This window comes from Lissotriton helveticus, chromosome 4_1, assembly GCF_964261635.1.
Source record: "Lissotriton helveticus chromosome 4_1, aLisHel1.1, whole genome shotgun sequence".
In the NCBI taxonomy this organism is placed as follows: Eukaryota; Metazoa; Chordata; class Amphibia; order Caudata; family Salamandridae; genus Lissotriton; species Lissotriton helveticus.
Window position 1 is genome coordinate 481,649,221 of NC_136063.1, and position 144,179 is coordinate 481,793,399.

A 144,179-nucleotide genomic window follows, 5' to 3' on the forward strand; every position below is an offset into this window, starting at 1 on the left:
CGCCGCCGCGGAGCCGGTCATTGGATGCTTTTGAATAAGGCTGACCCAGACAACCAATTGTAGCACCTTATCAGCTTCCTAACGACCCCATGGGCCTATAAATCTGTGGGAGTGAGCCACACATTCCCACTGCTCACAGAGCCTGCTGCCTGGGACCCTCTCCTGCTGCTCACAGAGCCTGCTGCCTGGGACCCTCTCCTGCTGCTGCCTGAGACCCTCTCCTGCTGCTCACAGAGCCTGCTCCCTGAGACCCTCTCCTGCTGCTCACAGAGCCTGCTGCCTGAGACCCTCTCCTGCTGCTCACAGAGCCTGCTGCCTGGGACCCTCTCCTGCTGCTGCCTGAGACCCTCTCCTGCTGCTCACAGAGCCTGCTGCCTGGGACCCTCTCCTGCTGCTGCCTGAGACCCTCTCCTGCTGCTCACAGAGCCTGCTGCCTGAGACCCTCTCCTGCTGCTCACAGAGCCTGCTGCCTGAGACCCTCTCCTGCTGCTCACAGAGCCTGCTGCCTGGGACCCTCTCCTGCTGCTGCCTGAGACCCTCTCCTGCTGCTCACAGAGCCTGCTGCCTGGGACCCTCTCCTGCTGCTGCCTGAAACCCTCTCCTGCTGCTGCCTGAGACCCTCTCCTGCTGCTCACAGAGCCTGCTGCCTGGGACCCTCTCCTGCTGCTGCCTGAGACCCTCTCCTGCTGCTCACAGAGCCTGCTGCCTGGGACACCTCACAACTCACTTCCGCCACAGGTCTGCCATATCCACAGGGATGTCAAGAACAGATAAGATCCGTGCCAGTCCATTCACGAGTGAGGAGCTGGATGTCCTTGTGAACGAGGTGCTGGCACAGTACCCACGGCTGTTTGGTGGCCCCAATGTCGTGGTAAGTCACCATGTAGGGAGCAGTAGGGCAGGGTGGTGTCAGACGTGTATTCATGATGCAGCTGTATGTTATTTTGGATGTGTGGTGCAGACAAACACTGACAGACAAGATGTTTGCAGGTGGTGGGAGTGTGTGTTTTGCATTATGACTCAGTCCTAGGCCTATACTTGTATGTGTGAGTGGGATGTGCTACTTTTTGGGGCAGACATGACCAACGGTTGTTTGCCTTGTAGCTGGTTGGACAGTGTCCGCTTGTGATGTAATTTCAGGGTGCCCCTGTAGTCATAGTCAGTGTGCCCCACAGAGTAGGTTCAGTGGCTGCCCTTCCAAAGTTTGTCCATCAGCCAACTTACATGCTACTGTTGCTGCACACTGATTAGTGGATATGCCACATCAATGTCCTGTACAATTTATGATTTACACAGTGCTGTCGATGCATTTGTGTTGAATCATCATTCTTCAGTGTGATAATCATGGAGACTACGAAGCTCAATGTGTGCATGCATTCACTAATGTTTATGCCATGCAGAGTGGCCTTGTGAGGGTACCCCCAGTTCTGGAGGGAGGGAGGTCACTGTGCGTCCAGATTCAGTGTCTGGCTGCTGTACTGATAGATGCTGACATATGACAATGTGTAAATGTTCATTAGTCCTTCTTTACTCTCATACCTGCAGCTCAAAGTACACCAACGTAAGGCTGTCTGGAGGGCCATAGCAGCAAAGGTGCGAGCCCTGGGGGTATCAAACAGACGACACACACACTGTCACAAGAGGTGGGACGACATCAGCCGGCTGGCTAAGCAAGTTGCAGAGATGAACTTGGGGATGGTACCACGCACAGGGCGTGTGGCACGCCGCACCATGACTCCGCTGATGGCACGCATACTGGCAGTGACCTATCCAGACCTGGATGCACGTCTGAAGGGGCTTCAGCAGCAAGACAGAGATGGTGAGTATCCGGGGAGGGATAGTTTGTCTGGGAGTGGATGCATGTGTAGAGTGCCTGTGTCTGCGGTGACACATGTGATGTGCCTGTGCTGCCATGCTGTGATATGTGATGTGAGTGGCAACTGTGATGTGTGTCTGTATGAGGCATTGGCCCACCATGGCCTTACTCTGCAGCTCCTGGCTGCAGTTTTCTGTCCTTGACATATATTTTGTTGTCCACATGGTCACTCTTCTTTGTGATGGTGGGTGTAGTCCCTATTATGCAGTACAGCTGTGTCCACTTAATGAGTGTTACACCATGTCAGTCTACTTTGCATGCACCTGCATGGTAGTGGCCCACACATCTGACAACAATGTGAACCCACATTGGCACATGGTGATTGTAATGGCCTATTGACAATGTGGCCTGTGTAGACAAAAGAGGTGTGTGTATTCCCCTCTGGATCCCTTTAGGCTCTGGAAGTAGTGATGTTAGTTGTGGCTACATCATGTCCATGGGGCAGGTCCATGTGGGCTGGGGGAACACCATCCATGGGCAGGGTGTAATGCTGTGTGTCATCGACATTGGTCCACTCCTGCCTGTTTGTCCGCATGACAGGCACAGTTGTGGTGTAACTGGTGTGTAGCTGCACAATGATTTGAGGGTGTGGTGGTTACCATGTAGCTCTAGGCCTCTCATGTGCTGCATTGCTCTGATATCGTGTGACCAGTCTATGACACTTATACAACCATGTTTCTGTCGCTAATGCAGATTCGGAAGACACCACGGCGGAACATGATCCTGAAAGTGGTGGCGAGACCAGCACGACAGCGGCAGCAGAGCAGGGTGAGACGGAGCAAAGTGACACTGACCACACCAGCGCTGATGAGGGTGACAGGAGTATGCATGAGAAATCTGTGGCTGAGACACAGAGTACCACTTCATCTGATGGCAGGGGGGATGAGTCCCTGTTAGCAGCCACAGGGGATGGGGACTCTGCTGCTGCATCTGACTACCAACGGCCACTGCCCACCCTCCCATCCACTTCCTCTGGGGCTGGCCGTATCCGTGTCACTAAGAGGGGACGTGTGACATTCACACATGGCACCGCAGCACCTGCACCTGTCCCCCCTGCTGCCCTCAGTGCAGAGTGCGTAGAGCTCCTGCGGCAACTTTGCGTGGGCCAGACCGCCCTGCTGAATGCCTTCAGTGCCCACGATTACAAAATAGGGCAGGTTCTGGCATTCATGGAGGGCATACACTCTGACGTGGGTGGCCTACATCGTACACTCCTGTCATTGTCAGGTACAGTGACGTCAGCCCTCCAACATGCCCCCTTTGCAGCTCAGGTGCCTGTGACGTCCACCCAGTCAGTGGCCACATCAGATGACAGTGAGCACTTGGGACATACATCAAGTAAACGTTACAACACTAGGAGCACAGCTCAGACCCAAAGCAAACAATCCCGTCCACAGACTCCATCCCTAAAGAAGGGCAGGGACTCCCCAATATGCACAGACAAGGTGAAGTCACAGAAGAGCAAGGCCAGAAGAGCATTGTGTCAGACATCAGGCTCACATGCTGCTGAGCCATCACCAGATATTGACTCTGCTATGCCCACAGAGGATGTGTGGGATGTCATGACTACACCTGGGGAGAACACAGGGACACTCCCACCTACCACATCAACCCCAGAACAAAGTACATCGAGGCAGGTGGAGGGAAGCCCTGTTGTGACCAGCCCAGTCATTGTGGCAGTGGAGACCCCTGTCGTGACCAACCCAGTCATTGTGGCAAAGAAGGGCAGTGTAGTGGCCATCCCTGGCAAGAAGGGACAGGAGGGCAGTGTAGTGGCCATCCCTGGCAAGAAGGGACAGGAGGGCAGTGTAGACACCACCCCTGGCAAGAAGGGACAGGAGGGCAGTGTAGACACCACCCCTGGCAAGAAGGGACAGGAGGGCAGTGTAGTGGCCATCCCTGGCAAGAAGGGACAGGAGGGCAGTGTAGTGGCCATCCCTGGCAAGAAGGGACAGGAGGGCAGTGTAGACACCACCCCTGGCAAGAAGGGACAGGAGGGCAGTGTAGTGGCCATCCCTGGCAAGAAGGGACAGGAGGGCAGTGTAGACACCACCCCTGGCAAGAAGGGACAGGAGGGCAGTGTAGTGGCCATCCCTGGCAAGAAGGGACAGGAGGGCAGTGTAGTGGCCATCCCTGGCAAGAAGGGACAGGAGGGCAGTGTAGTGGCCATCCTTGGCAAGAAGGGACAGGAGGGCAGTGTAGACACCACCCCTGGGGTAAGTGGGAAGGTGGTCACTGTGGGGGGTACACCTTCCAGAGAGGCTAAAGTGGTCCGGAGGCGTAGCCAGCACAAGCGTACTGCAGGATCAAGCACTTCTCCAGAGGGAGTGGCAGTGTCTGCCCCTGAAGTGGAACAGTTGGGGGGTGTGCAGGTGGTGTCAACGCCACTTCCCATCAACCCCATGACAGGGAAGCAAATTCATATTCCAAAGAAGTGGAAGGGCACCCCTCCTACCTCTCCCACCCCCACTGTGTCAAGGGCGTGCATTACTCCACCTCCACGTGCCACGGTGCCACCTGGTCCGCACAGCCCTCCACCTTGCAGGCCCTCTGTTATAGCCACACCACATGTCCCTCTGTCACACCAGTCAAGTCGACCTGCAGTCCCTGACACACAGCCAGGTTCCACTCCACATGACAGCCAGGAGTGAGTTGTCAACACCCTCAGACGCCTGTGCCACACATAGGTGTGCTACAGTACACCATTGTTAGCGATGTGGGTGTGTTCCTGGGCCTGTTGCTCTGATGTGCTGTACCCTGCCAAGGACTCTGGGCCTGTTGCTCTGATGTGCTGTACCCTGCCAAGGACTCTGGGCCTGTTGCTCTGATGTGCTGTACCCTGCCAAGGACTCTGGGCCTGTTGCTCTGATGTGCTCTCCCCTGCCAAGGACTCTGGGCCTGTTGCTCTGATGTGCTCTCCCCTGCCAAGGACTCTGGGCCTGTTGCTCTGATGTGCTCTCCCCTGCCAAGGACTCTGGGCCTGTTGCTCTGATGTGCTCTCCCCTGCCCTGCCAAGGACACTGGGCCTGTTGCTCTGATGTGCTCTCCCCTGCCCTGCCAAGGACACTGGGCCTGTTGCTCTGATGTGCTGTACCCTGCCAAGGACTCTGGGCCTGTTGCTCTGATGTGCTCTCCCCTGCCAAGGACTCTGGGCCTGTTGCTCTGATGTGCTCTCCCCTGCCCTGCCAAGGACACTGGGCCTGTTGCTCTGATGTGCTCTCCCCTGCCAAGGACTCTGGGCCTGTTGCTCTGATGTGCTCTGCCCTGCCCTGCCAAGGACACTGGGCCTGTTGCTCTGATGTGCTCTTCCCTGCCCTGCCAAGGACACTGGGCCTGTTGCTCTGATGTGCTGTACCCTGCCAAGGACTCTGGGCCTGTTGCTCTGATGTGCTCTCCCCTGCCAAGGACTCTGGGCCTGTTGCTCTGATGTGCTCTCCCCTGCCAAGGACTCTGGGCCTGTTGCTCTGATGTGCTCTCCCCTGCCAAGGACTCTGGGCCTGTTGCTCTGATGTGCTGTACCCTGCCAAGGACTCTGGGCCTGTTGCTCTGATGTGCTCTCCCCTGCCCTGCCAAGGACACTGGGCCTGTTGCTCTGATGTGCTCTCCCCTGCCAAGGACTCTGGGCCTGTTGCTCTGATGTGCTCTCCCCTGCCCTGCCAAGGACACTGGGCCTGTTGCTCTGATGTGCTCTCCCCTGCCCTGCCAAGGACACTGGGCCTGTTGCTCTGATGTGCTGTACCCTGCCAAGGACTCTGGGCCTGTTGCTCTGATGTGCTGTACCCTGCCAAGGACTCTGGGCCTGTTGCTCTGATGTGCTCTCCCCTGCCAAGGACTCTGGGCCTGTTGCTCTGATGTGCTCTCCCATGCCAAGGGCTCTGGGCCTGTTGCTCTGATGTGCTCTCTCCTGCCAAGGACTCTGGGCCTGTTGCTCTGATGTGCTCTCCCCTGCCAAGGACTCTGGTCCTGTTGCTCTGATGTGCTGTACCCTGCCAAGGACTCTGGGCCTGTTGCTCTGATGTGCTCTCCCCTGCCCTGCCAAGGACACTGGGCCTGTTGCTCTGATGTGCTCTCCCCTGCCAAGGACTCTGGGCCTGTTGCTCTGATGTGCTCTCCCCTGCCCTGCCAAGGACACTGGGCCTGTTGCTCTGATGTGCTCTCCCCTGCCCTGCCAAGGACACTGGGCCTGTTGCTCTGATGTGCTGTACCCTGCCAAGGACTCTGGGCCTGTTGCTCTGATGTGCTCTCCCCTGCCAAGGACTCTGGGCCTGTTGCTCTGATGTGCTCTCCCCTGCCAAGGACTCTGGGCCTGTTGCTCTGATGTGCTCTCCCCTGCCAAGGACTCTGGGCCTGTTGCTCTGATGTGCTGTACCCTGCCAAGGACTCTGGGCCTGTTGCTCTGATGTGCTCTCCCCTGCCCTGCCAAGGACACTGGGCCTGTTGCTCTGATGTGCTCTCCCCTGCCAAGGACTCTGGGCCCGTTGCTCTGATGTGCTTTCCCCTGCCCTGCCAAGGACACTGGGCCTGTTGCTCTGATGTGCTCTCCCCTGCCCTGCCAAGGACACTGGGCCTGTTGCTCTGATGTGCTGTACCCTGCCCTGCCAAGGACTTTGCACTTCCCGATTGTGATTCACCAGTGCATAGTCTATGGCATTTGCACATGATTTTGAGACTTGCTGGTGTCTACTTATGTTGTGTAGCTACATCTGTGCAATATGTGAATAAATACAGTACATTATGGTGTGTTTTCTCTGTCTCCTTACTGATTAAAGTCATTTTCTTGTTTGACTGAGTTCCATGGTCTATTTTGTACATCACCATTGCAAGGTTCTATGTGCCCATATGATTTTTAGACAGGGGGACAGGGTCTTCAGTCCATTGTGGCCCTGCTGATTTTGTACTCTGTGATGGTTATTTGGCAGGCCATGCAGTTTTCGTGTGGGTGAATTGCTATTGCTGCATACACTGTTCACAGGTCACCTTGGGGGACACTGGCAGCACAGGGTGTGCAGCTGTGCTGTGGTGTAGTCGATGTTTATGATGTGATGAGGTGTGTGTTTCCCTTTCTGTGTGCCCTGGCGTGTATATGTATGGTCGTCTTGTGTTGGCCCTTGGTCCTGGTGGCATGGCTTACATGGCATGTGTGTGGCAGAGGTGTGCAGTGTGAAGGGTGTTAGTTTGTAGTGTATGTATGTGTGCCCCTGTATGGTGTGAGACACACATGTGTCAGGCAGGAGTTGTATGCCTGTTGTATGTTTTGTCTTGCCCTGTGTGGATGTTTGTATACAATTGTGTGGGCTGTGGGGAGTGCACTGGTGTTGTGTGTCCGTTGTCAGGCAATCCTGCTGTGCCTTTGTCCCTGGTTGTGTGTCGCAGTGTGTGTGCATTGTGCTTGTTGTTACAGTGCTTGTTGATGTGCAAGGGGGTGCACGGGATAGGCACCTGGCCTGTGACTACTTCGGGTGGTGTGCAGTGTTGGTCGGGGTGGTGTGTCGCTGTGATGTTTGGAAAGTGTCCATGCCTTGGTGTTGCCCTGCCTTCTGCATAGTGCGCATGTGTTGACCGCGGCGGTGACGTGTCCGTGACCGTGACGTTGCTGCAGGTTGGCCGACGTTGTGTGTTCCGGATGCCGTGGGGTGCCTTGTTCTGAGGTGGGTGATGTGTGGGTGCCCATGTGGATGTGTTGTGCCCCCCAGCAGGATGCCAGTGTGGTGCTTGGGACCTGTGTCGGCATGTGTGTTGTGTGGTGTATATGTGTAGTGACGTACCTGCGGCGGCGTCCGCGGCGGCCCATCTGGCGATAGTGTTGCAGCAGGTACATGACCGGATGCATGTGGAGGGCTGGGTCCATGGGGTTCATGTCGGGTCTCGGCGTGCGTGCTCCGCTGTAGACTTTCCGCCTGCTAGAGCTGTGCGGTGTCTCCGGTGCGGTGCGTCAGCTTGTTTGGCCCATCCTAATTTGTCGAGCGGGGCGGACGTCATCGGACGCGGCGGAGGGTCTCGATTGGCTGCAGCCGGCGCGGTGGCGGGCGCACCTTGATGGCGGAGCGCGGCGCTCCGCGGCGGACGGGAAATGACCTGTGTTTACTGATCCTAATGTGGCGGACGTGAATTCCACTGCTAGCGGGCGGAAAAAGCTGTTTTTCCGCCCCACCATCGTTGCGGTAGTGCCACCGCCCGACATCCTAATGGACCCCTTAGTGTTTAGATGTTTAAGTTTATTATTCGAAATATTATGTTGCTATTACTTTAAGTAGGAGTGTATGTGTTATTTTATGTGGGTGGGAATATTTCTTTTATGTCTTTCACTTGCAGGAGTTTCTGATGTCCGAAGGAAGCGTTTTTTGGGGGGGAGAAGTGTTCGTTAGTTTTATTAACTAATAGTTTGTAGACACTTCTTCAAATTTTTCGGCTTTCCTGGAGCGTTTTTTCTACATTTTTACATTTTTCGGGTTTTTTATGGTATTTCGAAAGAGCTTCGTGGAATGGATTTATCTATTTTGGGACAGTTGTATTTTTTCATTTTTTTTTGGGTAACTGGTATTCGAAACTGAATTATTTTGGTGGAAATGGATTCTACATCATTTGGAATATCTTTGGTAAGTTTTTTTACATTTTTATAATTGTGGGTGGGTAATGTTTTAATGAATATTGTTTCGTTTTATTGATTTCAAACATAATTAATGTGTGTATATATATTTAATTATATAATATATATTCCATACATTAATTTTTTTCGAGATAAATTATATGAATGTAATATTATTGTATTAGAACATTTTTCTATTGAGTTTGTTTGTGGCTTAGAGTAGTTTACAGTAGTGTTTTGGCTATTATATTGAGGTATTCCATGCCTGTTGTGCTAGGGTACAGCTTTACTTGTTGCTCTAGGTATTTGTGCATTTGTTTTGTTTGTTTGGATGTTTTTGGAGTTAGTTCAGTAATGGATTGCTCCATTCTGAATTCCTGATAACTTTGCTCTTTTTGGAGGCATGTAATGATTTTTTCTAATGTTGGTTTAGTTCGGCCTGTTGATTGGAGGAAGGCATTGTGCCAACCTTCAACTGCGTTGTTTGTTTTAGATTCTCCATTTAAGGTGCTTCTGTAAACATTCCACCAGGGTATTAAGAATTTAGGATTTCTCCTGTGGCCAGATCTATGGAGTCTACCTATCCAAGTGTCCTCAAAGTAGTCTAAGAGAGGAGTTAACTTTGCTTCATTTCGTTTGTAAAATTGGCTGTCTATTAAAAGGTTGTAGTGTTCGGCCACATCTGTTTCAGGGACGTAAGCTAGTGCTATCAGTTTTTTTATTTGATATGCAAAAGATGAGCTTGTAGCATATTCTATGCTTAGAGTAGTTTTTTGTAAATGCCTCCAAAGACACTGATTAAAATGATAGCAGCCTTGGATACAGGTATGGGGGTGTATTTTTAAAATAGCTGAGAGCATTGCTTGTTCAAAATCTAGTATAATTTTTTCAGGGGAATAGTCATTTGTTTTTTGTTTGATAATGTTTAATAAATCCATATATGTTGAATTAGTTTTATTTGGAAGCAGTGCATATAGTAGAGGTATGTTACAGTTTTGATATAAGCCATGTATTGTGTAAAGTTGGTAGAAAGGTCTGGGACAGATGTTAAAAGTACCGTCCATCATCCAAAATTGGCATTGTTGGAGTTTTATTAAATTTATAGAAGTACCAAAGATTATTATTCTTTTCTCATTGTTTTTATTGTCGTAAATTATAAAAGGTATTTTGTTTAAAGTTATAGTTTGGTCATGAGTTAAATTTATATCACTATGGGGTCGATTCCGATCCGGTAAAATCCCCGTCCATACGAATCGTATCCGGAGCCGTTTCCGTACGACTCGTACAGACGCCGTACGACCGGACGATTCCGATCCCGATCGGCCGACCCGTACGCGATTCGTACGGTACACGTCGATTCGTACGGAAAAGCGCACGATCACCTACACACCGTACGGCGCGTACCCTCCATGATCGCAGGGGTACGCGGCGTACCCCTTTGGTCATGCGGGGTACGTGCCGTACACCCAGCGTACATGGGGTACATGCCGTACACCCAGCGTACATGGGGTACGGTGCGTACCCCATGTACGCTGGGTGTACGGCACGTACCCCGCATGACCACAGGGGTACGCCGCGTACCCCTGCGATCATGGGGGGTATGTGCCGTACCCGGGGGGGGGCGTTCCGTACCTGTTTCGGCGCGAACTCTGCGTTTACGACTGTTTTCGGCTCCCGTAGGAAAAGGGTCGTACGGCGCGTACCCGACACGAATCGTACTTGCTGGGTCGTAAAAACGTGCCGCGATGTCGCGTACAGCGGCTTCCGAGTGAGATTCGTACGGAGATTTGAGTCGTACGGAGTCCTGTACGACTCGTACGGAGTTCGGCACCTAGTACGGATCGTACTTCATCGTACGTACGGGACATCTACGGATACGATTCGTACGGGGAAAAAACTCTCCGTACGACCATTCGGAGCGCATTTTACCGGATCGGAATCGACACCTATATGTTTTAGGAGGTGGAGTGGTAGTAGTAGTTGCTTTTTTGGTACATGATATTGTTCTTTTGAGAGAAATTATATTAGGCATTTGGGTAGTGGCTGTTTTTGGGATTTGTGGAATTTGTTCTTTTAAAATTAGGCTTGTAGGTTTTTGGGAACATGTACTAGCTTCTTTAATGTTTTCTAATGCTGTTCTGACTTCTATTTCTGTTATATTTGGAGGGTGGTTGTGTTCCCTGGTGTAAAGGACAGTTGCTTCTCTAGTTGTTGCTCTTCCATAACATTTGTTAGAGTAATATTTGCAACATTTCCAATTTACTTTCATCCCAAATTGTTTCTCTTGGGTATAAGTATAACCCATGTAGCAGAGTAATAGTTTCCCTTTTTGACTGGTAACAAATTCAGCTCCTTCTGTCATTTTCTCCTTTTTAAATCTATTAGAAATATATGGTATAGTTATTATAGTTATAGTTATATGTATTTTAAGTGGGAATTATAAATATTTATATTGTGCATGCTTACCTTTGGTTGAAGTTTAGTCTGTGATTTTGATGTTCTTTACTCTTTTCCTTGTGGTCTGTCTTTTCTGGTGTTTCTTTGCTTGAAAAAAAACATTTATTTGTGTTAATTGTTTAGTTATATTTTTTTGGGTAGCTTTTACATGTTTTGCTATAAGTTAAAGCTTTTACTTATTTTATCTTTTTGAAAAGTGTTTGGATATACTTACTTTGGTAGTTGTATCTTTGTTTGTTGAATTCTGTTCTTTGATATTTGTTGTTAGTGGATGTTGTAGTGGTGCTAGAAAAAAAGAAGGATATATGCATAAATTATTACAATATGTTAGCAATTTTTCATTCTTTAGGAGTTACTGTTTGTCACATCATTTAATTGACTTACTTTGTATTAGTTGCTTGTTATGCAGAGTTTTAATGCTGTTGTAGGTGTAAGGCAATCTGTTCAATTTTCAGTTGTGGCCTGTATTTTCTTTGATGTCTTTATCTGTAAAAAAAAAAAATATTCATTAAAATCCATATTTATAAACATATTTTTGGAAGCAGGTCTGTTTGCTGTTTTAATGTTAAAGCTTCAATTAATTAATGTTGTTCGAGAAAAAATATAAAATGATTACTTTGTTAGTAGTTTCGTAGTTTTCTTCTTGGTTTTTTCTGTTCTTTAGTAGTGAAGTTTTCTGTAGTGGTAGGAGATAATATACAATACATATGTATGAGTAATTTGTCCTTTTTACTACATGTGTAATTTTAGCAGTTCCTTTAATTAAGTTACATTTTGTTACTTACTTTCAATCCTCTTAATGGTAGGTTGAATCTTAGTTTTCTTGTAGGCGTCGTCAAATGTATCCACAGTATTCTTTCCTGTCTTCTACTTTTCTCAGGTAATTTGTTTGTTGGATGTAATTGTTTATATAGTGTTTTGGAGTTAGTAATTATTTAGCTATTGGTGAGTTTATGTTTGTACTGTTTTGATTTGTTGCTTTGTATTTTTGAAAAACTGTTGGTGTAATTAATTACCATATATGGTAAACGCTAATTAATGTTGAGCATACATACCTTTATATAATATGTTAAACAAATAATTTATACATGTGTAAATCATTTATTTTGAAATGTGAAAATTTATGTATTTATAAATTGTTGTAAAATGTGAATTGTAGTGCTAATAGTATTTTTTTAATGTTTAAAAGTGTTATAGAATAATAATAAAATTGTTTGATATTGCTTAAATAACGATATTATTGTAGCCGATATTTTTACTCTCGATATTTTTAACGTACTGTTTATAAATTTTAATTATCGATATTTAAATATTGCGATATATATGGGGTCGATATAATTGATATCAATGTTTATGTATTGCGATATTTAAATTTCGATATTTGTGTATGTGATTAAATAAGTATAGGATGACGATATATTTGATGTCGATATTTTTGTGTCGATAATTTTGTACTACGATAATGTGTGTTTCGATATTATGTCATAGATTCCATACATGTATATCTATGCATATGGCATTACTAGTTGTTTTCCACCATTTGTGAAATGGCATTGAACACTCAGGGGTCCATTAGGATAGCGGGCGGTGGCACTACCGCAACGATGGCGGGGCGGAAAAACAGCTTTTTCCGCCCGCTAGCAGTGGAATTCACGTCCGCCACATTAGGATATGTAAACACAGGTCATTTCCCGTCCGCCGCGGAGCGCCACGCTCCGCCATCAAGGTGCGCCCGCCACCGCGCCGGCTGCAGCCAATCGAGACCCTCCGCCGCGGCCGATGACGTCCGCCCCGCTCGACAAATTAGGATGGGCCAAACAAGCTGACGCACCGCAGCGGAGACACCGCACAGCTCTAGCAGGCGGAAAGTCTACAGCGGAGCACGCACGACGAGACCCGACATGAACCCCATGGACCCAGCCCTCCACATGCATCCGGTCATGTACCTGCTGCAACACTATCGCCAGATGGGCCGCCGCGGACGCCGCCGCAGGTACGTCACTATACATATACACCACACAACACACATGCCGACACAGGTCCCAAGCACCACACTGGCATCCTGCTGGGGGGCACAACACATCCACATGGGCACCCACACATCACCCACCTCAGAACAAGGCACCCCACGGCATCCGGAACACACAACGTCGGCCAACCTGCAGCAACGTCACGGTCACGGACACGTCACCGCCGCGGTCAACACATGCGCACTATGCAGAAGGCAGGGCAACACCAAGGCATGGACACTTTCCAAACATCACAGCGACACACCACCCCGACCAACACTGCACACCACCCGAAGTAGTCACAGGCCAGGTGCCTATCCCGTGCACCCCCTTGCACATCAACAAGCACTGTAACAACAAGCACAATACACACACACTGCGACACACAACCAGGGACAAAGGCACAGCAGGATTGCCTGACAACGGACACACAACACCAGTGCACTCCCCACAGCCCACACAATTGTATACAAACATCCACACAGGGCAAGACAAAACATACAACAGGCATACAACTCCTGCCTGACACATGTGTGTCTCACACCATACAGGGGCACACATACATACACTACAAACTAACACCCTTCACACTGCACACCTCTGCCACACACATGCCATGTAAGCCATGCCACCAGGACCAAGGGCCAACACAAGACGACCATACACATACACGCCAGGGCACACAGAAAGGGAAACACACACCTCATCACATCATAAACATCGACTACACCACAGCACAGCTGCACACCCTGTGCTGCCAGTGTCCCCCAAGGTGACCTGTGAACAGTGTATGCAGCAATAGCTATTCACCCACACGAAAAGTGCATGGACTGCCAAATAACCATCACAGAGTACAACATCAGCAGGGCCACAATGGACTGAAGAACCTGTCCCCCTGTCTAAAAATCAAATGGCCACATAGAACCTTGCAATGGTGATGTACAAAATAGACCATGGAACTCAGTCAAACAAGAAAATGACTTTAATCAGTAAGGAGACAGAGAAAACACACCATAATGTACTGTATTTATTCACATATTGCACAGATGTAGCTACACAACATAAGTAGACACCAGCAAGTCTCAACATCATGTGCAAATGCCATAGACTATGCACTGGTGAATCACAATCGGGAAGTGCAAAGTCCTTGGCAGGGCAGGGGAGAGCACATCAGAGCAACAGGCCCAGTGTCCTTGGCAGGGGAGAGCACATCAGAGCAACAGGCCCAGTGTCCTTGGCAGGGGAGAGCACATCAGAGCAACAGGCCCAGTGTCCTTGGCAGGGCAGGGTACAGCACATCAGAGCAACAGGCCCAGTGTCCTTGGCAGGGGAGAGCACATCAGAGCAACAGGCCCAGTGTCCTTGGCAGGGGAGAGCACATCAGAGCAACAGGCCCAGTGTCCTTGGCAGGGGAGAGCACATCAGAGCAACAGGCCCAGTGTCCTTGGCAGGGCAGGGTACAGCACATCAGAGCAACAGGCCCAGTGTCCTTGGCAGGGGAGAGCACATCAGAGCAACAGGCCCAGTGTCCTTGGCAGGGTACAGCACATCAGAGCAACAGGCCCAGAGTCCTTGGCAGGGGAGAGCACATCAGAGCAACAGGCCCAGTGTCCTTGGCAGGGGAGAGCACATCAGAGCAACAGGCCCAGTGTCCTTGGCAGGGGAGAGCACATCAGAGCAACAGGCCCAGAGTCCTTGGCAGGGCAGGGGAGAGCACATCAGAGCAACAGGCCCAGTGTCCTTGGCAGGGGAGAGCACATCAGAGCAACAGGCCCAGTGTCCTTGGCAGGGTACAGCACATCAGAGCAACAGGCCCAGAGTCCTTGGCAGGGGAGAGCACATCAGAGCAACAGGCCCAGTGTCCTTGGCAGGGCAGGGGAGAGCACATCAGAGCAACAGGCCCAGTGTCCTTGGCAGGGGAGAGCACATCAGAGCAACAGGCCCAGTGTCCTTGGCAGGGTACAGCACATCAGAGCAACAGGCCCAGAGTCCTTGGCAGGGGAGAGCACATCAGAGCAACAGGCCCAGTGTCCTTGGCAGGGGAGAGCACATCAGAGCAACAGGCCCAGTGTCCTTGGCAGGGGAGAGCACATCAGAGCAACAGGCCCAGAGTCCTTGGCAGGGCAGGGGAGAGCACATCAGAGCAACAGGCCCAGGAACACACCCACATCGCTAACAATGGTGTACTGTAGCACACCTATGTGTGGCACAGGCGTCTGAGGGTGTTGACAACTCACTCCTGGCTGTCATGTGGAGTGGAAGCTGGCTGTGTGTCAGGGACTGCAGGTCCACTTGACTGGTGTGACAGAGGGACATGTGATGTGGCTATAACAGAGGGCCTGCAAGGTGGAGGGCTGTGCGGACCAGGTGGCACCGTGGCACGTGGAGGTGGAGTCATGCACGCCCTTGACACAGTGTGGGTGGGAGAGGTAGGAGGGGTGCCCTTCCACTTCTTTGGAATATGAATTTGCTTCTCTGTCATGGGGTTGATGGGAAGTGGCGTTGACACCACCTGCACACCCCCCAACTGTTCCACTTCAGGGGCAGACACTGCCACTCCCTCTGGAGAAGTGCTTGATCCTGCAGTACGCTTGGGCTGGCTACGCCTCCGGACCACTTTACCCTCTCTGGAAGGTGTACCCCCCACAGTGACCACCTTCCCACTTACCCCAGGGGTGGTGTCTACACTGCCCTCCTGTCCCTTCTTGCCAGGGATGGCCACTACACTGCCCTTCTTTGCCACAATGACTGGGTTGGTCACGACAGGGGTCTCCACTGCCACAATGACTGGGCTGGTCACGACAGGGGTCTCCACTGCCACAATGACTGGGCTGGTCACAACAGGGCTTCCCTCCACCTGCCTCGATGTACTTTGTTCTGGGGTTGATGTGGTAGGTGGGTGTGTCCCTGTGTTCTCCCCAGGTGTAGTCATGACATCCCACACATCCTCTGTGGGCATAGCAGAGTCAATATCTGGTGATGGCTCAGCAGCATGTGAGCCTGATGTCTGACACAATGCCCTTCTGGCCTTGCTCTTCTGTGACTTCACCTTGTCTGTGCATATTGGGGGGTCCCTGCCCTTCTTTGGGGATGGAGTCTGTGGACGGGATTGTTTGCATTGGGTCTGAGCTGTGCTCCTAGTGTTGTAACGTTTACTTGATGTATGTCCCAAGTGCCCACTGTCATCTGATATGGCCACTGACTGGGTGGACGTCACAGGCACCTGAGCTGCAAAGGGGGCATGTTGGAGGGCTGACGTCACTGTACCTGACAATGACAGGAGTGTACGATGTAGGCCACCCACGTCAGAGTGTATGCCCTCCATGAATGCCAGAACCTGCCCTAATTTGTTATCGTGGGCACTGAAGGCATTCAGCAGGGCGGTCTGGCCCACGCAAAGTTGCCGCAGGAGCTCTACGCACTCTGCACTGAGGGCAGCAGGGGGGACAGGTGCAGGTGCTGCGGTGCCATGTGTGAATGTGACACGTCCCCTCTTAGTGACACGGATACGGCCAGCCCCAGAGGAAGTGGATGGGAGGGTGGGCAGTGGCCGTTGGTAGTCAGATGCAGCAGCAGAGTCCCCATCCCCTGTGGCTGCTAACAGGGACTCATCCCCCCTGCCATCAGATGAAGTGGTACTCTGTGTCTCAGCCACAGATTCCTCATGCATACTTCTGTCACCCTCATCAGCGCTGGTGTGGTCAGTGTCACTTTGCTCCGTCTCACCCTGCTCTGCTGCCGCTGTCGTGCTGGTCTCGCCACCACTTTCAGGATCATGTTCCGCCGTGGTGTCTTCCGAATCTGCATTAGCGACAGAAACATGGTTGTATAAGTGTCATTGTCTGGTCACACGATATCAGAGCAATGCAGCACATGAGAGGCCTAGAGCTACATGGTAACCACCACACCCTCAAATCATTGTGCAGCTACACACCAGTTACACCACAACTGTGCCTGTCATGCGGACAAACAGGCAGGAGTGGACCAATGTCGATGACACACAGCACTACACCCTGCCCATGGATGGTGTTCCCCCAGCCCACATGGACCTGCCCCATGGACATGATGTAGCCACAACTAACATCACCACTTACAGAGCCTAAAGGGATCCAGAGGGGAATACACACACCTGTTTTGTCTACACATGCCACATTGTCAAATAGGCCATTACAATCACCATGTGCCAATGTGGGTTCACATTGTTGTCAGATGTGTGGGCCACTACCATGCAGGTGCATGCAAAGTAGACTGACATGGTGTAACACTCATTAAGTGGACACAGCTGTACAGCATAATAGGGACTACACCCACCATCACAAAGGAGAGTGACCATGTGGACAACAAAATATATGTCAAGGACTGAAAACTGCAGCCAGGAGCTGCAGAGTAAGGCCATGGTGGGCCAATGCCTCATACAGACACACATCACAGTTGCCACTCACATCACATATCACAGCATGGCAGCACAGGCACATCACATGTGTCACCGCAGACACAGGCACTCTACACATGCATCCACTCCCAGACAAACTATCCCTCCCCGGATACTCACCATCTCTGTCTTGCTGCTGAAGCCCCTTCAGACGTGCATCCAGGTCTGGATAGGTCACTGCCAGTATGCGTGCCATCAGCGGAGTCATGGTGCGGCGTGCCACACGCCCTGTGCGTGGTACCATCCCCAAGTTCATCTCTGCCACTTGCTTAGCCAGCCGGCTGATGTCGTCCCACCTCTTGTGACAGTGTGTGTGTCGTCTGTTTGATACCCCCAGGGCTCGCACCTTTGCTGCCATGGCCCTCCAGACAGCCTTACGTTGGTGTACTTTGAGCTGCAGGTATGAGAGTAAAGAAGGACTAATGAACATTTACACATTGTCATATGTCAGCATCTATCAGTACAGCAGCCAGACACTGAATCTGGACGCACAGTGACCTCCCTCCCTCCAGAACCGCGATGGTGCATCATTCAAAAGCATCCAAAGCCCGCCTCCGCGGCGGCGGCGCGCCGCTTCCGCATTTTTCAAATCTGCATCATGCCACATTGAACACCCATGCCATTGGCTGTATGCAATGCACCACGGCGGTGACGCACCGCGGGTGTCCGGGGTGCGCTACCGCGATGGTGCATCATTCAAAAGCATCCAAAGCCCGCCTCCGCGGCGGCGGCGCGCCGCTTCCGCATTTTTCAAATCTGCATCATGCCACATTGAACACCCATGCCATTGGCTGTATGCAATGCTCCACGGCGGTGACGCTCCGCTGGGGACCGGCGGTAGGTACCGCGACTGATGCGGCGGAGCCTAGCCAGCGGCATGGACACCAGTCCATGTGCCAATGGCTACCTTGGCTGGGTAGATGGTGGTGCTGGGGTCACACCGCTGGGGACCGGCGGTAGGTACCGCGACTGATGCGGCGGAGCCTAGCCAGCGGCATGGACACCAGTCCATGTGCCAATGGCTACCTTGGCTGGGTAGATGGTGGTGCTGGGGTCACACCGCTGGGGACCGGCGGTAGGTACCGCGACTGATGCGGCGGAGCCTAGCCAGCGGCATGGACACCAGTCCATGTGCCAATGGCTACCTTGGCTGGGTAGATGGTGGTGCTGGGGTCACACCGCTGGGGACCGGCGGTAGGTACCGCGACTGATGCGGCGGAGCCTAGCCAGCGGCATGGACACCAGTCCATGTGCCAATGGCTACCTTGGCTGGGTAGATGGTGGTGCTGGGGTCACACCGCCGGGGACTGGCGCTAGGTTATGGCATTTTTGTACACATTGCTGTGTATGTCAATCATGGACAATGTATAAGTGCCATGCAGCTACATGGTGTAGGGCACATCATTGTACACACGATGCCACAGAGCCATTGCATCCACAGGAGGACGCACGTTCAGTCTGAGCCACTTTAGCATGTGTTTGTGCCATTTTAGTAAGGCTTTTGATGGGTGATGATTGCCAGACGTCATGCTCTACATAGATGTAGTGAGGTTTAATGTGTTGTTGGTCAGTGCAGACCTTGACCGGGCTGGGGGCACTGCATTGTATCGTACCTGACTTGTGCATTCAGAACTGATCATGCACACAACCAGAAGTGTCCCTGCTATTGTGATCATTGTGTTGATGAATGCTTCCACAATGTACATGATGCATTGAGGTCTGGCAGGTACGGCAGATGGGTATGACAGACATGTTAAGTCACATTAGATTTGTGGCTCTTGTAGCTCCATGTCTGCGCATGTCACTAGTTCAATCATTGTATCCACATTATTGTCACTTGGGTATTGTCACTGGAGAGGCCTGCCCTCTGTGTGTAGCTATTGGGCAGCCATGTAACCAGATGTGCCATGCATCTTTCTGGCCATTGTTTTTTACCCATTACATCATTGATGCTTTGTGCTATGGCCATCTCATGATGCTTGTCATTGACCTATTGTTTTTAATCCTAAACTAGGAGGAGGCCAAATCTCCTACGTCAGGTGATTGTGCTTGAGGACATGGAGAATGAGGCAATCATCAGGAAATTCCGGTTGGACAGACCGACATTGAAGATCTTGTGTGATCTATTGGAGCCCCACCTGCAGCCTCGCCGTCACTATCCTACGGCATTCACACCCGCCCACAAGGTAATGGCAGCACTACACTTCTTTGCGACTGGTTCCTTCCAGGAGACCGTGGCTAACGCTGGGGGAATGTTGCAGCCCATGTTCAGCATGGTGCTGAGGGATGTACTCGAGGCCATGATGATCTATCGGAATCGCTACATCCATTTCCCCCGGGGATGTGAATTGGCTGCCGTTAAGGGGGACTTCTATCCACTTGGGCACATCCCACATGTAGTCGGTGCGATCGATTGCACCCATGTGGCTCTGGTGGCACCACAGGCGACGGAGCACATTTATCGAAACCGGAAACACTACCACTCCATGAATGTGCAGGTGGTGTGCCTTGCAGACATGACAATTTCACATGTGTGTGCTAAGTATCCCGGTTCGGCACATGACTCTTTCATCATGAGGAACAGCATGGTGCCACGGATGATGGAGAATCTGCATCCCGAACGTGCCTGGATTGTGGGTGAGTTACACAACTGCTATCACGTGCTGTGTGTCACTGCCTTTACTGTGGCCGTACAACATTGCAATGTGTGTTTTTTATTCACAGGGGACTCTGCTTATCCCAGTAGGCCATGGCTGTTGAGCCCACTCCGTAATCCCCAGACACCTGCAGAGATCCGCTACAATGAGGCCCATGGCAGGACACGACGGGTAATTGAACGTACTTTTGGGCTGCTGAAGGCAAGGTTCCGGTGCCTTGACAGGACTGGAGGCGCACTTGCATACTCGCCTGGGAAGGTGTGCAAGATCGTTGTGGCATGCTGTATGCTACACAACCTGGCCATCCACAAGGGGGTCCCCCTGCTCCTGGACGACGGTGAGGAACCAAGGCCACAACCTGCTCAGGGACCTGAATCCAGTGATGAGGAGAGTGGAGAGGAGGAAGGAGTTGACCAACGGCAGCAGCTAATCCAACGCTACTTCACTTGAAGGTGTGTGATGAGTTACAACGTCTACATAGTCTAGTGTGTTAGCTTATGTTGTGAATGGTTATGCGCAGATGTTCCCAATAGCCACATGTTCTGTCACCTATGTATGGTATTGTTGGAATGGACGTTACGTCCGGAGATGTATTATGGACGGCATTAAAGCATTTCAGATAGACACTGTGTAGGGTACCTGTGATAATTAGGATATTTGTGGATCAGTGATCTGTGTGTGTTGCCACGATGAGACCAGTGACTGTAGTTCTGTTGTGTCTCCCTAGGTGCTCCAGCGTGTTCCTGCCCTGCATACTGTACATCATGTTTACATATCATGGACATTATCATCATTGTAAATAATGCACTAAAGAATTCACTACACAAAATCTGGATTGTAAGGTATTTTATTTACGGGGTGGACATGTGAATTGTGCGAGAATATTTACAGGAAGGTGGGGAATGAGCAGTGAGTTGACAGTCATGGTCGCTGAGATGCAAGAGTAGACACCACATGAATGTGGTGACCCAGTCCAACAGACAGGTGCCATTGCCAAGGCAATGTGGGGAAAGATAGTCCAAAAGAGTCAATGCAGTTGGGGAGAGGGTTGTCTTCAAGGCTGGCTCCGTGACTGGCGTGTGGCAGGTGCTTGGCTTCCAGAGACTCCCAGGCTCTTCTTCGGACACCCCCTAGATCTTTTTGGCGGTGGGGGGCCTGCTGAATGGCCAGCGGCGTCAGAGGACTCGCCCCTCTCTGTTGGCGCAGGGGAGGATGGTGGACTGTCATCCTGCTGCACAACAGGAGGGGACGGCGGTGATGGTTGGGACACAGGCCTGTCCCTCTGCAACGCCACTTGCTGGCCCATGAGGTCCACCATCTGTCCCAGGCGGTTATCGATGGACCTCATCAGCAGGATGAGCTCCCTGAAAAATTCATCCGACCGGCCACTTTGTCCCTGGACCTCTTGGTAGGCATCCACAACTCTGGTGAAGTGGTCCAGGGATGGTGTCCACTCCTCCCGAGGTCTGGTGTTGGCCCTGGCCCTCCCACCTGCTCTGCTGCCACGGACCTCTTCCCTCGCCACTGGTGCACCACGCACTGGCTCCCTGCCCTCCACAGTTGTTGGTGTGGGCTGGTCATCCCTAGGGACAGGGAGGGTGCTGCAGGTGGTACTGGTGGTAGTGGTGGTGTTGGTGGCAGTGGCTGCGGTGGTGGTTGTGGTGGAGGCAGAGGCCGTGACAGCAGGGGTCTGCTGCGTTGTCGTTGCAGCAGAGGTGGTGGTGGGGAGGATGGGGGCCTGGGACCTCTGGGTATGTGGAACACCGGATGGGCCGGCCTGGAGCTCATCGTCCAAACTGTCCTGGGAGTCTGCATCTGTGAGTCCATGTGCCGGAGGTGGAGACTGGCTCTGCAGGTCGTTGGTGTTGTCCCCAGCAGTGAGTTCTTCATCACCTGTGGAGTAGATGGGGAGTGGTCAGTGTTTGTGTCATCTGTGTATCATCAGCTGTCTGTACACTAGTGCATTTTGCTGTCATCAGTTGTACAAATCATGGCAACATCGTGTTACATTACATAGTGGATAGTTAGATCATGGTGTCCTAAAGGTTGATTGTCTATGCATTTTGTACAATAGTAAATAGATTAATACACACACACTTCATGAAGATAAACGGTAGTTACATACCTGTAAGGTGAGCGTGCAGGGTATAATGGCTGACACTTGCTCCTGGGTGGGGGAGGCCTCCATGCTGCTGGGCTGTGGGACAGGGGGGCATGCTGGGAGTAGTGAGACAGGCCTCCCTCCCACACCCCCACAAACAGGCTCCAAGTGAAGATGGCTACCTACCTGTAAGTTTGTTTGTTAAACAGTGCAATGGCTGACACTTGCTCCTGGGTGGGGGAGGCCTCCATGCTGCTGGGCTGTGGGCCAGGGGGCATGCTGGGAGTAGTGGTACAGGCCTCCCACCCACAAACAGGCTACAAGTGAAGATGGCTACCTACCTGTAATTTTGTTTGTTAAACAGTGCAATGGCTGACACTTGCTCCTGGGTGGGGGAGGCCTCCATGCTGCTGGGCTGTGGGACAGGGGCTATGGTGGGAGTTGTTGTACTGACATTCCGGCCCCATACAGGCATCCTCAGCAGAATGGCTGGCTACATGTTGGTTAGGGATGGACAGTGTATTGGTGGTTGGGTATTGCAAGGAGGTAAAAGTCAATGTGGTCTTAAACATTTGTCTGTACTTACCAGCCTCCGCTCCCCCGGCTACTCCTGTGTAACTCTCAGGTAGCAGGATAGCAAGCACCTTCTCCTCCCATGGTGTAAATGTCTTCAGTGGGATGGGAGGGCCACTGCCAGTCACGTTTGCCAGATTCCAGTTCTTGCTCCTCTTCTCCTTGACAACCCTCTTGAGATCATGCCACGGCTTCATGATCTCCTTCTTGGATCTTGGGGTTGCCCCAACTGCATTCACCCTTTGGACAATCCTTTCCCACATTTGTGTCCTGGTGGCTAATGGTGTCTGTTGGACTAGGTTCCCAAATAGTTGTGGTTCTACTCTCACTATCTCGTTGACCATGACTGTCAACTCACTCTCTGTGAATTTTGGCATTTTTTGTGATGTCATGGTGTGGGGGTGTTGAGGTGTTTGTGGGTGCAGGGGTGTGTGGGTGCAGGGGTGTGGTGATGAGGTGTGTTCTGTGCTGGGGGTTTGATTGTGATGGTGTGATGGTGGTGTTGATGGTGCTGGTGGGTGGGTGGGTGTTGTGTGCGATTTTGCCTCTCCTCTCAGATGTGGTGTGTGGCCTTCTGTTCTGGAAAGATGCAAAGGATTGTGGTGAGTGGAGGGTGTGGCTTTGTACTCAGCTGTGTGGGTGTGTCCAATTGGATAGTGGTTGTCAGGTGTGTTGTGGGTGTGGTTATGGAGTATTGTGTATTTATTTGCCATTTCTGTATCTGTGTGTGTGTGTTGTATGTATTTGTGGCTGGGCTACTTTGTTTATGCAGTATTTGGCATTGCTGCGGTGCTTTGACATCGACCGCCATGGATTTCATGTTCGTCCGCTGCGGTGACTTTGCTGGTGCTTGTCCGCCATTTATCCCATGCAATCCTGCCTTCGACCGCGGCGGTCGGTGCCTGCGATTCCGCCCGCGCCACCCTCGGGGATATCGTAATTTCCTGTGCGGTGTCTCCGCTTTCCCTGTGGGCGGTTTTGTATTTTCAGCTGCTTTTCCGACCGCCGCGGTCGGAGTTTTGTCATCACCGCACACGTCGGGCGGTTTCATATTCACCGCTACCGCCGCGGTCGGTCTCCAGTGGCGGTCGATCCTAATTTGTCTGCTGGTTGCACCGCCTCCATGGCGGGCGGTTGTTTCCCGCATCCATGGCGGGCGGGGTGGTTTTCCGCCCGCTATCCTAATGGGGCCCTGACTCTCTACATATCAATATGCTCATGTGAAATGTCAGAGGCCTCTGTGACCCCATAAATGCAGATAGATACTGGCATACCTTGACATACTTCACATACAGATAGCAATACTTCAGGAAACACATGCTGACCCCGCAAACAGCCTTGATTTGGAAATAGATGGGCGTCCGACAGAGCCTTCTCATCTTACTCGACATACTCACGAGGTACACTAATTCTGGTCAGGAAAGGCACTCCTTTTATCTTGGGTGGCTCTCTGAGGGACCCCGCTGGCAGGCATTGCATAATTTGGGGTATCTTGGGAACACAATCTATCACTGTGGCTTGTTGTTATGGGCTTAACAATGATGACCCAGACTATTACACCTCACTCTGGGGACAAATTCTAAAAGTCGGCTCTACCCATATCCTCTGGGATGTTTATTTCGATACTGCATTATCCCCTACACTCAACAGATCTCATCCCCAAGACTCAAGATACCCTCACACAGGTTCTTTTGGCACATGGGCTCATGGATGCATGGAGACATAGGCGGAGAGAAAGCACTCACCATACTACTGTCCGTGCCGCATGGTCCTGCCTAGACTATTGGATTGTCTCTCGTGGGATAGTGCCATGGATTGTCTCCACGAATCATATGGCTAGAATACTTTCAGATCATTATCCTGTGCACCTGTGAATAGCTCCTCCAAACTCCATTGTAGCCCCTTTCTGCTGGAGGCTGATAGCTGAAGCGCTCCTTAACACAGTCTTTTAGGCAGAATTAGGCGATGAGATCTCAAGTTTCTTTAGTCGTAACAAGGTACACAATGGGAGACTTTTAAAGTTACAATACGCGGTTTTTGCATCGGTAGAGTTTTGGGGTACTCTGTGATATTAGGCATAGTCTGCGTCGACTAGAGGGAGAACTAAAGCAATTAGAGACAAATATGTGGCATAAAAATTCAGGCACCCAGACAGCTGAGCTACGAGACAAACTCACTGAATATATGGACATTGCTGAGCGGGAGATTAGTTTCCGGTGTAAATATTTTACTACGTGTCGATACGCGGAGGGGGAACGACCGGGCAGGGCACTCACCATCGATATTCGACAGCCCCGATTTTCTAATTATATTCTTGACATCATGGACTCCCCAGGAGTGCATTACAGAGATAGCCGGGACATCCTACATACGTTTACATCCTTTTATGAAGAACTATATTCCACCCGGCGTTCAGCTCCCCCGGATTTTCACTCCTTTCTTAATGATATCGCCTTGGGTTGGCTGTGAGATACTCAGCTGGAATTTTAAGCTGCGCCTTTTGAGTTGGAGGAGTTTAGGAAGGCTGTTATGGGTATGAAATCTGGGAAAGCCCCAGGCTCCGATGGCCTACCGGCTGACTTCTATAAGTCCTATACTGATCAATTGATACCCGTTCTGAGGGAAGTTTATATGGAAGTGCTGGAAGCTAAAGTTCTCCCTGACACTATGAGAGAGGTGCTCATTATTTCCCTTCTAAAACCTGGCAAGCCTGCGGATCATTGCAATTTGTATAGGCCTCTATCTCTTATTAATACTGACGCAAAGATACTTGTAAAAATCTTGGCGAATCGACTTAGTCTCCTAATGGAGAAATTAGTACTGCCTGATCAAGGGGGTTTTGTACCAGGTAGGGCGACCTCCCATAACCTGCGTACACTATTCTCCAGTCTGCACAATGTTGACCCTCAGCTAGCACTCGTGGCGGTCTTTTTAACGCCAGAAAAGCTTTTGATTTGGTGGGATGGGACTATTTGTTCACTATTCTTCAATGCATGGGTCTTCCCAATGGGTTTCTTTCATGGATACGTCTCCCCTACACTTCTCCCACAGCTCGGGTGAGTTTCAGTGGTCACACTTCATCCCCAATCACGCTGACAAGGGGAACCCGCCACGGATGCCCCCTTTCCCCTCTTCTTTTTGCCCTTGCAACAGAACCTTTCACGGCGAGACTTAGACTACATCACCAGGAAAAGGCCCTTCATTGCTTTCTACGTCCTATAATGATTTCTCTATATGAGGACAATGTCACCCTTTATGTAAAAGATCCAATTCACAATCTCAATCCATTTATGCAGGAATTTGTGAGATTTGGTGGACTCTCGGGAATAAACATTAACTGGGCTAAGACCCAAATGTTCCCAATTAGCTCAGCTGCAGTGCCATTTGCAGTTGATTATCCTATTGAGTGGTGTTCTGAAGGAGTGAAATATCTAGGGGTGCATATCACCAATGATTTGCAAAAACCAAATCTAAGGTTAACGTCAGCTGCTGGGGAGACCTCTATCTAAATGGGGAATTCAGGGACATATCGCAGCTATTTCAGGCATCCCAGCCATCCCCCATGGACCACTTTCTATATGTGTGATTAAGGCATGGACTAGGAGAACACACGCCATCGTACCCTATGGACCCTCCCACATTAGGCCCACTGCATCACATGTTGGCACCACTGACACTTCCCACCTAGTCTCCACTTTGTATCACAGTGTATATACTGAAGTGGAATGCACTCCTTGCCCGGCACGTGCAAAGTGATGTGCTGAGCTGGGGTATGACATTACTGATCAGCAGTGGGACTATTGCTATCAACAGACTAAGCTTGTCTCCTCGAATAGCAGGCTATGCATCACACATTATACATTTCAACACCGTTTATATTACACTCCTGCCAGGTTACACCGATATGGGTTACGGGACAATGCCCCTTTGTGACAGATGGAAGACGAATAACGCTGATGTCTTACATCTGGCATGGGAGTATGGTGAAGTGCATTCGTATTGGCAGCAGGTGTCTGTAGCACTGCAGCACATGACCATTCTAAACATACAGACAGCCCGTTGCTGGCATTACTGGGCTGCACGGAGGTGATACCTGCAGCACAGCGTAGATTCGTAACATTTAGTATACTACTAGCCAGACGAAGGGTGGCTTGCAGATGGGGCAGGGCTCCCAATTTTAGGAAGTGGTTGAGTGACATGATTTTGTGGCAGGAACAACTAAATACCTACTCTGAATTAATTCCTGTACCCTCCAGACCTCGTGATATATGGGCCCCCCTTACCATGTACCTAATTGGGGATCCACCCTTGCCCGCTGCGGACTCCAATCTGCAATCTCAAGAGGAGCATCATGCTAGGACAGACTTTAACGGGCGGTTGCATTTTAGGTGCCTCTGTGTTCTGTGACAAGAGTCTGTAATTCTAGACCTCTATTTACCCTCATGCTGGGGGAAAGTCTTGTGGGTATGATATGGTTTCATGTAGATGTTTTATCGTAATTCTTATGTGCCTCTAATACTATTACCACCTATGCATTGTTCTCAGTAATGTGTATGATTATGCTTCAAGAAATATTGCTATACTGGAACCACTTGCTGGAAATGTTTGTTTACAGAATAAACCAATAAAAAAATGTAAAAAAGGTTTCTTTCCCCTTTCCTTATGTGCGCCTTTCGTTTCCTACATTCCTCAGTAAACCATTTGTTTCTCGTACTTTGGTTATTCAGAGCTTTCACATTTCTTATTCCCTTTCCTTTTAGAACTACTCTAAGGCCCTGTACCACCTGTCCAATTATATTCTCATACCACTAAGGATGTACTATTGAGACATCCTTTAGTTATATGTTTTGCTGAAGATTAGACAGTTTTTCCATGTTTACTTCCACTAGGCTAGTGGTCAATCTTTTTGGATATTCTAATTGAAGGGGGCTCACCTTTTCCCTCTGCGTCATTTCTCCCCCATTCAAATTCTGTTTTAGAGGATGGTGATCACTTCCCTCTTCAAACTCCATTTGAAAGTACCTTATTTTATCAAAATTCCAAGCATGCATATTTATAAATAGTCGATTGGACATAGTTGTTTCCCAACCTTAAATGTCTACTGTGCTAGGCAATCCTCATCACCCTACCATTCAAACAGAGTAGGCCTTTGGAGCCCAGATATGTTTCCAGATATATATCCCACTTAGACCATTTAGCGAAATTTGCCAACTTTATATTGTATGATTTCTGCATTTCCTTCGACCATATATCCACTTTATTTGGGTTTAATTTATAGTTCAAATCCCCCATCAGTATAAAGATATCTTTCTGGACATTTTCACACGGCCAGGTGACATTCTCCTTCATCCTTCCCATTTCCAACCTATACTCCTCCGACTACCCCCGTATATATGCATGAACTATTATCAAGTTTTTGTTCATGGGGTAAGCTTCCTGGAGCTCCACTTTACATACTACCAACCATTCGCATCTTACTGCTAGTGTTGCCACCATCCTAGCTATTCTGGTGGCTATCAGTGTAGATATCCCTCCTGCAGGACCTCCTTACCGACATTTCTTTTACAGACTTATGAACCGGCACCTAGCCTTCTATCACTGGGGTTTCATTGCACAGCCATGCCTCTTGCAAACACACAATCCCAAATTAAACTATTAGCTTTTTAAAGGTTTCTGATTTTGATATCTTGCTGAAGCTAAACCAGCTAGAATGGAGCCACACCACAACGTATCAAAACAGTCCATAAAGAAATATCCATAGAAATTAAGGACTCCCAATTCAATTAAGTGAATCACTGCTAATGCAAAATATATGATGTTTCTCTACTTTATTATTCAATTCATGCAAAACCATCAGCCAATGCGTTTTGTCCTTTTTACATAGGACTTTTTCAGGGCTGGAAGTTAAAAAAATATATACAGAAGATTTGCAAAAAACACACTGTAGAAAACCAACAACCTTTATATACACACGACATATATATTACATAGAAAAGGCATACATATAATAGAGAAATCAAATTTAAACCATACCCCAGTTGGCACATACCAACCACAACATGAACAGTTTGTTAAAAAACTCACAAATAAAGTTGACATGCATGTGTCGACTAACAAAAGAAAGAAAAGGAAAAGGAAAAAGGAAAGTAAAATAGAATGAAAAAAAGCCTGAAATTGAGAGACTACTAAGACCTAGACGTAAGAGATAAGATGACTGAAATAAAAGCCTCGACTAATCGTGAAAATGCCACTAAGAAAACGTGCAGGAAAAGTCAACCCGCAAACGCGACAGTGGTTACAAAACCAAACGCACCCCATTCCGTGTACATCCGTGAACCATAAACCTTAATGTGAAGTGCCCCATGTATACGCACAAACGGAAACCTTCCAATATCGATCTGGGGCAACAAATCATCCAGTAACTTGTAACCGAGTTGCAAGAATTATCTTGACCAAAAAAACAGTTTGGTGTCGGAAAAACATGCCACATAAACCTATCTTAAACATTAAGTAGCGTATCCACAATTGTATTTAGATGGATAATAGCGTGCTCTATGTCATTTTGCTGGCTACCTGTTCAAAATGTCTGTTGTTTTTTAACTGTAGTAGTTCAGCAAGAAATTTTTTCTGCTCTGATGATCCTGGTTGCTTGAACTTCAGTCCTCGTAGTCAGACAGTCACACAATGCCATATTAAATAGAATGTCTTGCCATCTGTGCTAAAGCATTTTGTTTTTCACTTACTCGAAATTCATAATCTCAGAAAATGCACACGCTGGCAGCAGTCATGGAAGAAATCATGTCCTTGGCACAATCCAGTTCATTAGGCTTGAATATGTTTGGGTTTGATGACTATGCTTGAGCGTGATTCGCTGTTACTAAGCAAACCGAAGGCCTCGTTTAAAGAAAAGCTTTGTGTACTTGTCATGGAAATACAAATGTTTTATGTGACCTTCAATATTATTTCAATTATTTATTGTGAAGAAGAACACATGCTTTGCAATAGAATGACATGTAAGGTTAAGTTCTCAATATAAAAACAACCTTCAAGCTTATGGATGAAACTAAATTCTAACTCCTAGTGCACGAAAAATGCTAAGAAGCACCGAGATTTATTTGTATTTATTAGATAATGTGACACTGATGTTTACTATTGAGAGTTACACGTTGTATAATTTACAATTTCTAACAAACTGCCTTGTGTTACTTCTATGGGATGTCAACTCACATATCCTGACACCACGACAGGACTCATTGGTTCATTGGTTTGCAGGAAGCCACAACACACAAGAGAAAGTCTATTCCTGAATGTCCACACCCCATGGAAGACTTTGGGGCCCAAACCCCACATACATCCCTCCGGAAGAATGCATACCTAGCGGGCCATAGAGGTGGCGTGTGGAGAGTCTTGCAATTGGAGCAGACAGTATATTCTGCTGGCTTGCCTCTCACTCCTTGCTATGTCACTCACATGCTAGAGTTTCCTATGGAGGTGTACAGTGGCAATAGGGAAGTGAGACTTGAGCATGGCTGGGCCTTCACTATAAAAGGAGTAAGAAAGCCAACTTACTGTCATGAGATGGCTATTACCTGATAGTAAATAGGAGATTTCATTCCGACTTTCCGGAATTTTAGTAGGTAGGCAACCTAGACAATCCGGTTTTATGATTTTTCTGTTTCTTGTGTTTTTTCTCAGTTTAACATGCTATACTCATTTGTAATACTAATGGTTGGTACACCAAACACGTGGTGCTCTGTTGCCTCTTTACTGATCAAGTAGAGATAATCCTAAACCTGGCAAAATGGCAAAACGTGGGACTGTATGCGAGCCTTTGCAAAAAATTGCAGGTCTGTTCATGATCACGATAATATATAAAATCGGAGGGGATAAGATCCATTTGCACAACAGAGGTCATACCATGGACCGAACTATCCATTCTAGCTAAATGGCTTAGGCAAAAGACATATCTATAAACTGAGGAGAAAAGTCAGGCTAGACTTGGTTCACAAATTGACACACTCAGAGGAGTCATGAAGTATCTGTCCATGCTAAAGTACTGTGCACCCTTTACGTGTTGGCATAGCATTGTGCTAAACCAAGTTACCATCGACAACACTGACAAGTCTGTCCAGATGCCAAATTGGCAAAATACTTACAGATATTCTTCATTACTGATTGGTGTATCTTCCTCATTCCCTTCATTACTCAAGACGATGCTCCACCCCTAGAAACCAGTGTATATTGTCATATAATATTACACTTGGGGGCAATTCATAAAAACAAAAATGAGTAAAGCACTCATCATGACTTTATCTTAATTGTGATATTGGGAAGTATCATAATTATGACATTGGGGGAACATTGTTTATCTCTTTACCACCACACAGCAGTTTTAGCTATTGAAAACAGCTGAAATTTCCACTTGATCATCCAAAAGAAAATTAGGAAAATCTAGGTGCAATATCCCCCATAATTCCTATTGGGCGTGTGTTCAAACGTCTGAAAACATATGAGGTTAAAAACAGGCAACGAAAACAAGAGAAATTCGAGCGCAACAAACGCGATTGCACGTCAGGATGAGTGTTGACTTTTTGCCAAAATGTTTGATGCACCAAGGATGGCTTTCCAAACAACATCTGTACTACACACAACAACAAGTCAGCCAGACACCTCCGAATCAGAGGTGACAACACCAGAGCAGTCTGAAGATGAGAATGGGTCTTCAAGCACGGCTATGAGCAAATCAATTTCTTCACAACGAGTTTTGAGTTATCCACCAATCATGGCAGAAGGCCATCAGGGGAAAACCCCCAGAGCCAAGAAGCAGAGAACGATAAGACGAGGAGGAAAGTGGCGCAAAAGAGCGCAGGTCCCCTCCAGTCACAAAAAGCAAGGATAAATTCAACAAGCGCCGCTAAGGCAAACAGCAATAGAGAATCTCACCATTATTAACCTAACTCCACGGAAGCTGAACCAATGTGAAGAGTAAGTTTTGCAGATTGGTTTCACCTTCTGTCCACAGAAGAAACTCGAATACACGCAAACTAGAATTGATTTATTTAGGTTCACAAGAAAACTTAAGCATCACAAGTTTTTCAAAGTAAGACCGAAGAAGCATCAGAAGAAGGGAATGGGTGAACATTCATCCGAAACAGACATTTTAGTCGGGCATGATTTACCAGTATTGCAGGCCCTGGAATGAAATTGCAGGTCCGGATGGGACTGTTGATCGAGTAGGGGTTCTGGGCATTGAATAACAGAATGTGACCACTCCTTTTAAGCTGGTTTCAATATTTTTACTACAAATGCCCAATGACATTATTGGTACCTTCTCAGAAACTGTTATAAAGGAGCTAGTGAACCTACAAAAAAGTGATCATGTTTGGACTAAGAGACATAACCTTACCCATGAGCAGTATTTGGCTATTGAATGCACATGTTGTGCTGCAAACCTTTGATACCTATAACAAGGAGGCTTTACGTCAACTTTCTGATTTGACATTTTATGAAAAGGTGGTAAAGAATGTGTACAATATAGGCATTACTAACTGCCATGGGTTATTAAAAACTGGTATTAGAAAGGCAAGATAGAAACAGAGAAATATTAATTCTTGAGACGTTGGAATCCTGTAACGCCTTGTTTTTATCATCTGCCCAAAGTGCAGAAGGACGCACTATTGCCCCGAGGGAGGCCAATTGTCTCGTCTCAGGGTAGTCCTTTAGAGCATGTGTCAATGTATATAGATCGCTTTTTATCTAGATTTGTGGTGGAATTGAAATCGTATATATTAAAGATACGACAGATTTGTCACAGCACATAACAACTGTTGCATGGCAGGAGGGAGACCAAATAATTGTGATGGACATCACAAGCTTATATAGCTGTATAGCACAACATCAAGGTTTGCAAGCAGTACGCTATTTTCTTAGGAATCAACCTCTTAAATTCATTGAGCACAGCGAGATTCTGATAGAAATCTTGGAATTCTGCTTGAATAATAAAAATTTTCTGTACCAGGAACAGTATTATAAACAAGTATACGGTACGGCCATGGGCACCTGCTTCACCCCCAGATACGCAAATGTATTCCTGGGCTCGTGGGAGGAGCAGGTGGCATGGTCGGATACCAACCGTATCTGGACAGATAGGGTCATTGCCTGGTACAGATACATAGATGACCTCTTCTTTGGAGGGGGTCTAATGAAGCACCTATAGAGTAGGTTCATGAGCTTAACAACAATAATCTGAACTTGAAGTTTAATGCTGAGATCAGCGATAGAGCAGTGAACATTTTAGATCTGGAAGTCTGTGTGATTGAGAATAAAATCTTTACCAAATTGTATCGGAAACCCACTGCGGAAAATTCAATTTTACATGCCCGTAGTGCTCATCCCCCCAAATTGATAAATAGCATCCGCTATGAGGAATTGCTGCGAATAAAAAGGAACAACACCAGGGAGGTTGACTTCCAGAAGCATTCGAATGATTGTCTGGACAGATTTAGAGCACGCAGCTATGGTGAGCAGGTACTAATGGGAGCTGTAAAGAAAGTCAATATTGTCCCTAGGAGTAAACTGTTGGAAGAGAAATCTATTGAGAAAAACAATGAGTCTGGCTTTCAAATGATCACAATGTTTTCGAGTGAATTAGACAAACTGCGGACCATTTTGCGCAGGAATTGGAACCTGCTCAAGATGGATCCCATAATTGGAATGGATATTCCAGCATGACCGTTGTTGACCTTCCGAAGAGCTAGGGCCCTTCGTGACTCCCTTATGAACAGCTATAAGAGGAGAGAAACACCAAAGCTTTTTGATAGAGAGTTGCAGGGATTTTATCCCTGTGGCAAGAGTAAAGCTTGTGCAGGCAGCAAAAGGGTCCAAACATACCAAATACCGGGGGTACAGAAACCTAAAACCATCAAGAAATTCATCACATGCAGTACAACAGATAAAGTATACTGCCTGAATTGCCCTTGTGGACTCAGGTACATTGGAAGTACCATACACCAAACCAAGATACGAATCCTGGAGCACACAAGGGCACTCAAAAATGGTGATTTGTCGTACCCAGTTGCGCTGTATTTTAAAGCCAAACATAACAGTGATAGAGACCTTTTGACTTTCTTTGCTTTAGATCATGTCCCGCAAAATCCATGAGGTTGAGATAGGGTTACCATCCTAAGGAGTCTGGAATCCAGGTATATAATAGATCTCCAAACAAAGGTACCTGACAGTTTGAACAGTAATGAGTAACTTTCAGTGCACCTAGGCCAATAATCAATCCCATCATATGGGATGTTTCGAACCTGATTCTGAAACGTGTCTAGTTGTTGTGAGTCCGTGAGAATAAAAACGTTTGACTCGCCCCGTGAGTGCTTTCCTTTACATTCGGAGAGAATGTGGGATTGGAAGATATATATATATATATATATATATATTTATTTTTTTCAGTTTCAACAAGCATAAAGACGTTACGCAAATGCACTCCGCTCCAAATATATTTACCACTTCCAAGTTAGTTGCAAATAAAGGATTTATTTATTCCAGCATGTTTGAATCGAGTGATGGAAAAACCCAACGCGTTTCAGCGATCACCTCGCCGCAAAGGCGAGGTGATCGCTGAAACGCGTTGGGTTTTTCCATCACTCGATTCAAACATGCTGGAATAAATAAATCCTTTATTTGCAACTAACTTGGAAGTGGTAAATATATTTGGAGCGGAGTGCATTTGCGTAACGTCTTTATGCTTGGTGTAACTGAAGATTGACTACAGGGTAACCTCTGACCCTGTATTTGCACCGCTGTCATGGTGTCCCGGCATTTTCAGAGGAGGTGAAAATAATTATATATATATATATATATATATATATATATATATATATATGCAAAGAAAACGGAGTGCCGCCGAGCACTAGTCATAAACCTTGTGACGCGTTTCGCGCTCCACAGAGCTCTGTGGAGCACGAAACGCGTCACAAGGTTTGAGACTGCAATAAACCTCGTTATTTTGGCTTAAGTAACCTGGTACCCTGTGTTATTTATGCGAACGTAGTGCTCGGCAGCACTCCGTTTTCTTTGCATATTAATTTCCGGCTGCTCCGCCGGTTACGAGCCACCCCACACAAGGCGAAGGATTTCCAGACAGAGGACACAACAGAAAAATTCAAGGTGACCCTTTATTCACAGTTGCAAGGCATAATGCATTTTGACATCGGCCTTCCTCAGATGCCTGTTTGCACTGGGTTACACTCACTCCCTTCTTTGAATCTTCCAAGGCCCTTCCATTGGCTGGAGTGTAGCTGGTTCCACTCGTTATTGATTGCAGCTGCAGCCAGATGACAGTGACTGCATATCCCAGCATGCATCTCATCGGTAGGTAATGGATGCGGAACCACGTTGTGCTTCATTAAGCTCTGTTGTGCTTAGCAAAGGGGGAGAGGGCTAAATATCTTCAGAGTGAGTCCCAAAATAATTGTGTCAGTGATCACCTTGAGTCCCCAACATCTCAGCCCAAAATCCAGGTGACAAACCGGGCTGTGACGTGTAGATGCAGTGATGACCGGCCCCCGTGCAGTCACAGACTGCTGATAGCAGCGACCACTTGCTCGGCCTAATTCTGAGGCGGGCTTGCAAATCCAATCCCCATGAGATTGGCCTAAGGGGGACGGTGCTCAGCTGGTTTTCATCATTTCTAGCTGACCGCCGACAAACGGTCTGGGCCTCCCCGGACTCTGCTGTGATGCCGCCATTGGGTGTCGGGGTCCCGCAGGGCTCTATTTTGAGCCCGACCCTCTTTAACATCTTTATGACCCCTCTGGCGGCATTGGCGGAGTCTTTCGGGGCCCGGATCGTGTCCTACGCTGACGACACTCAGCTCCTCTTCTCTTGTAAGAGTGGAGGAGATTTTAATGGAGAGAGCATCCGGGATTGCCTTGAGGCTGTCTTTAGATGGTTTCATCTGAGTGGCCTCAAATGCAATTCTGAGAAGTCTGAGGTTCTCTTCTTCGGGTGTGCGTCGGATCCTGACTGGCAAACCTGGTGGCCTACCAACATGTTTCCACCAGCCCGTCCATCTTTAGTTGCTAAGAACTTGGGGGTCAAGATGGACAAGGGCCTGACGATGAGAGCCCAGATCTTGGGGGTGACGGGTACCTGCTTTGGCCTCCTCAAGGTGCTGAGGAAGTTTCTACCCCTTTTATCGGAAGAACATCGGAAACTGACCGTGCAGGCTTTGATCGGGTCCAGGCTGGATTATGCTAACGTCCTCTACCTGGGCCTGCCAGAGTATTTGCTGCAGCGGCTCCAGGTCGCGTAGAACGCTGCGGCGAGAGCCATCTATGGCTTAAATAGGCGAGCCAGTGTTGCGGGTCTCTTGCAGGCCTTACATTGGCTGCCTATCCGCAAGCGGATCATCTTTAAAGCGCTGACTCTGGCTTATAAAGCCCTCCATGCTGGGGGCGCGAAGTACCTCCAAAGGAGACTGGCCTTTTATCATCCTGCCCGCGCTCTCAGATCGGAGTCACAGTTCTTGGCGGTGGTACCACGTGTGAAAAGAGCTCGCATTGGAGGTCGCTCCTTTGGACTGCTGGCACCACAGCTGTGGAACTCTCTGCCGCTGACACTTCGGGGCGCCACCAGTCTACTTGCTTTTAGGAAGGGTCTAAAGACCTGGTTGTTTACTTTATAGGCTCTGTTCCCTTTTTTTTGAGCTCCCCTTTTTTTGTTTTACTGCTGTGTTATGTTATCTCGTCTTAGGTCTCGCTGCTAAAGCGCCGGGATACTCTTTTTGAGTCGCCGCGCGCTATATAAAAATAAATATAACATAACATAACATAACATAACATAACATGAGAATTATGCCAAGTTGCCAGTATTGTTGCTAGCCTCTTTTCAAGACGGGTCCTCTTACACGCGATACTGGCCAGCATGTGAAAACATGAAGAGAAGATCACTTCGAAGAAGAGACCAGAGGACACAGCGGGAAATTCAAGGCGACCCTTTATTCACAGTTGCAAGGCATAATGCATTTCAGCGTGGGCCTTCCTCAGATGCCTGTTTGCACTGGGTTACACTCGCTCCCTCCTTTGAATCTTCCAAGGCCCTCCCATTGGCTGGAGTGTAGCTGGTTCAACTCGTTATTGATTGCAGATGCAGCCAGATGACAGTGACTGCATATCCCAGCATGCATCTCATCGGTAGGTAATGGATGCGGAACCACGTTGTGCTTCATTAAGCTCTGTTGTGCTTAGCAAAGGGGGAGAGGGCTAAATATCTTCAGAGTGAGTCCCGAAATAATTGTGTCAGTGATCACCTTGAGTCCCCAACGTCTCAGCCCAAAATCCAGGTGACAAACCGGGCCGTGACGTGTAGATGCAGTGATGACCGTCCCCGTGCAGTCACAGACTGCTGATAGCAGCGACCACTTGCTCGGCCTAATTCTGAGGCGGGCTTGCAAATCCAAACCCCATGAGAATTATGCCAAGTTGCCAGTATTGTTGCAAGCCTCTTTTCAAGACGGGTCCTCTTACACGCGATACTGGCCAGCATGTGAAAACATGAAGAGAAGATCACTTCGAAGAAGAGACCAGAGAACACAGCGGGAAATTCAAGGCGAGCCTTTATTCACAGTTGCAAGGCATAATGCTTTTCAGCGTGGGCCTTCCTCAGATGCCTGTTTGCACTGGGTTACACTCACTCCCTCCTTTGAACCTTCCAAGGCCTTACCATTGGCTGGAGTATAGCTGGTTCCACTCGTTATTGATTACAGCTGCAGCCAGATGATAGTAACTGCATATCCCAACATGCATCTAATCGGTAGTTAATGGATACGGAACCACGTTGTGCTTCATTAAGCGATGTTGTGCCTGGGGAGAGGGCTAAATAACTGCTAATGAGTCTCAAAATAATTGTGTCAGTGATCACCTTGAGTCCCCAACGTCTCAGCCCCAAATCCAGGTGACAAACCGGGCTGTTGCAGGGATCATATATATATATATATATACAGTAGTCTTGTAATACCGCTTCATATAGTCATAAATGCAATGCAAATCCCAAATGTATTAACATAGATATACCCCTATCATATCTCTCATCTGTATAGAGTTCTCCTTCATAGGTGCCTAGATGTATGCACATTTTGCTGTACATTTGAGGTGGAAATGTGGGATGGGACTGGGAAGCAGGAAGTCTAGAAATAGGAACTATCTTCTACAAAGTGGGCGGAGGAAAGGGAAACAAAGGGGAGTGGGGGGACATGAAAATATAAAAAACTCGCAGAGAAGGGTAAACTACTTTAAACTCAGCAATGGTACACTCCCATCTACTCCAGCAGCTAAGCCCAAAATGCTCAAATCTTCTTCAGTTGATTCAACGGTAACAAGAAACAACAAGACCTACATAAATAGAAAAACATAAAAGGGGGTTGTGTGACTTTTTGCATCACAGACATCATTACAGATCATGTTGTAACAACTGCCTGTGTAGCCCAGTTTGATGATCTATGCATTTCCAGATGTCTCAAGTTGCTCCAAGGGGTAAGTGAATTGTAATGTTGCATCCAAATGATGGTGGCGGGAATATATTTTATATTTTGTGATGTGTAGAGGAATTGAACAAGTGATGCACCTTATGACAGATTGCCTTTCATCTTCCACCAACTAATTTTTCTTCAAACGTGAAGCAGAATAGGAATGGAATCATTCAGGTTTGAATTAAGCATAGACATAAAGTGAGGACTGTGTGAAACATAAAACATCAGATGTAGAAGGGACCAAGTAAACGATGAACACTTCAGATATTTACCAGTACAGTCAGACCAATGACCATGCTGGAGCTTTATTTCTTTATTACAGTTGCCTTTGTTTACACCACAATTTTAATTTCAAGACTTCTAGAAGAAAGCCCATCCTGATGTTCCAGGATTAGCAAAGAATTCTGAGTTTCAAGGTTGGAGAGAGGGATATGTCATATATTATATTGGGTATACCCAAAGACATGTATTTGGAGACAATCAGAGTGTGAAATAAATTCTCGCAGCTTAGATTACAACATTAGATTAAAAAACAATTTGCTTGTGATAACGTCCAAGGTTGAGTGGAAAGTCAAAGAAGTCTGAAATGTTTTCATAGTTAAATGTATGTTTGGTATGGAATCAACTTTAGATTTATGCTCCTTCCAAATCCTATTCATGATTTTTCATAAAAGGAAGATAGTAAACTGCCACTTAGAGAGGAACAAGAACTACAGCAATTTCTTCAATTGGACATAGGATTTCTCCTTCAGTTCCATCCCTGTGCCCTTTGATTCATTGAAGTAGAAACTTTCCTTTGAGTATTGGGGAGTAAAGTTGAATTCTGCTGTCATATTGTGGAGAACCTTGCAATTCGGCATGTTTAGATCCAAGATAGTATTATCCTTGACTGATTTGCAGACAATTCAGCTGGCCTTGAAAACAGTGTTGGTATGTAGTGAAAGATAGAGGATATATCTGAGTGTAGGCATTATTTTGTAACATTTGTGGTTACTCGTGATGATCAGTGCTCCAACCTGGAGGAATATCTTCGAGGAGACCAGATGATGGTGAGGAAACCATTGCTTCCAGTATGTTGCAGAGACTAATGCTTGTATAGTTACTTTAAAATTTGAAGGATGTATGACGTTTCAACGCGTTGGGGGGCGCTGGATAGTGGAATAGTTTAATTTTCTTTTCTAACTCCAGTCCCCGTGGATAGTAGGGAAGGTGTTGGATAGAAAATTAAACTATTCCCTATCCAACAGCGCCCTCCAGCGAAAGTCGTTGTAACGACTTTTGTTGTAATTCTTGCGTTGTAATGGTAGTGCGTGGTAAAAGTTTCACTGTAAACGATGTTCCCCTAATTTGAACCACTCTAGAACAGTGCCTTTGAATCGCATTTTTTATCCCGGAATGTTCAGCAGTTTTGGGTGGTCTATGGTGTTTTGTGCTGCAGAGAAGCCAATTAGAATAAGGAAGCAGGCATCCCTGTCACCCAACACTTAGATATTTGCACACTCTGCGCTTCCTCTAATTAATAACCTCACTGGTAGGTTTTCAGCAAGGTCTTTATCTTGATCATGGCTGCAGCCTTCTTCACACTCTTCCTTAGGAATGGTAGATGTGCAAATGAGAAGTATTTCTCAAGTTTGTCAGGCTCCATGGTGATTTTTGTTGTTGTTTTAAATGCAAGGGTAGTAGCAAGCACGAAGCCCCCAGGGAAGGAACTTTCATGTAGCATCATATTAACTGTGTTTTACCTTGGCTTCTGTGCTGCTCCTGATCATATGGTGTGTTTTTTAATGACTGAAGTATGCCAGCCTGATTCTCTGTAGACCATTTGGACAGCTATTGTTTTTTCGGTAGAGTTACTGTGGTGTTGTTATGAATCATTGGTAATGTCAGCAGTTGCAGACAATGCCCAGGATGTTGTGAGATATGCTGTGTGATGTTGATAGTACCTAGTACTTCTGAGAACATGTCCTATTTGCCTTTGCTAGATGTGTCTCCAGGAAGGATTACATCACAGGGAAATATTGTTTTGGTTGAGCAGATGGAAACTGTTGTAACTGGCTCAGATTTCTTACTGATAATACATGTGTTACCCAGTGATCAACTTCAGGGATGTTTGAAGCTGGTCTCTTGAGCTGTGAGGGAAAGTGTCAAGTGAAGAGTTTGAATGTGTTGACTATCGGTGCCCACTGCAGTGGACAGCATGCTGATGAACAAATAATACCCATGTGGCCTCCATTCTGTATTGTTGTAGCAAGTGTTTTCTTTTGGTGGTGTTGTATAGAATGCTGAGGTTTTGTAGGCTGTTGTACCACAGTGCATTAGTACAGCATTTGCAGGGAGTTTGTGTATGAGATATAGTCGTTATGTGGTAGATAAGATAAGTGAAAGCTGTGGGAAATTGCCTCTTTTTCTGTGGGCACCCCCATTAGGTAAACTGAGGCTATTTTTCTTTTTTTTTTTTTACATCTGCTCACTAGGGCCCACTGTCCCATCTGCAGTGTATGTTTTTTTTCCCACCTTCAAACCCCCCCTCCAGTCTATACCATTTCTAAGTTTCCTTCGATTGACTCTACAGTCTTAGGAAAGCTTATGAATAGAACTAAGTCAGGCTCTCCAGCAGACCCATGTCCCCCCAGCATTTTTCGCCTGGCGCTCCCTACTTTAGAGAGTCATTTTGTCTCCCTACTGAATAATTCATTGGACATTGGCCAACTTCCGTCCAGTTTTAAAGAAGCTCGAGTTAGGCTCCTAATAAAAAAGCTGGGGGCAGATCCCACCAATCCAAAAAATTATAGGCCTATATCCCAGCTACCCTTTTTGTCCAAGATTCTGGAACAACACGTCTTGATATCTCTTTCATCTTTCCTGGAGTCACACCATCTACTCCAGGAGCGTCAAGCGGGTTTCGGGCACACCAGAGCACTGAATTGGTGATGCTTTCAGTGCTGGATGAGCTCAGAGGTATGGCTGACAGTAAGAAGCCGAGTGCCCTGATATTATTAGATCTGTCAGCGGCTTTCGATACTGTCAGCCACACCCTGCTCTTGGACAGACTGGCCGCTTTCGGGATACAAGACATGGCCTATAAATGGCTAAAATCCTTTCTTTCCGGGAGAACTCAAAGGATTCAATTGGGGGACTGTATATCAGATTTGGGTACCTTGAAGTGCGGAGTCCCTCAGGGATCTGCTTTGTCCCCACTCCTTTTCAACCTTTATCTGCAGCCCTTAATCGACTCCTTGTTAAGCATGGGCTGTAAAACTTTTAACTATGCCGACGATACTCAATTGTTACTTAGTATTGACAACACGGCATCTGCACAGACCCATGCTAAAAAAGTTCTCAGACATACGGTGAGCTGGATGACAGCGAACTCGCTGAAGATCAATCCAGACAAAACGGAGGTCTTGGTGGTTTCAACGGAAACCTCCCCCTGGGGTGACTTGTTTTGGCCTCAAGATCTTGGCCCCACCCCGAAACCATGCTCTAATGTAAAAAGTCTAGGCATAAAAATCGACCACGAGCTGTCAATGGCTAGCCAGATCTCCTCTGTGGTTGGGACCTGCACAAATTTAATCAGACAGCTTCGTAAGCTAGTCCCTCTTCTTTCTTTTTCCACGCTTCGCACAATTGTTTTTGCTACAATAATTTCAAGACTAGATGATGGGAATGCCCTGTATTTAGGTCTGCCCAAAACATTGATTAACAGGCTACAGGTAGTCCTGAACGATGCAGCTAGGCTGATCTTTAGGCTACCTAGACGGACTCATGCTTCTCCATTATTGTGTAAGCTACACTGGCTCCTCGTAAAACAACGGGTGGAGTTTAAGAGTCTATGCATCGCCCATAAGGCAGTCTATGGTTAAGCACCTGCCTACATTAAAGGACGCCTTGGGGTTTATAACCCCACACGTTCATCAAGGTCCTCGAACACTCAACTGCTGTCCTGTCCTCGCTACAAACTTGCAACGATGGGTGGCAGATCCTTTTCAGTGATGGTTCCACAGATCTGGAACAAACTTCCAGAGTCTCTTCGTAAGGAATCAGATCTGCTGCATTTTAGGAAGTCTCTAAAACACTCCTGTTCAGGGAAGCCTTAAGCACTGCCTAGTGCCACTGCCCTACACACCTTATTCCTTTTATCCATTCTGCTAAACATTATCTTCTTCTGTCATAAGCGCTGAGACGGTGACTCAGCGCTATATAAGCTGTAGTTAACAATAACAATAACAATATGTTCTCTAACCCCAAAACATGATAAAAGGACTAACTCCTAATTGGCATGTTTAACTTTCCAGTAAAGCTATAGTATATCATACAGGAAATACACTAATGGCATGGAAAAGTTAAATATCATTTGGAGACTGCAGCACGTTGTCGCATCCACTAGGCTGACAAAGGAAACATGGCTTCATGTCTACCTGTGCAGCCTGACTCCTGCAGCTTTTAAACCTACAGGCAATCCTGTCAAAGTGATCCCTTTTTTACAAGAAAGAACCATACTTTCAAGTATTAAATACGTTACCCCTAGTTAGACCTTGTAGCCCTCAATGTACGGTGTCTAGTTTTGAAAAGTGGTACATATCTTCAGTGGGGTAACAAAATTTCAGGGCCTCCCCTGCAAGGTACGTGGAGAGGCCCCTCCAGACTCCATCGGGAGGTCTCCGGCTGGATTAAATTGTTGAGGGGGCCCCATGAAGCTTGGGGCCCACGCACTGCAGGGGCTGATGGGGCCTCTGTTATGCCCCTGCATATCTACAGTGTCCATCCCCAAAAAGTCATTATCAATACGAAAGGCTGTAACTGCCCTATGAAGAAAATATAAAGTTCACAATAAAATCCCAAGCCTTTACACTTTGGATAAGGATAAGCTACAGGGGTGAATAAATAACTATTTGTAGTATTTAATAAAAATCCAATTGATGCGCTTTTTCTTATTAAACTTTCTTTACACTGATAATGACCCTCTTAGTCTTTGGGGTTGAAATGCCATTGACGCTTCTGACATTTGGAATGGAATAGTATTTTGTTTTTTAAATAGGATTTGGATTGATACATTTGTTTAGAATGTTAATTATTCCATTGTCAGCTTCTATGTGTAACACACTATGTTTTTCAGAATCATGTTTTGACACCCCTTTACCTGGAACCTCTGTTATATATACAGCTCTAATTTCAACCAGTCATGAGCCCTGGAAGGCAGAACAAAATGGACCTAAGAATTCATAAAACATCACTGTCATAAAGTCGAAGTTCGGTTATATAAAAATTTAACCAGCACTATTGAAAACCAGGGTATTGGAATTCAACTCACTCGGTGAAAAGGCAGGCCAAACACATTTCTCTAAGCAGAAGCAGATTTAGAATTTGCAGAATATGGATGAAAATGTATGTCTAATCGGTTTTGATAACGAAAATAAATTCAAGGTCAGACGATTTGCAGTCAAACAAAGAAACTATACTTCCACAGAATATTAAGGTCAGTCAGGCTGGACATTCATGTCATGCGTATAGACCCTCAGTTTAGGTGCACTACAGCAACTAAACAAGTACATAATGCATATATTTCTACAACATTATGCACTGTAAACCTGGATTTTCCAAATCAATAACAGAGAAACTCTAAATTGTATTAAAATCATGGAGACAAATATTGTACATCCTCTTTTCTTCGCTTCTTGATGGCAGTCAAGTTCAACAGTACATTAAGGTCAATCTAAGAACGAAGAAAATACGTTGGCAAGGCATAGAGGTCAGATTTAGCAGAAGACTTCCAGAAGAAAGATAACAGAAAACCATTTTCTGCATTCTAGTTCTTCTTTGTGAGGACTGTGGTCTGTGACATAAAGAAATGTAGAGCACATGGGAAAAAGTTGATATAATGAGACAAATATTCTGAATGTAATATTTAAAAGTAGGCTAAACCTAGGATGGGTGAAACATCAACTATTTCTTTATTCAAATTAATACTTTCCAGATGTATTAATTTGGAAAATCCACAATTTATGACAAGAGATGAGTCTCTTATTATGTATGCTCAAAGCTTATTAATAACTTACACAGAAGCATGGAGAATAGCAGTGCCTATTTTGAAGCACTGGTTGCTAGTGGGGACCACTGGCACGAATTTTGTGGAACAGCACTTATTTGTACTCAACAAACATTGATCCAGAGCAAGGGAGAGACAAACATAAAGGGGGAAAAGAAGGAGGAAGAAAACAATGGAACAAACTGTGACAAAGGGAGAAAGCAGGGCCAAAGAAGTACCTGTAAAAGTGAGTGAGATAAAAAGATAATGTAGTGTCTGGTGGTGGATTAAGGAGGTATGATATGGAATTAAGACTATCCAACCTTTACATTCAGAATCCTCACCTTTGATAGCAACAACCATGGCCTTCTGAACAAAACTTTGGGCCCGGCAATTATTCATTTACAAATTAAGCATTGGAGAATAGGTTTATGATTAAGGGCCATATGTATCAAGTAAATTCGCATTCGCAAAGGGCTAACAGCCTGATTCATGTACGGGCCGTTTTGCGTGTCCCTAATAGCGATCAATAGCGACTCGCTATTGAGGAAACGCAAAACGGCATTCATGTACTTTTCTGAGAAAAAATAGCGACTCGCATGCGGGCGCTAAAGCCGTTAGCGACCCACCAAAAACGCAGAATAATCGCTATTTCCGGCTACCTGCGATCGGGATTGCGACTCGCAATCCCGATCGCACGAGATTGCGCTCGCAATCCCGATTGCACGGGATTGCGAGTCGCATTCTCGCGGGATCAGGAAAACGGGAAGACGCATTCCGAGCACCGTGATGACATCACAACCAGGAAGCAGCCAAATCCCACCCCCAAACACCACAGTGACGCTAACAGTCGACTGTCCACGACGGAAAGCTGCCACCAACCCGCCGTTTGCGCATCCCGACCCCGCCGAAATAGCGACCGCTATGGCAGAGGACCCGCAGGCAGGACCCAGCAACAGCGCTGGCCGAAAGCGCAAATTGAAATTTTCGGAACAGGAGCTGGAGAACCTCATAGAGGGTGTGGTGGCCAACCACGACCAGCTGTTTGGTGCAAACTCCCGGAGGGTCCCGGAGCAGGAGAAGAGGAGGATCTGGGTGGGGATTGCGGCAAGTGTGAACTCTGTGGGAGTTGCGGACAGGTCCCTTGAGGAATTAAAAAAGCGGTGGTACGACCTCCGAGGGCGTGCCAAGGAGAGGGTTGCGGAGCGCCTTGGTGAGGCATCAGGCACCGGAGGAGGTGGCCCGACTGTCCCACCCAACACCCCCCTGGAGGACCGGGTAGAGGACACGTTGGAGAGGGAGGCGTGTGTTGGCGTCACCCCTCTGGACTCCTCCCGCCCCACCCAAGACACCCAAGGTAAGTGGCATGCGACTGCGACCCTGTCCCTATGACCGCCCATGACCAAATAGGCTCACTCATTGGCCCTTAGTCATGCCGTGCATCAGGAAATGCCCTGAAGCATTGTGGGAGACGTAGTATGTCCACAATGTAGTACTACCACAATGCGGCCCGAAAGGTTCCAAAGTGCGCAAATACACAGCCACCCAGGGAATGACACCCAGCATGCATGTAACATCTGCACGTCTGTCAGTCACATGCACCTAATGAGTATCCACTTACCCTCACAGGTGCAGGAGATAGCAGCGACAGTGAGAGGCTGCTGATTGACGAGGAGGCCCAGGAGGAGGAATCCCTACCTGCCACCCAGCCACCAGCCCCTGCGCCAGCGCCAACACCAGCAGCCAGGCCACCCACCTTGCCTGCAGCATCCGCCTCAGGCCCACCGGCTGCCAAGGCCAGGCCACCCACCACACCTGCCGCATCCGCCTCAGGCCCACCGGCTGCCAAGGCCAGGCCACCCACCTTGCCTGCTGCATCCGCCTCAGGCCCACCGGCTGCCAAGGCCAGGCCACCCACCTTGCCTGCTGCATCCGCTTCAGGCCCACCGGCTGCCAAGGCCAGACCACCCACCACACCTGCCGCATCCGCCTCAGACCCACCGGCTGCCAAGGCCAGGCCACCCACCACACCTGCCGCACCTGCAACACCAGCTGCTGCAAGACCTGCAGCTCGTCCACCACCATCTGGGCCAGCCACATCGGCTACACAGCGGCCGACCACCAGGAGGGGCAATGGCCACTTCCACGCATGCATGAGTGTGGAGCGGCGCATGCTGCGTTTACACCAGCGCCAGTCGCAGCAGCAGGGAGCCATCCAGCTCCAGCTGCAGAAGATCGGCCGCAATGTTGCGGGAGTGGGCGACAGGGTGGACCGCATGACGGCGGCCATTGACCGCATGACGACGGCTATGGAACACAACACTGCTGCGCTGGTGAAGCACCGAAGTGTTGCTAGCAGGCGCCACCACCAGTTGCTGAGCCGGCTGTCCACCTACAGCCGCTCAAATTATGCCTCGGCAAATGCCACCACCCTGCTTGCGCGCCGCTCCTTAACCCAGCAGCACCAACTCGTCCAGTGCTGCGAAGATATCACCCGGGTGCTGGAGCACTTAACAACCGCGGTCACCGCACTGCACGCACCTGTGATTCCGGCAATTGTGGGGGGTGATGATGCTAGTGAGGGTGCCTCTAGTGTCAGCAGCCACTCTGCCACGCAGGCCCCCCCACCTAGGCGCAGCGCAAGGGGTGCTCCACCTCCAGCTGCCCAGGAAGAGGAAGAGGCTCCCAGGCGCCAGCAACTTGTGCGCCGGAGACGGCAATGACATTGTGACAGGGACACAGACGCAGGCTGAACTTAAGCCTGCAATGGAGCGTCCCATGCAGTATGCATGAATACTGCTTTTTGTATATAGTTATTACGAACACCCATTTATTTTTTTGTGATTCAAACAAATACATTTATTTTGGTGCACACATACGCCTTGTGTAATCATTACAGTTTGCATGCAATTGTGATATGTGGGGTGGGGGAAGGGGGTGGGCTAGAAATTGTTAGCTGTGATGTGGTTGCGACGTCTGTGGCCTTCAGCTGGGTTCTCCCCGCGTGCATGGTGCGCATGTGCTGGTGGCCGGTCGTCCCCCTCAGATTCACTGCCTGAGATGTCAACTGGTATCCGGCGCTTGGTTGCAATGTTATGAAGCATTGCACAGACAGCCACAATGCGGCAGCACGCTGCAGGACTGTAATACATGGCCCCACCTGTCTTGTGCAGTATACGGAACCTGCTCTTGAGCAGGCCAAATGTCCTTTCAATACAGTTCCTTGTCCGGATGTGCGCAACATTGTAGCGGTGTTGCTGAGGTGTGGCAGGGTTGAGGTAAGGGGTCAGGAGGTATTCCCGTAGGGCGTAGCCACTGTCACCTGAATGAGAGGAGCAGATGTTGATTGCCTGTGCAGCGCAGTTACTTCATAGCAATGTGACATTGTCGACAAAGTGTACTTACCAAGTAGGTGTCCTTCCCCAAACTCTCCCCTGATCAGTCGTGTGTGGAGTCCGCTGTGCCTGAAGATAAAGGAGTCATGGGTACTCCCTGGGTACTGGGCCACAATGTCAGTGATGATGGTCTTGGCATTGCAGACCATCTGTATGTTGAGGGAGTGGTACGACTTCCTGTTGCGGTACATATACTCCGTGCCAGTTGGTGGGCAGATGGCGACGTGGGTACAGTCTATGCAGCCAAGGACATGGGGAAAATGGGCAACATTATAAAATTGTAGTTTTGTGAGGTCCAAATCCTGTTGGCTGGTGGGAAATGTGATGTGCTGGTGGAGCTGGGTGAGCATGGCGTCAACAAAAGTGTGGAGGCAGCGTGACATGGTGGGCTTGGAAATCCCCCCAGCAGCGGCTACTATGCCCTGGAAACTGCCGGATGCCAGGAGGTGCAGTCTGCACAATACCTGCACATGTGTGGGCACAGAATTGTTTCGCCTTGTTGGGTGCTGCATGATGGGGTCGAGTTCTTGTATCAGCCAGGTGATCATTTCCCCATTCAGCCTGTATTTGGCATAAATCTGTTCTCTGGTTTGCCCCAGCAAGGTGACCCGCTGCCGGTAAATCCGTGCCTGCCTCATGCGTCTCCTCCGTGCTGCTCGCTGTAGCCTTCGCCGCCTCACCACCATGTACATCCCAGGCATTGTGGAACGCCTATTGCTGCTGCTGAATGTCCTTATGTGTGATTGGTCAGGCCTGGACCTGTTGGTGATTGGCTAACAGTTTTTCAAAATTTGGTTAATCATGGCTTTTATGGTTACCACCTGCTTTGAGTTGTCCTTAAATTGCGCCGCGCTAATGTGCGATTTAGCGATTTTTCGCTAATGTATTTCTTTCATGAATGCCGATTGAGACAGTATTGCGTTTCGCTATTCAATTCGCAGATTCCGTGGTTGGTCGCTATTTCATTTTCGCTAATGCTCGACTTCCCGGAGTCTGCGACTTTTACAGCGTAATCGCTATTCCGCTCGCTATTATTTTTTAGCGATTTCGCTATTTCGTACATGAATGCCGATTCCATGTTTTGCACCCGCAATTGCGTTTTCGCTGCCATTGCGGGCGCTATTTCGCTTCATTAATCAGGCTGTAAATTCGCACAATTCCGGCCTTTGCGAATGCAAATTTGCTAAAAGGAATGTATTAAGAAAAATTTGGTGCAAAATAAGGAATTGCAAACTTTGCGATTCCTTATTTTGAAATTGCATTTAAGGAATCGCACATTTTGCGATTCCTTAAATGCAATGTATGTAGCAAAAAAAATTAGCAAAATGCCCTTAAGGAATCGCAAATTACCACCAACTTCTAGTTGGTGGTAAGTTGCGAATTCCTTGAAAAATGCAATTTTTTGCATTTTTCAAAGTGCCATGTGAGGCACATACATGCCCTTAGGGCATGTATGTGTGCCACATGTGCACCCATGCATATTTCTGGGGTGCAACAGGGTGTCCTTTGGACACCCCTGCACCCTTGAAATTCTTCTCAATTTGCGATTAGCAAATTGCGAATCGCAAATTAAGAATAACTTCCCATTCATTCCTACAGGCCTCCTGGCCATAGAAATGACTGGGAAAGTATTCCTTAATTGCGATTTGCAATTTGCTAATCGCAATTAAGGAATTTTAAGGAATCGCCAAAAAAAGATTTTGTACATACATACCCATTTGCGATTCTCAAATAGCGATTTCTTAAAAATCACTATTTGAGAATCGCAAATGGGTATCTTGATACATATGGCCCTCAGAGTCTTAAAAGTAGAAGCTGAAGGAAAGTCAGTGGCTTTCAATATATTTTTGCAAGTCTGTCTCCGTACAAAAAAAGCTTTAGACGCAATCGCACCCCTGCATGAATGAGCCTCAAAGAAGGAAATTTCAATGATATATTTTTGCTCAGCACACTCGGCATGAATTTAGTTCAATTCATAACCAGCAATGCTCATAAGTCCAACAGTGTTGTAAAAAATCATATTTTATTGTTTCAGTAATCAAATTTATACAGTTTGCTGGCAGCTAACCTGTTTATTTTGACATGAACTTCTTCGGGCCTATAATCAAAACATTTGTACAAATCAACATTCAAATATGTTTTAGCATGAAAGCATGCACCATAAAAGCAATTAATTCATTTTACAGACAAAGTACACTGAGAAAAGTGGACGTATGAATAGTATCAACTTGTTTTTTTGACTCCCATTTCTTTTCCTTCATGTTCATGAAACATTTTCCATTTAGCTTTTTTATGCGCATATACTTTATTAATCTGCTAATATTAATTATTTTCTAAACAGTTGCAGACTCCGTGAGTAGATATTGTGAAAGCCCTGAGGCCTGCAGATGCCAGGATGAGAACCACTGCCTTAGATACTCCCTATCTAAACCAGAACTGGCCTAACTGCCTGTACAGGAAACCCAAAAGAGCCTTCAATCCCGACAACTTAGTGCAAAGGATACGAAATCAATTGTTGGCGCTGCACCTATGTGGGACACTTGCATCAGCTAGTATAAGCAGCAAGCGAGCTATTGGGTGGTCCAGTGGCAGGGGTAATGGAAGTGGGAGAACAGGAAGCCAATAAGGGATCTGGTGACAGTGGATGGGGCAAAATGTAACACCAGTTTATGGGGAGCGATTCTGAAGGGGACTAAGGCAACTGGGAAAGGAAAATAAGTGAAACAGCTAAAGACAAGTGATCAGCCATAGCATGCATACCACAGAAAAAGTAGCTGAAGGTAGGTCTGGGTCTTTAGAACTGTAGGTTCTCCCTGCTGTTGAGATTTCTATACAGACCTCCTATCTGATTCCAGCTCAAGCCCGACTGCCTTTAAAGACAATTCCAAGGGGGCATGGCCAAGATGGCGGTGAGATAGGACGTGGATTCCTGTCCCTCCAGCATCACCACACTTTAGCCTTGCTATATCACCCAAGTTGGAGCCCATCTGCGAGCCCCACGGATGGAGTGCCCCTAACTGAGCCCCTGGCACCAGCGGCTCACTTCCTTTTGGCTGTTGCCTGCATTTTAGAGGCTTTTTGCCCGCTGTGTGGTTGCGGCCTAGCGGGCCCAGGCTGGTCCGTGGTCCCGGCAGGGTTCCAGTGGTGGTGGACAGGAAAGCCAGGCAAAGGTGGACAGCGGAGACGCGCTGCATCGGGCCGCTTACCTTCACGAGTGCCCAGAGTCGTGCAGAGCTGAGGATGAGGGCTCGACCGGAGTGATCGCAGAGTTAGGTCCGTGCCATTTTAGACTCCTTTGTTGCTGCCTAGCCTGGCTGCTGGCGGGGCCTGCGGACCGCTGATGATTGGACCTGGCAGGCAGAGGGCTTGCTTGCACTCGACAACTCCGTCCTGATATGCGGGATGAACTTCCGGAGCTACGGACTGTGATGGAGCCTCCGGTAGCGGCCGGAACCTTTGGCGGCACCTGCGACACTGTAAGGTGAGGAGCAGAGGGCCTGGTGCGCTTATTGTGGCCTAGGGGGCTGGTTTCGGTTCACGAATTGGTGGACGGCGGATGCGGGTGATTGGAGCTACTCCCTCCCCCTGCGAACTACGGCGACTGCAGCGTTCTCCCCACAGTGGCCCGCAACGGTGTGTAGCACTTTGGCGGGTTGCCACAGGCCCGACAATATCCTGTATCTGCCGCTTGGCGCGGGGAGAAGCCCCCCTGCACTGAAGACTGCTTGGCTGCCGGACGATTGGGGTGCACTATATAGCAGACGCGGCCCGTAAGCCTGTGTGACTCTGAATCCCTGCCTAGGAGGCCTCGCAAACTTGGAGACAGCCGGAGGTGAGGATTGGTAGTTGGATCGGTGTGTCGCTGCTTTGGGAGGCTGATTATAGGCGGCGGATCAGCAGACAGTGCATTCTGGCGCTTGCAGCCACCTGCAGGCCCTGCTCATCCCGCCGAGGCGGTGGATCCCTCAAGGCAGTTGCGGTACTTCTGGACATTTTGGGGGTGATCAAGGGCTCAATTGCGGGCTGTTGTTGACTTTCTGGATCTGGTATCTACCCCGCCGGGGATCTGCCTAAGTGGGACTTGGTGAGGCGAGACTGGGTGGTGTTTCAGTCCAGCCCAAGAGAAGTGTGCGGCTGGTGTCCCCCTCGGGGGAAAGAAGTGAGACAGCGAGAGTGGGGCATGGGTGTGCTCCCTTGCCGAGAGAGACCTCATCGAGGGCACATAATTGAATCCTCCCCTATCAGGCCGGGGCCAGGACGGCAAAGTGGGACAGAGCAAGTGAGGCTGTTGGTCGTCCAGCTGACAGCGCAGACGGGGGTGGTGGTCTTCGGACTGCCTTCGCAAGGTGAGGTGTGGGCACATGCTTTGTCTCACGTTGAGAGGAGATAGTTGACGCTGATCCTTGCGCCGGAGTAGTGCTCTGACCGCTAAGAATCGCTCCTGCCGGCGGGCTTGGAGACCCCCTCAGGGGCCTGGCGAACTGTCCCTCCCCCGCAGCTAGAGTGGTGGGGGACATCAAAGAGAGCAGTGGTCCTGCAGACTCTTCATGGCATCGGCCAGGGCTCGAAGAGAGAAATCGCTGAAAGAGCTCCTCCACATATCAGCAGTCACTCGAACCCACAGACTGATCCAAAGCCAAGCTACATGGAAGGTGATGACGTGCCAGCGACCAAAGCTTTTATGGTCGAGCTCTTCTCGACTATCAAAGAAGACATTCAAGAACTGTGCTCTCAACTAACTGCTGACCTCAGAGAGGTTAGGCTCGATGTAGATAACATCGGTAAAATGGTGGCGACCCTGGAGGAGCACGACCTCGGTAGGGAAGAAGACCTCCACCAACTACAACAAGAGATGTTACACCTACGGGAGCAGAATCTTGATCTACAAGTCCACGCGGAAGACCTGGAGAACCGCTCCAGGAGGAACAACATTCGATTCGGGCGACCCCATTAAAGGAGGAAGGTGACAACCTTCTTGCCTATGTCAGCGCTTTATTTCACAAGATCCTCGGAGATGAAGTGGCTCAAGATATCAAAATGGACCAGGTCCACCGGGTGGGTCTACAGCGTGGAGCTAAAGCCCCCCCTCCAGATATACTTGTCTGTGTGCTCGACTTCCAATTAAAAGAACACACCCTCCAGAGGGCACACGATCCACACCCCATACAGTTCCGTGGGCACCACCCTATGCTCTTCCAATATCTGGCGGCCTCCACACTTGTTGAGTGCAGAGAGTTCAAACCTATAACCAACCACCTCCGAGGAAAGAACATTCCTTACTCTTGGGGCCACCCATTTTGCCTAATCTTCAAATACCAGTGCAAGCTCCTTCAGATTAGGTCCTTGGATGAAGCATTTGACACTGTGGGGCTCGAGAGTGCCCCTGCCATGGAAGGGGACGACAAGCCAACTCCTCGATGACGACGACGCTCCTCTGAGTGGCAACGGGTCGGGAATCCACCATCAAGCTCGAAAAACTGACCTGGTTGCTAGTAAAGTAGAAAGGGAAGCGGTTCTTTCCTTACTGTCGCAATTTACAGAGTGCCCGGAATCCCCTTGATCTCACTAATTCGTGGCGTCCAAATGGGTTCTTCAACGTGCGCCGGAGGGATGAAAAAGACCGATCGTGAGAAGAGGTCACTTTTCCCCTACCACCGGAGTGATAAGAGAGTACTAACTGTTGATTTGACTGTTTACTTGCCACGACCCCCTCTCATTCTCATTTCTTATTTGTTTCTTATTGTTTGGGGGTGGGATTTATTTGGGTTTGTTTTGGGTCTCTGCATCAGTTCCTAGATGGGATTAGCAGGCTGGCCCTCACTGCATTAGTGCTACTTAACTTTATGTGCTTGTTCGGCTCCACATTCCCCCCAGCATTACGATGGGTAGAGATTTGAAAGTAATTAGTTTGTATGTCCGAGGGTTGAACAATCCAGTGAAATGCTCAGCGCTACTCTCCCTCCTGGATAACACCAATAGTGAATTCTGCATACTCCTGTAGACCCACGACCTTGCTAAAGATACCAAGCGCTTGCGTGATAGGCAACTCCTGCAGCTATTCTGGTCCTCCGGGCTGTCCAAAAGGAATGGTGTAGCGATTCTGTTCAGAGCGCGTTCCCAATGTAAAGTTGTCTCGACAATTGCAGAAGTTAAAGGCAGACTACTGGCCGTCAGGGTACAATGGGGGGATACACATCTTACGCTAGGATCCCTATACGCACCTAACGAGTGACAAGAACCAGTGCTTGCTTCCCCTGATGCTGCGATTTTGGTTGGTGGTGACCTAAACATGGTAATAGATCCGGACCTTGATAGATCAGGTCAGAGATCACACCAAACAGGGGCGCTCTCACAGGCTGGGAGGAAGTGGTTGGAGGATTGTGGGTTGCACAACGTGAGGCGAACACAACATCCAAAAGAGTGCGACTATTCATACTTCTCTGCAGCGCACAAAACATACGCACAACTTTTTAACCTCCCCGTATCTTATGGGTAGCTTACACTCAGCAGAGATCATTCCCCGCTCTCTCTCTCGGATCAAGCCCTCATCTCAGTTCTTTTGCCAGCACGGTGCGTGCCCTCAACCACCCCGGGTTGGAGACTTTATGAATCTCTCCTCCATTCTGGAGAGGTAATCAAGCAGATACGAGATACTATAGTACAATACTTTCATGATAATGATCAGGGATCTACCCCTCTTGCGGCGGTGTGGGAGGCTCTGAAGTTGGTAACTCGGGGAGAGTTCATTGCGGTTGAAGCATCATTCTCGGCTCTGCACAGGGAGAAGCACGCAGAGTTAGAAAGGGAGGTGGGAGACCTGGAGGCAGTCCATAAGCGGGCGGGGGCCCGAGGGTGTGGCAGGAATTAGAAAATCAATGGCGGATGCTCAAGCACCTGGATCTAGACAGGGCGGAGCACGCTCTCCTGAGGTTGAGACACAAATGTTATCTTTGAGGTGCTAAGTGTGGGCAAATGCTAGCACATAGACTACGGGGCAAAGACGCAGAAGTCCGCAATTCAATCGTGCAGGATCAAGATGGGACGGAACAAGCCACGGACGACTGTATTGTTGAATCCTTTCGCAGTTTTTACCTACGCCTCTATACAGATGGAGACGCCCCCTTGCACAACCCTGATGCTTATCTGGGCTCCTGCAATATATCTCCCATACCCAGACATGCAGCTGATAACCTGGACTCAGCCATTCGCATAGAGGAGGTGATATCGGCTATCTCAGGGTTAAAAATAGCTAAGTCCCCGGGGCCGGATGGTTTCCCGGCCGTTTTTTACAAAACATTTTGTGTGGAGCTGGCTCCCTTTTTAATGCGACTATTTAACTCTTTCCTTGACACTGGGGAAGGGGCGCCTACTATTTTGGAAGCATCTATTTCTGTTATCTTGAAACCTGTGAAAGTATCAGAGATTGTGGGTCATACCGACCCATTTCACTTCTTAACATCGATGCAAAGTTGTTTGCGGGCATCTTAGCTTCGCGCCTTAGCCCCCTTCTGGCCAACATAGTAGATCTAGACCAGTCGGGTTTTATACCTACTAGACAGGCGGGAGACAATTCTAAGAGACTGTTGCACCTCATCGACCTCGTACATCTCTCGCAAACACAGGCCTTCTTGCTTTCGATAGACGCGGAGAAGGCCTTCGACCGCGTTGATTGGGGATACTTGTTCACGCCGCTGCATCAGCATGGCTTTGGAGACAACTTTATCCGATGGGTTTGTTGCCTCTACGCTGTCCTTAAGGCCTCAATGCGGTTAATGGATGCAGGTCAGCCCTCTTCCCTATCACTCGGGAAACATGCCAGGGCTGTCCCCTATCCCCGCTTTTATTTGCGTTCTATAAGGAGCAGTTTGCCCAGCAGATTCAATCAAATCCCCTGGCATTGTCGGTCTCAAATTTGGGTCTGACGTGCATAAAATTAGCATGTACGCCAACGATGTGATACTTTCGCTAACTCAACCCCGGCTAACTCTGCAGTCCCTGACCAATGAACTGCAAGATCAATTTCGCAAAGTCGCAGATTCTCAACATCTCGGTACCTGCGAGTGAGACTCTGGACTTACAGCAAGATTTTGCATTCCACTGGGCACTCACAGATATTACCTATCTTGGCCTTTGGCTAACCTTGACTATCAATAAAACGGTCCCCCTCAATTACACTTCATTATTGGAACAAACAATCAAGGAGCTGGACACCTGGTTGCACCTCAAACTAGCATGGTACGGGAGAATAGCAGAGGTGAAAATGATGGTGCTCCCACGCATCCTTTACATCTTCCAAATGTTGCCATTATCCCCGCCGCCGGGCACAATCAAGAAGCTGCAATCGCTTCTCAATAAGTTTGTATGGGAGGGTAAGAAGCCGCGCCTCTCGCTTCCACACATTACTTCCAAGAAAACACAGGGAGGGTTAGGCTTCCCGCTGGTGGGCGCTCATTACCAAGCGGCGTGTCTGCGCCATCTTGTTGAATGAAATAGGCCCCTATCCAGTAAACATTGGAAGTTTATGGGTCAATCAGTAGCCTGAGCGAATATATGGAAGAAACTGTGGCTCCCACGCAAACATAGAGCTTGGGGACTATACTCGTTCCCTGTTACCTCGCCAATGCTCAGGGTTTGGGACCGGCAGGCAGTGCCGAAGGGCTGGACCACATTTTCATCACCCATGTCCCCCATTTTAGACAACCCCGACTTCCAACTGGGGCAAGCGTCTCCGGTATTTCATCGTTGGAGGGAAGAGGGATGCAAGAGGGTGGGCTCACTTCTTGATACTGAAGGTTTAATCCCTTTTACCCAACTGCATAAAGACTATGACTTACTGGCTTCTGATGCATTCCACTACCGACAAGTCGCACACTGGGCCACACAAACTACAAATTTTGCCCAAATGTCCTGGCCTCTGACTCCCTTTGAAAAATGGCTGGTATGCAAAAAAGATGATCATGAACTCATCTCTGAACTATATGCCATGATTACTGCACGCCCGAAGGAACACCATACAAAAGCGCAAGTTCGATGGGGGACTGAATTGGGGAGGCCCTTGTCGTTCAAGGAGTGGGACCATATACTATACCAGGCGCATCACACTGAACACAGCACAGCGGGAGCGGAATCCGCCTATAAAGTGGTTACATACTGGTATTACACACCGGCGTGTGTACATTGCTGGGATAAGAGCAAGACAGCAGTTATTGATTATATTGGCCCAGCATTTTAGATTACATTGCAGCGAGCCCCAGAATGCACATTGCTGGGTCTTTCCTATCCTAAATCCTTCCCGTTGAAATTGTTGAGCGGCAGACAGATCGTGATGCCGCTGCTTGCTGTGTAACAGGTTATTTTAGCGCAATGGGGGTCTTCGTCATTACCTGAGCCAATCGACTGGATACATCATCTTTGGCAGCTTTTGGCCATGGAGCGCCTTTCGCTCAGTGTAGAAGGGAAAGGCAACAAGGTTGCGGAATTGTAAGCCCCTTACTTGCATATACTCACCAAGGATATGAGGGAAGTGACTTGTCCTTAATACTTGCAAATTCTCCAGCTCATTCCACCAGAACCGCCCGGATCATCCAAAGACAGGGATACTGGGTAATTTACCAATGTTATAGCCGGTTGGTGAGAGGTCCTGCGTGCATGTACTGGAACTGATGCGGAGTGAGGGTGGTGGGGTGAGTGCGGGTGGGCGGGGCTGTTTACTTGTTTTGTTTGTTCTTCTCTCTGAAAGTGGAAGTCATTGCTGAGTGTGCCAATCCATAACTTATGCTTGATCTTATTACGGGGTCGCCCTCCGAGTTGTAGACCTGAACGCTGTGTATTTCTGCTCATCCTACGCTCTGCCGGCACCCTGATGTAGGTAGCGTAGCTGTGTATATACCTCTCAGATACCACACCATAAAAATGATTGATTCCAAATAAAATTCCAAAAGAGGCAGAGCCCAAAGACAGGGAAGAACAGAAAATCAACCATTGGCATGCTATGTGCACAGCGGGCACTTCGATTTTCACAGAAGCCCCCAGCACTACTTACCGTTCTTCTCAATAAATCGAAAATCTGTAAACATCCTGTAGGTGTTGTGAAGTGACCCACCACATCATGTACAGCCCATAGAGACAATCCCTGAAGGTGCTAATCTACACAAGCCAATGACTAAAGATGGTTGACCAAAAGCCCCTTTCCTTATATGTATGGTTATGTTGTCTCTTGTGTGGTGTGTGATCATTCTTGTGTGCTGACACATGGTCTTGTCAGGCTGTCAAAGCTGTTTGCAACCGGACTTTAAATACAAAATCTCCAATATACTTTGAACTACACATGAGGGAGCCGACATTTTGATAATAACTTTAGAGCCGAATTCAGGGCTCCTTAGGCAGTACCTACATCGGCTTAAGTGTTCTTACATACTTACAGCGCCATGGTACTATCATCTGTAAGAGCCCTCAGTTCCATAATACAATGTTGTGTGCCTACACTAGATGCAGTGTCTGATGGGTCCTAGGTGATTGCCTCGCACATTGGTTCTATCAACGTTAACCTTAAGCGTCCAGTATGTCTAGACTCTTGCAGGGTACTTAAGGACACAGACAAACAGAAGAAAAAAGAGATACAATACATATAATGATAGCCACTTAAGCAGTCTGAATTAGACCTAGAGACCTCGGATAAACAAAGCAATATATGTCTGGTGTAAATTTTCACATGTATGTTGTGCAGCCATATAAAAATAAATACTGACTACAAGTAGCAATTAATTCATATTTTCTTCTTATTAAAATTCCATGCTTGTGTGTTTATACTCTATTGTTTAGTAATATATGGAAATCAGACCTGATCTGTTCTCATGTGTTCTGCCATAAATATTTATATTTTGTAGAATTCAGCTTTAAAATAAGAATGTCAGTTCCGTGTCTTACTGTGTTCTTGGGCAGTGTACAAGCAGCTGAAGGGCTCATGTATTTATACATATCGAACAGCTAGAGCGTGCCATCAGGAGAAGCTGCAACTTTCTTTAATAAAAATTGTTTTTGGTAATGAAAAGTCCAACTGGGACATGTGTTATTGGCCCCATCTCTGCGTGACAGTGTCCAAGAACTCTCAGGGAAATGATGACCCAAACAAATGATCTGAAAAGTGCCTTCTGGTTACTTGTGTTCCTGGCATCACATTTTCCGATAGTACCTGGCCAGATAAACAAATGCCATCTGTGCCCGCTACTCACCTTATAAAAATATAGCCATGTGCCGTGTAATTGCCAATGTAGATGCCAACTTCGTTTTGCTAAGCAGCATCATCCAATTTTAGAGTACTGAAGCTCACGGTGAAAATGTATTCTATATCAAGAGAAATGCGTCTGGTTTTTATTTCATTAAAAATCTGAAAAATATCGACCTCGAAATGGGTACATGTATAGTTTCCAATGTTCTACATTTTAACCACTGCTGATAAAATGGTTTAAGTGCATTGTCTACCTTTGATATCCTGCTGAGGATGACATTTTCGAAAATTATTATCAAGATTGGGCTGTGAAGGTTTGAAACCGTTTATAATAAGGCAGAAAATAAATATTGTGTTAATTTATTTTTAATTACTGTAGGGTACTTTTGTATCCACTTATAATTGTGATGTTCCAATGTTACTGCAGTGGAATTTTATAACAGGATGAGTAGACAGTACAATATGAAAATGCCTTTATCGTTAAAGCCAACAGCAGTAATAGAGTGATAAAAGCAAACACATTAGGATGACACTGCCTCTGACTAAAAGATTTGGTTGTCCAGGTAAAGATGGGGGCATATGGCTAATCACATCACCGGCGCCCGGGCTCCAGAGTGCCCTGGCTGCCAAACTTTCATTGCCAGACTTGCGATATGGCATAACTCAAGAGGAAATAATGAAGGAAAATGAAGATTCTTAAAGGTTAACTGTATAAAGAATTATGATTTTTTTAAAGACAAGAAGGCTAGCATTATGCATTCAACTTTTTATTCAATCTTCTGAGCAGCAAAACTTAAACGTTTCCAGAATTAGAACTCAGAACTCCTGTCCACCATTTTCTTCCTCTTTTGCTACACTTCTCAATATGCACTTCCTCTTCTTCTTTTTCTCATCATATAAATGTCACTGATCTGTAAAATGTAACTACATTGGGGCATATTTACAAGCCCCTTGCGCCACTTTTGCGTCATTTTTAAAATGTTACAAAAATGATGCAAAAGTGGCGCAAGAGGCTTGTAACTCTGCCCGAGAATACATATGTTTCTTAATAACAATTAACTTCATAAACCTCAATATGCACCTTATCTTTTGACTTCTCTTTAAAACATCCTTAACACTTTACTTAAAAACCTCTATAAAACAGCCTAGCTCATTCCTCCAAAAACCATCAGGGTGTAGTGGGATAATGCAAGTGTCCTTGACTAATGTACATTTAACCTTTAAGAATTTCATAAACAAAGAGAATCCACAAGTGGGTGTAGGTGGTCCCTACAATGGTGGGGAGCACGTAGTGTTCTTTAAATACCCCTCACACACCAAAAGGACCCTTGGTGTCATGCTTCATCACTGGGGTCTTTGCACCCCTCTACGGGATGCGGCGTGCTACTACCTACGTCCATGCGGGAGCACTTTTACAATGACTGAGGTGCATGTGAGGTTTATTATATTAATAGTGAGTGATTGGTGGGGTTCAAAGTGACTTTAAGTGATGGTTAAAAAGTACCTGACTCGTGGGGTAGACTCAGAAATTTTTTTAATGGGCCCCCGGGCTGGTACTGTTAAAAAGGGTGATTTTAGAGGTTCTAATGTAGTGCAATGTACATCACCTCATGTGTGCGTCAACATGTTTTGGAGTGGAACTCCTTCTTCAGGACGGGGTGCACAAATCCCCACCTTACTCACGTTTTTCTACAAAAATCTGTAATTTACAGAAAAGTGATAATCTAAATTAAGGCTAATATGTACCGAAAATAATTGTCACAAAGGTTTCTGCTATTAGTGAACCTAAGGAAAGAACACTAAAGAAATAAAAATATTTCATTTTCATAGTCATTCCCAATTTTCAATACTCCTGGTTCAGTGACCTAGGGGAAAAATGCGTGTAGGCAGCAGCTACTAGACAAATATTGTCATCCTACTAGTGAAGGTGCTCCCTGTAAAAAAAGGGGACGAAGACAAGACATACAAAACACAGAACATAAAACACACGCTCTATTTGTTTTAACCTCTATGGCTCTGGGGATCTGCTATTCAGAGGAGGATAATAAAGTTGTTTTAAATGCATACTTGTTGCCACAATGTGGTGTGCCTCATGAGCCTCCTAACATTGGGGGACTGTCGTGCCAATCTGCATCCTGTAAGGTAAGAGATACAACTCAGATTGCTCACCTACAGGTTTGGAGTTTCTGCTTCTTGGTGCCTGCTATAGTACTCACGGTTATGAGGGAAATTCCTACGCCTAGCTGCCCCAACCCAGCTCCGCTGTGAATGAAGGCTGGACTGGATTTCGCGCTTTTTGTATCCGATCGTCGGATCAATTAAGTGTTAATTGCCCGAAAACCGGAAGGGAGTAAGCTGCCCATATATGGTTAATCCAGTCTGCGTGTTCGTTTGCTTTGCTGATCCCGGATCCCGCCAGGTGGTGTCTGAGCAGCGCGCGGTCATCGCGCATGTGCAGACGAATGGTCTGGATCCCGTCTGTAGTGTTTGAGCAGCGCGCGATCATAGTGCATGTGTGGACGAGTGGCCCACGTGTCCCTCAGTCCGCACATGCGCATCGGCCAGATGGTGGCCGCTCACCACTGGTCCTTTCGGCACCAGTTGATTTTAGGCACCTAGGGCCCGATGTAGGTAATCCCAGATTACCAATTCTTAAATACCGAATTTTTCTTTAAAAATTACCGAATCAGTAAGTTTCGGTAATTACCAAATCGGTATTTACCGATTCGGTAATTGCCATTCATTCCTATGGGCCTGTATGCCCATAGGAATGAATGTCAATTACCGAATCGGTAAATACCGGTTCGGTAATTGGGGGAAACATTGAAGGGTGGCAGGGTGTCCCTTTGACACCCTGTTGCACCGCGCAATTGTGCATGGGTGCACATGTTGCAGACATACATGTCCTTAGGGCATGTATGTCTGCAACATGGCACTGTTTACAAAGCAAAAAAAATGCTTTTTAAAGGGTTTTCATTATTTACCACCAACTTCTAGTTGGTGGTAAATACTGAATTCTTAGACCCCTGTAGCACTGATTGCAGTGCTACCTACATGTCAAAATACAGAATCGGTAATTTTACCCATTCGGTATTTTACAGAATCGGTAAAATTACAGATTCGGTAAAATTACCGAATCTGTATTTTAACATGCCCTTACATCTCCATCTTCAAATACCGATCGGTAACGGCCGATTTCGGCCGTTACCGACCGGTATTTGGCGACCTACATCGGGCCCCTAATTCTTTGTGTATGAATTTGTCAAGAGTGCCAGTTCAAAAATAATCGCTATATTTAGTGCGGGTGCTAAGAATTCCTGAGAGGTTTTTCGTAACGGCCCTTATAAATAATGATTAACTGCCCATAGGGGGTGGTGCTGCACACTTATATGAGTTCTGTGTCCTCAGGGTAAATTAAGTTTTAAAATGCGCTCAATGCTTATGCAGAAGGGTGTTAAACATCCGGGGGTGGTGGTGCTGCACATTTTGTGAGTACTCTTTAATGGTGGGGCTGGCAGTTACATGCCAAATAGGCGTAGGGTGATTCATGGGGTGCTGGTGGCGCTCCACATATTCTCGAGTCCTGTGTACACAGGGAGGTCTATGTTGGGGTTGCACTGGGGGACTTCATTAGTAAAACAACTATGGATGTGAAAAAAATCGGTGTAACTAGGAGAAAAGAACCCACAGGGCATCTCCCATGTTAAAAGATGCATTATGCTGCGCAGTCCTCCCCTGTTGTCACAGTGCAGCACACCAACATTGCTTGCAGCACGGTCCAGCAACAAAACCTGCTGAATTGAGGCCCCAAGGGTTATCTCCATTTTTAAGGCCAGCTATTTTCTGGTCCTAAAAAACTGCCTCTAACTGCAGTTAGAAGCAGTTTTTTTGGTCCTCCAAATTAAAGAATCCCTTTGTAATTATACAAAGTGGGGTTAGCTGCCATATTCGCACGGGAACACCTCCCTTGCATGTTATTATCGCTAACAGAAGTGGCGATCTTTATAATGGACGTTTTTGCCAGAAAGCTGCCGCCTCAGATGCTAGCGACAGCTTGTACATATGACGATAAAAATATCACAGCAAAATCGTCAGAAAAGTGCCGCAAAGGCGTCGTTAGCCCCTTGTACATATGCCCCTTTGATTCCTAGGATCTATTGGAATTGTCTAGGAAGCGTCTTTGAGATACATTTTCACTAAGCATTCCCTTTCCTGTAACATCCCTGAGTAGATGAGTTCCTTCCATCTTGAATTCTGTATTTTATGAAATGGTTGATATCTCTTAAATGTATTGCTGGTCTCCAACCTTCCTCTTTTTTTTGTACTGACATAACCTACCTGGTCTTCTCCTATCCTCACTATTGCATTTTTGCTAACATTTGCATTACTTTTTCTGGTAAAATATCCTTTACCTCTTTCTGAAAAATCATATCATTGGGCTCTTTAATTTGAACTGGATCTGAATCAAAATCTATTTGGTAACCTGTTATTGTTGCTAATACCCATGGATCTGATGGTATTTTTTCTCATTGTTCCACAAAACATTTTAACCTCTCCCACTTTTCCTAGGCTAAAACGAAAATAGATCTTCATACTCACCCTGTCCTGAATTTGCATTTTGTCCTCGACCTCTAGAAAATCTAACTCTTCATCCTCTCCCTCTTTGTGGATAGAATCCTGAAATTGGTCTAAAATTGGCACTTCCTTGCTTTCCATCATAATGAGTCATACTGTGTCCACTGCTAAGAATTTGCATTCTGCTCCCAGCCTTCCCACAAAAACTGTTTCTATTAAAAAACCGTTTGTCATTTAAAGCTGAGCCTTATCCAAGCTCATGAAAGTTTGGGCATATTTATCTACACTTTTCGCCATTCCAACTCCAAATAAAAGCACTTTGGACTCTTCACTGGATTCTTTTACACTTAAATCTCCTAGGGACTGATACTCATCACAACAGTCTTGCGTCATTCTGCCAAAAGGCCAGCATATGCATTTCCCAGAAAACATTTTGCTTTCTAACACCACCCTTTCAAAATGTGCATATTCAAATCTGTACCCGTAAAATATGCTTCTTCCAACAAATCAAAAATCCTTGCTAAAAGGCTGAAATATCCAAAACCTTGTCCTGAAATTGTTTTAATGATCTTTCTAATCGTTTTCTAGGGTCCCTACTCATTTTGAAAATATATGAAATCCATTTGGAGCTGTCATCTTGTTCTTTATCACAGGACATGAGCATTCTACAGTCATAATATATCTATCATCCTTTTCCCAAAGGCTTTCATATACAATGTTTAATATATTCTACCACATGTTCCAAAGAGCACCAGTTCTTAACCCTTGAGTGCCTAATGTCCTTTGGGTCAAAACATTTTCACTGAATGGATAAACTATTAATATTTTTCCTTTCTCTCTCTTCTTATTGATGTTGTTAAATTCAGGTCCCAAAGCATCCTTATTACTTAAATCTAGGATGTACTCATCTACTTCATGACGTTCACCAATTTGCTCAAAATCTTCACATTTCTCCTCATGGTTTGCAGTACTAGACTGTACATCATGCATGTTTCTCTGAACATCAAATCCGTTTGAGCTACTTTGGCCTCCTTTCCTTTCATTTGACTTTTTAAAATGTTTTCTCTTTTACAAACACTTTCCAACTGTACCTCAATGAACATCTCCCTCTACTTCGGTGAATGAAAAATAGTCCCCACCCTCCTGATTTTTGTATGGTTCTTTTTTCTTCAATACCTCTTTTCCTGTCCCTTTAACTGCCAACTGCAGTGACACTATTTCCCTTATTAATTCCTCCTGACTCCAAGAAGCCTCTTCGCTCATGTTTGCCCTAAAATGTGCTATAAAAGTACTCTTTTTAAACATAATATTCATATTCCTTATTTCCTTTCTAATGTTGTGTTTTCACAATATTGCCATTAACTCTGTGTCACACTTCGCAATGGCCTCCTCTGAGAGTACGTTGCTAGGCAACTAGATGCACTAAATTCATTGATGCTTAAAAATCCCCCATACCTTCAGAAAGCAATATGTGTGTGGCGTTGCCAGAATGCACTCTATTTCCTTTAAAAATCAACGTGCCTGTGACAAGCATGTCTTAGTGAAGCGTTGCCCAATTTAAGATGGTGGATGCATTGTGGATTCTGAACCTGCCCGTTCTGCTTTGCATTGAATACAATTGAAAGTGTGCACCTCTAACAGTAACGTTTCCTCCAATCAAATCAAATTAGAGCCTTATTAATATGCCCCGTATTTCACCAGATGTGACAATTTGTTTTCTCCTTATCACTATTAAAGCTATACAAACAATAAATAGCTTAGATCCAAGATATCCTCAAAATACAACTACTTTCCCAATTTGTAACCCTTACAGAAACTAATATTTATAAACAAACACAAATCACACCCATAAATTGGGTTATTAAAAAAAGTCCTAAAACACTTTGAGTCAAAACCTATATCCACCTAAAGCACTGTAAATCAAATATGAATGGTAAAATCTTTATGAAATAGTCTACTTCTATGATACTTATCGGCTCAAAAGCAGCAAGCCACAGAGGAAGAATGTGGTGGGCAGGGAGATTTGAGAGGACTTGAGAGTTGTATTCATTGTGAAGTAGTTCTGAGTTCTAATTCTTGACACTTTTTAAATGTTGCTGCTCAGACGAGTGAATGAAAGGTTGAATGCATAATGCTAGCTTCATGTCTTGCCATACAATCTGGATAGTATGGTGAGTGGGCATCTGGACTTGTACTCTAACTTTCAATTATCACATTTCTGATCGTTTAAATGCAGAACTTACCAGTCGGGTGAGGTCTGCAGTGCGGCAGCAATTCTTCAACTGTTCTTGTCTGTCCTGACCAGCTAGGCAGGGTACTCTTTAGGAAAGAGGATGGTAGGTAGGTCTACGGCTAGTGCACAGCTCTCTCTGGCCATGTTGGAGCTGCAAGGCATCAAGTATACCTTGAGATGTGCAGGTTGGCTTTCTACTGATTTAAGGAGAGAAGAGGAGCAGCAGAAAGAGTCTAGGACTCCACCGGTGGCTCCAGAGCTTGTTCAGTTTGCTCCATCTAGTGATTCCGTTCCTCTTCATGTGGGAATCGGCAGCATCGTGGATAGCATCATGGTATTGGATTCTCAAGGTGCCATTGCTGATTTGTTTATACTTACAGATTTTTTGGGGGGGTGGGGGTTCTATGACTGGTGATGGCTCTGGCTCAGGTTCCAGCTCAGTCAGGAGCAATTATTCTACCTTGCAAACTTCTTTTGTGAGCTCAGCATCTACTAAGGCACCTGGGTCGCTCAAGGCCAACAAGCAAAAAGAAGAAGAAGCCCAAGAGAGGGATGTTAAAACCCAACATGAGGGCAACCTTGGCTCCACTGATAGAATTGTGCTATCCACAGGTGTTGCTGTGGAAACTGTGGCTGATGATATGGTGCACATTGATAATATAGATGACCTTTTCTGGGACTCAGATGGCACAGAATTGAAACTCACTAAAAAGCAGGCATTGATACACACAATGGCAGGAACACAGCAGTGGTTTCAGGGTATAGCGCAGCAGCTGGTTCAACTTTCTCTACGTTATATGTATCGGGCTGGGAAACCGATGGGGAAATAGCAACTCCGCTAAATTCCAAACCTGCTCAAAGTGACTCTTTCCTCGAACCCACTCTAGCCTCTATTTATAAGCTTTTGCAGACTCATAAGGAGGAATATAAGAAGGATTTCTTTCTATGTAAATAACTGAACATCTCATGATGTTGGTGGTCTTACACAAAATGTCAAAGAACATGAATATACTTCAGGGTAAGCTGTACAACGTGGAAACTTGCTCGACCCAATTGCAAACCGCAGTACAGCAAAACTAGGGTCAAGTTGCAAAGCATGAAGAACAGCTTGAGATTATAGTACAAAAGATGGAGGACATAAAACATGGAATATGCCCAAATTTTTTTGCGGGTGCTTGTTATACCTGAAAGACAGGAGGAAAATGATGCCAGGGGGTATGTAGTTTCAAGCAGGTATTCCCACAACTTAATAATTGGGACATCGACAGTCATGTGCAAAGGTTGCACCAATTCACCTTTAGAAAGCCAACTGAGGGGAGGGACTCACAATAACCCCGGGCAACCTTGATCTATGTGGGTAACTATATTTTTTGGCAACTGGTTTTTCAACACGCTCACCCCGCAGTTCTGCCAGATCTTGACGTAGACAGATCCTTAGAGAACTGATACCTGCTCAATCTGGGAGCATCTGCATGGACGTCCTTTGAGGGTTATCAGAGGATGCAGCTGTGGCCACTAGCTTGCTCCTAGCTACTCCTGGCACTTCCTTTTGACCCCTGGCCTCAGAGAGAGAAAAACTTTGAGAAACAAATGGCATTCATGAGCCTCTGCTTTTCTTTTGGAGCCTGCCAACCTCAAGCTTCTTTATCAAACGTACTTTTGCCAGGATCCTGTGAAGGCTCAACTGCTTCTGAAAACCTGGGGCAGGAATTATAAGTGAAGGTTAGTTTTGGAACCCTCCACACCTGGTTAATTTTTCTTTTTTTGTTACTTGATTTATGGATGACTTAGCGTATGAGCATTCTTAATGCTTTCTATGTTTTGTTTGAAGGGTCTAACCGTAATGTCACAAAGGGATGTTCTTGGGCCATTTGTTTTTCTCTCTCTCTTTATATCTTGTTTTGCTTCTCATTTGGGAGACCAGGGGGCTTCTAGAAGGTCGTTGGGTGCTGCCTTTCTGATAAGGGACCAGTCTAGTATTCTTGCAGCTATATGCTGGATGAAGGAAGGGTTTGGAGATGAAGCAGGGTTAAGGATCCCTATTTCCCAACCAGGAAACTGGTGTACGCTTGGGTGATTGGGAGGGGTCTGTTTAAGTGGGCTCCTTGGAAGTGAACTGGACTGGTGTTTCATAAGAGGTGGGTTTGTATATTGTATTAGGGATAACTGGGACGTAACAAACATTAGGCGAAGGGAAAGTATCAATTGCTGCTGCAAAAAAGTTTGTCCTAAGCAGCAATATAATTCTTCATGATGCTTGAGTATAGTAATTTGGGTAGCCAGGGTATCCACATTGTCACTTGGAATGTGATTGACCTGAGAAAAGATGACAAGCTCTGAAATTTGAAGGAAAAGCTAACTATGCTTAAACCACTACTCATAGGTTTACAGGAGACACATCTAAGCTTATGGGATGTTAAGAAACTGGAATGGATACCTTATAGGATACTCGCAAATTCTGACTGCAAGCATGTCACAGAAGGGGGTTGCATTGCTTGCTATAAATAGAGAGTGGTCGCCGAATAAAGTCAATATTGATAATAAGGGCTTTGGCTTATTGCTCAAGTTACGAAATCCAATTTCAGCTTACTTTTTGTATGTTGTACATTCCAAATACAGATGATCGCTCCATACTTAACTTAATTTTGATGGAATTAGGTCTATCGGAGGACCCTTTCATAATCTGATACTTGAATCAGGATTGGATTTTACATCTTGCATCGAGTCAGATTCTAGCTGTATTAGGCGCTCATGATCGGCCTCTAATCAGGTTATGCACAGGTATGCCTAGACGTGGTTCCCTTGCTCACTGTGCCACTGGATTCAAGCTAGCGTGGCTGATGAGGGGTGTTACCCCAAAATTGGTCCCAGGATGCTTGTTTCTGGCCCAGGGAGGACCCGGATTGGCAGTTCGGGCTGGACTGTTTCCATGAGGAACAGGGTCAAGACAGATTTGCATATGGCTGGGTCCAAACTGGAGTGGCAAGTGAGCAAAAGAACGATAGATTTCACCCGGATCTCTTGACTGGGGGTGAATTTTTGATTCTTTCCGCATTTCACCCATCATTTGTTGCTGCAGCACTTTTAATAAGTTGTCATTTTCCTGCTTTATCCATTTAGTGCCAGTAGCCTGGCTCTGGGTCACAACGTTGCCTCACAGCTACCAGCCTCATAGGAATTGAGTCTGGGGTATGCAAAGCCTGACAATCCCTTGCCGCACAACTGCTAGCTCCATCAGAACTGACGTGAAGTAATGCAAAGCTCAGTCAAGTTTTACCTCACAGCTCTTTGGATCCAACACAAAGCAATGCCAAGCCCAACAAAGCCTTGCTGCACAGCTTCCTTGAAATGACGCTGGATGACACAACGTCTTGAAAAGCAATAACACACATACAATGCACCAGAATTTAAGGTGCTGTATTCAGCAGACTTAAGTGTGTCCCTCTAGCCAACCTGTGGTTAGCCTGAACTTGTGTCTTTGCCCAGAACCAGCATGACCAGATATTCACAGTTGGTGTTTTGTGCATTATTTTCATTGAAATCTTTAGAATTACATACCTCCGGTTCTACTGAATGGATTTTTGTCATTTTGGTCTTGTTTTATTTATTTCAAATAACTCTATTTCTTCTACCTTTGGTGTGGGATCCCTTTTGTGTGGTGTTTTCCACTGTTTGACGTCTTGTACAAATACTTTACATGTTGCAGCCAAACTAAGCCTGACTGCTCTGTGCCAAACTGCCAGAGGGTTGTACACAGGTTAATTTAGGTTTATCTTGTGCCTCACCCTGACTGTGGTTGCTGCTTGATCACGGCTTCTACCCCAGCCAACCAACAATCCAATTTCTTATACCAAGTTTGCTTTTATTTTGGTCAACTGTCTTTAGCAAACTGACACATTTGTTGCATGTAAATGACTTGAAGCTGATGATATTCATCCATTCTCTTACTTTCCAGCCTGGCAGGTTTCTATTTCTTTGCCATCATGGTTGCTAGGTTGGGTATTGCTAGGACCTGGCTTCAAAGCATACCACCAGACCCTAAAGTCTGGTGACAGTCAGGGAGATTACTCTCTGTGTTAGTCGTATTACCACAGTAACCCTGACCAAGCCTGGGCCATGACCCATACTGGGCACAACTCATTGTCAGACCTTGCTCTCTGCAGGTTGTACATACTGATACCACATGAACCTAACATGTCAAACACTTCATAACATAAATGTACATCTTGTGGCCATCCAATAATTGACCTCAATGTTGTGTGGCACTCTGAATAGATCTGTGAGGAATAGTTAGCTCCAAGACAAGAGTTTGATCAGGGCTGAGTGAATTGTGGGACTGTACACATAAATAACATCATCCTCAACTGCTTCTTACAGTATACAAGCCCAGCTCATGCAATAAACTCTATGCATTTGGATGCACATTTACTATGATCTGATTAGCAAATCAATCACAAGCACATTGAAATGTATACATACATAGATATGTGAATGCACCACAAGTCAAATCTATGGCTTAACACACTACACACATCACAATGTTGATGTTAAGTACACAAAGTACAGCAGATACACAATTCATGACATGATTTTTTCTACGTAAGCCTCACAAATATTTACAATAGTAATCCGAATTCACTCTAGGACTTAGAGGCACATTGTAGCCTGTGGTAATGGAAAGTACGGAATTAAACAGACTAAAATATGTATGAGAGTTAGTTGCATGCTTCTCTGGTAAGCTATAGAGCTGGTCATACAGGAGAGGAACCTCTTCTACAAGTTTCTCCAGCTCTGCTGGAGAAAGGGCAGGGACCCTCTCTCCCACATGGCCTGGCATGATTGCTTCCAGAGATGGTAAACAGCAGTTAAAATGGAGGAAGTCTTGTTGCAGCAGTGTCAGAAGAGGAGTTATTTTTCAAACCTTGGCATACATGTACGCCACGTACTTGGTCATCAACGTAGACGCCCACCCCATTGGACTGCGACTATCACAATCATCAATGTTGGCCTATGGCTGTGTTCACCTTAGATGGAACTGCCCACTGCGCTGTCGACTTCCACCAGCGGCGGTAGTTCTAAATCGCCTATATGCGAGCTCAGGAATCCTCCATTCTAGCGTTTGGAACTACAGTATTGGTGACTGTTAGGTGCATCAGCACCAATAAAAATGAGGGCTAACATGTTTACATTTAAAATACTCCATTCTCATGTTATTTCCAGTACACACATCATGTAGTGTATTACTGTGCATAACGTCTAAATGCGCTCGGTGCACTGTTCCCCCGTTGATGGTCTTTGACCTAAAATTTAATGAAATCAGAAATATTGTGCACATATTGTGCACATTTTACTTTTCTGACTGTATGATGTGCACATTTCTGTTACAGACACATGTGAAGGCCATAATGGGGATTATTGATGTAAGTTGAACAGTAGGCAATGATTATGTGGATTACGTTTAATGCTTTATGAAACACTTATGTTTTGTCACATAACTTTTGGATTACTCTTCAAAGATGTTACTATGGATACTGTGACCAATTTTTCAAAACTGTTTTCACTCCTCACATTGGTACCCTGGGAGACGGAGGAGATGACAGCCTCCAGTGTATCGCCCATTTCCAGACCTTCAGACCATGGAAGGAAGAGATGTTATCAAGAAGTATCATTTAAATAGGCAAATAATACAGGATTTATGTCATCAGTTGGAGCCTGAACTTCTTCCTGAAATCACTTATCCTTCATGTATCCCACCAATTGTGAAACATATGTCAGTATTACATTTTCTGGCCACAGGTTCCTTTCAATACACTGTGGCTATATATGGTGCTATGTCACAACAAATGTTCAGTGGGGTACTGCAATACATGCTTTCAGCAATGATGAAACACATGGAAAACTACTTCCAGTTCTGCAGATGTTAGGATTTAGCCACTGTGACCGATGATTTCTATAGATTTGGTCACCTCCCGTAAGTGGTGGATCAATTGATGGCACCAATATTGCCTTAGTGCCACTGCAAGCCAGGGAACAAGTTTACTGTAACATGAAGCACTTCAATTGTATCAACGTGCAAGTTGCCTGCTTACCGGATTTATACATCTCAAACGTCTCTGCCCGGTTCTCAGGATATGCACATGATTCCTTCATACTGCAAAACAGCACCATACCCCAGCTGATGTAACAACTTGGGCTGGAGAGGGCCTGCCTTGGTGTTAAGTTTGAACTGCCCTAATGTTGTATGGGCAATGTCAGGTAGTCAGGGTAAGAAGGGTGTGCAATAAGATGTGTTTGCATACTCAGGTCAGTACAGTGCCAAAGAGTTAGCTGAGAGTGTGACTCTTTAGGAACAAATGTCCTGACATACCTAGATAGGTGCCATGCTTCATCTTTGGGCTTTTAGTTCACGCCAGGCTAGCGCTGCAATGCCGGACTGGCACCCCACAATGGGGGCTCTTTACCAGACATCATTTTATAAGCATTTTGTGAGGTGTGGGTCTAGGTGTAGATTGGTGTAGTAAGTGTATGGATGTGAATGTGATGTTAAAAATAGGACAGTGGGTACTCCCCAGAATTAATTTTGATGATTGGGTCCTCCTGTTTATACTAAAATACGTGACGCTATATATTAGAATTAATTATCTAAGATAGGTGTTAGGTCAGCATGTTTCAAGCTTAATTTAGTCAAGCAAATGATCTAGCAGCTTTTGTTCAGAACTAGTACATAGAGATTGGAGTTTTAATGGGGGGCACATACAGAGCCACCCATCACAATCCTCTCTGGGCATCAATGAAAAGGTTATTTTGTCGATGACCTATAGCATAGAAAAATCAGCATCATCAAATTACATCTTTCTTAAAATGTTAATATATTTTTATTGCCATTTCAAAGTTATCATCATACAGTAGCAGTACAGGAAACTGTCAGGAATACATTCCCCTCTCCCTATATCACATCTCAAAATGACCGTAATCAGAAAGCATCCCTACAGACATTTTCCTTGCAGTGGTCCTTGCCAACAATGAATCATGTAACTTTTCTCCACCCCTCCCCCCTTTTAATTGGTGTCAAACAATCTTGTGTCTCCAACTAATTTATTCATGCACATCCTGGATCTCCTGCAGGTCCTCATTGCTAATTACAGCCTGACATACCGCAATCATAATTTCGAGGGTATCTGCCCCTCCTGACCCAGTCCCACCCATTTGTTCATCTGTGTCAGGTGATTTCCGTAAATATGACAGCATAGCTGCCCATGCCTGGAGGTTATCCTAAAGTTTTTCATCTTGCCGGTCGTGTTTCATATGTACCGCCTCAGCAGCCGCCCACTCACACATATCTCTCACCCTTGCCTTCATTAGTAGAGGCGCAGAGCTCAGCCACACAATCACAACCTACCTTTTTACTAGTAATAGGCCCAGAAGGATGAATCTTCCAATCAATTTTTATATTCTTGGAACCAGGGAGAAGTCCCAGGATCACTGTTCGAATTTCTCTGGGAATCACCCAACTTGTAGCTTTTTTAGGCATGTCAGTATGGTCTCACAGTAGGGTACAAGGATTGAACAGGTCCATATCATGTACAAAAATCGGCCTCTATCGTCCTGCACAGGGGGCATGCTCCCGAGTGGCTTGGATAGATCATATGTAGCATCCGTGGAGTAAGGTAAGTCTAATGTATAAAACTGCATTGGGTAAGTTTAAATTGGAAATTGGAGCTCACTTTCCATATGCTTTCATGTACTCATATCCACTGTTGTTCTGTTCACTGCTCCCCAAGCGCTGCATCCCATTCCTTTGCACCAGGAGAGGTCCACCCGGAGTATCATCTCTAATGCCCTAAACAAATGGGACACTAGTCATCTCCCCTGGGCCATAAAAAGCAACACCTTCAGCACATTAGTATCGGGGCTCCTCTGGCAAGGGCGGCCAGACCTCCTGAGCCACCCTCGAGATCTTCTCATACTGTCGGAACTCTCTGGCTCCCAACACAAAGGAGGCCTCAGCTTCCCCTCTCGTTATGAATTGTCCATTATTGTGTAGGTCACACATCGACTGGCACAGACTCTTCCTCTATCTTCATACCGACATTGATTCTGCAATACAACCCATAATGGCATATCCAGGGCATAATGTGCGTGCCGCACCACTTTTTGTATCACAGATTCCCATACATCGGGCACATAATGTATAAAGTAGGTAAGACGGGTATTAACTCCTGATCTTTGTATCTGCCTTTGTATTTTTGTTGTGCTTGCTACCCACTGTTGTGCCCCTCCACCCCGCTCCCTGCTGTTGCTCCCCCACGGCCCCACCCCCGTTCCCTCCTGCATCACCGCTCTTCTCCCCTTCCCACTCGCCACCCCGCTCCCGCCTCCCAGCTGCTCTTCCCTCGCTCCGCCTCCCCACTCTCCATTTATGGCAGAGTCCACGCGTACGCGCAGCGTTCACTCGCAGCGGGCGCGCAAAAGGCAAGCCCGTCTGTGCCCGTCCACGCCTGGACCGCGCCCAGTGCCAGAACCCCTGGCCCCCGCAGATGCCAGCTCACCCACCGGACCTATGACGCAGCCACCCTCAACGCACTCAGCACCGGCCTGACCCCCGGCTACCACCGAGCCACTCCAGGACGCACCCACGGACCCTTCACCTGCCAATCCTGCAAGTTCTCCTGCATCCGGACCTGCACCGCACCCGCCAAGCCGAGCACCAGCAGCAACCACCTGAAGTGCATCCTGCTCAACACCTGCTCCGTCCACAGACACGCCGTAGAACTCTGGAACCTCCTCGACTTCACATCCCCAGACGTCGCCTTCCTCACGGAAACCTGGATGAACGCCTCCTCAGCGCCCGACATCGCCATCGCCATCCCGGACGGTTACAAGATCACCCGGAGGGACCGCGTCAACCAGACAGGAGGAGGCATCGCCATCGTCCACAAGAATACCATCCGCATTATAACCAACTCCGACGACACCCTCACAGCCGCCGAGCACTTGCACTTCCAGATACACACCGACCCCAAGACCACCCTCAGAGGCACCCTCATCTACAGACCCCCGGGACCACGCACACAATTCAGCGAAGACATCGCCGACTTCAACAGCCCGCACGCCCTCCCCTCCGCTGACTACATCCTCCTAGGGGACCTCAACTTCCACCTGGAGAACCACAGTGACCGCAACACCACCACCCTGCTGGACTACCTCGCCAACCTCGGACTCAAGCAACTGGTGACCACCCCCACCCAATACGCCGGCCACACGCTTGACCCCGTCTTCTCCTCCAGTAAGGGCATCTCCTTCAGCCACGCCACCGGACTCCACTGGACAGACCACAGATGCGTCCACTTCAGCTTCAGAGGGACCACGCTCCATCACCACCCGCAACAGGTCCCCCGCAGAAGCTGGAACAAGATCACAGCCGACCAGCTCGCCACATCCCTGAGCCAGAACCCTCCCGCCAGCTCAGCGAACCCCAACCAAGCCGCCAACAACCTCACAAGGTTGATCAGCAACTGCACAGATGACCTCGCTCCACTGAAGACCCCCCGGTCAGACCCGGCAACAAGAAAGCATCCTGGTTCACCGACGAACTCAAGAGCTCTAAGAAGAACTGCCGAGCCCTCGAGAAAGCCTGGCGCAGAGACCCGACACCAGACAACATGACCACCCTCAAGCTTGCCACTTGTAAACACCACCAGCTGATCCACACCACCAAGAAAACCGCATTCAAGGAACGACTAGACAACAACGCCCACAACAGCAAGGAACTCTTCAACATCAACGAAGAGCTCTCGAACCCTAGCGCCGGAAACAACGACATCACCCCATCGCAAGACCTCTGCAACTCGCTCACCTCGTTCTTCCACAGCAAGATCGCAGATATACACAACAGTTTCAGCACACAGCCGACGCACCCTACGACCACACCAACGCCCCCCACCACCACCCTCCGTGCCTGGACCCCGATCAACACCGAAGATACCATCCGCACAATGAACTCCATCCACTTCGGATCACCAACAGACCCCTGCCCTCACCACGTCTTCAACAAGGCCGACTCCATCATCGCACCCCATCTCCGGGACATCATCAACACCTCCTTCGACATCGCCACCTTCCCAGAGAGATGGAAGCACGCCGAACTCAGTGCCGTACTGAAGAAACCATCAGCGGACCCCACCGACCTCAAAACTACCGCCCCATCTCGCTCCTTCCATTTCCTGCCAAAGTCATCGAGAAGACCGTCAACAGACAGCTGGCCGCCTTCCTCGAGACGAATGGATCCCTCGACCACTCGCAGTCCGGTTTCAGAGCCAACCACAGCACGGAGACCGCCCTCATCGCAGCCACAGACGACATCCGAGCCCTGCTCGACAACGGGGAAACAGCGGCACTCATCCTCCTGGACCTCTCTGCGGCGTTCGACACGTTCTGCCACCGCACCCTAGTGCAGCGCCTCAGCAACATCGGAATCCAGGAGAAGGCACTGGAGTGGAACATCTCCTTCCTCGCCGAAAGAACCCAGAGAGTCCGCCTCCCCCCGTTCAGATCAGAGGCCACCGAAGTCATCTGCGACGTACCACAAGGATCATCGCTCAGCCCCACGCTGTTCAACATCTACATGAGCCCCCTCGCGGCCATCGCACGCCAACACAACCTCAACATCATCCCCTACGCCGATGACACCCAGCTGATCCTCTCCCTCACCAACGACCCAGCAACCGCCAGAACCAACCTACACGAAGGGATGAAAGACGTAGCCGAGTGGATGATGAACAGCCGCCTGAAACTGAACTCAGATATGGTGGAAGTCCTCATCCTGGGATCATCACCCTCCACCTGGGCCGACTCCCGGTGGCCCCCTGCCCTGGGCAGCGCACCCAAACCAACGGACCACGCACGCAACCTGGGCTTCATCCTGGACTCCTCCCTCTCGATGACCAGACAAGTCAACGCCGTCTCCTCGTCTTGCTTCAACATCCTACGCATGCTACGGAAGATCTTCCGGTGGATCCCCACCTAAACCAGGAAGACGGTCACCCAGGCGCTCGTCACCAGCCGACTGGACTACTGGTACTCCCTCTACGCCGGAACCACAGCCAAACTTCAGGAAAGACTCCAGCGCATTCAGAACGCCTCAGCACGACTCATCCTGGACATCCCCCGACACAGCCACATCTTTGGACACCTGAGGGACCTGCACTGGCTCCCCGTCAGCAAGAGAATCACGTTCCGACTCCTCACCCACGCACACAAATCTCTCCACAACCAAGGCCCCAGCGACCGCCTAACCTTCTACACTTCAACCCGCCAGCTACGATCGACCAGCCACGCCCTCGCCGCCGTTTCCCGCATCCGAAGAGCCACTACGGGAGGAAGATCCTTCTTCTACCTGGCGGGCAAGATGTGGAACTCCCTCCCCATCCACCTCCGCCTGACCCAAGACCACCTCTCCTTCAGGAAGCAACTCAAGACCTGGCTGTTCGAGCAGTAGCGGACCCCCCCCCCAAGCGCCTTGAGACCCTCCGGGTGAGTAGCGTGCCATACAAATGCCTTGATTGATTGATTGATTGATTGATTGATTGATCTGAGCATCAGGAGTTCTGTGAGGGAAGAGGCTCTGTATGTGCCTGCCAGGAAGTGCTTTTCCTAGTCATCATTGTCATCCAACCAATGGACCGTGTGCTGGAGGTGGGAAGTCATATAATAGAGTTCTAAGTGTGGGACTTTCAAAACCCCCTTGGTCACATTTCCTCTGCAGTGTTCGTAGACTCACCTATATACACCTATTTCCCCACCGGAGCTCCACCAGCAGCTTGTCCAGCACCCAGGAATAGCATCTGGGGACTGTATTTAGAGAATGTTGTAAAAGATAGAGACACTCAGGCAAGACAATCATTTTTGTGAGAGCTTTTTGACCCATAAGGGACAGTGGCATATCTTTCCAGAACCGTATGGAGCTTCGTAGACCCTCCACCACCCTGCCAATGTTGAGGTCCAAGTAAGAGAGGGCCATTGTCGTCAGTCAGACCCCCAGGTATTTATTGCCTTCTGCCACCCATGGGAGACGCAGATCGGGTAGCTGGTCCACCGGTCTCTCTGCAAGGCTTCCCACAGGGAAACGTTTTGATATCCCTGGGTTTAACCGGAGCCTGGACACATCCCCATAAATCTTTACTACACTGAGAAGGATGTGTACCGACTGAGCTGTTGTCGAAGGCACACCAACATGTCATCAGCTTATAGAAAGACCACGTGATTGGTCTCCCCAATAGTCATTCCCCATGCGACCATCCCTCTTTGCAGGGCAGGCACATGTGGCTCCATAGTGGCTGCAAAAATGAGCAGCGATAAGGGGCAGCCTGATGAGTGCCTCGACTCAACGCAAAGGAGTTAGACACTAATCCTCTTATTCGTATTCTCTCTGCGGGGGCTTTAAATAGCAGTTGTACCCACCGTAAAAATCCAGAGCCCACTCCGATATGCTGCAGAACTAGCCAAATATATAACCAGTCCATCAAGTCAAAAGCTTGCTCTATGTTGGGCAATGCCAAGGCATAACCTCCTCCATGAGGCATGGACCATGCCAAACATGCGCTAAGCACCGTAAATTATGAGTGGTGCTTTACCTCTGGACAAACCCAGTTTAATCTGAGTGGATAAGGCAGGGTATATGCAAAAGAAGGCGGCTGCAAGTATTCCACTAAGGATTTTCACATCCAGGTTCAAAAGTGAAATCAGCCTGTAGGAACTACCAAACAAGGGGTCTCCTTCCGGTTTTAGTATCATAGTTGCCACAGCCTCCCGCATGGATTCCTACAAAGAATGAACCTCCAGTTTCTCCCTATAGACCTTTAGAAGTCAGTCACATCATATTGCATCTTTCTATAACAAAACTCCGAATATGAGACACCAAAGCATGTGTAGCATTGCTATCCATGCTCAATCTCAAGCCTATCCCATATATTAAATCGTGGACGTCACAAACACCCCACAGAAGACATGGCACATAGGGTTGAAAATCCAACCACTCTGTTGATCGTGGTAAAAACACACCCTACTTGGGTATTGCTCAAGACTCCTCTAGTCATGCGTGGCGGAGTATGTTGGATTTCTTTGGATTGTGTTCTCTAGGTGTTGACTATGTGAATTGTGACATATGTAAGGTGTTATGCTAATCCATTTGTTTTGGTCTGTTTTAGATACCTTCATCATGGAATCTTCATTTGGACATTTCAGAGTTATGACATTAGCAGGTATATGATGCTGCTTGGATGTACAAAGTGGACATGGATTGTTCCTGGGAATGTCTGTCACGGACTTAGAGTGTGCAAAACCTGTACCAAGACAGCTGACACAGTGATAGGATGGAAGTTAAGAGGGTTCCAACAGACTTGATCCTTGTGGTGTGGTTGTCCTAATGCAAAATGTGTGCCATCATGTGCTCCAACACAATGTTGTGTTAGGCCCAAATCATGCTATTCTGCCTTCACATTGGCTAAATCCTCACTGTGTAAGAACTATAATAGCTGTTTATGTGTCTCCTAAGTGGAGGCCAGAGTGCTTGTGGTGCATCATTGACATTTGTTTGTGACAACTCCACCAGATGCAGCAACACTTGATTGGAATTACCCTATGATCAGAAACTGTTGTACTGCTGTGTGAGTTTATTGATTTAAACAATGTGGGATTCCTTTTGTGAGGTAGGTGATATGTATCCAGCTGATGAAGTAGACCTATGTTTATGTTGCCTATTCTATAGGAAATTGTCTGATGTATCCCCTCCTCCCATGTTGTTAAGGTCTGCACATGAAAATGTGATCACTGACACAGAATATTAGAGTCATGTCTGATTTGCTATGTTTCTGACATCATGTCAAACTATGGTTAGAACAATGTAATAAAGATGTAATTACACTAGACACTTGTATGTATGTGTTGGTGTGACATGGTGGTAATCCTGAGTTTAACACGGTTTACATTCAACCTATCCATGCTTACACAAGTAGCTTGTTTTAGTATTGCAAAGTTCACATGGGAGTATAAATACATTGCTAGATGTGAGAGATGCTATAGGAGGCAATAAGTGTGTGACTAGTGTATTTATTGCAGTGAACAAGGAGAAATTTAACAATGTGGAAAACCAAACAGGGAAAACCAAGAGTGAACAAGTCAGTCATGGTGAATTAAACCACAGTCGTAGATGTCCAACTGTCTGAAGTCCAAAGAACAAAATACTACTCCCATCAGAAATGTAAAAGTATCCACAAATAGTCCACAAAGTGAATGTGTTGAACACACAGGAGGAAATTAGGTACACAGTTTCTTACTGGTGGTGCTGTGTGACTTGCCATCCGCACCGCCTGGAATTTTGGGTGAATGTTCCCGCTTGCGGATGAGGAGGGATTTGCTGCTGCTCAAACAGGGGTGTCTGCAGACTTATATTTCTGTCAGGGCCTCCCTACCGGTGGCCGCTGCAGTTGTTGATGGCCTGGATGTTGTTGGACTACAGGAAGGGGTAGATGATGGTGGAAAAGCCCTGCAGAGGGGTTTGTTGATGTTCTGCAGCACCCCAATGAGCTGCCCATGTTGGTGTTGTGAGTGGCCAGCACCTGGTGTATGTCCCTCTGTGCTGCTTCATTTCTGTTAGTACCTGGCCCATCACACCTTTGGAGCTCTGATAGGCTCCCAAGACTGGATGATGGCCTGGGTGTGAGGTCCACAGTAGGCTCACTCACCGGGCCCACAGTTACCCTCCCATGAACCCTATCCCCACAGACCTATGCCCTTCATTCAGGCATCACCCTCCAAATGGTTACTGGTTCCTAAGTGACTGATTTGGTGATTGCAGTCTCAGAATCCAGGACGGGAAGGGCAGAAGATGTTACTGACTATGGTAGGTGCACAGGTTGGGGGGCAGGGTTAGCTGTGGTTTTGTAAATGGTGGGAGGTGTTGTTGTCGACCCAGTGAAATCCACCCTTGCTGTCTGCCCAGGCTGACGAGATTGGCCAGGAAGGTCATCTATGTCCAAATCTCCAGGAATGTTGTCATCCCTGTGAGCTTGGTCCTCTGGTGGAGAGGGAGACTATTCAGTGGCCAAACTCTTGCCAGGTGCCCTGACAGATTGACCTGTTGAGAAATAGAGAACATTGTTATCGGTAGTAGTGTGATATCTATATCCACATCATTTGTGTCACAGTAAGTAGAAACCTAGGAATAAGCAAAATAGGTAGAGATTACAATTGTGATCTATTTCCATGGTATTGCGCTTGTTTACACAACATTTGGAGACATTCAATACATGTAGTAGAATTGAGCAGCTAATTAGATGTGCTGATTTGTTGCATTTTGGGATAAAAATGGAGATGATATATCCTAAACATTTAAGCCAACACAGTTTAGAAGTAGCGTGTGTATTTTACCATTCCAAGGCCTAGTTTAGTATAATACAGGGCAACACACAACTTGGTTGTATATTTAGCATTAATCATTATGTGAGCTGTGCAGAGTCAATGGATCACCTGTCACATCTTATCAGCTGATTTACCTTCCTGCCTTACATATATTTGAGATACACACTTGTTATGGTGTCACTCAGGTTTATATCAGTGGAGAAGACCAGGACAACATCAAGCAAATAGTCAGACATGTCTCTGAGTAGAGAATTGTAGTATGTATATAGCACAGTCCATGGGAGCTGAACATAAGTTGTTACATGTCAGAGAAGTGAGAATGGGCAAGCTCACTGCTGCATCTTGTTACAGAAACTGACCCTCATGGTAATTGTAGTCTTTTCCATCTCGACTCCCAAAACTTGACAAATGGTACCATGTATGATATGTGGACATCATTTGTAACATTTCAGACAAGTGAGAATGTTCAAAATTGCTATTGCATCTTGTCTTCTATTCCAAAAACAGGGCCTTGTGGTAGTTGTAGTAATCTTGACTTCCCAACACTTGACAAATGGTTAGCATAACATTCCAGTTGGCAACATGCATTTGGGATGGATCATATATTTTCATATTAACACATAACAATCAATCAATCAATCAGTGATTTGTAAAGCGTACTACATACCTGTGAGGGCCTCAAGGCGCTGGGGGGGGGTCGCTACTGATCGAACAGTCAGGTCTTGAGTATCCTCCTGGAGGTCAGCAGGTCTTGGGTCTGTCGTAGGCTCAGTGGGAGGGTGTTCCATTTGTTGGCGGCGAGGTGGGAGAAAGATCTCCCACCGGTGGTTGTTCTTCGGATGCGCGGGATGGTGGCGAGTGAGAGGTCGGCGGAGCGTAGCTGGTGGTTGGGGATGTAGAAGGAGAGCAGTCTGTTGAGGTAGGCTGGGCCAGTATTGTGGAGTGCTGTGGAGTGCCTTGTGTGCGTGGGTGAGGAGCTTGAAGGATATCCTCTTGTTGATGAGGAGCGGTGGCAGACGGTGTCGAAGACGGAAGAGAGGTCTAGGAGGATGAGTGCTGCTGTCTCGCCATTGTCCAGCAGGGTCCTGACGTCATCGGTGGCGGCGATGAGGGCAGTCTCGGTGCTGTGGTTGTTGCGGAACCATGACTGGGAAGGGTCCAGGATTCTGTTTTCTTCGAGGTATCGGGTTAGCTGTCTGTTGACGGTTTTCTCGATGTCCTTGGCCGGGAAGGGGAGCAGAGAGATGGGCCAGAAGTTCTTGAGGTCTCTTGGGTCTGCCTTAGGTTTTTTGAGTAGGACGTTAAGCTCAGTGTGTTTCCAGATCTCTGGGAAGGTCACGGTCTCGAGGGAGAGATTGATGACGTTTTGCAGGTGGGGTGCAATGGTGCTGCTTGCTCTGTTGAAGATGTGGTGCGGGAATGGGTCTGACGGAGAGCTGGAGTGGATTGAGCGCATGGTCTTGAAGGTGTCATCGATGCTCACGCTGGCCCAGGCTAGCAGGGGGTCATGTTCGATGGTGTTCGGAGGGTCTGTTGTGTTGCTGTCTGTTGGGGCTGTCTGGGTGTTGAAGCTGTCGTGATGTCTTCTATCTTGCGGTGGAAGAAGGTGTTGAGGGAGTCGCAGAGAGCTTGCGGCGGCGGGATGTCTTTGGTGTTGGAGCTGGGGTTGGAGAGTTCCTTCATGATGTTGAAGAGCTCCTTGCTATAGTGTGCATTGTTGTCGAGGAGGTCTTTGAAGGAGGTCCTCTTGGCCGCCTTGATGAGGTGGTAGTGGTTGCGGATGGTGTCCTTGTGTGCTGCGTGGCTGTTTGGAGTTTGTTTACTGTGCCATTTCTTCTCTAGTTTCCGGCACCCTTGCTTGGAGGCTAGGAGTTCTGGGGTGAACCAGCTGGCCCTCTTACTGGTGTCTCTGTGGGGGGGTTTCTTCAGCGGGGCGAGGGTGTTGGCGCAGTCCTCGATCTAGCGTCTGAGGCTGTGGGCATCGTCGTCGGTGTTGGAGGTTTCGGTGGGTGGGCTGAGAGTGAGGTTTGCATGTAGTTGGTCTTCGGTGATATTGCTCCAGCAGCGGCGGGGATCTGTTGGGTGCGGTGGTGTGTGGTGGGTTTCTGGAAGGCAAAGTGGATGCCCTGGTTGCCGGTCCAGATGAGTTTGGTGGTGTGGCTGATGGAGACGTACGGGCTTGAGGAGAAGACTGGGTCGAGCGTGTGGCCGGTGGAGTGGGTGGGCATTGTGACAGGTTGCTTCAGTTCGAGGTTGGCGAGGTTATCGATATGGGTTGTGGAGTTGTTGTCGTTGTTGTTCTCAAGGTGAAAGTTCAGGTCTCCGAGGAGGATGTAGTCGGCGGATAGATAATTGGATCATATTTTTATGGTAATGCACTTACAGACAGCGTTCTAACATGTGGCATGTACTGGAGTTTGATACATTTGCTCTTCCATGCAACAACACACATTAACACTGACAAACCAACATATTTGATACTTTGAGGGTTGCATGTTAGGAAAGTAGATAGACAACATATTAGCAAAAGAAGAGTGGAGAGCAAACAGGGCATTGAGGTATTGTGAAAGTTAGTGAAGTATAACTTATCAGACTCCACTCCACCAGCTATTCCTGTCAAGTCCTCATGATGCAGGAGGACCAAGATATTCTCCTCGCAAGGAAAGAGCTGTAAAGCGGTGCTGGGAGGACCAGCATAAGTCCTCTGGGACTCCCGGTGGTGCCTAGAGGCCACGGAACACACCTTTTCCCCAGGTCATTCTACCTCTTCCTAATTTCAGCTTGGTGCGCGGATTTGTACCTACAGCATTTACTTTGGCCACTATCCTGTCCCACATTTCCATTTTCATACTGAGAAGAGTATGCTGGACTTGGGCTCCAAATAATTGTGGCTTTGCTGTTATGATTTCCTCCACTACAACTGACAACTCAGCCTCTGTAAAACGTGGATGTTTGGGGCAAGGTATAACTTCAAATTAAAGTAAGTGACAATGAAAAAAAAGAACAAGAGATGGGTATGAGAGTGTTAAATTGGATGATGACAAAAAGGACTGCCTCTTCTCAAAAACACAAAACGGTGGTGACTGCCTTGCAGTACGGCAGTTGAGAATGGTCAGAGATGGGGTATTTTTTATAGTGTGATTTGCAGGTGTGTTCACTTACCCAATGCACCTCAGTGGTATAGTTTTTTAATATAACCAATGGGAACTGTTGTGGTGCTTTGCTGTGTGCATACCATGGTGTTCTACCACAATTGGGTAACCACCGCAAGAGGACCACCAGTACGACTGTGTTGTCGTAATAGACTCGGCAGGAGGCCACAGCACTGATGGTTACAGAGTACGCATCGCCAACATTGCAGACTGCCACAGCACTAGCGGGAACAACGCAGTTAACACTGTCGGAATTCAAGCTGCATGCCTCGTAATGTGAAAGGGGGAAGGACTGCCGCGGTGGCAGTATGGTGGTCAGACCACCAAACTTGTCATGAGGCCTGTATTGCCTTAGTGCCACCACATGCCAAAGAATAGGTCTACTGGAATCGGAAACACATCCATTCAATCAATGTGCAAGTTGTCTGCTTACCAGATTTGCACATTTCAAGCATCTGTGCATGTTTCCTGGCTCTGCCCATGATTCCTTGGTACTACGAAACAGCTCCATAATCCTGCAACTGTCACAACTTGGACCTGATAGGACCTGGCTTGTTGTCAGTATAATCTTTCATAATATTGTTTGGGAACTGCCTATTTGAATAATCTGTAACTCTGCCACATTTTTGGACACACTTTGTCTTACATCCATGAAACTCAGCTTATCCCAACCAACCATGTTTGTTGGCATCGCAGAGGAATCTAACAATGCCAGGGGAAGTCAGCTTCAATGAGGCCCATGGTAGGACATGGTGGCCAGTTGAGCAGGCTTTCGTGCTCCTAAAGGCAAGATTTCATTGTCTGGACAAAACTGATGGAGCCCTCCTCTGCCCATCGGATAAGGTGAGCAAAATCATCATGGCCTGCTTCATGCTCCACAAAATTGCTATGCGATGAAACATCCCTCACAGTGTAGAGGATGGAAACCTTGAGGAGCCAACGGGTGAGGATCTTGTAATAGCAAATGAAGATGATAATGCTGAAGAGGAAGGAGTTGACTTACATCAAGATGTCATTGTCAACTTCTTCTCATGAGGGTAACCATATCTTTACATGAAATCACTTTCACCGTAACTCCAAATATTGATGTGACGATGAGCGAAGTATGGTGGTAATTTGTTAGCAAGGGCTAGTTCAGGAAATATCAGACCAAAGGTTTTCGTTGTTCAAAAGTTTTGACACATTGGCTACTGTCTTCAGTTACAATTTTTAGCTCTGATTTTTTTGTGAAAATGTATCCTCCAAAAGTTGACTTTTTAATCTTTCTATCATGTTATATTTAATTGGTAATCTTTATGTTTTAATCTGTTTTAGGTTCTTTCATCATGTCATCTTCATTTGGACATTTCAGAATGGCGGCATTCGGAGGTATATGGTGCTATTTCAAAGTATGAAGATGCCATGGGTTGATCCTTGGAAGGGCAGACCTAGACTTTGGAGGTACAAATCTTGCACCAAGGCAACTTGCACTGTGATTACATGCAAGATTTAAAGAAAACATTAGATTTGTAATTGTCATGTGTTGGCACTATGTGTGCCATCATTAGCTCAAACCACATGTGGTAGTGGAGCCAATTCATACTACTCTCCGTTCACATTGCCAAATTCCTCATTGTGTGTAAACTGTATGCAGCTGCTGATGTGTCGCATCACTGTAGGACATACTTCTTGCGGTACACCACTGAAACCTAGTTGGGACTTTCTACCAGATACTGGAAAAGTGGATTGGAATGATCCTGTGCCTACAAAATGTAGTAATGCCATGCCATTGTCTATTGGTGTTATTGATGTGGGATTCCTTATGTGAGCCACAATATCTGGCTCACATGAGTGTATGATCGTTTGCCTATTCAATCTGATTGTTTTGGATATATCCCCTCCTTCTATGTTGGCCAGGTCTGAGACTGGAAATGTGAAAACTGGCACTGAGTATCAGTGACAAGTATGGATTGTTTTGTTACTGCAAACGTAGACAGACAATTAGTGCTCAAATGGAACAAACATAGTAGTAGATGCTTTAATGGTATGACATTTTTGGGAATCATGGTTGGGAACTTGAGATAAACATTACCTACATGCAAATTATCTATGTTTACACAATCGTTTAATTTTTATTATTGAAAAGTTGTGATGGAATAAAAAATATGCATAGATAGAGTTGAGATATACAACACCAGTGTATACATTTTTAGATGTCAATTGAACTAAAGGAAAAGATTTTAAAGAGGGTGAAAATGAAAATGCAATTTTAAAAGTGAAGAAGCCAATCATGGTGGATGAAACTATAGTTGGAGAGCCAAAATTGTTTGAAGTCCAATGTCAAAAATACGACTGGCATCAGAAAGGCAAATGTGTCCAGTAATAGTCCACAGAGTGAATGGTAGACACACACTGGCGGTGATTAGGGTTGGTGTTTCTTGCTAGTGGTGGCAGAGGTCTTGCCATCCTCACCTCCTGGTAATATGCATGGACATCCCCTTCTGCGGGGATCCACAGTTGCAGGGCCTGGGGTGGCTGAAGGTGTTCTTCCGGTGGCAGGGCCCCCCTTCCTATGGATATCTAGAAGTAAAAAGAGGTAGAGATTTTTATGATGATAGGTTTTAGTGGTATTGAACATACTGCCATGACTTTTTGCAACTTCAAACAGTACAACTTCAAATAAGCAGATAATAAGATGACCTGAAATGTTTATAAATTGATGAGGTAGTATACCTCACATCTCCCAACCGTTCAACTCAATACAGTGGAGAGGCAAAATGTGTAATGGACAATTCCAAGACCAGGTAGACTTGAAAACAGACATTTACACAACTTGGATCGTTGCTTGGCATTAGCCATCATGTGGGCTGTGCAGAGTTAATTTGTGAAACACAAACCATTTTCAGAAGAGAGCATTGAATAGGGATTAATCAATACATGACAGTTTACCATAGGTAGAAATATGTTGGACAAGAGAGAATGAGCAATATGACATAGCAATACTGTTTTGATAAAACAGAAACAGGGCATGATAGTATGTGTAGTAGTTTCAAAGACATCTTCCCAAAACCTGCAAATTACTTAGTGGAACATACCTGTAGAAGGTATACACCTGAAATGGGACATACACTTACAATATAGCACACATATTGGTAATGGGTTATTTAGTGTTCAAACATTTACAGGCACGATATCATCATGTGTATTGTGATATAGATTGACACCTGTAATGTCAGATGCAACACAGTTTATTCACACTAACAGTCCTAATTATCTGATACTGATAGTTTGAGGTTTCTATGTTATTATAATCTGTGCAGGACACATTGGCAACAGTTGAGTTGAGAACAGCACATCAAGGTTTAGTGAGACTTTGTAAAGTGTAACTTACCAAACTTCTTTCCACTCCACCAGGTATTCCTGTCAAGCCTTCAGGATGTAGAGTCTGTAAGACCTTCTCCTCCCAGGGCGTGAGTTGTAAGGGGGGCCCGGGAGAACCACCACCAGTCCTATAGGCCCTCATGTGGTGCTCGGTAAACAGGCAATACAACCCCCCCAAACTGGTCATTCTGACTCTTCCTAATTTCCTCCTGTGTTCACAGGTTGTTAACTCCAACATTCACTCCGTGGTATATTCTGGTCTACATTTGCCTTTTCTATGATAGGGGTGTTTCTTGGGTTTGGGCTCCAAACAATTGTGGCTCTACTCTTCTGATTTCATTTACCACAACTTACAATTCTCCCTCAGTAAAATGTGGATTTTTGGGGCCAGGCATTGTGCAAATAAATTTGATTAAATAAAACAAATTAACCACAAGGTAATCAATGAAAGAAGATAAAGGGACAAGAAACAAGGAAAGGGAACAAAATAACCTCACTTAACTCTTACAATCTCTGGTAGAAAATGTTGTGGTGCAATGGAATGGCAAAGGATCCTGTACTGAAATGGGTTGTGTTTTATAGTGTGGTATGTAGGTGTAAAAGGCTCTACGTACAGGAATACATGGAAATGTTCAGAAGTCCACCCAATAGCTCAACTTTCTTTCTCAGATTGTGAGTAAGCAGGTTCAGCCTGGTACTAATGTCTATTGGCATAGTCACAATAAGCCATCAAGCATTTGGGTGTCCGCTGTGCTAAGCAAGGATAGTGCCTCACAAAACTGGGATAATGTCACCAACAACCTCTGTATGAAGCCTGGGATTTAAGTTGACCATTTCAGCAACAGTTGCAATGGCTAGTTTGATTTTACTTGAAACTTTCCTCATATTCTTGTGACCATTTGAATTAAATATTTGTCTTCGTTTACTCTCGCAGTGGAGCACTTATAGTAGCAACGTCTTGAATGTATCTTGAACAGTAGCTATCCATGCCAAGAAATTATTATATTATAGAAACATCTTGTGGGGTATTAGCATTTGACAGATCTTGTACTTTTGCAATAGCAGGTGTAATTTCATCATCTAAAAAGATATGGCTAAAAAACAGTAAGTAAGCGACATAATTCTGTGAGAGCTTTATCATTCTCCTTCTGTATAGGTTTGAAAATCAATATGTCATTGCTTTAAAAGAATGCATTGACAACAGGCTGTATGACATGTTGAATGACATTTTGGAAAAGTTCTGCAGACAATGGCGCACCAAAACTGAGTCACTTATATCGAAACAAATCAACATGTCAAGTCAAGTCAAGTCAATTAATTCATATAGCGCGCTACATACCCAGAGGGTCTGAAGGCGCTTGAAGAAGGGTGGGGAATTACATGTCGAATATGCAGGTTTTAAGTTGTTTTCGGAATGCTAGGTGGTTCTGAGTGAGGCGAAGGTGAATGGGAAGTGAGTTCCAGGTTTTAGCCGCCAGGTAGGAGAAGGCTCGTCCTCCCATGGTGGTTTTGTTGATGCGAGGTACAGCAGCCAGGGCTTGGTTGGAAGAGCGTAGCTGGCGGGAGGGGGTGTAGAAGGAAAGTCGTGTGTTGAGGCATTCGGGTCCAAGTTCGTAAAGTGCTTTGTGTGCGTGGGTTAGGAGGCGGAATGTTAACCTCTTATTGACGGGGAGCCAGTGGAGGTTTTTCAGGTTGCCCGAAATGTGGTCTTTATGCGGGATGTCTAGTATGAGTCTGGCTGATGCGTTCTGGATGCGTTGGAGTTTTTTCTGAAGTTTTGCGGTGGTACCGGCGTATAGGGTGTTTCCGTAGTCCAGGCGGCTTGTAACCAGTGCGTGGGTGACCGTTTTCCTAGTTTCGGTGGGGATCCAGCGAAATGTTTTTTTGAGCATGCGAAGAATGTTGAAGCAAGATGATGAAACGGCGTTGACTTGTCTGGTCATCGAGAGTGAGGAGTCCAGGATGACGCCCAGGTTCCGTGCGTGGTTCGTCGGGATGGGTGCTTTTCCAAGGGCTTCTGGCCACCAGGAGTTGTCCCAGGTGGAGGGGGAGGTACCTAAGATAAGGACTTCTGTTTTGTCTGAATTCAGTTTCAGACAGCTATGCTTCATCCACTCGGCTACTTCTTTCATTCCTTCATGTAGGTTGGTTTTGGCGGTGTTAGGGTCTTTGGTGAGTGAGAGGATCAGTTGAGTGTCATCAGCGTAGGAGATGATGTTGAGGTTGTGTTGGCGTGCGATGGCCGCGAGAGGGCTCATGTATACGTTGAAGAGTGTGGGGCTGAGTGAGGATCCTTGTGGCACGCCGCAAATGACTTCAGTGGCCTCTGACTTGAATGGTGGGAGGCGGACTCTTTGAGTTCTTCCGGCAAGGAACGAGGTGATCCATTCCAGTGCTTTTCCTTGGATTCCGATGTTTCTGAGGCGTTGTAGCAGGGTGCTATGACAGACTGTGTCGAAGGCTGCGGAGAGGTCGAGGAGGATGAGGGCGACTGTGTCTCCATTGTCCAGTAGAGTTCGAATGTCGTCTGTTGCTGCGATGAGTGCGGTCTCAGTGCTGTGTTTGGCTCGGAAGCCAGACTGTGAGGGGTCGAGGGATTTGTTGGTTTCGAGGAAGGCGGCGAGCTGGTTGTTGACAGCTTTCTCGATGACTTTGGCCGGGAAAGGAAGGAGCGAGATGGGGCGGTAATTTTTGAGTTCAGTGGGGTCAGCTGTGGGTTTTTTCAGAAGGGCGCTGAGTTCGGCGTGTTTCCAGCTTTCCGGGAAGGTGGCGAAGTTGAAGGAGCAGTTGATGACGTCTCGGAGGTGTGGTGCTATGATGGAGTCTGCTTTGTTGAAGATGTGGTGAGGGCATGGGTCTGTAGGAGATCCTGAGTGGATGGAGTTCATTAGGCGGATGGTGTCCTCAGTGGAGATTGGGTTCCAGTCATTAAGGATGTTCAAGGGGGGTGAAGGTACGGCAAAAGGTTGGGTGGGTTGGTCTCCGGGTTGGTTGTCGAAGCTGTTGTGGATGTCTGCGATTTTGCCGTGGAAGAACGAAGCTAGGGAATCGCAAAGGGTTTGAGAGGGAGTGATGTCGTTGGAGTTGGCCGTAGGGTTGGTAAACTCTTTGACGATGTTGAATAATTCCTTGCTGTTGTGGGCGTTGTTGTCTAGTCGGTCTTTGAATGAGGCTTTCTTGGCAGTCCGGATCAGTTGGTGGTGTATGCGGGTGGCGTTTTTGAAGGCGTCCCTGGTGCTGGTGTTTGGGTCTTTTTTCCAGGCCTTTTCAAAGGAGCGACAGAGTTTCTTGGATTTCTTAAGGTCATCGTTGAACCAGGGGGCGTTTTTGCTGCCTAGTTTGATTTGACGTTTTTTCAGAGGTGCTAGGTTGTCGGCGCTGTTGGTTAGCCATTGAGTGAGGTTAATGGCAGCTTGGTTGGGGTTCGAAGAGTGGGCAGGGGGGTTTTGAAGAAGCGATGAGGAGATCTGGTCGATGGTGATTTTGTTCCAGTTTCTTTGCAGAGTAGGTTGAGGATGGTTGTGGGTTGTGGTCTTTTTGTAGACAAAGTGAACGCAGCTGTGGTCCGTCCAATGGAGAGCTGTGGTGTGACTGAAGGAGATATGTTTGCTGGAGGTGAAGATAGGGTCGAGTGTGTGACCTGCGTAGTGAGTGGGGGTGTTAACAAGTTGTTTGAGTCCGAGGTTGGCGAGATTATCCAGAAGGGTGGTGGCGTTGCTGTCGTTGCTATTTTCCAGGTGGAAATTGAGGTCTCCCAAAAGAATGTAGTCCTCGGAGGGGAGGGCGTGTGGGGTGACAAAGTCAGTGATGTCTTCACTGAATTGTGCACGGGGTCCTGGTGGCCTGTAGAGGAGGGTGCCTCTGAGTGTGGTCTTGGGGTCGGTGTGGATCTGGAAGTGAAGGTGTTCGGCGCTGGCGAGATTGACGTCTGAGCTGGTTGAGATGCGGATGGAATTTTTATGGACGATAGCGATGCCTCCTCCTGTTTGGTAGGTGCGGTCTTTTCGGATGATCTTGTAGCCTTCCGGGATGGCAATGGTGATGTCTGGGGCTGAGGAGGCGTTCATCCATGTTTCTGTTAGGAAGGCGACGTCCGGAGAGATGGTGTCTAGTAGATTCCAAAGGTCGATGGCGTGTCTGTGGACCGAGCGGGTGTTGAGCAGGATGCATTTGAGGTGGTTGGTGTCAGATCTCTGTTTGGTGTTAGTGGATGAGGAGTTGGTCTTGGTGCCGTCATACTTGCAGGAGTTGCATGTGAAGGGTCCATGGGTGTGTCCAGGAGCGGCTTGGGCGCAGTTGGGAAGTCGACCGGTGTTTAGGGCTAAGAGGGTGGAGGCGTTGTATGTAATGCGGGTGGGGTGGGTGGGACGGGGGCCAGGGGGTCTGGCTCTGGGCGCGGTCCAGGCGCGGACGGGCGTAGACGGTTTACCTTTGGCGCACCGTCGGCGCGCATAGGGCGCGAACGCTGCGCGTGGACGCTGCGCGAGGATGCATCTGTCATATATGGATGGTGGGGGGGAGGGGCAAGGGAGGGTCAGCAGGGAGGCGGGGCGGGCCGTGGGGGCCGTGCTCTGAGGCACCAACAACAACAAACTTAAGATGGCGGCAGCGTAGGGAAAAACAAAACTGGAGGTAGGCTGGGGCTCTGGTAAATGACTACGCTTGCTGCAGAATCGCGCTAGTGAAATCAGGGTTAAAAGTTAAAGCGCCGTAAACACAATGCCCCCAAAGCGTTCCAATGCACAGATCTTGGAGCGCCGTGTCAACAGTCCCCCAGAAGCTATTTTAAATGTCCCAGTTATGTCGCAATGGCACTCGCGCTGCAGCGCTATGCAGAGTAGTTAGGCTGTAGTGAGGCAAATCAGAAACACAATGCAGATGAAGAAATATATTGGTAACGATACCGCACAGGAGCAGGGCACAGGGAGCGACCGCTTCTGAACTAGTCAGCACGGTCACAGCGCAAACAGGGTCAGAGCAGGCAATGTACTTCGTGGGAGGGAGGGTCAGCAGGGAGGCGGGGCGGGCTGTGGGGGCCGGGCTCTGAGGCACCAACAACAACAAACTTAAGATGGCGGCAGCGTAGGGAAAAACGAAACTGGAGGTAGGCTGGGGCTCTGGTAAATGACTACGCTTGCTGCAGAATCGCGCTAGTGAAATCAGGGTTAAAAGTTAAAGCGCCGTAAACACAATGCCCCCAAAGCGTTCCAATGCACAGATCTTGGAGCGCCGTGTCAACAGTCCCCCAGAAGCTATTTTAAATGTCCCAGTTATGTCGCAATGGCACTCGCGCTGCAGCGCTATGCAGAGTAGTTAGGCGGTAGTGAGGCAAATCAGAAACACAATGCAGATGAAGAAATATATTGGTAACGATACCGCACAGGAGCAGGGCACAGGGAGCGACCGCTTCTGAACTAGTCAGCACGGTCACAGCGCAAACAGGGTCAGAGCAGGCAATGTACTTCGTGGGAGGGAGGGTCAGCAGGGAGGCGGGGCGGGCTGTGGGGGCCGGGCTCTGAGGCACCAACAACAACAAACTTAAGATGGCGGCAGCGTAGGGAAAAACGAAACTGGAGGTAGGCTGGGGCTCTGGTAAATGACTACGCTTGCTGCAGAATCGCGCTAGTGAAATCAGGGTTAAAAGTTAAAGCGCCGTAAACACAATGCCCCCAAAGCGTTCCAATGCACAGATCTTGGAGCTCCGTGTCAACAGTCCCCCAGAAGCTATTTTAAATGTCCCAGTTATGTCGCAATGGCACTCGCGCTGCAGCGCTATGCAGAGTAGTTAGGCGGTAGTGAGGCAAATCAGAAACACAATGCAGATGAAGAAATATATTGGTAACGATACCGCACAGGAGCAGGGCACAGGGAGCGACCGCTTCTGAACTAGTCAGCACGCTCACAGCGCAAACAGGGTCAGAGCAGGCAATGTACTTCGTGGGAGGGAGGGTCAGCAGGGAGGCGGGGCGGGCTGTGGGGGCCGGGCTCTGAGGCACCAACAACAACAAACTTAAGATGGCGGCAGCGTAGGGAAAAACGAAACTGGAGGTAGGCTGGGGCTCTGGTAAATGACTACGCTTGCTGCAGAATCGCGCTAGTGAAATCAGGGTTAAAAGTTAAAGCGCCGTAAACACAATGCCCCCAAAGCGTTCCAATGCACAGATCTTGGAGCGCCGAGTCAACAGTCCCCCAGAAGCTATTTTAAATATCCCAGTTATGTCGCAATGGCACTCGCGCTGCAGCGCTATGCAGAGTAGTTAGGCGGTAGTGAGGCAAATCAGAAACACAATGCAGATGAAGAAATATATTGGTAACGATACCGCACAGGAGCAGGGCACAGGGAGCGACCGCTTCTGAACTAGTCAGCACGGTCACATGGTAACATGGGTAGAAAAGGTTGTAATATACCTACAATCTTCTTTGAGTTGCAACTGATGATAACCTTTATTTAAATCAAGGCAAGAAAAGTCATTTGAATCATTTAATTGTGTTATCATGTCAGCAATTTGTGGACCTAGATACTCGTTCAATTGCCTTGATTGCGTGAATGAGGTCAACACATATGCATACATCTTCTTCACTGCCCTTTCTGCGCACTACCACTATGGGAGAAACCCATGGCCTTAAAATAGTTGAACACTCAATAATGTCATGCTTGAGTAATGATTCAGGTTTTTTTTCAACAGCTTCTTGGGAATGAAATGCAATTCATTTATGTTTATGAGCAACAGAACAGACCTCTTAATTAATATGTTACTTAACTTTTATAGTCTTAAGGTTTCCCAAACCATGAAACAACAAAGGGAATTGACTTACTATTTGATGGTGAGCATTTATGTTGTAATCCACAAAATCAGTCCCATATCAACATCGGTACTGAAACTGGACAGACAGGCACTTGCTGCTGTACCTTGAAGCACATGGATTGGTGCTTCCACCTTTGTTTTCCGGTTTCAACTTAATCTATAGAAAACTGTGGCTGCGCGATTTCTCTCAAAGTACCCGTAGTTGAGACAAAATTCACAAGGCTAAACAGCAACAGAGATGGGAAGCGTAAAAAAACAAAGAGATGCGTCAGTTCCTGAGACCATGGGGAGGCGATGCAACAGTTCTGCTGCATGCAGGAGAAGTAGTGTGTAGAATCCGGTCTGTAGAGGGAAGTGATGCGTCAATTCTGCTAAAAAAGAAATCCACACAATCCCGCTCCTTCTCCGGTAATGCCCCAAACATCTGGAATGCCTCGCAAAAGACCAGAGATGCAACCCTTCCTACATTAGCTTTAAAAAAGACATCAAAATGCACCTCCTCAATTAATATTGGGGGTATTAACCAGTGCCCTGAACTCGCCCTCCTCCTTTCCACTTTTTCACTCTATCTGTTTATTTGATATGTATAACTGCAAGCTGTTTCTCTTTAGTTAACTTGTTAAAACCCCATGTTGTTGAATTATTGGTTTATATCGTAACCATCTTCATACTTATGTAAAGCGCTCTGATACCTCTGGGTCTAGCCAGCACTATATAAAACTTCTAAAATAAATAAATATGATTCTGAGACAGTTCTGGTCCACGGGTGAGGCATCAGGAAATCTTGATGCACAAGTACAATGCGTGGAAATCTGGAATGAGTCAGCGATCGATACAGCGGCGTCGAGCGGTGCTGTATTGGTTTCTTCAGCTGCGATACCTTGATGCGTCAGTTCTTGCAGCGGTGACAGTTGCTGCGTCGGTTTCAGCAGCAGGGCAGCGATGCAGATAGATTCTTTTCGCACATCGGTGCTGCGTCAGAAAAACAGCTGCAAGAAGAGCGATGCGTCGATTTTATTGTAGTTGCATTGCATTTCCAGCACCTAACAGAAGGGACAAGCTCCACAGGCCCAACAGATTTACAGGCACGCACCTCTTGGCAGGTCAGACCTCCCAGCAAGGAAGTTCAGGGGAGCTGAGGGTGAAGTCTTTGTGTCCCTGAGGCTTCAGATCAGTAGGCAAGCTCTACTCAAGCCCTTGGAGATCTTACTCAAGCAGGGGGACACAGCACACAGCAACGTCCTTCTCCTTTCCTTGGCAGAAACAGCTTCTCCAGGTCAACCCTAGACAGCACACAGCCAAGGGGCAGTACTCCTCCTCTAGTTTCCCCAGCTCTTCTCCCTGGCAAAGGTTTCTCTTGATTCCAGAACTAGTCTAAAGTTCAGGGGTTTTAGGCACACCTCTCCCTCCACCCCCAGTGGCTGTCTACAGTGAATTCACATCCCAAGCCCCTGTCACTCCAAAACCAGACAGTGAATACACAAACAGTCAAGGGCACGCAGAATGATTAAACAAGAAATGCCTACTTTCTAATAGAGGATTCAAAAGGGGGTGGTGATGGACAGAGTATCTGAATTAAGCAGAACACTCCTACACAGTCAAAAGATCAGGGCTTGACCCATCACCGTTTTTTAGCTCACTGCACCATCCCAGTTCAGAACCCGGCTACATGCAAATTAGTCTGACCCTGGCCCAGAGCATCATGGGAACAGGGCAGACCAAACTACCAAGCCAATTCTTTACTGGAAAGGAAACAAGCTTCCGGGGACCGGTTTCTGGCATTACAGCCGTCTTCGGCCCGGCTTGCTTGAATCCTGATGGTGCAGTGAGCAAGGGACTCACATCTGAGCATACCCTTCCACACTTGTGGTGGCCAAAACGATTCAAAAGGGGGTGGTGATGGACAGAGTATCTGAATTAAGCAGAACACTCCTACCCAGTCAAAAGATCAGGGCTTGATCCATCACCGTTTTTTAGCTCACTGCACCATCCCAGTTTAGAACCCGGCTACATGCAAATTAGTCTGACCCTGGCCCAGTGCATCATGGGAACAGGGCAGACCGAACTACCAAGCCAATTCTTTACTGGAAAGGAAACAAGCTTCCGGGGACCGGTTTCTGGCATTACAGCCGTCTTCAGCCCGGCTTGCTTGAATCCTGATGGTGCAGTGAGCAAGGGACTCACATCTGAGCATACCCTTCCACACTTGTGGTGGCCAAAACGATTCAAAAGGGGGTGGTGAAGGACAGAGTATCTGAATTAAGCAGAACACTCCTACCCAGTCAAAAGATCAGGGCTTGATCCATCACCGTTTTTTAGCTCACTGCACCATCCCAGTTCAGAACCCGGCTACATGCAAATTAGTCTGACCCTGGCCCAGTGCATCATGGGAACAGGGCAGACCAAACTACCAAGCCAATTCATTACTGGAAAGGAAACAAGCTTCCGGGGACCGGTTTCTGGCATTACAGCCGTCTTTGGCCCGGCTTGCTTGAATCCTGATGGTGCAGTGAGCAAGGGACTCACATCTGAGCATACCCTTCCACACTTGTGGTGGCCAAAACGATTCAAAAGGGGGTGGTGATGGACAGAGTATCTGAATTAAGCAGAACACTCCTACCCAGTCAAAAGATCAGGGCTTGATCCATCACCGTTTTTTAGCTCACTGCACCATCCCAGTTCAGAACCCGGCTACATGCAAATTAGTCTGACCCTGGCCCAGTGCATCATGGGAACAGGGCAGACCAAACTACCAAGCCAATTCTTTACTGGAAAGGAAACAAGCTTCCGGGGACCGGTTTCTGGCATTACAGCCGTCTTCGGCCCGGCTTGCTTGAATCCTGATGGTGCAGTGAGCAAGGGACTCACATCTGAGCATACCCTTCCACACTTGTGGTGGCCAAAACGATTCATAAAGGGGGGTGGTGATGGACAGAGTATCTGAATTAAGCAGAACACTCCTTCCCAGCCAAAGATCAGGGCTTGATCCATCACAGTTTTTTAGCTCACTGCACCATCCCACCAGCTTGTTTCCTTTCCAGTAAAGAATTGGCTTGGTAGTTTGGTCTGCCCTGTTCCCATGATGCACTGGGCCAGGGACAGACTAATTTGCATGTGGCCAGGTTCTGAACTGGGATGGCGCAGTGAGCTAAAAAACGGTGATGGATCAAGCCCTGATCTGTTGACTGGGTAGGAGTGTTCTGCTTAATTCAGATGCTCTGTCCATCACCACCCCCTTTTCTGAATCGTTTTGGCCACTATAGGAGTGGAAGGGTATGCTCAGACATGAGTCCCTTGCTCACTGCACCATCAGGATTCAAGTAAGCCAGGCCGAAGACGGCTGCAATGCCAGAAACCGGTCCCTGGAAGCTGGTTTCCTTTCCAGTGAAGAATTGGCTTGGTAGTTTGGTCTGCCCTGTTCCCATGATGCACTGGGCCAGGGACAGACTAATTTGCATATAGCCGGGTTCTGAACTGGGATGGTGCCGTGAGCTAAAAAACGGTGATGGATCAAGCCCTGATCTGTTGACTGGGTAGGAGTGTTCTGATTAACTCAGATACTCTGTCCATCACCACCCCCTTTTTGAAACACTTTCTAATAGAGGCATTTTCAAACACACAATTTAAAAAACATCTTTACTAAAAGATGTGTGATGAAATTATGAGTTCAAGGAGCAAAAACGTTATTTCTTTATCTTGTCCCAATGGGTAGCTATGCTTGTAAGATGTTACAAAGCAATTCCCATTCTATCCTATTGGGCAAGATAGCCTTTCAATAGTATAAAATGAAATAGGCAGTATTTCACTATCAGAACATTTCACCCACACCAGTGCATGCCCTACCTTTCACATACACTGCACTCTGTGCAGGGGGGTACCTTGGGCCTACCATAGGCGTGCTTTACATGTAAGAAAAGGGAAGGTTAGGGCTAGGCAAGTGGAGTGCACATGCTAGGTTCCCATGGCAGTTAACAACTGTGCACAGACACTGCAGTGGCAGGTATAAGTTACTGTTTCAGGGCTAATCATGCGGGTGGCACAATCAGTGCTGCAGGCCCACTAGTAGCATTTGATTTACAGGCCCAGGCACACTTCAGTACACTTTTCAAGGGACTTACCAGTAAATCAAACATGCCAATCAGGGAGAACCAATTGTAACAACAATTTTCACAGGGAGCACTTGCACTTTGACACTGATCAGCAGTGGCAAAGTGCCCAAAGCATCTAAGCCAGCAAAAACGAAATCCAGCACAGCATCAAAAATAGAGGAGGTAGAGGCAAAACGTCAGGGGAAAGCACGCCAAAGATGCCAAGTCTAACAATGATGAAAGGTATTGAACACCTATTTATTTTCAATGTTATCTTTAGACAATGTTTGTATGATTTTGGTTCTGCGGCATGCCAACTTTTCTTTGACTGATATTTTTCCTCACATCCATCCAGTTATACATGCGCATGTTTCTCAAGGTAAACATTAACATGGCACAACAATCTTCCTCACTTTCACTTAATATTGAGGCAGAAGAACAGTTTGACGAGGATTTCGATGATGATAGACTTCGTTCAGTGTTGACTTGCCTCAATTGATGTAACCGTGTGGAATTGTGAGTGTGCCTCAAGCATTGCTTCTGGAATGTTCTGGCAGTCATTTTGTCTTGACACAATGGCTGCTAGGAAAGATAGAAGTCTCTGGATTGAATTCAATATCTGGCCCATCCCAACACCTGTATGTATGGAACTGCTTTTACTGTATATAATGTTCACCACATAAGCACCGTGCACATTTGTCACCCATTCGCACTTTATTTTGATGTTTATTATTGGTTTTGACAGTCTACATATGTAATGTATATATCATTGAATGAAATAATTCTGATGTAAATAACATCATCCAATCGTTGATCTCTAGTCTTATTATTTAAGTGCTAAGACTTCGTTCTATTTGTGTTAGAGAGCCTTCTTTTGTGATTGCATTAATAGTTTCCCCAATTTACTCTTGTTCTACCCCACAGAACCACTTTTGCTTAAACACACTTGCTTTTACCTTCACTTTACAACCCATCACAAAATGGTCCTCTTTCCAACAGCCTTTACTTATCTGTCCAATGCCTGACTTTTACCTTTATGTGGAAACAACACTCCAAATTTAAATCATAACTTCTTTTTATGTGTTGACATCACTTTGTGTCCTTTAGTCTTTTGCTTTGGTTTACTTTTTATGCTCATGACAGATGCACTCTTAGCACCTCTGGCCTCCATGTCAGTGGCTTGTTTTTCAGCTCTCTCCTCAGCTCTGGCATCCATCAACACTCACTCTAGACTAAGGGCCTCGTGCTGCATCATTTTCAAAGCACAGGAATGTGTTGTATTATATATATTATTATAGCATGTGACACAAACAACGTACACCATAATTCATGATGCCCGCCTACTTTAACTCTTGCTTGACTATCTTTTTCACAAGTGCCATTTGCAAATGGGTGCTTTGTGCATTGTAGGTGTTAAAGGTTATTGGGCTGTATTAAATAAGGCATTTGCACCTGCTTTACTTGTGCGTCCCCTTCTATAATACCGATAGCACTGTGCACTGAAAGCACCAGCGCTATCAACAGAGGGTATTCTCTCCTTTGCATATGTTCATGCCCTATGCAAATCAGAGAATTCTTTTGACTCTGCGCCTGCGCCATTTTATTGACACAGGTGCAGAGTCAAAGATGCCCTTAAAAGGCACACTGACAGTGCGCAATTTAAAAGGTGGCGCACTGTCAGTGTGCCCCCTAAAAGTAGCCCTCTGCTGGGGGTAAAGGACCCCCCAGACATCCCTTTGCAGGCAAGTACAGTCACTGACTGCACCTGCCTGAAAGGGGATCTCCAATCCCCTTTGAAAGTGCAGTTGGGTGCTCCATGTTTTCACATGAATGTGGTGACCCAGGGTAGCACAAGTTCGCAGCTGCCCCCAAGGCAGCTCATTCACCAAAATGGGGCGCATTGTCATTGTTTGTGCCCAAGGCACCTGTTCAAATGTGCGCAGGGTACAAAGAACGCCAATACGTAATACGGCCCATGGTGAGCAGGGAGCCTGTTGCATAACATAACTAGCATATTCCGTTGGCTTTCTGCATTTGCTCCTGAACCATAACTCATGTTTTACTGTTATTTTTAGTGAATGTATATGTTTATTTCATTACACATGTTTTTCAACCCCACTGAGCACAGCAAGATATTGGATGCAGGGTGTGGTCTGCACACAGGCCCTGCGCCCAATCCTCTTCAGGAGGCCAGGTGCACTGCACAAGGCCTTTGACTATGCACTGTGGTGTATGGTGCAGGGCCTGGCTGTCAATGCCTCTAGGTCCCCAAGTACCTACAATCTGTGCATGGAATTTAATAATAGTTTTAGTGTCACCTCATGCCTATAGAATGTTTTCCAATGAGCAAAAGTTGCAAAACATACATGATTTGCAAATCATTACCAAACTGGCAGTCATATCAACCAAGGTTGGGTTCGGGTGGGCCACAACATGACATACCAATGTCTTAAGATGGACTCTCACTTAAGTGATCACAGATCAATATACTGCCATGTCCCTATGGATTGAGAGTAAAACATCGGGCGATTGTTTGATCCCTGCCAACAGCACAGTCTGGGCTTCCAGGCAGCCATAGGAAGACCATCCAATGGGTGAAACAAAGAAGCTCCCAATGTCCAACTGTGGGTAAGCTGATAACTGACTAAACACAGTGGGACCACCTCAAGAGAGGTAATACAATTAATAGGATTTAAAAGTAGCTGGTATCTATCTACAAACGACAAGAAAAGACAGGGCATTTTAAGGGGGCCCTCCTCAAGGGGCGGGGGGACGGAAGAAACACGCTATGGTGCAGCGCTAGAAGGTGCGTATCTCCAAATGTTCTTTATTCACCTAATATTGCTGAAGCAAGGAAGAGAAAGAACTGGCACTGATTAAATCTTGTTTAAAGAGGGTCACCATGCCCTTTTTGTAGGAGGTATCTTAAAAACGTGCAATACAAAAGGAGGATCAAGGTCTCGGGCCCAGGGGAGATTTTGGGTTTGAATAGACTTCTGTTTGTGTTGCTATGCATCTGTAGGAGTTTACAAGATTTTTTTATAGATGCAAATTTATATGCCAAAAGTTTTGTTATTGCTATCAACACCTTACCACGCACACAAATCTGAAACTTCTTGTAGAATTGATGACAGTTTTCGAAGCGCAAACAAAATACTGCACGTGAAAACATAAAGTGACCAACAATGTGCAAAATGAACAGATGCGCTGAGCAGTGGTGTGCAAACCAAGCCTTTGAATTCCCTGCTCCTCTTACACAAACGGATGGCAGATATCAGCACATTCGCCAAAAACATGCTAAAACTGATGTGCCAGCAGAAGGCAAACCTGCTCCAAATGATCTCACATTCATAGGCACGCACAGCTGACCACTGGATAAATTAAATATGTTCACACAATTAACGCGAATATATTATTTTGAGGAATTTTGAAAATAAATTTCAGATAACGATTGTCTCTGCTGCCTTTCACATCTTCTCACGTTCTCTGCCAAAAAAAACATACGGATGCTTCACATGCGTATCCCAGATGGCCCTTTCTCACTTTTATTTCACAGCGCATGAGAACTACACACAGGGGACCTTGTTACTATTCCAAATAGAACGGAAGAATAATGAAGCACTGATGCTAGCTGCAGAGATGCACTATTCATGAGGTACACTGCACAGATATAGCTAAAAGCACGTTTCAAATGGGGGCGTGTGTTCCCATGCAGACGTTACACATGGGCACACCGTGCTGCAAAATTGCTTTGCAAATTAACCAGAATTAGAGGAGTCAATTAAAGTCTGAAGGGAAATAAAAATCATCCAGTTTCTTGAAGGAATTCGAAATTAAGAGTAGAACCCACTGGCATAATTTCCTGCACCACAGAAATATTATTGTGAAGAAACAGAGCTCGCAGCTTCTACTTCTTAGAGTTTCCTCCAAAAATGGAAATAATTAGCATTACCAGACTTTAAATGAGGATCACTATCCTTAATATTAAGAATGTATTGTCACATATATATGTAATGCCTCTGCCCGAACTACAACTGGATCAGCTGACCTGCCACCTATGGGAGTGCCCAAGGAGTTTCAAAAGAGGGAGAATGCGTCACCAGCATCTGAAGAAGCCACTATCGCCGAAATGCATTATGCTGTATACTGCAGTGAATAAAGGGCTCCTGAAACTTACCCCGTTGTGTCCTAGGATTACTTCATAAGCAAGTATTCAAGTGCCAATATATATATATACATGGGGCACTGGCCAGGACTGACTGGAAGCCTTTAAATAAAAAGAAGCACTGAGAAACTTTATTGGAGTCCCTCGAGTGGTTCGTACCTGTAATTGCTGCGCTGGAGATTGCTGGCGTACTGCTGTATTTCGTGCTATATATATATATATATATATATATATATATATATATATATATATATATATATATATATATATATATATATATATATATATATATATATATATATATATATATATATATATATATATATATATATATTATATATATATATATATATATTACCTACTGGCGGTCGCCAGTAGGTATATATAGTTAGGATTTTTTCTCTATGGGTTTTTTGAAAATTCTATGTCTAATAACTTTGGCGTTTGTGGACGGAATCGGCTGAAATTTTCAGGAAAATGGCACATTTTGTTTCTGAGCAGCCCTTGAAAATTTGGGGGGGGTTCGTCCAGTGGGGGCCGAGAAAAAAGGGGGGTCCCAAAACGTGTTTTTAACATTGAGTTTTCCATAGGGCGGTTGGCCTCACTTTTAGCCCGAACGGCTGAATGGATTTGCACGAAACTTGGCAAAATTGTAGGGACTGGTAGCCCGATGTGCCTTTTGTAGGTCTCAATATATGTGCTCCAGTGGATTTTGAGAAATTAACGTTTAAAAAAAGATATATATCTGTAACAGCGGACCGGTTAGCGCTCTGGTTCGCGGACTTTTCGCGCAACGGAGCTTTGTGAAGCGAAGCTGATTGGTTCTCCGGCGTCTGTCAACATTCCAAACAGTCCGTAGCGGCCGCCATCTTGTCTCTCGGTAGGATCGAGAGACAAGAGGAGGTCAAAACAAAGGGGGAAATAACTATAAGGGGGCATAGTAGATCCTCGCTGACCCCCTAGGTTTGATGTGGAGGTTTTAAAAGGGCCCCACGGGGCAAAAAAAAACCAAAATAATAATAATCGAACGGCTGAATGGATTTGCACGAAACTTGGCAAAATATTAGGGACTGGTAGCCCGATGTGCCTTTGCTAGGTCTCAATATATGTGCTCCAGTGGATTTTGAGAAATTAACGTTGAAAAAAAGATATATATCTGTAACAGCGCTCCGCTTCGCGTACTTTTCGCGTTACGGAGCTTTGCGAAGCTGATTGGTTCTCCGGCGTCTGTCAACATTCCAAACAGTCCATAGCGGCCGCCATCTTGTCCCTCGGTAGGATTGAGAGACAAGAGGAGGCCAAAGCGAAGGGGGAAATGACCATAAGGGGGCATAGTAGATCCTTCCTGACCTCTTAGGTTTGATGTACCATTTTGCCAAGTTTGGTGTAATTCCGTTCAGCCATTCAGGCTGTAGACGTATGTAAATGTCCTATGGAAAATTGCATGGGGAAAACACATTTGAAAGTGTTGAAATTTAGAACCAATTAAAATGTTACTTTGGTTTTGTATTTGTGTGTGATGAAAGTTAATTGGTTATGTATATATGTCAAATGAGAGGAAACCACAGCCATTTTGTGATACTACTGTCTGAGGTACATTTGTGAGGAATTTTTGGTGGTGAATTTCTGGTGTTTGATTTACACAGTACTAACACTTCTGCTACTTTTAAAAAGGTGAGTTGTTAATTTGTATGGGGAACTATGTTGTACACTTGAAGATAATTTGAAAAATGTTTTCTGTTATTTATTTGCAGTCCTTCTGTTATACTAAATACTTGATAAAGTTAGTTTTATATTATGTATTACTAAAGACGATAAATGAAAGTGATTATTTTTTTCTGCAATTTACAGCAAGCAATTTCAAAATAAAATGGCTCACAATGAAGAGACCGTGGCAATTTCTTTTGAATTGTCCAACACATTGATTGAAATTGAGAGCACCAATAATGAAATATTGTCACAAGGAGGACATGACTTGTATGATTCCATTAAATTGATTGAAATGGACAGCACCAAGAATGAAATATTGTCACAAGGAGATGACTTGAATGATTCCACTACATTGATTGAAATTGAGAGCACCAATAATGAAATATTGTCACAAGGAGGAGATGGCTTGTATGATTCCATTAGATTGATTGAAATGGACAGCACCAATAATGAAATATTGTCACAAGGAGGAGATGACTTGAATGATTCCACTACATTGATTGAAATTGAGAGCACCAATAATGAAATATTGTCACGAGGAGATGACTTGAATGATTCCACTACATTGATTGAAATTGACAGCACCAATAATGAAATATTGTCAGAAGGAGGAGATGACTTGAATGATTTTTTTGATCAATCTCTTGATGGCGAATTTATCGAGTGTTTGGAGACCATAGAGTTACAAGAATCATCATTGGAGACTTTTAATGAGGACATTGCTGATGAGGACATGTTACTAGTTCTTTCAAATTTAGAAAATTCTGAAGAATAAATTTATATTTAGAAATCAAAAATTGTTTGAGACATTATTCATTTTTATTTTTAATTTATGAGGTTGTAGCGAAGTGATTGTAGTATAAAATGAGACTTATAGTATAGAGTGCAACATTTTTATGTTACATGGTAAGTTTACTCATATTTACTTCCCTTCTGCCACTATATTATCTCCAATGTGTATTTGACATGTCTTCTTCATCTCCGGCCTCCTTTCTCTCACTGTGTGTCTCCGATGCATCTTATCGCTGCTATTTTGTGTAATTACAGAAGAGAGTAAAATAAAATAGTTCGGAACGTGAAAAGGGGGCAAAGTAGAGTACTCCTCACCCCCTAGGCCTTTTTAGGCGGTCCCAAAAGGATCAGTTTCTGCTTTCCTGAGAGATTATGGTATGAGTTCCATATACCACAATAACTTGCATTACAACATGCAAGATATCTATCTCCTATTACCAACTTTTGGAGATATTCGCGCTAAGCGCGAATATCTCCAAAAAGTAACACCTGCCCTGAGCAGTTCTTAGCCATGTTATCCAATGGGAGGTGGATAACATGGCTAAGAGTATTAGCTCGGTAATGCATGAATATCGCTGAGTTTTTAGCGATATTCATGCATTGCGGCCGTTTATTATCGCATTTGCGATAAACCTTGATAATAGTAAGGTTTATCTTCAATAATTTCTGACGATGCTTAGTGGTAAAAAATTGGTTGGTAAGCATCGTTAGCGATAAATATCGCTTAACTTTGGTAATATGCCCCAACGTCTGTTAACGTTCGATTCGAAGGAAATGAGGAAGTGTTGAAAAACATTGTCTGCGCCATCTTGCCTTTTTTGAAATGCCACACTTTTGTCGTGCACGGCAGCCATTTTAGATGTCTTGACCAGACCCACTCTCTGCACGCTGTCGATTCGTAGCATGGCTCCTCACCCTCGTAAGCATCTCCCCCAGGCACTGGTCACCACCGCTCTCTGTCTTATGCATGGGCAATAAACCTTCCCCCATCTGCGCTGCTCTTCCCTGAGAATCACACTCTGTGCCCGCCCGACACCTCCCTTTCGCCCTATTCACTACCGCACCCTCTGACACTCCTCTTCCTCTGTGTCCGAATGTCCAGGCCGGTCCTAGGCTATCAGCTAGCCCTGCAGATGTAGTTTATGGCCCCAGCTGTAAAGAATCACCCCTCTTCAAAGGAGTTATAGTAGATCAAGGCCCACACCCGATGTGATCCGTCACAGCACACGCGTTCCTACTATCTGAAAACCATCCTGTATTGTGATTGGGGAGGGGACCGAGCCTGAAGCGGAAGATTCCAGGAATGACTCTTTGTACATCAAAGTTTTTACAATTATGTGTCACATTAAAAATATATAGCACTCCAACAAAGTAGTAGGAATATAAAACTTTAATAACATATAAATATATACAACAAAACAAAAACAGTAAAAACATTTAAACAACGAAGAGACCGTGGCAATTTCTTTTTAATTATCCAATAGATTTATTGAAATTGACAGCACCAATAATGAAATATTCTTGTCAGTAGCGGTCTGTTGTGCGAATAGTTCCAAGGCAGCAGAACGCGCTGAAATCTAGATGGCACGAAAGTGATGTCTAGTAAGTTGCCGCCCAGCAAAAAACGGCGTGGGGCGCCGCGGGGGTGAGTGAGTCCAGTAGGCACCACAGCTATTCTTACCGGCATTGCAGAATTACTGCTGGGGACAATGCCTGTGCTGTAGCAGGGTCACAGCAGAAACAAAAAGGATTCTGTTGAAGATGTTGTTGGTTTTCAATTTGAAAACAGTTCTGGTGTCAACTGCTATGCTAATGTAGTGGTTAATGTTTTGTTTTCTCTAGAAAATGTAAAAGAGGGGGAGGCAGTCCAAAGTTCCGTTAAAAGGGCAAAGGAAAGGTTCGGTGGTTTGAACTATCAGTCAAAAAGGGGAGGGGGTGCAATAATTTTTCCTACCGGGTCACACTGTGCTTTCACCGGAAGTGAGGTCTGCAGGATTGTAGTAATTCAAAGTGAGGCTGGCGCCAGCATGGGAGCGCCGACGTCCCGCGGATACAGTTTCGTCACTCCACGGGCGATCATGGCAGTCATTCCCCATCGGGGGTCGGAGACTCCCGCGGCTCCTCTAGAATCTTCAAGGTCGTGGAGGACTACGGTGGTGGAGTCAACCAGTGACCGGGCCATTTCTTTATGTTGGGCCCGCTCTTGCCAGGTCGACCGCCATTTTGAGAGTTCGGCAGCTACCGGCGATCGCGGGGTCACATGAGCGGACGGGCTCCACCCTGCCGGGCGAGACGTTGCAGCATGGCCACAGTGGAAGAACCGTTATCTAGGTCGTTCCGAAACTGTGCAGCACTGTAGTTGTTAGGATGCCACCGCCTGGAGCGCTGAGGGTGCAGCTGGGAAGCCTCCACCTGGGGAGGCGGGAGAGGCCTGTTCGCACCGTCTCTCCCTCCCAGTGCACCCCACGGCGTCTCGCTTGAGATTTGTTATGGCCGGACCAGGCGATGAGGACGAGGGGGGGGTCGGAGGCATGTGCAAGACATCCCCCTCCAGTGTTGTCGCAGCCATTATAAAAGAAAGAAGTGTCCCGTCCGTCTTCGGGCCGGGCTTCCGGTGGATGTCGGCCGGACGCCCCTGGCTCTGGCCCCATGAACGGGTTTCTTGGTTTATCGGCTGCAGCCGGATCCCGTCGGCCTCGGCCCCCCGACCGTTGGTGGTCGGACCGGAAGAGCATGTGGCGGGACTACCTGCAACTCTCAAGGGCCACCGCGGCCGGACTGGGAGAGAGAGGGGAGGGTCGAGGAGACATTCCCCCCCCTGCAACTGTTCAGCGTTGTAAAGGCAATCCCCTGGCCGGGTCCCGCTGGTCTCGGCCTCTCCTCCGGCTACACCCTACGTTAGGATCTCCTGGCCGAGGCGTGGCAGCAGGACCTGCCTTATATGGGCTGCTCCCGGCTGGGCGTAGCCGGAACCCTGCCCCACCTTGGAAGTTTCCAGAGTGGGGGTGGATGTTCTACTGACTTGCATTTTCCCTAGTCTATCGATTTTTTTGGCGTGGCAGGCGGTGGGACAGCGAGGGGTGATTTGGTTTCTCTTACTGTTTTTCTGGTCTCTCACCACTGGCATATTTTAACGTTTTCTTGTTTCTAGGACATTAATAGGTTTTATCATTACGTTATGTTATCGTTTCTTTGTTCGTTGTTTAATAAAAGTTCATGTTCATCAGTGGCCTACTGATTTTCGTTTTCCTATTTTTTTCTTTCCAGGTTGTTTCATGGTAAAGTTTCTGTTAACAGGATACAGTGATCACTTCGTTATTATTGCATATGTCCTTTTCACTAGGGGTGCTCTCTGGTCGGGCCAGATGACGTATCTCTAGTAAATGGTCCGGGTGAAAAAGGTGCATCAATCAGTGGGGAGTAGATAGGCATGACAGATTACAACGGGGGAGAACGGTCCGCATTACGTACCCTTTCACTACTTGCAAAGATTTTCCTACGTTTATTTGCAAACAGGGAATACCTCCAAAAAGAACTAATTCCCAAACAGTCAATGTTCGGACAATCAATCAATCAATGAGGAATGAAATAGGTACGACGTGTTAAAGGCTTGCGTTACCTACCCTTCACTATCTGCAAAGGGAGATAGAATATTCCTATTCTTCCTCGTTTGCAGGTAGAGAAGATCGTTAAGAGAATTAACTTCGAACAATTCAATGCTCGATTGAAACAATCAACAAGGGGTACTGTGAACACAAATGAACGCCGCTTATATACATACGCATTGCTATTTTCAACAGGTTGTTCCTAATGTTTCTATTTTAGCGAGGTCAAAAGAGATCCCATTAGTGGCCTACTGATTTTGCTCGATTCCTTTTGTTTTTTTACACGATTTTTCGCTATCTGCAAAGACTAAACAGAGTATTGCGACTCTGTGCTTGTTTGTAAATAGAGAATGAACCAAAGAGAACAATCAATCAAATGGAGAGAGAAGCAGGCACGACGGATTACAAAGGGGGAAAGGGCTGCGTTAACTACCCTTCACTATCTGCAAAGAGAGAGTACTCCTAATAGAAATGAGGGGTGGGGGGCAGCAATCAAAGCAGATCAGTGTGCATAAACACGAAAAAAAAAATTCTTACCACGTACTTGACATTCGACAGCTTATGATATTTGCTATTAAAAAACCATTGAAATTCACTGAAAAAACCATAGGTTATAGACCATATATAGTTAGGAATTAGCATTTACAAAACCTTGAAAATTCACTGAAAAAACCATAGGTTATAGACCATATATAGTTAGGAATTAGCATTTAAAAAACCTTATTTTACTCACACAAAACCATTGAAATTCCATATATAGTTAGTTGCACTAACTATATATTGCGCACCCGCAATCCACTGCTGATGATGTCACATATTACATCATTCATGACATGGTCAGTGACATCACTGATGACATCACTGATGACATCTCAAATGACATCACTGATGACATCACTGATGACATCTCATTTGACATCAATGACCACATCACTGATGATATCATTCATGTGACAATACAATGCATCTCCTCACATTTTAATATAACCTCTGTTTCACCCAGTGTTAAAAACAGAGTATAATTTTTGAAACCATTGACACACCAATACTAGTTACTACATACGTACTCACTGATTCCTACGTCTACACACACATTCACTCATTCACCCATACAATCATTCATACATACAATCACTCATGTTTACAACACAATCATATGCACTCATACACCTATACAGACACTCACACTCTGCCACTCATCCATGGAGTTACTCACACACCTAGTCAGTCCTGTAAAGAATCAATCACACTTCCATTTTCTACTCTATACAGTTAAACATAGAGCACCTTACGTTTTCAACCATATACTAACACATACTTACTCTCTTATACAATCATTGATACAAGTACACATTGATCTGTACAGAGTCACACACCTCCCAGCCAGCCACACACACACTCAGTCTCCCATGCAAATACTTGGGCAATCAATCAATAACCCATATAGTTACTCATATAGCTACTGATCAACACATGCAGCAGTTTACAGAACAACAGACATAATGATGCACAAATTAAGACAGTTTAGTCACTAACCCATGCACTCAGTGAGACACATTTAATCACTCACTCATACATTCAGTCATGCACCTACTAAATCCTTCGTCCAGACACTTATACATCCACTCATTCTTCAATATGTAAGACATATTTTAACTTTACAGAAACATAGTCACTGGATGTTGTCATCAGTGATGTCATCAGTGATGTCATTTGAGATGTCATCAGTGATGTCATCAGTGATGTCACTGACCATGTCATGAATAATGTAATATGTGACATCATCAGCAGTGGATTGCGGGTGCGCAATATATAGTTAGTGCAACTAACTATATATGGAATTTCAATGGTTTTGTGTGAGTAAAATAAGGTTTTTTAAATGCTAATTCCTAACTATATATGGTCTATAACCTATGGTTTTTTCAGTGAATATATATATATATATATATATATATATATATATATATATATATATATTACCTACAGGCGGTCGCAAGTAGGTAGTTATAGTTAGGATCTAGTTTCCATTGGAAATCCAAAACATTCTATTTGGAATAACTTTGGCGCTGGTGGACAAATCTTCGCGAATTTCTCCAAGAAAATGGCCTGCTTTGTTCCGCTCCTTCCCTGAAAGTGATTCGTCAAGTGGGACCGAGAAAAAAGGGGGGGTCCAAAAACGTGTTTTCCCCATGCAATTTTCCATAGGGACCTTTAGCCAGGGCTACAGCCCGAACAGCTGAACGGAATTACGCCAAATTTTGCAGAGAGGTAGAATTTGGTACGCAGATTGTGCTTTTTGTTAAATGGTGTAAATCCGTTCAGTAGTTTCTGAGAAAAATCAAAGTAAAATCATAGCGATATCTAGAGACGAAGTACCGCACGCGTACAGAAATCCGTACAATTACGAGCACGAGCTGCATGCTGATTGGCTGTCAACTGTCTGTCAACACTCCAAACCAGGAAGTGTTGGCAGCCATCTTGTGCGTCGCTAGAACCGGGTCACAAGAAAACAGTAAAACAAAGTTGAGAAATAAGGAAAGGGGGTAGGGTAGAAACATGTTGACCCTATAGTCCTGCTCAGGGGTTCCACATGGATCTTTAGATCCCAATTTTTTTTTTAAATAAAAAAAACGCTGGGTACTCGTATTGTACGCGTTCGTGGTGGAAAAGGAAAAAAAACCTAGAAGACTATTTTATTCTTAATTAGCCTCCGGGGAAAGGCACCCCCTGTGGTTTTATTTTGAAGTATGGACGCGGGGAGCCGCCTGGGATCGTGGGGGCATTGTGGCTAAAAAAATCAGTTCTTTTTGAGAACTAACTTTACTGGTTAAAAAAAGAGCTATATTTCTATGATAGTATGTAAAACGTTCTGGGTTTTTTTGTGTACCAGTTGTACTCTCTACGCATGCGCAGCCTCGTTTCCAAGCCCATGTTTCTTTTTTTATCTTCAGGTTCGCCAAGCAAAGCTGTCCTCATTTCAGGTATTAAATTTGCCGCTTTCTTTTCCCGGGCCGTGTTTGTCGTCCGCTGCTATACTTTTGTGATATATTAATAATCATGTTCTAGCTATATTTTTTTTGAAACGTATTGCCGAGGCGCCAAACGTTGATTACATATTCCGTCCACCGCCATTTTAGTAGTTTTCTTCCGTTATTTTTATTATACCTGTTAGTTTAATTTTACCCTCCGCCTATCTTCTCTGTGATCGATGAGATTTCCTACCACAGACACCACGGTGTTTGTCCTTGGACTCTGATGTTATCAGACTTGGTCACATGCATACCTAAAATCTAATTTGAAGCACGTTAAGCCACTGCCATTACAACGCGTGTCCGTCACCACAAAGCCATTAGGATGTTTATGGCTTTATTATGCGTGGTAAATGTATACTAGTTGTAAAAGTATGCATGGTAAAGCCATATGTGTGCTAATGAATTTGTGGTGATGGTCACGCGTGATTATGACCGCGTTGTAATGGCTGTTTCAACCCAGGACACTGTAGGAACTGGGTCTGGGTGTGGCGGACTCCAGGGCATCAGGCGTTGGGCCACGCAGCCTCCCTCACACAATATAGAAATCTCCGGGGGGTGGTCGTTTTCGTGGTTTGAGGGGCGTCATTGAGGCTCGCACAGTTAATTTTTTAGGGGGGTAGGTTTGCACCTGAAATTGTTGCAAGAGGTTTGCAAATGTGGTACACATTTTTTTGTTTTACTTTGATTTACTTTCTATGTTGTAGTCCATCCAGTGAACATTTTATTGTTCAGCCAGTACTTTTCAACCCTACTGTCAAACATCTTACTATAGTACTTCAAATTATAAATATTATTTTTGTTGTAGGCCGTCCCCCTCCCCCCCAAAAAAACAAGTATATTGTCTTTTTATTAACTTTTATTAAAACAACAATAACTGTAAAAGTAACTTGAAGATAATGTAATAAACAACTAGAAAAATAACTTTAATAAAACAGTATTATAAACAAATTGTGATGTGGACTCCAAAAGATGTTGGGTAGGTAATCTGCAAAACAAAAAAGAAAAAAAGAGTTTAAAGTTATGTAGATGTGACTAAATAAGGTGAAGAATTACAAGTGAAGGTAACAGTACGATTTTACGTGTGCAGTGTGCCTAGTACATTTCACTTCTGTTATAGTCCTGCGTTCAAATGGTGTCTATATGGAAGTGCCTACTGCGTTACTGACACAAAAGTGGCACGAGATTGTAAATACGCCAACTTATTTCTAATGCATTGCAATGGAGGCATTGTATATCTAGGCCGCTGTGCTTACCTTGAATAAACACTGCGGCCACCGGAGTTCACAACTTGAATTCAACTGTGCTTCTACACGTCAAAGTAGACAAAGAGAAAGAGAAATGATGTCACAGAGAGAGAGAGAGAGAAAGAAAGAGAAAAGAACATTAAAAGTGTCTCGCAGAGTCTGGAGTTGAGATTTTTTCTTGAAAAGTGAGACTCAGATTTACCAGCTCTTTGGGCCAGTTTTCTCATGTTAAAAGTGACGCAATAAGCTTGTAGATCTGTTTCTCAGACTGTTGTAACCTGTCTGTTGTCACTGCTCAGAGGTAATTATATATTTCAACATAGTCAAGCTGCTGCACACTACCCACTCTCTGCTTTCACAAATAATTTGTTGTTGTTTTTTCGGAAACAATGGGGAATATTATCAAGGTACGGCGTTAAAATTATTGCCGCTTTAGCGGCATGACACTGCCGCTAAAACAGCGATAATGGGCTTGATAATATGCCGTAGAGAATTCAAATAGAAGCCAGAGGCGCAACCACAGTCAAAAAATATCGAGGGGGCTTAAGTTCAAGCAAAAAAAAAGAGTGGAGCTGCAGGGGCTGTAAGCAGGGGGCGGACATCAAAGCCTCATTAACAAGCAAAATGTCTTTAAAAGACCTGTGACGTACTTGGGTGCGACTGTGTGTGGGCCGAGGAAGCTATGTCATCGTAGCTGAAGCCCCATTAGCCCAATGTGTGTTTTGCGCGCCTGCTGCATACTACACATTCTCTCCTTTCACAGATAACTTGTCGTTGTTTCAGAAACAAGCTTCTTTGCACACCTTGTGCCATTGCCATCGTCCTTGTTACATAATCCATTGTGAAGCTGTAAATCTAAAAGATTTAAAAAAAAAGATGTTATGATTGGTAATTGTTACTATATTAATTTGGAGTTAGATAACATTGCGCTTTTATACACGTTCATTCTCACATTTCTACAAACGGTTTGTATTGGTAATATTCCGGACATTTCAGCGATTATAAAAACGTCACTGCTATTGGGAAAAAAATGTATGCATGTAAATTAATACACTATATAGGAGTGCGTTCGTCTAAAATACTAAGTCACATTTTTGTATGTAGTCACCAGCAACCCTTTGCCTCCCTCCGATGCGTACTCAAGCCTCACTGCTCACCTTTTCGTGGAAAAGACACCTTCTTCATGATGAAGTCCCGATCTCCAACAAAGAAGTCTCAGATATGGTGCCGAGTCTTGATATCTCTATGGCTAACAACATACTTCTGCTCCCATCATCATCATCATCGCAGGTTCTTCACCCACTCAGTGCTTCGGGCACCACTAACTCAGTGATGAAAGAGGCCACGCATGTAGTAGTGGGCCCCTTGTTCAGTGCTTTGGGAACAACTCTAAAATGGCGTACAACACGTGCGCTCCGTCTTTTTTATACATAGGGTCACATGTGTAGTGACGGATACGCTGAATGGGTGTGGTGTGGGTGTATACCAGCCATGAGGGAATGTGTGTGTCGATCTGACAACTAGACCTACAACTAAGAAATCACTACAATGGAAATTTGGGCCTTGTACTGTTGTTGTGTTTTCCTGGTAGCGTAAGAGTGGCATTCTTTTTTCTATGTGACGTTACGATACAGTCACCATGAATGTAGCCTATTTTGTGACGCATTTTATTGTACAATGTGTTTCAAAAACTAGTTGTGGTAAGGTGCTTTAAAATTAAAGTGTGTACTCTCCTTACGAGTGTAGAAGTATTTATTTTTTTCTATTTTCTATTCTATCATAATTGTGCTGACTTTTCTCATTTAGCGTTCAGTACTATTTTTTTTATAAAATGAGTAACTATTGAAATCATCTTTGAAAGAAGAATGTAAGCATGTAAGCTGCTCTTTGTGACGAAAAGCAATACCGGCTCCCACAGGAAGTGGGGAGCCGGCTGGGACAGTGGAGGCCTTGGGGCTCTTCCCACGGTCCGCAACGTTACATTTGAGCCCCGGGGGATGGGGTCCTCGGGGATTATAAAACATTTGTGATAAAAGCTATTTTTTTTATGATAGATTTATCGTACGCGTACCAAGCACGTATGGACGACGTACTGTGCGAAGATGGGAAGTTGTCCCATAGGCGTACTGAAGGAAGAAAAAGAAAAATATTTTCCAGATATTTATGAAGTGCATGTGTTTAGATGCTGGGTGGCTCTAAAAAGAGTCCTTGTGTTTATTGGGAGAGTTTAGTACCTACAAGTAAGTACCAATACAGAGTCTAAAGTTCAAGAGGAAGAGCCTGTTACCCTCATCCGTAAAATGTACACCGTCTCTCCTATAGATGTCTTGCATATTGAAACGCAGATTGTTGTGGTAGATGGACCACATTCGATAGTCTCAGAGAAAGACAGAAACAGATTTATTCACTTTTTCCTAGCTTTCTCAATCTGTTGACAATAGTGGTTGGACCAGTTCCATTTCTGCCTTTGGCATATATTAGAATAGACAAAGGCAGATTTGGGGAAAAGTGTCATCAATTGTGCAAAGGTGTCCTTCATAAGCATTACCAGACCTACCCCTGTCAAAGTGCCTAGGTCATTGCCAACACAGTGCACAATTATGAGGTCAGGGTGTTGGAGATGTAAAAAGGATGTCACCAATGGCATCAATTGATGCCACTGTAATCCTCTCTGCCCAATCCATTTAATGTCTACATTTGTCAAACGTAGGTCTTTGTGAATTATTTTCTGTTCTGTGTACCTTTGGCTCCAAAAAATATAAATGTGTCCCACAATCCACACTGTAGGCATCTTGAAGAGAGGTCTGGATGCACTCTGATGGTCTCTGTAAATGAAATGGCAGTTTGAAAAGTAAGATTTTTCTAAAATGGTGGACAACATGCAGTTTTGAAAAAAGAAAATAAATGATTAGTTGTTTGACAAGATTCTACACTGAGCTAGGATGCATGTTTCTGTTTTTAAAAGCCTGATTTTTATTGGTTAAGAAAAACTGATAGAAAAGAATGTTACATAAGATAAGCTGATATATTCTCAAGTCAAGCACACTTGCTGTTTTAATTTGCAACAATATATGATGAACTTTTCACCTGCGTGCTCAGTTAGGTGTTCCCTGAAGTGTTTCTATGGTAACTGGCAGAATGTGGAATGGGGGAAGGGTTGAAAGTTTTGTCAGTTGGAAAGGATGCAAAAGTTCAAGCAATATAAAAGTGTGTTTCGTTTTGATTTAATATGGGAATAAATGTGATTTTTTATTTAATCGTATATGTGTGTACATTGAGTGTGTAGATTGACAGGAAATTTTTGGTATTTGCTATAGGACTTCCTGACCCCCTAGGCTGCTTAGGGGGTTTTACAATGATCCCCAAGGTCAAAATCTTTGATGGCCTTTGTTGAGCCTTTGATGGCCCTGGGGAGCACCACCTCCGAGGTCCGGCTCCAGTAGTGTTACGGGGTGCCTATTCCCAGGACGCTGCTGTTTGCTATGGTAGGGCGAGAGTTCTCTTTCAAGTAGGAAAGCAGATTGCTTTTCGTCTGAGAGAGCAGCATGTAAGCTGTCTCTCTGACAAAAAGCAATGCCGGCTCCTGAAGGACGCAGGGAGCCGGCTGGGACCGTGGGGGTTTTGGGGCTCCCCCCACTGTCTTGAACGTTACATTTGAGCTCTGGGGGATGGGGTCCCCGGGGATTGTAAAAAATTAGTGACAGATGCTATTATTTCTTTTTACGGTATATTGACTGTAGGCGTACAGTGTGAATTCTGAAAGTCGTTCCATAAGCGTACGTAAGCAAGGAAACAATTAAAAATATATATTTTACAGATATCTATCAAGTTTATGTGTTTTTATGTTGGTTGCTTCTAATGAGACCTTTTCTCTTTATTGGTACTTATAAGTAAGTGCTTATGCATAGTCTAAATTTGTTGAGGAGCAGTGTTTTATAGAGTGCTGAACTTTTGACCTCTGTTGACGGTTGACTTTTGCATGATCTGTTGGGGGTAGGGTGGAACGTTATGTCAGTTGGAAAGGTTTGAAAAGTTGAACCAAAAGAAATGTGTGTTTTGTTTTGAATTAATGTGTGAAGGATTTTAATTGGTTATTTACATGTATGTATGTGTAAAATGAGAGGGAAAATGTTCCATTTCGTAGTTCTGCTGCAAACACTGAACTAGAGAGATTCTGTATAAGAATATCTACTGTGTGAGTGTCATTCTTCTTAATCTACAAATGAATTTGAAAGGTGAGTTGATAAGTTGTATGGGAATGTATGTGGTGCATCTTTGTACATTAAGGAATTATATTCCTCACTTTTTAAATGTTTTATAGTAGTAAATGTTTTTTGCTAAAATGCATGCTGTTATGTTTTTTTGTTTAATATTACATTGTGCGTCTGTGTACATTAAGCAATTATGGGGCATATTATCAAGGTATGACGTTAAAATTATCACCGCTTTAGCGGCAGGAAACTGCCTCTAAAACGGCGATAATGGGCTTGAGAATATGTGATCGAGAATTCCAATAGAAGCCCATGTTAACACCAGAACATGGGCTTCTATTGTAATTCTCAAGGGTGTATTATCAAGTCCATTATCGTCGCTTTAGCGGCAGTTTCTTGCCGCTAAAGCGGCGATAATTTTAACGCCATTCCTTGATAATATGCCCCTATAGTTGTCCCTTTTTCCATAATTTCTAGCCTCTCTTTTTATACTCCCCTCTCTCTCCTCTTACTCCTTCCTCTCTCTCGGTACTACTCTCTTTTTCTTATTTTGTCCTCTGTGTTCATATTGCCCTTCTTTGTCTTTATATTTTCCTGTCTCTCCTCTTATTCCTTCTGTCTCCTCATTTTCTTCCCTCTCTCTTCATATTTCATTTTTTGTCTTGATACTCCCTGTTCTGTCCTCTTTCTCGTTTCTCTCTCCCTGTATATACTCTGGGCAGATTTACAAGCCCCTTGTGCGTCTTTGTTGTTTTATTTTGTTAGTTTTTTTGATGTAATAGTGGCAGAAATAATGTAGTAAATTGCATATGTATTTGGAAAATGAGTCAGTGTTGTTCACTTAAATGTAGTAATTATATACATGGAATATGTATAGTCACTTAAACGTTTTTCAGTAGTAAATGGTAAAATGCATGGTCTCATATTTTTTTTCTAATATCACACTGTGCATGTGTGTACATTAAGGAATTATGGGGCATATTATCAAGCCTTGGCGATAACATTATCGCCGTTTTATCGGCAGGAAACTGCCGATAAAGTGGCGATAATGGGCTTGATAATATGCTCTATGGAATTCCAATCGAAGCTCATGTTAGGTGTCCTTCACATTTAACATGAGCTTTGATTGGAATTCCATAGAGCATAATATCAAGCCCATTATCGCCACTTTATCGGCAGTTTCCTGCCGATAAAGCGGCAATAATTTTATCGCCCAGGCTTGATAATATGGCCCAATTTTGGCCCCTTTTTTAACGTTTTACAGTAGTAAATGTTTTTTGGGAAAATGCATGGTCTTATAATTTTTGGGGTAATATCTGTGTATATTAAGGAATTATATTCGCCCCTTTTTGCATATTTTCTACACTCTCTTGTCATACTCCCTCATCTCTCGTCTTACTCCTTCCTCTCTCATTATACTATCTTCTTATTCTTATATTCTGCTCTCTTTTTAGACTTTTTTCATACTTGCTCCTCTTTTTGTATATTTCTCCTACTCTTTATATTATCTCTTGTCTTTATATTCACCACTGTCATCATAGTTCTTACTGTCTTCTCATAGTACTCCCTCTCTCCTTATACGCTCAGTCTTCCCTCATATTTGTCTTTTCTCCACATTTTTGTCTCTGTGTCTCTTTACATTCCTTCCTCTTTCTTCATATATACTCTTCTGTTCTTATATTCTCTGTTTCTTCGTATTCTTGCTGTTCTTTGCAGGTACTCCCAATTGTTTTCTTATACTTTTCTTTTTCTTCTCATACTCTTGTCTCTGTACTCACATTTCTCCTCTCTTTTCTTATACTTCGCACTCTCTACTAATATTGCCGTCTTTTCTTATTGTCACATTCCTCTCCTCATTTTTCACCCTGTTCTTATACTCCCCCCTGTTTTCATATTCTACTCTCTCTTCTCTTACTTCTCCATGTCTGCGTTTTTCTTATATTCCCTTTTGTCCTATACTCTTTCTCTCTGTGTTCATATTTTCATCTTTTCCTTCATATTTCTTTTCTATTTTAAATTTCTGTCCTCTCTTATTATACTTCTTAAATCTGTTCATATTGTTTGCTCTCTTCTCTTACTCCTCCTTGATACCCTGCGTACACTCTGCAGCACTTTCCTCATATTCTCCGTATTTTCATACTGACCTCTCCCTTTATATTTGTTTCTCTTGTCATACTTCTGCCTCTTTCGTCATACACTTTTCACTCTTCATAATCCTCTATCTGTTTATACGCCTTCTTTTCTCCTCATACTGTATCCTCTGTTCTTGTACACCCCTTTTTTCCTTATGCTCCACTTTTCATCACATTCTCCGTGCTCTCTTCTGGTACTGTTCTCTCTCTCCTTATACACACTGGCCCCGATGTAGGTAAATCCAATTTACCGACTCATAAATACCGAATTTTACCGATTCGGTATTTATGAAACGGTAAATTGGAAGGAGGGATATGTAGGTAATTTATAAATTACAATTACCGAATCTGTATTTCCCATTGATTCCTATGGACTTTGAAGCCCATAGGAATCAATGGGAAATACCGATTTGGTAATTACCGAATCTGTAAAATTACTGATTTTACAAGGGGGACAGGGTGTCGCTTTGACACCCTGTTGCACCCCTGTTTCGGGCTTGTGTGCCATGTGACACACAGACATGCCCTTAGGGCATGTCTGTGTGCCACATGGCACAGGTGTACATGCACAGATGTGCATGTACACTGTAATTCGTTATTTACCATGGAATAGTATTCCATGGTAAATAACGATTCGGTAAGGGCCTGTGGCACTGATTACAGTGCCACCTACATATTGATTTACAGAATCTGTAATTTTACCGATTCGGTATTTTACCGACTCTGTATATTTACCGAATTGGTAAAATTACCGATTCTGTAAATCAATGGCCCCCTACATGTCAATTCCCAATTACCGGTCGGTAACGGCAGAAATCGGCCATTACCGACCGGTAATTGGCGAGCTACATCTGGCCTACTGTCCTAGTATTCCTTTTTTGTTCTTATATTTGCACGTCTTTTCACATATTCCTTCTTTTTTCTTTATAGTCTTTCTCTCTCTTCTTATAGTGCCCCCTTTGCCCTTTCGCTCTCTTTTTTTCTTCTTATATTTTTTGTTCTCTCCTCATATTTCCATCTCTCTCTTCATACTCTCCCTTACCTATTCATACTTTCCAGTTTATTCATACACTCTTTATCCCCTTATATTGCAGTATCTGTTTATACGCCCCTTTTTTATTATATTTTCCCTTGTGTCATACTCCTTCCTCTCTTGTTGTAAGTCCTTTTATTTTCATAGACCCACGTTTGTCCTTATAATCCTCCCTCTCTTCTTATAAGTAACATAATAGAATATTTTATATACTTATTTTTGTAATGTTGTATATATTTTTTTACAATAGATTCTGTTCATCAATACTGAATAAAATGTATCATGCCTACGAAAACTCAAAAGAGGAAACAACAAAAGAAAGGTGTTTATTTGAAGAGAAGACATCGACAAGGTTTACATGAAGAACAATGTGTTTACAAAAAGAAAAAAAGTCCTGGTGAGAGAAGGTACACTTTTCTGAGGAAAATATTAAAGAGTAAGAGTAGTGTGCACAAAGAGAAAAATACTATTAATGTATCTGCAACGAAAAAGAAAATGAAGAATAAAGAGAACAATCATGGAAAAGCAACTGCTGAAAAAATAGTGCATAGTAAAAGTAAAAGGAGGAAAAAACAATTTATGGAAATTAGGAAAAAAATGTTTTATAATAGAGTGGTGTCAAATGTAATGTAAGAAATTAAGGAATGTAAAAAAAAACAGCATTTTATAAGAAGGAGAAAGGTATAGAAAATGTAGTTGGGAAAGCTTTCGAATTGAAAACAAAACTGTTTATTTTATAGATCACTAGATAAGCCAATCCATTTAATGAAGGCCAAAAGTAAGTGGAGAAGAGTAATTAACAGAAGTAATTTTTGTGATTTTTTTGGGGTGAAAGAAAACATAGTTCAAGTTCTGAGCCTTTTTGTTAATGAAGAAAGTTATCTTCAGAGTAATGATTTGTTGCATGCAGTTGACACTAGTGGTCGTGCTTATGAGGTTGGAAATGGTTGTCCTATTGAGAAAGAGAAATATGTTCCTAGAAATGCAGAAGAGGTGTTAGCTGATGAAGTTTTAGGGTGACGTCCTAAAGCTCCAGTGTACACTTGGAATTGTAGTAGTATTTGACGTGTAGGGCAAGAATCTATTGATTTTTTTTACACAATTTCTTAAGTAACTATACAATGAAAAGTGTTTAACAAAAGATTAAGATGTTGCAAGGACTAGACCCTTGCAGAGTCACCATTTCAGGATGTTAGCAGTACATCATTCTGAAATGAGGAAATTAGTCAGAAGATTGTATTTTGCAAAAAGTCCAGCACTAATGTTAAAAAAGTTGAACAGTGCTCTTTTGCATGTATCTGTATCAAATGTAATAAGCATTTACAATGCAACGGTCTCACCTTTGCAAAAGTTAGAGCTATTGGCATTGTAAATGACAACATTTTTATTTATGTGTTGGTTTTGAAAACAGATAAATAATTGGCATTGTCATTTACAATGCCAATAGCTTAATCTCTCGCAAATGCGAGACCTATTGCATTTGCACCCACACACACACCTAGAGCAACACACAGAGCCACATGCACCCACACACACAGAGCCACACACAGAGCCACACACACAGACAGAGCCACACACCCAGACAGAACCCCACACACACACAGACAGAACCACACAGACAGAACCACACACACACAGACAGAACCACGCACACACAGACAGAACCACACACACACAGACAGAGCCACACACACACAGAGCCACACACACACATAGCCACACACACACAGAGCCACACACACAGAGCCAGGATGCGTCACGTCAGATTACGGGCCAGCGTCCTCGAGTCAATCAACTCTGAGAGACAGCTGGGGACCCCAGCCTATACTCCACTGTGCTCCCCAAAAGGACAGTGGCCACCTTGTGATAACAGAGCACAGCACCCCAAACCAGGTCTCGCCTCGACCCTATCAGAACCCACATCACCAAACTGGGCTTAATTTGTATACAAAAAAAAAATACAGTTGCCCAAAATGTTTGTTAGGAGGCTGCAACTAATTCCCTCCCAGTTCACAATGCCCGCTTCCTTCTAAAGGTCATTTCCCACTTCTCCCCACTGGCACCACTCACTTCTGTATAGAGAGTGTCAAAGCCAGATTGCAGCCAGCAGGCAAAACCAGCAGGCCAGCTTCCCACACAGTGTGAGCGTGTGTGTGTGGGGGGGGTGCACAGGGGGAGGCTAGGGAGAGTTAGACACATGTTCCCATGGCACTTTCCATATTTTAAAAGTTGTGCAACTCCTTTACAAAGTTTCCCATAGAAAAGTAATTACAATAGGCACACCTGACAATAACTCTGTATGCTCTGCAAAGAGGCCAAGGATTGAATTGGCACTATTGAGAATCTTTATGGCATGGTGACTTTCGCTAATAGACACTCGCACTGCCTTCCCTCATCCTAAACTACAGAGCTCTTAGGCATGCTATCATTACCACTCAGCCACCTCTGGAACTCACTGCGAAACCTAAAGGCGGCTCAGTTTGCAGTATGTGCTGTACAAGATTCATATGTTAAAGAGTCAGAGTCAAATACACTTTATTCGATTATTTTAAAATCATAAAAGTATGCTATACTATACATTCATTTTTGATCATACAAACAAAAGTAGTTAGACAAACAATTTTAAATCCTATATTTACAAAATTTTAACAAAATTTTAACCAAAAAAAAAAAAAAAGGGAAAAAACATGAATTCAATGTAGACATCTTCATTTCCGATCAGAGTTGAAAGCAACCATTTTTACAGCTGCAGAAAAAAAATTGCAAATCCTACAAAATTTAATAGATTCTAAGGTTATTACAGTTCTATATACAAAGTGCTAAGTGCAAGGAAAAATGTATAAAGTTTACATAGTTCATAATTAATTTTAACTAATGGTTCAAGGTCGTAGTTGTCCGCAATCTATTTTGTCTGGATCGAATAGACATAATCAGAAAATTAGCTACCCCATACATAACCAATGGGGATTCCATAAGCTGCAGGAACAATAAGGCTGGTTTAACCTGCATAAACCTTTGGTTTTTCAGTATTGGTTTGATGAACTTTTCCCTTCCACTCTTAAAAAAAGGGCAGAAGAACACAAAATGTAATAGGTCCTGGTCAGAAAAGTCATCACATTTGCAGGGAGCATTTTCGTGGGGCTTACACCACTTCTCATATTCTCCTAAGAGAAAGTGAGCTAAATTGAAGCGAAATCTTGTAAGGACCCATCGATGAAAAGGTTTATTTACTATCATCAGGTAAGGTTGAATAGATAGCGATGTAATCGTCATGTAGTGGGACCTTACAGTTGGCTTCAAGATTTCTCTAGCCTCCCTTTCTGCCTCCTTTTTCTTTGTATAGTGGATCTTAACCCAATTCATATCCTCTTTCACCAAGCTCTCTGGTTTAAAATATAGATCGGGACGGCCCAGGTATACTGCAGATTTTTTAATATATGTTAGCTACCCGATCTCCACCGCATTGTCCCGCCCCATACAATCCCCAATAATCTTGTGGTTTAAAGTTAAAACTGGGTTAAGCCATATCTTAATCCATGACAATAACGGGGCCAGAGACAGTGAATCTTCGATGTACCCCATCCCCAATTCCATATGAACCGAGAATGCTGGGGTAGATTGAGAGAGACCCAGTATAGATCGCAAGAATATATTTTCCTCTCTTTGTATTTGAGCCAGATTTTTATAGCCCCAGATGGATGCCCCATACCTGGCAATAGCCAAGGTTTTGGCTCTATAGATGGACAATATGGCCTCAGCTGGCTTACCACCCAGTCGTTTTGCAAAGCCCAGAATAGCGGCAGCCGATCTCTTGACTGCCGCTGTTTTACTTTTAATTTGTGGTGCCCATGTCCCCCTCTCATCGAACACCACACCTAAGTAGGTAAAGACTTTGACCTTGGTAAGCACTGAGCCATTACAGGAGAGAGTTTTAATACTATTCTTACATTTACCTACTGCCATTATGTGGGATTTCTCTATGTTAACTAGTAGGTCCAAATCTTGCATAAATGCCCCAAAGGAGTTTAATAAAAGTTGTAAACCATTTGGGGTTCTTGACAATAAAACCATGTCGTCGGCATATAATAAAACCGGCAAAGAGGAGCCACCCATACGCGGTACATCAATAGAGGCTGCTTCCAACGTTTTTCCCAGTGAATTGATATAAAGGGAGAAAAGCATAGGGGCCAAAATGCACCCTTGGCGCACCCCCCTACCAGACTTAAAGAAAGCAGTGCAATTTCCCTCTTGAGACATGCGAATAGTTGCCCTCAGGTCACTGTGTAGCTGCGCCAGGAAATTTACAAGTTCCCTTTCCAGGCCCATTTCCAAAAGAATTGTCCACAGCCTTGACCTATTAACTAGGTCAAAGGCTGTGGACAGGTCCATAAATGCTAAGTACATCATCCCCTTTGATGCTACTGTGTATTTACTCAGTGTGAGATGTAAATTTAGGCATTGGTCCTCTGTGCCTCTTCCTGAGCGAAAGCCGTACTGAGCTTCACACAGAATATTTTTATTTATCGCCCAAGATGAGATTCTTTCTAGGATAACCTTGCCCAGGATTTTAAATGAAGAATCTAACAAGGATATGGGCCTGTAGCATCTTGGGTCCCCCCTTTGGCCCTTCTTAAAAATGGGGATTATGGTGGACTTTGACCATGATTTTGGGGCTTTTAACTTATCCAGACTAATCACATTAAAGACATTGGTGAGAACCACTGCCCATATGTCGGGATTAGCTTTAAACATGTCTGCTGGGACGCCATCTGGACCTGGGGCTTTTTTGCCTGCTGTTTCTTCGATGGCTTTCTGTACCTCTTTAATGGTAAAACTGGGTAGGTTCTCCTGTGATTCCAACAGGGTTTGATCTAATGTGTCCAGATCAAGGTTACTTCCATAAATTTTTTGGAAATGATCCAACCAATCCTGTTCAGGGATATTTACTTGTAATAAAGCATTATCTTTCCCATTGAATAAGGGGGTATTAACAATTTTCCAAAATTTAGCGCTATCCCTCAGCGTTGCCTTATCATATAAATCATCCCAAGCTTGTCTTTTAATTTCGTTTTTTCGTCTTAGGATATTTGAATTATACTTTTTCCTAAATTTGGCCACCTCTTGTTTATCTCTGGGTATTTTTTTTAATGCTTTATGTAAGTCTCTATGGGATTTGGAGCATTCCTTGTCAAACCACCCCTTTTCCTTTTTCACCTTATTTTTCAATTTACATTTTAAATCATCCGCTACTTGTTTACAAATTATTTCAAATGATAAAATTATATTCCCCTCATACTGTAGTGGGTCCCTACAGATGTTAGTTTCTTTGCCCACCTTTTCTCTTAAGGAATATAAGAAATCCTCTGGGATGACTTTGTTCCGTTTAACCCGTCTTCCCTGGTCTTTAACACTTAGATCTGTAAATGATTCCACGTTTATTCCTTTGTTAAAAAACAACATGTTATTATCTACCTCTAAAATTACAGGATTATGATCACTAAATGTTGTGTGTACAGCATTATAAAAAATTGCATTTTCCAGCATGCCCGGCGAGATAAATATATAACCAATAATAGTATTGCTGTCCCTAGCACTGTAAGTTGGCGCCCTCTCATTAATGTCATAGAACTGTGGTTCATATAAATCATTTTCTAAGAGAAGTTCTTCCAGGGCAGACCCCTTTACAGAGTGTTCAAAGTGTGGATAGGGAAGCATATCAGTATTAATAGTATCTCTAAACTGGCAGTTCTGCTGGCATAAATGTATATTAAAATCCCCCATCAGGAAAAAATATACAAAAGTTGTTTGACTCTCCTTATATTTACATAGAAACTTAGTCAAGGAGTTAATGTTGTCATTTGGTACTGTACTATGTATGCTATTATAAAGGTTAATATAAACACATTTATAATTGTTAGGCATAGTAATCTCCACAGCTAAAAAGTTAATGGATAATGTGTTCAAAACCTTTACGGTGCCCCTCACCTTCACAGATATCAAAAACAACAAACCCCCCTTATTTCGACCTGAACTCGATAGCTGAGCAGCTAAAAAATGAGAAGTATATCCATCTAACCAAAAATCACAATCCCTATCCCACGTCTCCTGAAGGGCAACCACATCACATTCTTTTAGCAGACCCAGCCATTTTATATCATCTCTTTTTGAGCGTAAGCCTGCAATGTTCCAACTCATCATTTTCACAGGTGTGGCAAACCCTAACTGGCCTGCTCTTGGGAGGCTGCTTTCAATTATATTCCGCTGTGTTATTTCTACTGTTAAGGGTTCCGAAGCGATGCCTATGGGAATAAATGGGCAATTATCCTGTACTGGCTCACTATCGTTACACTGGCCCAAGCATCTGCACCACTCCAAGGAATCAGTCCCTCCCTCCCCAATTTTACTGTTGAGAACTTCCATGGTGCTAGCTATCCGAATCGGGGCTTGCTATACGAGCCAATCGCAATCATTTAAGTTAGATAGTGCAGCAATTTTGTTTTCTAAGTTAACACCCCAGTCATCTCTTTGGACACTCCCTTCCACACCCCCACCCCTTCTGTTTGCCACTGTAGTCCATTTAGTTCTTAAGACACTTGATTTTGCAATAAAGCCTCTTCTACTATAGAAGAAGTCCAGTGTGAGAGGGATGATTTTTGCTGTTCTACGTTGTGGGGGCAAGAGATTAGGTAGGATCTCAGGCAATACTTCTGGCCCCTTAAAATTAAGAACCACGCAGTCGCCTTCAAATCTTTTTGGGCTATTGCCTATCCATTTTACTCTCCTGACTGTTAGTAATTCCTCTGCAAGTTTCTGTTTGCCCCAATGGGTAATGTGCATATTATTCGTAAGCCAATGTAAAGCTTTGCTTAGAAGAGCTTGGGAAGACTCTATCTGGCCAGATTTTAGAATTGGAACATTTGCAAGGACCAGGATCAGCGGAGATGCTTCTACGATTAATTCCACTGGGCCTGATTCAGGAAGGGAATCTCCCCCCGACCCGCTAGTTGCTATTGGATCTAGTGCACAATGAGCATTTTCTATTGGAAATGGTATGGAGATAGGTGGATGAGTCTGAATCACCGACTCCCCACTTTCTCCAATTCTCCCTTCTATGAGTTTATTTTGCTCTATTTTGTCCATCACCTGGTTGGGTATTTCTCCCAAATTTTCATTTGTGGACAACAGGAGCCCCTCAAGTTTATGAACTTTATCGGTTAATTGGTCGATCTTGGATATCAATGGTTTAATTATACCCCTCATTTATTGGTCAAACAGTATGTTAAAGGAAAAACAAAACTGCAGAAACACATCATCTGGGAAAAGAAATCTCAGGAAATAGAAGTCCACATACAATGCATTCGGCAGTAAAGCGTGAAAGCATCACCAACTTGAATGAACATAAGGGTTGTTGCACATATTGTTGAGAAAGAAATCATTTTCTTTCCTTTAAAACACAAGGGCTTTAAAGAAAGGCCCACTTTCAAAGTTTGTTTTTAATTTAAAAACTGTTGGTGCTAACCACCACCATTCCCCATATAGCTGTCTCACACACTTTCACACTCACATATTCTCTCTCTCTCTCTCTCTTTCTCACTCACTCCTCTGTCTCTTTATCCCTGATTGCAATGACAGGCAGCCCAATATGTTTTAATAAATAAGGCAGGACAAGTTTCTCACTATTTACAAAATACTAATGTGCAGTCAAAAAGCATTGTTTAGCATCAAAAGAGTCGGCCTCCCCCACAATAGGAACCCAAGAGCAGGGTCCAACGAGGGGGGCGGGGCAGGAGAGCAAGCACAACCAAGAGGGAGGGGGGTCAGGAGAGCAAGCACAACCAACCAGGGGGGGAGGGTCAGGAGAGCAAGCACAACCAACGAGGGGGGGGAGCAGGAGAGCAAGCACAACCAACGAGGGGGGGGTCAGGAGAGCAAGCACAACCAACGAGGGGGGTCAGGAGAGCAAGCACAACCAACGAGGGGAGGGGGCAGGAGAGCGAGGACATCCAACGGGTGGGGGAGGCAGGAGAGCAAGCACAACCAACGAGGGGGGGTAGGAGAGCAAGCACAACCAATGAGGGGGGTAGGAGAGCAAGCACAACCAACAAAGGACAAGGAAGGGGGGCAGAAGAGCAAGCAGAACCAACAAGGGGGGTCAGAAGAGCAAGCACAACTAACGAGGGGGTCGGGTCAGGAGAGCAAGCACAACCAACGAGGGGGTGGCAGGAGAGCAAGCACAACAAATGAGGGGGAGTCGGGAGAGCAAACACAACCAACGAGGGGGGCAGGAGAGCAAGCACAACCAACGAGGGGGTGGCAGGAGAGCAAGCACAACTAACGAGGGGGGGCAGGAAAGCAAACACAACCAACAAGGGGGGGCAGGAGAGCAAGCACAACCAACGAGGGGGGGCAGGAGGGCAAGCACTCAACAAGGGGGCACGGGGTGGAGGGAGAGCTTACCTGCGTCATCCAAGCTGCGGGCTGCAACCAGGAGAGACTCCACACGACCACATTTCTCTGAGGCAAAGCAGAAATGCCTCGAAAAACGACCCGTGATTTTCGGATTCGGGGGCGTGGTTTTCTTTCTCTCCTCTTCCCATTGGCTGGAAGGTAAAATTCCAGCCAATGGGAAGAGGAGAGAAAGAAAGTAAAAAACAACCCCCCGAATCCCAAAAAGACGGGGCTTAAACGGAGTGACGCCCCTCTCCTCCAATGGCTGGCCTCCATTTAGGAAGCCAGCCAATGGAGAAGAGGGGCAGGTTTAAGCCCCTTACTGAAAAACATAAGATCTCCCCTGCAAGACTGCGCAAGCGCAGCCTTCGCAGGCGGAGACCTAAAAAGGAGACCAAAACTTTCCTAATGGACAAATTCTTCGCCAAACGATCACATTACAATCACCTCAACGACATGTTCCACCCTCCACTTCGGCATTATCCAGGGCTTTTACGCGGATACCTACCCTGCACTCCTGGGCACCCCACGCAAGAGTTGAGACTGCGTGCCTTCGTTCATAATGTATCTACCTGTTTTTTTTTTTATCCCAAATATATCCGGGACTCTAGACTGCGTGCTTTTTTTCTTGTATAATGTATCTCCCTATTTTACCCAATTGGTTTCCTCCCCTCCTAACACTTTTGTATACCACCCTCAATCCTGTAAAGCGCTCTGAAACCCTCACAGGTCTGGTTTGCGCTCTATAAAACTATTAAATAATAAAATAAATAAGTATGCGCTCCAAGTAGGACCATGTGGGCTTCTTATGCCAGAACCAAGGCACTGAATTTCCGGGGCAAGAATAGTGTAGGCGAAGTGGCTATGTAAATGGCCACTGGAGAATCAAACCAAATTCTTAAATATCCACAATGAGGCAATGTCTTTTGCACTTCCAGAGCCAGTGTGGCGCCTTCACCAAAGTGATATTCAAGCCTATAAACATACTTCGCGTTCGGACTTTTTAAATAGACTCATCTAAACTATTCGGTTTATGAAGGTACTTAGTTTTACATGGGATGAGCATCTTGTTCAGGCGCTTAAGACCTCTGTGTGGTTGAGACTGAAAGACACTATTGTTTTTCAACTGATAACTAGCAACACGCCTCTTTAGTTAATGTTTTATTGATTGAGAATCCCATTTCTCAAAGATGAACTACTGTGAATTCAACCCCCACTTCCTAAAATAATATCTAAATTTGACATAATCCATGAACATTTTCCTCCAGTCTTATTTGTTAATTCCTGTTTTAGCCAGAAAGAACTCTCAAATAATTTGAAGGTAATGTTTGATTTAGATTACAGACTGTTATTGTGTTCATCTTAAAGAGCATTTAACACCCTACTCATGTCTGTTTCTGCAGGGGCCGAACTCGTTACATTTGCCTGTGGTTAGCCAAGAAAAAAGAGGTTAAAAGCAGTTATGGCTTGTTGAATGGTAACTTGTATACTGACACCAGCAAATCGTGGGGTAACCGTGAAGGCAGATCCTACTTTCTTACACGTTCTGTGCCGGGCGGCTGTCCACCGCAGCCAATGGCCCTGGACCATGTTGTGGGTACTGTACTGGGCATCTGTCGTACCCTTGCTTCATACCATGATGTGGGTACGGTGCTGGGTGGCTATCCTCAGTATCTCAGGGCTGTGTACCATGATGAGGGCACTGTCCTGGGTGGCTCAGCTCTGGCCGAGGTCCCGCCAGAGGGGGGTAGAGGTGTGGGGTGTGTGTGTCTATCTGTGTGCCCTGCACTGCTGCAGCACCCTTACAAGCGCCTTCCTGCGGGTAGAGTGTGAGTGAATGCAGGAAGTGCAGCCTGAAGGACCCACCTGTGAGCGTGCATGGCTGTTCATATGCTGGTCCTCCCCACAGACTCCCCCTGCTTCAGTGCGCTTTATCAGACTATGAATGGCGAGGTGAGGAAGGGACAGGAGGGGGCACACGCCCTGCCACCCGATGGGTGATATCCCCCCTGGAAAGAGTCACCCTGCCCTTCCTGCCTGACAACAAGAGCTGGAGAGAGGGGGTGGAAGAGGGGGCAGCGATGAAAGGAGGAGAGAAGGGGAGACAGATGGTGGGTTGGGCGAGGGGGCAGCAGGGGGGGTGTCACCGCCCGACACATAGAGCTTTGATGCTGGGCATGGAGGCCTTCGCCTGGCACACACATGAAAAGAGCGGTGTGCCCAACACAGCCCTGGCACATGTGGGGGCGAGCCATGCCAACAAAGCTCTGTGGAGCTGCAGGAAGCACGGGTGGAAGGAAGCAGGGGGGGTCATGGAGGGGGCGAGGCAGTCTGTGGACAAGGAGGAGGGAGGGAGGCATTGTGGAGAGACTCTGAGAAGAGACACAGGGGGCAAACGGTGCATTACAGGAGGAACAAGGCTTTGGGGGGCTTGAGGCCCCAGTATTTTTTTTTAAAATAAATACATAAATAAAGATGGCCGGGGTGTTGGGGCTTGAGGTCCCGTTTTTATTAAAATAAAGTGCACCCAGAGACCGCTTCCCTGCGTGGTGCTCTGGGGGAATCGTTGCTGCAGTTGTGTGGGGCACGATTATTAAAAAAATAAAGGTCCCAGGACCCTCGGGCCAAGTGAAGGGCTCCGGGACTTGTGCTGCGGTATGGTCGGTGTGGCTCGAGGTCCTTTTTAATAAAAATAAATGCCCCCAGAGACTGTTTCCATGCGTGGTACTCTGGGGCCTTGTGAGGCCGATCTGGGGTTCAAGGCCACGATTTTTTTAAATGAAGCCCCCACGGAGCCCGCTGCGCTTCATGCGGAGCTCCGGGGTTTTTGTGCGGCTGTGGTGGCTCCCAGAGTCCGCTATGTCCTGTGCGTGGCTCTGGGTGCTCCTGTGGGGTCGGGTGTGGGTCTCGAGGATCCGTTTTTTAAAAATAAAGCCCCGGAGCACTCTGCAGTGGTGCGGAGCTCCGGGGGCTGGTGCTCGAGGCAATGTTTTAAAAGTGAAGCCCCCAGAGCCCGCTTACCGATGGCGCTGCTCAGGGGGCTGATTGCGGCATATACATGGATCCCACGTGGATCCCGATGGCAGCGGCTGCAGGGTACCAGGCAGCTCCCCCATCGTGACTGCAAGGGCAGGGCCCGCCCCTTCCGTGATATCACCGGGGACACCACTGACATCACGGAAGGGGTGGGCCCCGCCCTCACAGACACGAGGAGGACGCTCCATGCAGGCGGCTCCCATGTGCCTGCTGTGGCTTTTGAGGTACTTGCAGACCTAAAGAGGTAGGGTCTGTCAATAAATAAATAAATATAAAAAAAAGCAGTGGCAGGGCAACAGGGAGCTTCCTAGCAGGCCATGCTAGAGCATGCCCCGCCCCCTCCGTGATGTCAGGGGTGTCCCCGGTGACATCACGGTGAGGCGGGGCCTGCCCGAGCACACGCGACGAGGAAGCTCCTGGCCGAGCTTCCTACATGCTGGCTGTGCCCCAAAAGGGGCATTCAATAAATTAAAAACAAGAACAAGAGCTGCTCAAACATAAAACATCTATGGAGACACGGACAGTGGGAGGGGGGGCGGGAACATGCGGCATTACGAAAAAAGGGGCGGGACTTAAAAAAGACACGGAAACGCCCCCGAATCGCGTTGTGACGGGGAAAGTGTGATTGACAACCAATCTCTTCCAATGGCTAGCCTCCATTTATGGAGCTAGCTAATGGAAGAGAAGGCGGGACAAAGCCCCACACTGTAGGATCAAAAGATTTCGCCTGCGCGAGCACTGCTGCGCAATGCTACGGCCAGGCGAAACCTAATAAACGTTTGTGATGAAATTGAGGTTAGTTTTTTTGGTCCTGAGGAAGACAGTGCAGAAATTGAGATATTAATAGAAGGAAATGTAGAAGAGAATGTACAACATTGTAGTACAGAAAATTTTGAGCAAGAAATTACAAATTTTAAGGTGATTTCAGGTGAAAGGCCAAATTATTCTTGTATCTGTTGTCGACGAACTCATTATAAAAATCAGACCAGGACTGTTGATTTGTATTTAAAAAGTGAAAAGGAACTTTTTAAATGGGGGAAGATGGCGGCTGGGTAGGACGCTCAGTCGGTGTGCTCCTGACCCTGTGATCCAGTCGGAGACGGTGAAAGCCTGTCGAACGCCAAAAACCGCCACGAAATCATGAAGGAAAAGTAAAGAGGACATACTACAGGCGACAAAGGGATTTCTTACTTTTGAGGCTACGGAATGGTAAATTACCGGGATCCAGCGTCCGAGGTGAAAGAAAGCAAACGCCGCGGTGAACAGGAGAAGGAGGAGCCGAGTTCCTGCCTGAGTCTTTGGGCGGCGGCTGCAGGAGCCAGGTCGCGCTGCTGCCGAGCCGCCGGAAGGCTAAACTTCCAATTCCGGGGGATAAGCAGCAGAGCAAGCGGAGGCAGCGGTCTGCTCTCATCAGAACACAAGAGGCAGAACAAAGGTAATAGCGTGCATCAAGAGTTGGGGAGACTGGGGAGTTTGAAAGCTAAGTCAGATTACACGGAGGGGAAAAAGATACTGAAAAGTAATAGTAATCACGATAAGTATAGCCAAAACACTCAGTTCAAAAAGGAGACACAATCTCGCAGTAAAATTGAAGCACCAGCCCTCACAAGGGGGTCTGAAGATTGTTCAATTTCGAATTGTTTAAGGAGAGACAAGTTCTTATTATCAGCCGTGTCTTCATGCTTAACTGATGCGATCATCCCCCAAAACTCACTAAACTCACAAATCAACAAACCAAGACCTAGCACAGACAAACAGCTTATGAGTGAATTCTCAAGCATAGCAGAGGAGGGTGACAAAAAAGACAAAAAAGACCATAGAAAATCAAAGTCTCCCCCTCAATCAGAAGAAGCAGAAGTGAAAGTTCAGAGTGGACAGCCCCCAAAAATACAAGGGAGGCAAGTCATATCCACTTATAGCTTGCGGAATAGAAACTACCTGAAGCAAGAGAAATTTCCTAAAGGAATATCCCCAAGAGAGTTAAAAAAAAAGCTCAGAAAACAGACAAGAGAGAACAGCAAGGCAGCTCCTGAAGGAGGGTTGCCCACCCTTAAGGGAAAAACAGTATCCCCGTCTCAAATTAAAACCAAAATAAAAATCACACCTTCTCTAAGATCCTATTTTAAATTACAACAGCAACAAGACACTCAGGATTATAAGCAGGTTCAATCTCCATTTCACAGCCAAATACTTGTGGGGACGGAAGAACAAAATCTCCCCCCCAACACAGTACTACTATCAACTTCGGCTGAGACCTCAAAGACATTGTTGAGAACGGGCAAAGGAGCCCCACTTAGTACAAAAGAGGAGAACAAAAGCAAGAACAAAGGCAGGGCCGAACCAAAGTGTTTGGAAGATTTCTGGAAGGGTGACAAGAAGACCAAACAAGGAAAGGAAATAAAGCCCCAAGAACCCCACATGGCGGAGGGGGGAGAAAAGCAGAACTGCGTAGAAATGACACAGGATACAATAGAACATGTGGAGGGACCACAAGGGGAGCAAAAAGAGCCTCAGAATTCTCAGAAAAACCAAACAGAGGAGCTGCTAGAAAAAATATGGCTAGATATGAAAGAAAAATTCTCTATCTCTGAAGCCAAACAAGACAAAATTCAGGAAGCTTGCGAAAAGATGGACAATAAGCTAAACGCTCTGGCCGAGAGAGTGACGCTGGTAGAAACTGAAGTGGCCGCTTTGGACAAAAGGGTGGAAAAAAATCGGAAAGAAATAAACTCTCTGAGACAAGAAAGTAAAATAATGAATGAAAAAATGGAGTCATTGGAAAATCAGGCAAGAAAGAACAACATTAGGATTTTGAATGTTCCGGAAAATCAAGAGGGGTCGGACATGAAGAAATTTGTAGTGGCACTACTGGCAGAATATTTCCCTTGGGTAGACGAGGTACTCCTACAAGAAGACATTCAGAGAGCGCACAGAGATCCATATGAAAAAAACAAGGAGAGGAAAACTCCGAGGAGAATACTCGTCAACTTCAAAACGTACGTTCTAAAAGATAAAATCTTGGGAGAAGCTCTGAAAAAGGGCAACTTTAACAAAGAGAACTGGACTTTCAGAATAAGATCTGACATGTCGAAGGCTTCTCAAACTAGACAATGGGAGCTAGGAAACTTAATGTCAGAACTGCAACAGTTAGGTGCCATGGTACAAATGAAATTCCCACCATCTCTTAGAATAATGTGGCGGAACAAAATGAGAAATATGAAAGAACCAGAAGAAGTCAAAGCATTCATTGAACTTATGAGAGATCAGAGAAGAGCTGAAGAAACACCCAGCAAATGAAAAATCCCTTGAATACACAATACTGATCAAAAGTGAAGAGTATATAATGTTCTTATATATAAGTTAAAAATCACGGGGCAGGGAGGCACAATGGGTTATGAAGGTAACCGAAGGAAAAGAAGAAGGAGGCTTCCCCGGGGAGGGCAATACACAAACAGAAAAAAGAAAATATAAAAAAATCACGAAAAGAAAAAAGGGTGGGGCGCAAAATAGGAAAAAAAAAATCCTCATATGCTGGAGCCGAAAGAAAAACAAAAATGGAGATTCCAAACAATGATGTAAATTCCGCACAGAAGGGAATCAATGGGGAGCATAAATAAAAACATCAAAATACTCTCTTGGAATGTAAACGTGTTAAGGACGAAGAGTAGGAGAAACAAAATACTAGAATACATCAAAACATCAGAATCTGAAATAATAATACTGCAAGAAACACACCGCCCGAAGGAAGAATGGGATCAAATAACAAAGACCCTAGGCTGGATTGATATATATGTTTGCACCACACAACAATGCAATATCAAAGGAATTATAATAATTATAAAAAAGTCATTAAAAGCTGTCATTGACTCAGTAGAAGTGGACAACAAGGGAAGATGGGCGATAGCTAAAATAAAGATTGAAAACGAACCACTTACGATCGCAGGATATTACGGCCCAAATCTAGACGATGCAGACCCCTTACGAAAACTATATTCACAGTTACTATTAGCCACTTCACCCATAATTCTAGGGGGAGATTTTAATTTAGTTATGGATCCAAATCTAGATAGGTCACCACCAGGAAGACAGGCAAACTTGCCAAAAATGAGAGAATGGATTGCCTTCTACAAAAAAGATCTTGACCTGATCGATATCTGGAGAGAAAAAGGAGCAACCAAACAACCTTTCACTCTGCATAATAAAAAACTAGGTCACAGGTCGAGGATCGACTATTTTCTTATCGATCGAGAACTATCCAAAAATGTGGAAAGCGTTGTACATTTACCAGCTCATATCCCAGACCACTCGGCTGTGCAACTAACTCTACAGATCAAAAAAACAGGAAAAATAAAAAGATTCACAGTAGAAAGGACAATATTACAAGATGAACAAATGGTAAAAGAACTAGAAAACTAAACATTACATTTCTTTGAACTCAATAAAACTAGCACCACAAAACAGATAATCTGGGACACATACAAAGCTGTGGTAAGGGGGAAGTTACTGAGCCTAGGAGCCTATAAAAATAAGAAACTAAAGCGTGAAATCTCAGATCTAGAAGCAAACATCAGCACTCTAGACACCTCAATAATAAGGGAACAGGACACGAGCAGAAAAGAAGAATTACAGCAAGAAAGACAGCACGAAAGAGAAAAACTAGAAGACATCCTGGAAGAGAGAGTGCGGAAAAAAATGGGAGTCAATCAAACTAGCAAAGCACGAATATGGGGAGGGATGTGGAAAGTGGTTGGCGTGGAAACTTAAAACAGACCAAGCCAAAAATAAAGTAAGGAGTATACATCAGGAAGGTCAAACACTACAGAGTACAGATGAAGAGATAATCAAGCAAGAGTTCAGAAATTTTTTTGAAAATTTATATACTGAAGATACAAACCCGCAAGATATGCTGATTGACTCCTATCTAGAAGATGTTCCATCCTTGGCATTAACAGAAGAAAAAAAGAGAGAATTATACAAGGAGATTCTAACAAGCGAAGTCGAGGAGGCCATTAAAAGTTTGAAAAAAGGAAAAGCAGCAGGACCTGATGCCTTACCAAACGAGTTCTACATGGAACTAAGAAATACTTTGCTCCCACATATTATGGACCTGGTAAACTTGATTCTCAAACAGGAAAGTAGTATACCAGATTCCTGGAACGATGCGGTAATTACCATAATCTTGAAACCCGGGAAGGACCCTACCAGATGCGAATCTTATCACCCAATATCGCTGTTAAACACAGACTACAAAATCTTCACAAAAATTATGGCAGCACGGTTGGGAAAAGTTTTGCCGAAACTTATAAACACAGATCAAAAAGGTTTCGTCAAGGGGAGACAACTGCATGAAGTCACACAAGAGCTCCTGACTGCGATAGACATAGCCACGCAAAAGAAGGTACCTCTCACCATACTAACTGTCGATGCCGCAAAAGCATTCGACAGAGTGAATTGGGCCTTTTTGGAGAGAGTCATGACCAAAAACAACATAGGGCAGCCCTTCATGCGTGTTGTAAAACAAATATACAAGACACCAAGATCCAAAATTCTAATTAATGGTAGCCTCACGGATGATGTGAAGATAGGTAGAGGAACAAGGCAGGGGTGCCCCCTCTCGCCGCTGCTCTTCAACCTATACATTGAACCGCTTGCAAACAACTTAAGGAAAGCCAAAGGAATCACCTCATTTAAATATCAAACATGGGAGAAGAAGATTGCACTATATGCGGATGATCTAATGATTTTTACGGACAACTATCCGAAAAGCAAGGTCACAATCGAAGAAACCATCAGTGCCTTTGGGAAGGTCTCGGGCTACTTAGTAAACCACACAAAAACGGAAATTATGACATGGAACACCCAATTTAAAAGTTTAAATATTAAAGAAGAAATAAGATATTTGGGAATCGTAATAAACCATGATCTAAATAAAATCACGCAACGTAATATAAATAAAGTGGCAGGAGAGGTGAGAAAACTGCTTAAGATATGGTCCACCTTACCACTTAGCTTGATAGGAAGATCAAATATCATCAAAATGTCAATTATACCAAAATACACATTTTTGTTTAATTCAATCCCTTTGGAATTCACGAAATCATTGTTGAAAAAGCCACAAAGCGAAATCGCAAGTTTCATATGGGCCTCGAAAGGCACAAGAATTTCACTAAAAAAACTTCGAAGGAGTAAGCAAGATGGTGGACTGGCCAGTCCAGATCTAGTTGAGTATCATAGGGCTTTCGACTTTAAAAACATCCGAGTACTACTCAAGACCCATGAAAACTACCTATTACATTTACAAGTAACGACAGAAGCAGCTGACCATTTCTTATTCAAATTTGGACACCCCAAGTACTTCAAAAAGATAAAACTGAAAATTCTAAGGGAAGCAGCAAAAGTTTGGACACAAATAAGAGGAATCTTAAACATCTCCTATTATAGCGAAAAGGCCCCTATTTGGTTTCACCAGGGACCCCAGAATGCCTAAAGGATACATTGGCAATTCCCTTAAAACTTGCTAACGTAAACTACTGGGGACAGTTATTGAATGGCTCAACTTTGAGAACATGGGCAGAACTTCAAAACATTACTAATAACTCAATCTCCAAATTTAAATATTACCAAATTCTAAGTTGGTCTAAAACATTACCTACGAACAGCAAAGAAAGTGAAAAACTAGAAAAAGAAATGGTAAAAATCACACCGATACCAAAAGAAGTGGCAAAATGGTACTGGGCTTTAATAACAGCTGGAGACAGAAACCTAAACATTGAAAATCAAATTTGGGGGAAAGATTTATTCATAGCAGACTTGGACTTAATTTGGGAAAAATCAGTGGGGAAATGCTGGTCGACTCTAAAATCTGCGGCACTGAAAAGGAATCATTTATACACCATTCATCGAGCATATTGGAACCCGAAAAAACTCTCCAAATTCAAAAATGCAGGAATAAAGAAATGCCCGAAATGCGGAGAAGAAAAGGTTGATGACATCCATATGTTCAGAAGCTGCCCCACATTAAAGGAATTCTGGAATAGAGTTGGTAAGACACTGAGTAACATCATGAAAAGAGAAATAACTGTAAGTACCACTCTTACTCTTTTTGGGATAGAGAATACAGTCAATACAGGGGGTCTAAATAAATGTCAAGAAAATCTACTTTTTGTATTAATTGTACTAGCAAGAAGGGAAATCTGTATAAAATGGGTAAGCGCCTCTCCACCAACACATGGAGAGTGGATGAACTCGGCAGTAAGAATAAACAAATTAGATAGAAAAGGGAATAATTCTAAGAGATTTAAGTATTGGGAAAGTTTTGAAAAACACCTAAACCCTAGCACAGAGTAGAAACATCGGTCCTATGATTAGGCGAAACAACTTCTGGTGAACAAGTATGGTACTAGTTGAGTAGCTATAAAAGCTAGCTCCCCCCACGTCTCGAAACCAAAGTTTAAATTATGTGAAGGTTTAAGGGTACTCCTCTACACTCCCCAGACAAGAGAGACCAAGGGGCAGAAACGGAGCAGAGTAATAAAAACTAGAGGAAGACACCTGAAACTCCAAACACATAAAGCTTCGCAATATGAGGACAAAAAAAAAAAAGTGAAAAGGAAAATAATAATGAGTGGAAGGATTTTGCAACTTATTTGTTGCTAGAGAATTGTTTTAATTTGGGTTCTGATCAGCGTATTTGTAAATATTGTTATAACAAATTAGATGAGAACAAAATGCCTGCTAGAGTTGTGCATAATAATCTTGAGTTGGTAAATATTCCTTCTGAACTGATGGATTTAAATACCTATGAGTCTATTTGTATTCAATGTGTGCATCCATTTCAGCTATTGTTCGTGTGGAGCTATTGTTCGTGTGGAGCCTAAGACAGGAAAATTGCATCCTTCGGATTTACAGAGAGGATTAAAGAGAAGAGTTGTATATTTGCCTCTAGATTTAAGGAAAAATATTGAAACAATTGATGTAGAAAATGTAGAGGATGAACCTTTAGTTATTCTTGTTAATGGCGTTCCTACTAAGTGTAAGAAAATCTGGCAAGAATTAGTGGATGTTAGGAAAGTGAAAAAGGCAACGTTGCATCTGATAAAAAAATAATCAATATTATAAAAATGTGTATGTGAGAGAAGAAGAAATAACTGTAGAAGAAGATAGTGACTTGAAATCTGGACAAATTGAAAGAGTGGATGTGTCCAGAACTGAAGAAATTTACGAACATTACAGTGTTCATCCACTGCATTCTAAAGAAGTGATGGGGAATACTATAGAGTTATTCCAAATAAAAGAAGCAAAAGGAAGTCTCATTAGTGTATGGGAAAAAAGCTTAGAAGCTCGTTGTTTCCCTCAGTTATTTCCCACAGGAAAAGGAGGACGATATGATGACCGACCTGTGCAGATTCCTGCATCTGAATACCGGACATCAAGATTATATGCAGAAGATCCAAGATTTCGACACTGTATTCCGTATTTGTTTCATCTTTTGTTTGAGAGTGATTTGTCTTGACATTCCTATGCAGTAAACCATATATTGAAAACAGGTGTACATCTGCAAAATGTTTCGGCAAAGGAATGTATGGATAATGTACTGCAGAAAGATAATGTTTTGGAATCTCAGCTAATTAATCTCATGGCATGTCAGAGTGGTACTAATGAGTACTGGTACCGTCGTCATGGAGAACTTAAATGTATGCTAAGGAACTTAGGAACTCCTACATGGTTTCTTACTCTAAGCTGTGCTGAATATGCTTGGGATGATTTACTTCAATTTCTTCGAGAGGCAAATCAAAATATTCTAAATATTGAATACAAAACACCTGGAGAATTGTGCTCTTTGGATCCAGTTAATGTATTCAGGTATTTCAATCATAGATTCGAAGCTATGATGTCTTTTATCACCAATAAAAAAAATCCTCCTCTTGGAGAGGTTCTGGATTTCTTTTGGAGAAAGGAGTATCAAGCGAGAGGTGCTCCTCAAAAACATATGCTAATATGTATCAAAGATGCTCCCAAATTTGGAACTGAGTCAGATGATACTGTGCTGTCTTTTATTGAAGAATATTCTACATGTGATATACCCAAAAGAACACAAGATAAGGACTTAAGACAACAAGTCTTACGATTCCAAAGCCATCGTTGTGGGAAATACTGTCGTCGAAAGTACAAATCGAAGGACAAGTTCTACACTAAATGTCGTTTTGGATTTCCACGTCCTGTAATATCGAAAGGAAGAGTGAAGAGTTTTATTTCATCCTTGCGACATACTATCACAAGAAAGTCTCCAAAAAATACCTTCAACTTAAAAAGAAATGAAGAGTCAAAATACATATATGACTACGACCCAGTCATTTTGTCCATGTGGAATGCTACCATGGATATTCAATATGTCGCAGACAATTCCATTGCTGTTGCTCGATATGTTACATCCTACATAACCAAATCAGAAAAGATAGAATTGAAGGAAATGTGGGAAGAGATTTCCCACGAGAAGAGTCTAAGTAAGAAATTATATAGTTACAGTTTGAAGATGTTATCTCATCGAGAAATTGGAGCGTATGAATGTTCAGATCGTTTATCATCTGCTAGTCTATACTCCAAATCTAGAAGAATCATTTGGGTGAGTTTAGGTCTTGCTCCAACACGAAATCGAGTACTTGAATCTGTACAAGAAATTGAATATTTAGCTGGAAGGGAGCCAGAAAGTACAGATATTGTGAAAACAAATATGTTGGATACATATTATCCAAATAGAAGTCATCATCCTGAAAACATGTGTCTCTATGAAGTGCTTCAAAACTATATTTTTGAAACAGAATATTATAGAAAACATTAATAATGGTATATATGCCGTGGTTGGTTCTGAAGGATGTTTGGTGAAACAAAGAAAAGGACATTTGATTAATCACTGTAAACTGAGTTGCAAAACTCCTGACAAAAGGGAATTTTACTCTTTAGCTCTTTTGCAACTTTTCAAGCCGTGGCGTTGAGAATTGGAATTACTTGGAGATTGGAGATTTTCAGAGCTATGAAGATTCGTTCAACGCAAGTAAAGATAGTATAGAATGTCCTGTTTTTGCTAATTATGTGAAAATGTTGAACGATGAAATTGAGCAACAAGCTACAATTGCTGCTGAGATTGCTAGAGACAGTTCCCAAGAGAGTCAAACTTCTGCTCCGTTGAGTCAGGACCCACTAGGAGAACCAATTGTTCAAAATGAAGCAGCAACTGCTATGGAAGAGGTGGAAACAGCAATGTATCAAGCTCAAGAAGATGTAACAAACTTAGGAAACTTGGAAGAACAACTAAATCTTGAGCAGAAAGAAATATATGAGCAAGTGAGAGAACAGATTGCCCATGGATTACTTCATGAGAAGAAAGAGTGCTCTTGCTCATCATTTGAACCTATCCGAATGTACGTGAGTGGACAAGCTGGAACAGGCAAAAGTTTTTTAATTAAAGTAATCACAACTTTTCTACAGAAAACAACTGAGTCGCATTTGTCTTGTGTTGTCACTCCTCCAACTGGATTAGCAACCCACAATATTAAAGGAATTTCTTTACATCGTTTATTAATGCTACCAGTAGAGCATGAAAACACATTAGAATACCAGAAGCTATCTGGAGAAGCTTGTTGTGAAGTTTCAAGAGTCTTGAGGAAAATGAAACTTCTCATTATTGATGAGGTAAGCATGGTATCAAACTTAATGCTTGCCTTTTTAAGAAAAGGCTAAACCCTGTGACTGTGACAATTTCTCAATACAGGACAAACTACACTTCATGATGTTTTGTGACCATTACGCAGAAATGAGGAAAAAATATTTGTTCCCGATTCTGAGGGAGGCGGGTTTCTTCCAGGTGAGGCCCGCTCTCCTGTTTTTGCAACTTTTATCTAGCGCACGAGTCACTTTCCACGTAGCAAGTTACCTAGTAGCGTGTGTCCGTATTAACAAAGGTCGCCGCAGGTCACAGTGTATTACCTCCCAGCACATGAATTAATTGCATATTGGCCGTTTTTAAAACGTCTCTTTGAGAAATATTTTAACTGTGTTTTAATCTATGTGTAATTTATATACATATTGTTTGTATACCTAATGAACTGCTGTTGTTTATTCCCTGTGATGCACTTATATTTATGTCTCTTTTTTTGATTTTTATTAATCGAATAAAAGTATCTTGACTGACTGACTGCAGCAAATTCTTAAAAACATAAAAACACATTATAGTTTTTGGAGATCTTCTACAACTTACTGGACAACCAGTGTTTAAAACACCGGCGCATGAAGATACCAGAAAGTCTTTGGTGAGCATTGGAAATGTAAAGATTTGGTCATATTTTGAGGAACTTATTACAAATATGCGACAGATAAATGATGCTGATTATGGAACTATTCTTCAAGATATAAGAATTGGAAAAGTGACTGAACATGGCAAACAAGCTTTACAGAGACGATTACTTTCCAATTTGTTTCCAAATGAAAATATTGTCCCAGAGAAAATATACATGAGGATTGCAGAAAACAAATCTGTAATCTGCTTAATGCCAACTCTGCATGAATGTTCTATATTCAATGAAGACATGTTAAAGTTGGAAAATGGAGAAATTATAAAATTGGAAGCTATTGATAAAATAGAACATGAAGGAATCACTATTATTTTGACTGAAAAGTTGAAGAGGAAATTGGATTCTTTAGAGAAATTGATAAGTAAAACTGCTGGTTTAGAAAATAATTTATATGCATGTGTAAACTGTAGGGTAATTTTACGACGTAATTTGAATGTTGAAAAAGGTTTAGTAAATGGAGCAATGGGTAAAATAGTTAATTTTGTTAATTATGTAAATAGAGATGGTATAGAATTTTTGAAAATCAAATTTGATGAAATTGAAGAAGTACAACAATTTAGTCGTTGTTGATCTTGGTTTTTGCTTGTAAAAGATTTGTATGTTCGCAGAAAACAGTTTCCTATTTGTTTGGCGTATGCGGTGACCATTCATAAATCTCAAGGTTTAAGTGTAGATAGTGCTTTAGTGAATATTGGAAGTACTGTGTTCAAAGAGGGTATGGCATATGTTGCTTTGTCTTGAGTGATAACTTTATCTGGATTGTACTTGATTGATTTTGATGAGACAAGGATTAGTGCAGATGCAAGTTGTGTGAAAGAGTATAATCAGTTAAGACGAGAATATGCACCCAATCTAGGTCAATATCCAATATTTGAAAAGCGTGTGGTAGGTAGTAAAAGAAGATTTGAGAATATCTGTAGTG